The sequence below is a fragment of the Etheostoma spectabile genome, chromosome 24 (assembly GCF_008692095.1).
Source record: "Etheostoma spectabile isolate EspeVRDwgs_2016 chromosome 24, UIUC_Espe_1.0, whole genome shotgun sequence".
In the NCBI taxonomy this organism is placed as follows: Eukaryota; Metazoa; Chordata; class Actinopteri; order Perciformes; family Percidae; genus Etheostoma; species Etheostoma spectabile.
The window spans coordinates 11,306,900-11,434,355 of record NC_045756.1 but is presented as its reverse complement, the minus strand read 5'-3'; the positions used below and the strand labels follow the sequence as shown (position 1 = coordinate 11,434,355).

Sequence of the window (127,456 nt, the reverse complement as noted above, 5' to 3'; positions counted from 1 at the left end):
AAAATCAATCTTGGCCATTAATAAATCAATCTTAGGTGTTGATCTGCTCTTCTGTTTAATTCTGAATTTCTCCTCGTAAGGAAGACTTTCAAATGGCTTCTTCATAATCAGGGCGACAATATTAGCATTGTCTAGCATCGTGTGCAGTTTGCTAGCTGGCTAGTTCCCCCCTACAACACTAGCCTAGCCCACTGTATGAGTGAATGAGTGAATGAATGAATGAATGAATGCAGGAACGAACGATCTAACAAAACTATGTTAAACTCGAAGGAGGAAATGTGGGAATTAGGTTGAACTGAAACATGGACTATGGTGTATAACTGTATGAAATGTATGATGAAAATTGGCTAAGCAATTTCACCGAGCACATACCAACAAATAGGCTGCAGCAGTTCGTCTTTCAACAAAATTTGCAAAATTAACGATGGAACTGAGCTTGTGTAGTTTTGGCTACTTTTTATATTACAAAATCACTGTCAATCCAAAGGAGAAGCAGCCTTTCAACAGACCCTCCAATCATCAAGCCCAGAGTCCAGGCCAGCCCACTCCTCCATTCACCCACAGAGATGCTGAGTGTCCGTGGGCGGGACTAATTGAAGTATTTATCCAATGACCATCTAGTTATGAAGCCCTTAAAAACACTGAAGTCACTGAAGTCCATGGACTGCACTGGGAGAAGGACTGAATGAACTCGTCTTCGAGATGAACGTATTCTAATGATTTTTAATCAATAAAATGTCAACACAAGTATTTGACAATTCATTTTTTTGACATTTTGCAGTCTTAAAGGAACATGCCACCGTCTCTTGAAATAGGGCTTATCATGGTCTCCCCCAGTTGGAGCTCTCTTTACCTCGTCTCTCTTGGTTTTGTTGTAATAGTTTTAGACAGCTGGGGACTTATTTTGATACACTGAGCTCCTCTCTCCTCTATTTTTCCATCTTTTCATTTATGTGCATCCATGTCCCAGAAATGCTTGTTACTAACCTATTTCTGGGGAGTCATTCCCCGGAGTCCTTATGTTCTTTTTTCCCCAGCATGTTCCCTTGGATCAGAGAGGCTCCGAAATCAGGGTAGCAGCTATTGCCATGGTTCCGCTACACGTTCTGTGATGCCATGTTCAACTGCTACACTGTGGTGCCCTGCTACGTCCTGCTACGTCCTGCTACGTCCTGCTACGTCTTGCTGTGCCTTGTAATGCTGCACAGCGTCCTGCTATGCCATGAACTACCACAAAGAACTGCTACAAACTACTAATTTTTTCTATTTTTGTTATTGCCACTCTTCATTCTAACCCCAACCGGCCCGTCAGACACCGCCTACCAAGAGCCTGGGTCTGACCGAGGTTTCTGCCTAAAAGGAAGTTTTTCCTCGCCACTGTCGCACTGTTGCTTGCTCTGGAAGAAAATAGAACTGTTGGGTCCTTGTAAATTCCGGAGTGTGGTCTATCTGTAAAGTGTCTTGAGATAATTCTTGTTATGAATTGATACTATAAATAAAATTGAATTGAATTGAATTGAAAGTTGTAGATGTGTGGGCCAACGCATTTTTTGTCTCAATGCATGTATTGCTTTAGTCCGGTGCCACACCAACAGCGCTAGTTAGCTTAGCGTAGTGAATGGAATCCTAGATTGCCGGTTAGCATCTTGTGAGTAAAAGTGGGCCAACCTAATCACTCATTGTGGCCTGCGTGTTCACAACGAGTACAAATAGCAATGCATATCAAGGCTAGACGATTAACTAGGCAGATAGTGTCTTGGGACAGTGCTTCGGCTGTGCTTCCACCCAATATAGTCCCAGATGTTTTCCACAGTGAGGCTGTCTTGTCTGTTCTATCTAACCAATGTGACACAAACACCTTAAATGTCCTGGATTTTCAACCCGAAAAGTGACTCCTAGAGAGGGGTGGTCCAATCAGGGGTGATTCTAGGATTATACCTTCATTGGGGCTTCAGCCCCTAATGAAAATGTGACACGGACACAGTGCCTTGGAGTTTTAACCCCCCCCGTATCTAATTTCTGAGTACAATCAAACGCAGCATAACCGGCACTGCCAAGCTCCACCTTGGTAGATGGGGAAAGACAAACTGCTGCTGACTGACACAAAAAGCACCACTAATTGTGTTAAATTTGAATTTAGTGCGGGAAAGTCGCCACGGACAGTCAGATTCTTTTACTTGACAAAGCAGCAAATACAAACGCTTTCATCAGTGGGTCATGTGCTCAATCACTGCTTTTTGATAGATGGGTACTTCCTAGACAGTTAACTAGATGAAAAGCTTTAGGTAGTCAACAAAGAGACACATAAAATTGGGTGATAATATTTATTACAATCCTTTTCTGGATGTTTAAACTGGTTCAAATGACCCCAATGCTATAGGTGTTAGTACGTTTAACAGGAGGGTTGATAACAATCTCAGTTAGTGATGTTGGAATCATCTCTTTCTCTTCTGGTATTTCTTGTCCAACAGTTCTATAACACTGAGGAATTAAACAGCTTGAACAGGGCAACCTGCAGAGGGGTGAAATGTTGATATATAATGTGCTATGCACTTAACCCTCATGTTGTCCTCAGGTTAAATTGACCTATATCAATGTTCTTTTAAATTACCCAAAATAACATGATTGATTCCACACAACGCTCTTTGGCAAGTACAAATCTCTACTTTTAATAATTTTGGGCTGTCTTATTCAATTTTATAGCATTTGAAGAAACATTCAGTTTTGAAACAGTATTGAGTAAAAGTTGACATATTCCCGTCTGTGATTATCCATCAACATATTTTCTTTTAATTTATTCTAAATAATTCCTAATTTCTGCTTTTCTAAATCAAACATTAGGTATAATTTATATTCTATAACTAAGGTTTATTGATCATAAATTCCAAAAATAACTGTAAAACTAAAGTTAATAAGTTAGTGTTATGTAGTGTTGAAAACGTCAAAAAAGAAAACAGAAAGAAAAAGTTTTGATTTTCAATTTTGAAGGGAAGACAACACAAGGACCATTTCTACGTACCTTTCAGGCTCCTATAGCCAGAAGGAGTAAAAAAAAAAAGTGTAACTTTTTAATATTTTACACTCCACTGCAGACCCATAAGGAAACAAAGCAAAGCGGGACAAGGAGAGAGACACATTGTATTTAAATGCAACACAATGTTTTTGTTAAAGGAGCGGTTTACCCAAAATTACAAAAAGCTTGCTATCTCACGCACCACTAGTGGTAGACAGTTACATTTGTATCTGCTGAGAGTCTGACATGTTGACCTCTTCCCCAATTCTAATTATATTTGAACATCTTTACACACAAAACCCAAACTCTCTGTGTGACTGTATCCAACTACAAGTTGGTCCAAAAATGCATTTTTCTAATTTGAGTGAACCAACAGTTTCATGTCTTCCATTGTGCTAGTTGATAATCTCTAGAATTACGGTTCTTTAATGATTGACTTGCAACTTAGATGTTTACCCTAATAACAACACTATTACTTCTCGTACTACAATGACATCCAAAGGCCATGTTTCCTAAACGTCTAAACATGACGTTGTTTAGGGTTAAACATTAATAATGGTGCTGAAACCCCCATCGGCCGCGAAAAAAAACCTCTGATAAAGCCACTTAAGTCTCAATAATGGTTTGCTCTTTTGTTTTTATTGATGCAGGAGAGACATATGTCCTGTGTGCAAGGTTGATTTCCCAAGTCATTATGAAGCTGAAGAGAAAGGTCTTTAAAATACGCGCACACACATCCACGGCTACGGACATAATGGCCACAGACATCAATGACTGTAAGGTTTTTCTCAGCCGTTCTTTTACATCAACGTCCTCTTCCTCCTGGATCTAAAAATGAAGTAAAAAGTCATCCTCGTGAATACCTTTTTTAGAAAACATGAATGTGTGTGTGAATTTTGAATCAAAATCTGAATATATTGAATGAATGTCTGAATATGTAGAATGAAAGTTGGATTATATTGAATGAAAGTCTGACTATATGGAATGGCATAGAATACATTGAAGGAAAGTCAACAATATGGAATGAAAGTCTGCAAATATTGAATCAAAATCTGAATATACGGAATTAAAGTCTTATTAAAGGATTATATTGAATGAAAGTTTGAAGACTGTAAATGGAATGAAAGTCTGGATATACTGAATGAGTAATAAGTAAGTCTGAATACATGAAATCTTACTTGATCCTAAGTAATAGAGAAGTTAGAGTAATCCTAAATAGAAGAACATCCGTGTGAATTATTCAATTCGAAAACACAAGAATGTGCCAGAGCCTTGAAGACATCAGAATTCATTCAGTATTCTTGAGTTTTTTTATTCGGTATATCTGGAGTTTCATTCTATATATTCAGACTTTTATTCAGTATATCTGGACTTTCATTCTATATATTCAGACTTTTATTCAGTATATCTGGACTTTCATTCTATATATTCAGACTTTTATTCAGTATATCTGGACTTTCATTCCATGTATTCAGACTTTTATTCAGTATATCTGGACTTTCATTCCATATATTCAGACTTTTATTCAGTATATCTGGACTTTCATTCTATATATTCAGACTTTTATTCAGTATATCTGGACTTTCATTCCATGTATTCAGACTTTTATTCAGTATATCTGGACTTTCATTCTATATATTCAGACTTTTATTCAGTATATCTGGACTTTCATTCTATATATTCAGACTTTTATTCAGTATATCTGGACTTTCATTCCACATATTCAAGTGCCATTCAACATAGTCAAACGCTACCCTGGCTTTGCCATCCTACATACTTCAACTCAATTTAAATTTTCCTTCAGTACACCATCTGGGTTTAATATTCTTGTTTTGTTTTTTTTCAGCCAAATCTTTGGCGGTCCAATCAGTAAACAGAGGGAGTGGCTGGGAACAATCCAGAAGTTAAAGCCCGAGCAAGAACAATCTTTGCTGAGTTTTGTGGGCGGCCATGATGTTGTGGCCCTCCTCCCCACGGGGTTCGGCAAAAGTTTGATTTTCCAGCTTGCTTTGTTAGTGGTGAACGAGTTGGCTAAGGCTAACGCTAGCAATGCTAAAACAACGTCCCAACCAAACGTTAGCGATTGGTTACGGCAGATCCAGAGTGGCTCTGGGCAGATCCAATAGTTGTATACTTCTACAGAGTACCCGCCTTCTAGGAAGGTAACACTTGTCAATGGCGAGTGGCCAGACTCTCTGTACAGATGAAATACACAAGAGCCTGGTAGGACCAGGTTAGTCAGACGCACAATCGCCACATAAATATGCCATTGCTATTAGGCGTTAACTAATTAAAATGCGCTAATTAGCACACATTTGACAAGGCGCTGGTGGATACGATAAACAAAATAACTGAAACATTTCACCACAGTACTTCCCCAGATAGTGACTCACATCAGGAGTCTTGTTTGGGTCATTTTATAGAAATCTACAGACGGAGGGTATAGTCCTAAAACTAACACCATCACCAGTACACCAGCTGGGTATTATTTGGAAGGACATTTTCCTTCCATTAAAGTAAAAAAAAGACATGGAAGTAAAGTAGACAAAATTTCAAAATTGACCACTACATGAAAAAAATGTACTTTCTTAAACGGTAACTTCATAATTTCGATCATAGGCTCCTCATCTAATAATTATCCATTATATGAGTTTTTGTGTGCTGATAGCTCTTTACATGACACAGACAACTCTTCCTTTAATGTAAAAGGAGGAACTTGGATGACACTGAAACTATGTCCTTATCACCATCAGTGTCTGTGTCTGGGAGTGTGTGTGTGTGTGTGTGTGTGTGTGTGTGTGTGTGTGTGCGTGGTAATTGTAATAATAATAGCAATACTAATAATGTATTGATCATTTCAAAACTGAGGTTACACTGTCAAAACTTTTCACATTGTCAGCTAAACAGAATTCTATGTGTCCCCTGATTTGACCCCTTTCTCCTCCTTCCCCCAAACTCGGTCCCTTGTTGTCCCCAACATTACTCATCACCGGTTTCAACCCCCCTCCGGTTTCAACTCCTCCTATCAGGGCAGGTAAGACAGTCATGGGTATATAGGTAGGCAATGTGGACCAATCTGCCTTGCTCTGGGGAGGGTGGAAGACAGGAAACAACAGGGCTGAGAGAGAGGGTGTGTGTGTGAGAGAGGTGGAGGAAAGTTGCAATTTAAAAAGACTAAATTGACAGTTGTCAGACTTGACCATGGGGCTGGGAGTAAGTATTGGAGCCTTGTTACATGTTTTGGACTACTTTCTCATAGAAGTTTGTTGGCCTCTTTATTCAAATGACAACCTAACTGACCGTTTTTAACCAAAAGCAAAGTCAGCTGGTTACGTCAGGTACAGCTAGCTGTTTTATATCCATTTCAATCAGGAGAGACATGTTTGCAGGTCTATTGTACAGCGCAATAAAAGGTACAAAGTCTTTGGCGATTGCTATACAAATCATTCGTATATCTATATCTAGGGGTAGAGAACCATCAGACCCCCCCCAATGGAATTTAGACACCGATGGTGGCGACGAAGGAGCCCGAAGACCAGACCGAAGGAGGCTCAGGACCGGTCAGCTGGAGTAGAGGACTGGAGGTGGAAGGGGGGGTGGAGGGTCGCACTCTTTGCCTGCAACGACAGCCGATAGCAAAGGGAGAAACAGACTATTTAAAGCAGCGTTGTGACTCTGTGATTGGCCCTGGCCATTTGTGTACAATTCTGATTGGTTCAACAGGAAGGTGAACGGCTCCAACAGCTGATTAGATTTAGGTAGAGAGCATTGATTAACTGAAAGGATTTACACTGAGATACATTTCAGTCAGGAGAGACTGATTTGCAGATATGCAACAGTTATACACAGCATGATAAAATATACAGTTATTTGGACAACAGAATTGATTAAGGAGTGCATCAATTAACAGTTAGGTCTTCCTGAAAGAATTTACGCTGAGCTACATGAGTTACTTAAACTGTCAAATGGTCGAAATGGCTTTGGACGGAGGCTCGTAGAGAGCATGTGGGCAATGGTATATGGTCGAGCGAGCTAGAGAGTGACTGAAGAGAGGGAGCTGTGTTAGAACAAAGCCGGGAATCAGTGAAATTAAATGTGGTTTTCGCCATTTTAATACCACTAGAAATGCAAGTGTAGCAAGTATCTCACTACACGTTTATATTTTAAGATGCTTCAAATAATATTCATCTACAAAAAAAAGTCGGAAGTTAGAAACGAAGTACAGAGAGTTGTTGCTATGGAGATGTTGCAAACTGGCAGGTTTATGAAAATTGCAAACTGGCGCATTGCAAGTTATTGCAAGTTTCAACCTAGCTTGTAACAAATATTTGATCCGAACCAACTCACTGCATGAATGTATTATTAAGTACATGTTAGCAGCTTTGGGCTGGATTCCAAAATTTGAAAACACCCTAATCTGCCACTGACTGGCTGGTACTTGACTGATTGATTGTTAGTTCAAATATTTAGTCAAAATAATTACACCGAATGGAGGATTGCATTGCCACTTTGCATTTTGAATTGTCATTAAAATAAAGAGGCCAAAAAACGTCCATAGTATCTTATTTTCGAAATCTGCTGTGCAAGTGTTAAGGAACTCTTCGATCCTCTTCAAGAAGAGATATTTATGAGAATTATTCACAATCCTTCTAACAAAGATTAACATGCATTTTATTGAACTGCAACGTTGACACTTCGTGCTGCTCTTGCAATTTAAAAGATAATCCTAAGAGCAAACTCGTCTCACATCATCACTCAGTCTTATTCAGAATCTTATTTGGGTTCTTCAATCCAGAGAGGGAAAGATGATTATAAACTGGCGGCAACCACGGACGGTGGAGACAAGAAGACGAAGAAAGCTCAAGCAAAGAAGGATATGGACGATTTGAAGAAAGAAGTTGACCTGGTGAGTACACAAACATCACAGTGTACACATAGTTACGCTTGAAGGAGATATATACGCTACACTGACCGCACAGACACACCTGGGCCTTCCTTTAGACCACAGACAGGTGTAATACTGCTCCATCGTCCACCCCCCCCGTCCTCAGTTGCACACCAACCAACTCTTTCAGTCCTCCAATTAGGGGAAAATATACTTTGGCAGTGCCGGCTTAAAATCATCTGTCTTAAATTTTTAAAGTTGCAGTACAGGTTAGTACTCTGAAGACGAAGCAAGCACCGTCGAGTCCAAACCATGTTTAACGTAACTAAAAAAATTAATAGAAGCGTATACATTATATGCAAAAAAGTATACATTATTGTTATTATAACAACACTCCTACTCAAAAAGAGATTTAAATTTCAATTCAATGCATTTACTATAGAACTGTATAACTTTCATTTAATTTCAGTTATTACACAGGATGGTTAAAAGTAACATTAAGTTACAATATAAACGGGCCTGGTTCAGTTTAAAACCTGGTTTCCAGCAGGTTCTTGTTCTGCAGAAATCACAGAACACAGTTACGGTACATGAGGACAGAAACATATGTACAGGACATTAACATAGGCTAGACGGACAAAGACAATACAAAAAGAGCAAAAAAGACTAGGACCATACATGAATGATCAATATGTGCAAGTGTAACTGTTGAGAAGGAACAGTTTTTTGTATGTCTTTTTGAAATTAGTGTTCTGATGTGATGGGGAATGTCATTCTAAATGTGGTGTATGTATAAAAAAAAAGGATTTCTGACCTTAGTTGTTTTTGACTGGAATGAATGCCTGTCAGACTGACCCGGTGAGGCGTACTGGTCTCGTGCTGTGTGTCGGGAGAAGTGCAGCAAGTGTTGCTGAAGGGCCATTTTGAATCTGAAAATAAAATGAAGACGTTGGTAAAGCACTGAAACAATTACGACACATCATAAATTACGGTCGGTTTTCAAAAGGCATTTGAGGAATTTCAAAAAGCAAATAACAACGTTGCTTTAGCGACAAATTATCTCTCTACACCCCACCACACAGTAACTCCAAAACACTACATATGACTGACAAAAAAAACATTCTCACCACATCTGTATTCACCTTAAAGGACTGCAACTTCCTCATACAGTAGACCCGTGATGAAAAAAAGTAAGTCCACGGGTCTACTGTATGAGGAAGTTGCAGTCCTTTAAGGTGAATACAGATGTGGTGAGAATGTTTTTAATGTAAGTCATGTGTAGTGTTTTGGAGTTACTGTGTGGTGGGGTGGGGGGGAAATGCTGGGGTAACTGATAAGGCCAAGATTGATAGAGTGACTAAAAGGGCTGGGAAAATGGTGGGAGAGTCAAATACAGTGGATCAGGTATATGAAGATCATCTGGTAAACATGACACAGGAAATAACGAGGGACCCGGGTCCCCCTCTTCATGGTAATCTGACCGGCAGGGTTATAGAGCGCAGTGATGATATAAAACCCATGTGGATCAGTTATATGCAAATACACTAAATACATGCAGGTGAATTCAAGAAGATGTGTGAAAATGCCCTTACGGTGGTGATCCTCATGACCTTGTGACGCTTCTGTCGCGCCGATGAAAGCTGGCCAATGCTCATTTTTATGGAAATGATTCCGATGAACGGATTCTATCCAGTAGAACGAGATGAAAATCTTTCAAACTGACCTCTGTCGATCTGAAGTGAAGACAGATTCAACAACTGTACGGCCGATTTCTGGCTTAAAATGTTTTCAGAAACACGTTTCGGTGAACTATTTTTGTAAAATATGACATCATATTCCATTCGAGCCGCCATAACAGTGGTTTGAAAGTCTCGAGCCGCCAGACCCACGTGACAATTTCGTCAAATCAGCTGCAAGTCAGGGGCGTGGAGCATCACTAGGGATGTAAGACGTCGCGACACCCCGCTTCAGTCAACATTCTGATTAAAAACGTTTAAAATAATACACTTTTATTAAAATCTGTATAAAAAACTAAAGGAAAATAAAATAAAAGACAGGCACTGTTAATAGTTCTTGCAGAACTACAGTCTAAATACCTCTATGGATAATGCAAAAGGGTTTGGGGAGTGATCTACTTATACTCCAGGGAGTGACGTTGGGGAGGGGGGGGGGCTGGCCCTTTCATTCTCTGATTCCGTTCCCGTTTAGTCATAAAAGAGACTCTTATCACACACACACAGGTCCAGTTAACTTGGTCACGTTCCTTTAATTAGCTTATACAGGCTTATACACAGACACACTTTAGGTGTAGCCTACTTCATAGTAGGGGGGGGGCAGTAGCTCAGTCCGTTGGGAGTTGGGTTGGGAACTGGAGCGGTGCTTGTTCAAGTCCGCGGATGGCCAAAGTATGGTGGTTGACTGTTAGCTGGAGAGGTGCCAGTTCACCTCCTGGCACTGCCAAGGTGCTCTTGAGCAAGGCACTGAACCCCCAACTACTCTGGGTGCCTTTCCATGAAGGAAGGGAGAAAAAAATGTGCTGGGGGCAAACACTTTTGCTTGACTCTGTTTTGCAAGATTGCAAGTTTTATTTGCGAGATATTGACTTTGACATGGAGAAGAAAAAAAATAAATTAAATTAAAAAATAAATTATAATAAAACAAACATGTACCTGAACAATCACATTTGCGAGATCTTGACTTTGTTCTGCGAGATCTTGAGTTTTATTTGCGAGATCGGGACTTTAACATGGAGGGGAAAAAAATTGAAATCTAGCTAGCTATGGTATAGCTGGCTAGTATCTAGCTAGCTATGGTATAGCTGGCTAGTATCTAGCTAGCTATGGTATAGCTGGCTAGTATTTAGCTTGCTATGGTATAGCTGGCTAGTATCTAGCTAGCTATGGTATAGCTGGCTAGTATCTAGCTAGCTATGGTATAGCTGGCTAGTATTTAGCTTGCTATGGTATAGCTGGCTAGTATCTAGCTTGCTATGGTATAGCTGGCTAGTATCTAGCTTGCTATGGTATAGCTGGCTAGTATCTAGCTAGCTATGGTATAGTTGGCTAGTATCTAGCTTGCTATGGTATAGCTGGCTAGTATCTAGCTAGCTATGGTATAGCTGGCTAGTATCTAGCTTGCTATGGTATAGCTGGCTATTATCTAGCTAGCTATGATATAGCTGGCTAGTACCTAGCTAGCTATGGTATAGCTGGCTAGTACCTAGCTTGCTATGGTATAGCTGGCTAGTATCTAGCTAGCTATGGTATAGCTGGCTAGTACCTAGCTTGCTATGGTATAGCTGGCTAGTACCTAGCTAGCTATGGTATAGCTGGCTAGTACCTAGCTTGCTATGGTATAGCTGGCTAGTATCTAGCTAGCTATGGTATAGCTGGCTAGCTATGTGGCGAACTCATGAACTCGCCATTTCATTGTATAAAATGTTCACGATAAACGGCCAACATTGTGTTTTCATTGTTCCTAAACGTTTACATGCGTATCAAAATAAACAATGGATGTAATTAGACAGCCCAGGAGATGTAACCTGATGTAATCTAAGATAGATACATGCATTAAGATCAATAATGCTTACTCTTTGCCTTAAAATTGAGCAGGAGATTTTACTCAGGAAATTTACCACAAAGATCAATTACTACCACTAATCCACAGTGCTATAATACAACCATGTGTATTATGTGCAAACACCTCTCTCTCTCTCTCTCTCTCTCTCTCTCTCTCTCGCTCTTTCTCACTTTTGATTTCTTTAACAGGCTGTAAGGTCGAGGTTTATTGATGCTGAAATGGAGAATACGAGTTGCGCATACTTTACATAGAGTGAGCAGAAGCTTCTTCTGGAAGTATGAAGTGAAACACATTCTTTCCACAAAAAAAGAAAAAAGACCTGACCAACTGAATGTTTACTTTTTTTTTTTTAATTTCAAATAACTGACTCCTGCTATTATTGTAAACTATCATATGTATATTATTTAATTAGGTTTCTAAGGATTGGACTAATTAACAGCTGTAGCGTTCTCTTTGCCTTAACAGTGAGCAGGAGATTTAACCCACTAGATTTACCATGAAGATCAAGTACTACCACCAAAGTACATTATGTGCAAACACCTCTTTCTCTCTCTCTCTCTCTCTCTCTCTCTCTCTCTCTCTCTCTCTCTCTCTCTCTCTCTCTCTCTCTCTCTCTCTTTCATTTGGGAAAAAATGTAAATTTCCTGAGAAACATATTAACTTCCACTGCTTACCCCTAAAGGCAAATGAAAAGTAACTCTTTGATTGGTTTTGGTTAAAGGTACAACATGTAATTATTTCTGTATTGCATTTTAAACTGGGCCTACATTAAAGTGTAGGACAACCTAAAGCCTTTACATGCCTTTTTAGTGCATAGAATAATAAGCTATTAAAATAATAATTGTTGGCGTGATTTTATAAGTTACATCCACGTGGCACAGTGAATTCTTAAGATTAACTGTATCTGGTGTTGCTACCTTAGTGACTAGCATCATCAGTGGGGATTTATATTTGCTATCAATATGTTGGATTCAAGTTTAGACATTTAAAAAATTAAAATTAAAATTTTCAAAGATTAAGAATAATTTGGAGGCCCCCCCTGCAGTGACTCTGGGGACCCCCTGTTGAAAACCCCTGGAATAGAGTGCTGTCAATCTGACAATTGTGATTTCCATTGGATAGATTTGATTTATTTTATTTTCACAACAAAAACATTAAAACAGTATTATATGTTTCACAAAAAAATATGTAGTGGACAATGGCCGAAAAACCCTCAAGGGGCTTAATAAGTGACAATCTCCATAGAAACGATTACATTTAACAATTTAAAAACAATTGATATAATATTATGTAAAAACAGAGTACTGTCACTGTGCTGCCCGTTCCGTTTTTCCCAGCCCTTGACCCATGACCAATAAATGTTTCCATGATAACTATCAAAATTTCTGATACCATGGAACCAGCACTGGAATCCAGTGGCAGACTGAGACTATAGAGAATTTTTATTTTGAAGAAAACAAGCAAAATGAATATTGAATATTACATTTTGTGATCTTTTATTGAGCAGAATTACATTGTGTTGTTTTATCCTATTCAATATATCCTTTGTTTCCAAGCATAATTTCTATGCCGTATTCTGGATAAAATCTCTCTGTTTACATCTATTGTTTTGGTTGAGAGACAGAAATTTGCATATTGTACATTTAGTGAGCAGTGGTTCGAAAATGTATATTTTAGACTATCATTCATTCGATCCGCCATTGTCTGCCATGATGTTTCATTAATGCAACCGAGTTTTCTACATCAAATATTATATGCTTTTCTTTCTTGTGTATATGCATGGACATAGAAAAGAACGACACAGACAATACTGCCTATACTTTAAAGTATAAAGATAATTCAGTGGGGCGGACTCTCTCACCCATGTGGGCTGAGTCCTGCAGCGGCCCGGGTTAAAATCTGACCTGTGGCCCTGTCATCCCCGATCTCTGTCCCCCTTTCCTGTCTCTCCACTGTCACTATGATAAATGGAAAAGCCCCCAAAAATAATCTTAAAGATAAAGATAAGTAAACAATATATGCAATGCACACTGTCAACATGATTGCAACAGCATACAGTATAGTGTAGGCTATACTGTACATTCATGAAACACAATGTAATTCTGCTCAATAAAACATAACACAACACAAAATATCACATCACCTAAAATAAAATGTTCATTATTAATTTTGCTCTATTTCATTTTAAACAAATTCTCTCTACAGGCTCAGTCTGACACAAACAAACATTCCACTACTCGTTCCATGGTATCAGAAATGTTGATAGTTATCATGGAAACATTTCTTGGTCATGTGACAAGGGCTGGGAAAAATGTCAGATCAGGCAGTTCATTGACAGTACTGTGATCCAATGGAAGCACTCTAGCCCAGGGACTTTCAACAGGGGTTCCCCAGAGTTACTGCAGGGGGGCCTCCAAAATATTGTTAATCTTTGAAAATTTAAATTTTTTAAATGTCTAAACTTGAATCCAACATATTGTTAGCAAATATAAATCCCCACTGATGATGGCAGTCACTAAGGTAGCCATCCACAGATACAGTTAACTTAAGGATTCACTGTGGCACATATATGTAACTTATGAAATCATGCCGACAATTGTTATTTTAATCGCTTGTTATTCTATGCACTAAAAAGGCATGTTAAGGCTTTAGGCTGCCCTACACTTTAATGTAGGCCCAGTTTAAAATGCAACTTCATTGTATACAATGTAGGGGGTCCACGCTCCATCTCCCTTTCAGTTAAGGGTTTCTTGGCTTAAAAAACGTTGAAGAACTCTGCTCTAGCCCAATGGATTCGGTGGGTGGGGGGGAATCATGTTTCAGGGGTGGGTCCTGTACCACCCTGTTGCCCCCCTTCTAGCCCTGCCCCTTGCCGAGACGTAACTTTTACGGATGGCTGGTGTTGGGCCAGACTCGGGTTCCTGTGGTCTGATGTGTCTGTTTTTCTACAGACCAGTAAACTGCCGTTAGCGTCGTTAGCATCCTGCGCTAGAGTTTGTGCCGGCTGAGTTAGGATTGCTGCGACCGTAGTGGCTGGCTGCTAGCTGGCTGGAGGGGTCAAAGGTCATTTGATGCCACTGACAGGCGACCAAACGAAACGTCCTGTGTCATTTAAATAAAACAACATATTTCTCTGCATTTGAACAATGTTGGAAACATTTTGGATAGTGTAATCACACAGCTCAACAACATACACAACATAGATATTTGTTTTTAATACAAAAATATTACATAGTAAACCTTTAACTAAAACCATTCAAAGAGTTACTTTTCATTTGCCTTTATTGGCAAGCAGTGGAAGTTAATATGCTACTCAGGAAATTTATATTTTTGTTCAAATGAAAGAGAGAGAAAGAGAGAGAGTCAGATAGAGATAGAGGTGTTTGCGCATAATATACTTTGGTGGTAGTAATAGATCTTCATGGTAAATTCAGTGAGTTAAATCTACTAAATTATAGTAACTAGAGTAAGCTACAGCTGTTAATTAAATCCTTAGAAGCCTAATTAAATAATATCCATATGATAGTTTCCGATAAGTACAGGGGTCAGTTAATTGAAATAAAAAAATAAAAAGTAAACATTCAACTGGTCAGGTTTTTTTCTATTTTTTTGGGGGTTTTACTCGTAAAGTATGCGCAACTCGTATTTTCCATTTCAGCGTTGATAAATCTCGACCTGACGGCCTGTACGAAATCGAACGGGAATGCAAACGATCTATTTATAGAAATGACTTCAACCAGGCTTGACGTAGTCGCACCTCCTCCGCCTGGCCTGGCTGTCACGAAACACACAAATTACACAAGGTCAAGTCTCACTTTTTCAGTTATCCTGGATTTCTAATTTCTGCTTTTGTGAAATAGACCCCTGGTCCTCACCTTAGACCACAGACAGGTGGAATGCCGCTCCCCAGGTCCATCGTTTCCCCCCCCGTCCTCCGTTTCACACCGTCCAACTCTTTCTGTCCAGCTCTTTCCCCTCCTCCTGCTCACCTGTGGTCAGATAATAGTTCTGCCTGGTCCCTCCTCCCGACCGCACCATAGGCTGGCTCTGGCAAGCCTCCACCTCTCATAGGTTTGAACCATCTACATTAAACAAGTTTAGGAAATAAAAAAAGGGTCACATGCTACCTCTAATCCTGCCAAGTGGGCTCCTCCTGCATGTCCTCCCTTACACGGAGAAGGTCAAAAGCCCTGAGCTGTCCTCCAGGCTCAAGATTTTCTTCTTCTACTACTGCGACTAGTTCAGGTGCGGGCAGAAATCGGGCAGTAAAAACATGAAATTAAAACCATGAAAGATTAAAAAGAAATCACAAAAAGGCATGCATAAAACCACGGCAAGTTTAAAAACACAATTTCACCCTGTGACACATGGAAGGGAAGGTCTGTTTTCTGTGTACAACAATAACCCCAATGTCTACTGCGAAATTTGAACCTTTTCTCAGTCTGTATCTGTAGAAGAAGAAGAAGAAGAAGAAGAAGAAGAAGAAGAAGACATGACCTTTATTTATCCTGCAAGGGGAAAATCACCTTTTATATATAAACCACTTTACTAAAATGTACAATAGCTGCATTTTGTCGGCAGAAATACATTTATTAAAGGTGTTTTTTTGAAGTGATTTCTCTGTTCTTAATGAACTTATCCAAAACTGTTTGTCTAAAAACTACCCTCCAAACGGTTTGTTGAAGACAAAGGGACGTTTAACTTCCGTAGCGTAGTGTCCTTCACAAGGTGAGCCCACACGGAGGCCGGTTCAGGTCTCATGTCCCTCTCGGAGCACTAAGTAGACTCCAGTGAACATGTTCAGGTGTCCTGCTAATGATCTAATCATAGTTTAATACACATTTTCAGTCATTTTTGCTCTAAATTGGTCTTTGATTTTCACAAGGTCATCAAGTAAAGCTAGACTGTGGCAGACATGCTGGGAGTCGCAGAGCGCTGCAGGTTAATAGGCAATAGAATTCCCACATTAATGATTATTGTCCTGGGTACGTCTCAACAAAGTCCTGCCGCCCACATGCTGAAGGACATGTCAATGCCATAGCAACCATAACTAGGACCGTAACAATTATTACATAATCTCTAATCGCAAGTATTTTATTTCTGTGTTTAATGGCAATTAGTTGTTAACATTAGCTAAGGTCCTACAGTAGATATGCCCAATTGCAATTATAAAAGTGATTATTAGTGTTTTGTCTTTTATTGGTGAGGATAATTGTTCTATTGTCAATTTTATGTTGATTTAAGCAAAAAAATACAATGTTTTATTATAATAATTAGGCGTAGTTTTCTTCATAACATTACATTACCTAATCTGTCATACATAACAGTGATATATTTATATAACTGTAAGTTGTAATTTCCCCATAGTGGATCAATAAAGACTATAAGAGTATACATTATTATAAATTATTATTCTTATAACAAAAAGTACATATACTGGGATTCATTCTTAACAGAATTACTGTAAAAGTAGTACATTAATACAAATTTTTTTCAATATGACTAAAAGAGACAATTACATTGTTGCAAATATTTCTGAGACACTTAAATTGCACAGTAAAATTTGGAAATGTTACAGCTCTAACCGTAGCGGCAGTTTGCCATAACCTTAATAACTTAGCATATCATTCATTGCAATTAATTCTTTATATTTTTATTTGTTGCAAAAGCAGGCGGCGTCTTTAGTGTGTCTTCCAACTCGTGAAAGTGCATTGCGTCTTCCGAAAGTCTGACTTTGAGAACAAAAACGTGGCCACAGTGATTAAATGGCATGTATTTATGATCCTCAGGTGTCAGATCTGAACAATGGTTAAAATAATAGCCAAGTGGGCAGCAGTTAAACAGTAATAACAGCGTAGGCCGGTCTGTATGGAGCCAATGAAGCCAACATGTTAATCATTATTGGGAAACAGTGGTCGCAACATAAAATCAAATGTCTAAAAGTCCAACTGAAAATGCTATATATAGAACAATGAGCAATTTGATTTAGTTTAACATTGATGATGTCCAGTTGAAAGTAGTTGCCTTGTCTCGGATGAGTCCGTACCTTACCGAGCTAATTGCGGCTTTGCTCTTGCGTTTGGCTGCAAATGTTCAACCATCAGCCGACTCTAGTTTAAAATCACGCTGCATGGACCGGCATGCATCCATAATCCAGATGACTGATTTTGCCTTGTCATTTTTATGTCCCCTGTGTCCCTCTGGAGGACATGACAGGACATTTTTTAATCCTCAAAGGAGATGATAATATCTGGGGTTTTAAAATGACAGGGATTTTAGCTAAATCTCAATCACTCTCTCTCTCCCTCTCTCTCTCTCTCTCTCTCTCTCCATAGGATGATCACAAGTTAACCTTGGATGAACTTCAGAGAAAATATGGAACTGACCTAACCAGGGTGAGTAACCCTGCATGTGTGTGTGTGTTTTTTAGTTTATACATGTGTGTGTGTTCTTTGTGTTGGTTTGTGTGTGTGGGTGTGCCAATGTGTGTGCCACAGAAGAAGACAAGCCCTGAGGCCAGGGAAGGTCTTACTCTCCACATACACAATTCCACCATTTTAATGTACATATTAAAGACATGTACTGTAAATGCAAAGTAGTGATGAAACAGAACATTGACCACGTTGAAGAATGCACCGTTCATAACAGAGATACAACTTGATTGTCTTGTTTGCCTCTCTCTCACTGGTTTCCCCCTATTTCTAATCAAATCCCATGTTTTGCGTTCTAATAACACAGACTCATTGAGATTACTGACATCTTACTTCCTGTAGATGTGGTTTGTTTTTGTTTCATTCCTACTTTAATCCAACACCTCCTGAAGTAATAGCGGTAAATCTGTAAAACTTTCAAACAGGAAACATGTGACTCCGTCATAGCTTTACCCTCCAGTAAAAGAGGACAAAGCTGTAAAACCCGTACTCACAGGTTTACCATGATATTACATAGTTGACACTGTTCACCTAGCTCCTTCTTTCCGTCAATCTGCCAGTCTGTCTGTACGTCTGTCTGTATTTTTATCTCTCTTTTTAGGGTCTTTCCAACAGCAGAGCAAAGGAGATCCTGCTCCGAGATGGCCCCAACGCCCTCACGCCTCCTCCAACAACGCCTGAATGGGTCAAGTTCTGTAAACAGGTAAAAGTCACTTCTTCGGAGTTGGAATTCCAGTTTGGGACTGTGCATCATTTTTCATGCAAAACAGAAACCTATTTTACAAGTTTAGAAAAGCAAATTCACATTGATTGGACAAAGAGGGAAAAAACAATAAAGTCAGAGTCTACATCCTTGATGTTACACTTCCGGGATTTCTCCTCTGCCACAGGAAATTCCGCCAGAAGAATGTATTTTCACCTATGTCCTTTTCCTTCCACTTTTTTGCGTTGAAATTTGGATTTAAGAGGACTATGGTTAACTGCTCCTCAGATTTCTGCAGGGTAAATTAAGACAGTTAGCTAGACTGTCCAATGTGATTTTAACAACAAGTTCCTTCCTGAAGCTATTTTGGCAGCGGCTCCGTGCAGAGCTTAGCCCCGCCCATGACTATTGTGATTGGTTTAAAGAAATGCTAATAAACCAGAGCACGTTCTTCTTCCATCCCGGAATGCTGTGTGGACTAGCCAGACCCTCCCTTGTGGAGGAAGGTCTGGCAAAGCGAGAGTAGTAAAGTCATGTCACTAAAATGTTTTTTTATCTGGTTTCCAGCTGTTTGGTGGCTTCTCCATGCTGCTGTGGGCCGGTGCTTTCCTCTGTTTCTTCGCTTTCACTGTCCAGTCTATAACACAAAGTGAAATGGTCAATGATAACGTAAGGAGGTCTTTGTATAAGTTCGTGCAGATATTAATTAAATAATTAAAACACCCAAATAAGAGCTGACTAACTTTCTTTTTTCTCTCGCTGTAGTTGTACCTGGGTATTGTGCTTACATTTGTGGTCGTCATCAGTGCATGCTTCTCCTACTACCAAGATGCCAAGAGCTCCAGGATCATGGACTCCTTTAAGAACATGGTCCCACAGGTGATTTTCTTGCGACTTCATTTTTGTCACAACGTTTTAAAGGTACACTGTGTAGTGTTTTAAGTGTTTTGTTAGCTAAAATCAATCTCTTCATTCATAAATATGTCCTCATTGATTTAAAATTACCTCTGCCAAAGATGTGACTCATCCTTGTAAGAGGAGACTTTCTTATCTGTCTTATACATTGGATGGGCAAGTCCAAGGAGTGTTGTTCCGTCCATGTTGTTCCGCCATTTTGAAAAACTTTAATCACTGAGAGTGATACAGCACCAACCTACTTTTCTAGCTAATCGACAACAGGTTGTCACTGCCCCGGCAAATTTGAAAGCCTGCACTCTACTTTAGTTCACAATGGAGGATCATACTTACGTCGAGCCACAGGAGAAGGAATGCTTAACGCCAACAAAAGCAAAAAAAGGGAATTATAGCTTCTTGCTACATAGCGGCTACCATAACTGCTACACGCCTTTGAAAAAGCGAGGCGCTAGAGAGCACTGTTTGTTTGAATGCAAAATACAATTTCACCGCTAGATGGGAGAAATTCCTACACAGTGTACCTTTTAAAACAGGAAATAGCACTAAGGAAAAGCTCATGCAGTTGCAATTGTTCACAAAATGGCTAAAAATGTTGCTCATGTCATATTTAAAACAGTGACTGATGATGGAATATTAAGAAGTTGCCATATTGCTTCATCAGCATTACCACACTGATGACTCGCTTTTCCATTTATAATCTGGTTTCTTGCTATTGGGGAGAAAAGCAAGTATAATTCTCCCCTGAAAACCATATATTTCATATTGATTCTCGTAGCAAGCCCTGGTCATCCGTGAAGGCGAGAAGAAGATGATCAACGCTGAGGAGGTGGTGGTCGGAGATTTGGTGGAGGTGAAAGGTGGAGACAAGATCCCTGCTGATTTTAGACTCATCTCTGCTCACGGCTGCAAGGTCTGTACCTTAAGACTGGTTATTAATGTTTAACATCTAACAGAAAATACTTTGTTTAAAGATTTCAATTTTATTTATATATTGCGCCAAATCACAACAAATGTTATCTCACTGCGTTTTTGGGGTTATAAATCATTATTTTACTTCATCTTAATCCTTTTCTGAAAAATGTTCCTTTTACTGACTCAAAATCACACCTCAGTCTAGTTGAGGCTAGTTCCTTGGTTTAAGTTTTATTTTGACCCAAATGTGTAATATTCTATTTTCCTACTTTTGTCCGAGACCAACAATAGCAGTCTCGGACATGTCTGTAGACATCATGTCATTTTCACGGCTCTGGATATCTTTGGTATTTTATTCTTGCTTCATTTATCATTCTTTCAGGTGGACAACTCCTCTCTGACTGGTGAATCCGAGGCTCAGAGTCGCGGTCCAGAGTTCTCCAGCGGCAACCCTTTGGAAACCAAGAACCTTGCTTTCTACTCCACCAACTGTGTTGAAGGTAGAGAACTAACAAAAAAGAAGACAACACAGAAGTTGTGTAGACTATTCATTTATATAAAAGTTAATCCATGTTAGAAGAAAACTAAACTTAAAAACGTTTTATAAATTACAAAGGTTAGAAAGGTTTGGGCAAATTTATGGAGACAATGGAATTTTTTGCATCATTGTTATCACTCAAGAAATCTCTGGCTCTGTGCAGGTACTGCCAGAGGGGTCGTCATCAACACCGGAAACAGAACCGTCATGGGCCGTATCGCCTGCCTGGTTTCCAGTCTGGAGGTCGGCCAAACTCCCATTGCCATAGAGATCGACCACTTCATCAACATCATCACTGCCGTGGCGTGCACCCTGGGTGCTGCCTTCTGTATCCTCTCAATGTTCCTCGGATACACATGGCTGGAGGCCATCATCTTCCTCATCAGTATCATTGTTGCCAATGTGCCCGAAGGTCTCCTGCCTACTGTCACTGTGAGGGTTTTCAGCATTTCTGCCCGAGTCTCATTCTCTCATTTATTGATTCAAAGACATAAATAATACAAAAGAAACATTATAGTATTAAACACTTGCTTTCTGTCTCTAGGTGTGTCTGACCCTGACTGCCAAGCGTATGGCGAAGAAGAACTGCCTGGTGAAGAACTTGGAAGCTGTCGAGACCCTGGGCTCCACCTCCACCATCTGTTCTGACAAGACCGGCACCCTGACCCAGAACAGGATGACCGTGGCCCACATGTGGTTTGAGAACCAGATTTATGAGGCCGACACCACAGAAAACCAGAGTGGGGCCTCCTTTGACAAGAGCTCTACCACCTGGGCTGCCCTGGCCAGAGTCGCTGGACTCTGCAACCGGGCCGTCTTCTTGGCAGAGCAGTCCAACGTCCCCATTCTGCAGGTGAAAAGCCCATTGCATATAATATCTGCTCACCACAAAATAGTCTAAATACCTCATCAGGGGACCTTTTTGTGTGACAAAACTGAATCACATCCATATTTGGTTTTACTACAAATTGCCTTCAAACCAGCATCAATTCTTATAGGTACACTTGCAAAAAATTGGGCAACGTTGAGGATAGACGCAGTGGTCGGCCAAGAAAAACGCATCAAGCTTATTTCCCTTCCAAATGTCCAGCAGTGACATCAGCTCAGAACTGGCAGAAACCAGTGGGACCCAGGTGCACCCATTTGCTGTCCGGAGAAGTCAGGCCAGAAATGGTCTTCATCAAATTGTTTTAGCCAAAAAGCCATACCTCCGACATGGAAACAAGGCCAAGTGACTCAACTCATGTAGAAAACATAGGAACTGGGGGTGCAGAAACTTGGAAGCAATATCTCTGGACTGATGGGTCCAAATTTGAAATATTTGGCCCCAAATGTATTCTGCAGCAGGACAATGATCCCAAACATACGGCCAAGTTCATTAAGAACTATCTTCAGTGTAAAGAAGAACAAGAAATCCAGGAAGTGATGGCATGGCCCCCATAGAGCCCTGATCTCAACATCATGGAGTGTGTCTGGGATTGTATGAAGAGACAGAAGGATTTGAGGAAGCCTACACCCACAGAAGATCTGGGGTTAGTTCTCCAAGATGTTTGGAACAACCTACCAGCCGAGTTCCTTCAAAAACTGTGTGCAGGTGTACCTAGAAGAATTGATGCTGTGTTGAAGGAAAAAAGTGGTCACACCAAATATTGATTTGAATTAGATGCCTCTTTTGCTCATTCACTACATTTCGTTAATTGACGAAAATAGCCTGTTAACATTTCCATTTTCAAAGCATTCTTAGTTTACAGCCTTTTTTCATACCTGCCTAAAACTTTTGCACAGTACTGTATATAAAGTCAGCAACACAACTTTTTATCACATGTGATTGTACGAAACATTTTTGTATCTGAGTTATATCAGTTTTGATGTACAATGTATTGTAAATTAAGAATGACCAATATTTTACACAGTTTCAGTCAAAATCCAACTTTTTCCTTTGCTTAAATCCTCAGAGGGATGTAGCCGGTGATGCCTCAGAATCTGCCTTGCTGAAGTGTATTGAGCTGTGCTGTGGATCCGTTCGCGGAATGAGAGACAAATATCCCAATATTGCTGAGATTCCCTTCAACTCCATCAACAAATATCAGGTAAACAATCCACAGAGTGTACAGTATTTTGAAAAGGTTCAACCTGGTTAAGAGAGGCGAAGTCATGCAGATTTCAATAGTGTAAAAACCTTGCAAACATAGTATTGTAAGACAATACTTGCGGTGGTATTGGAGGGAAATGTTGATTTACGCCCTCTAGTTGTTGGGTTATTTCTCCAATGACCACTTTTTGATAAATGAGTACTAGCATAGATTTAGAATAAAACTGGGATTGAGTATTTAATATACTGTTGTTCCATTGTCCAAAAGCTCTCCATCCACAAGAATTCAACTCCTGGAGAGACCAAGCACCTGCTGGTGATGAAAGGTGCCCCTGAGAGGATTCTGGACCGCTGCTCCACCATCATGATTCAGGGCAAGGAGCAGCCTCTGGACGAAGAGATGAAAGACGCTTTCGAGAATGCATACGTCGAGCTGGGAGGACTTGGAGAGAGAGTTCTGGGTACAGCGAATCTCCATTCTACAGTTACATTCTTATGTCTTTAACTAGTGTGTCAAGAAACAGTCACCAGTGAACTTATGACGAGCATTTTCTTCCTGTCTTACCCAGGTTTCTGCCATTTAAACCTGCCTGATGACCACTTCCCGGAGGGCTATAAATTTAACACTGATGAGGTGAACTTCCCCACTGAGAACCTGTGCTTCATCGGCCTCATGTCCATGATCGACCCTCCTCGTGCTGCTGTACCTGATGCTGTCAGCAAATGCAGGAGCGCTGGAATCAAGGTTTGTTACCATAGTCTTTTCAGGTGTACAGTGGAGTTGGGTCGGTTTGCGGTACCACAACGATGCTGAACCGGTTGGCATTTGTCACTCTGACAAATGCTGGCAAATTAAAAAGTAGCCTACCGTAGTAAACCGTGATGACGCCATATCAGTGCTAAATCTAACTTGTATCAAAAGCAGTGATGGACAGCAGCGGTAATAGTTGAACTATTTGATTGATCAGGTAACATAGGTACGGTTGCGTCCTCCCAAGCTACATTTCCAAGAGAATTCTGCAGCTCAAGCACAGCAGACCTTTCTACTGCAGTTTGAAATAAACTGCTCAGAATCACTGACACGGACGAGTCGTGTTCGTGGATGTAAAAAAAAAAAGTCTGCTCTGATGAAGCTCGTTCTCTGAGAAAAACTCCCCAGAACTAGGTTAGTAACACTTATTTCTGGGACAGGATGCACACAGATGGAAAGGGAGAGGAGAGCAGCTCAGTGTGTCAAAGGAAGGAAATCCCCCTGCAGTCTAGAACTATAACAGCATAATTAAGAGATTACCGGTTAAGGAGAGGAGCCTGGTCTGGCTAGAAATCTCCCCAACCTGATCGGGCTGTACTGCCTTGCCTCCCTCTAGCTTTATTATATTATTGATTATATGGTAAATTAATCTGACACCTATGAAGAGAAGCTAAGATAACCAGACTCTTTCCTACTTCTAAAGGGGTTTGTGTGAAGTCACTGACTCACCTCAGGCCCTGCATAGTTCATTGTCGAAAGATGGTTGCTGCCTCGAGGACCACTCAGGTCCTTTCGCTCCGCTCCGTCGGTGTCCTCGCCGGGCCGGGCCCACTCCTCTTTTGTTAAAGTAGTTCAGGTGTAAACATGTTATGTGACTGACGGCCTGACAGCACTTCACTGCTAAGCCGAGTGACACAATGTGAAGGTCACATGTTTTGTTTGTCTACTAGAAAGTTAATGATTTTTTTGGGTTGATGATTAAGAATAAGAATAATTGTCTTAGGCAGTGTAAGTCACAAAGAAAACTAAACTGCACCGCTGATATGGCAACATTTCATATTTAAGCCGATAAGAGAAATGTTTGGTTTTTGGCTAGATATCAAACCATTTTGAAAATTTTTACACAGGCCCCAATAGTGTACATTACATACTGTATATCTACTATTTCACCAAATCCCCAATCAAGTTCTGTGTTAATACTTGACTTAATTCATCCTTAGGTTATCATGGTCACAGGTGACCATCCCATCACAGCCAAGGCCATTGCTAAAGGTGTGGGTATCATCTCTGAAGGCAACGAGACAGTTGAAGACATTGCTGCCCGCTTGAGTATACCAGTCTCAGAGGTGGATCCCAGGTTAGTACACTTACCAACAAATTGAAATGAAGTCAACAAACAGAGAAATGTCTCTTTTTAGGTAAAACAGATGTTATATTGCAGAATATTCCAATAACATTGTATCATGACATACTGTAAGTATCATGATAATATCGTATCGTCGGGCGTCCCACACCCACTTATAATAGAGCAAAACTAAATCAGAGTTGACTAACTAAATCTACTCAGCCAAAAATGGTTTTGCAATTCATTCACAGCAGATAAATACTTTACAACTAGAGCATCTCTGAGCTGGTGACTTAACTTTTTCAAATCACATACAGTACATTCAAACAATACTGTCATTCTGGGCAGAATATTCTTGTTGGTTTATCCCTTAGCATTCCCCTTTTTTCTAGAGGGGTAGGTGTGGGAAACAGAGGATGTTTCTATGGCGATAGCAGGTCAACAGCAGATTCCACATAGAAGTGGTATATATCATTTCAAAGCTGGGAACCCAAGGATGATTCTGACCTGAAACTCAGCCTTGTGTTGTTTTCTAGTCATGAATGAGAAATAAAAATAATACTACATTTAATTCATTGAAATGAGTTGGTGCATTATGATATGAGTCTATGATGGTCATTACCATGCTCACTTATGTTTAATAAGTTGTTTTAACAATTGTGTTTTAAACACAGTCCTGACTCAAAAGCAGGAAATGAGGCCCACCAACAACCTTGGTCCAAGTAGAACTCCTAATACCCTTCCCTGGTCCCAGATATAAACCAAAATGTATGCTAACTTATTTTATGTTAGATCAGGGTTTCTTGTTTTGGTCACCTGGTGTGGCGGGTGACAGTTGAGACGTAGTCTCCGATTGTTTTAATTTTTCTGTTTCTGCACAAATTTGGTGCACAATTAAACCATTTTTTAGCATTTAAGATCTGTCCAATTTCCACCAAAAGACCACAATAAGACACCAAACCCTCGAGGGACACCATGGGAAAATCCATGTTGTGACTTAGTATCAAAAACCTTTGAGATTTTTTCAAGAAATTCAATTCTTGCAGAGAATTGAAATGAAATTGAAATGTGGGCAATTGGATGGGGGTTACTTGGAAATTGCCCCTTATAGTCTACTGGTCTGTAGTTTGATCAGCAGGGTCTGGACAAATAAACCAAGCCATTGGCTGCATTTATCTTTAAAAGAGAAAATGGAAATGGGATACAGTATACAGTAAAAAGCAGGTTGCTAGTCTCAGTTGATAATAACTATACCAAGCCATGTCAGCATCAACCAGGACAAAATACGTCAGTGTTTTCATACAAACAAATACAGGCGCAATAATAAATTTGCAATGATATATTTGCAATGATATGTTTGACCTATTTTACTTCTGAAGTGCTACCTTACCTGTCTTTCCTGGATGAGTATGTAAAATGATAATTAAGGCATTAATGAGGGTTGGTGGTCCAGCTGTGTTAATCCATGCCTGCCATCACAGTGTTTATCGATTTCCTCTGCAAATTTCTTTGCAGATCCCGAGCCCTTTGTTCTAAATCCCGCTTTTTGCTGATAACACCATTATTTTGCTTTAAGCCGTGTCTGTTTTCTAAAAGAAGAACATTTTCTTTTTGCATTGCCCTATTTAAAGTATATCCCATTCTTACTTTAGCCCCCCTTTCACAGGATTTGTGATTAACGGTTGTCCTAACGCTGCTTTGATTTCCTCTCCAGGGATGCCAAGGCCTGCGTTATCCACGGCAGTGAGCTGAAAGACATGAGCCCAGAGATGCTTGACGATGTCCTGAAACACCACACTGAAATCGTCTTCGCCAGAACCTCCCCTCAGCAGAAACTTATCATTGTGGAAGGTTGCCAGAGACAGGTCAGCGTCCCAGACACACATTGAGATTAAAAGCTTCCAGAAATGTTTACTTGAATCTTGCATTGGACATCCTAACACTGCTTTCTTCTCTCTGCAGGGAGCCATCGTGGCTGTGACAGGTGATGGTGTGAACGACTCTCCGGCTCTGAAGAAGGCCGACATTGGTGTCGCCATGGGGATTGCTGGATCTGACGTCTCCAAGCAGGCCGCTGACATGATCCTGCTCGACGACAACTTTGCCTCCATTGTTACCGGAGTGGAAGAAGGTAAGACTGACACCAAGGCTCATACCTGCAGAGATGTGGAATACAGACTGGAAAAACATAAATGCAAGCGCTTGATTTTCCGTGGGTTATTAATTTCTAAAATTTTCTGTCAGGTCGTCTGATCTTTGACAACTTGAAGAAGTCCATCACCTACACTCTGTCGAGTAAAATCCCCGAGATGACACCCTTCCTCTTCTTCGTCATTGCCGACATCCCTCTGGCCCTGGGAACCGTCACCATCCTCTGTATTGACCTGGGAACTGACTTGGTGAGCTCTTTCACTGAGGGCGGATCACGTTATCTTATTTCTTAACAGTTTTTTTTTTATCATGTGTGTGACAAATTAATTATTTGATTAAGACGATGCGCATTATTCAACATTTCTGTAAATGCCCCAGTGTTAGCCGGTCGGCTAATTTTCAACTGTAGTCCTAGTTAACAACATGCATGTCTTTATGCTTGCGCTAATCACTGAGCCACCAGGCTACCTAGAAATCAAAAATAGTTAATTAGGGCCCGAGCGCCATCTTCCTTTCCTTTCCTTTTCTTTCCTTTCCTTTCTTCCGGCAAATGAATCGCCGTTTTGAGGGGCTTAAGAGACTCAAAAACTCACCAAAATTTGCGGTTGCATCAATTCTGGTGTAAATGTACTTATCTCAAGGGTTTTTGGAATAGGCACACAAAAATGGCTTGCTAGTGCCCCCGTACAAAATCTAACAAATTGAGCCCCTGCAGTACGTTTAATGTAGACTCCCCAAACTTGGTACACATATGTAGCATGGCAAGATGTACAGAAAAGCTTATTAGAGCCATACTCTAAACCCAACAGGAAGTCCTCCATTGTGAATAGAAAGTTTGAAATTAGTGTGATTTTGGCCATTTCCACATGTCGTACTTTAACAAACTCCTTTTAGAGATTTTATCTGATCAATTTCAAATTTGGTCTCTGTCATCTAAAGACCTTAATGACGAAAACTAATTAGAAGCAAAACCTTTTGTCCAACGATGTTGGCGTGGCATGCCGGCCATTTTGAACAATTATTGATAAACTTGTTGTAAAGTTGTTGTAACTTTAGTGTACACTGCTTGCAGCTTTAATTGATTTATGTTGTTTTCTTATTTGTTGTCTCCCAGGTCCCTGCCATCTCCCTGGCCTATGAAGGACCTGAGAGTGACATCATGCAGAGAAAACCCAGAAACCCTGAAGTTGACAAACTGGTGAATCAAAGACTCATTAGCGTGTCATATGGACAGATTGGTAAGCGTACCTAATGCCTAATGGTACCTTGATGATATTTAGGTGTTGCAATAATAATGAGGGCCCGAGCGCCGACAGCAGCGAAGCCTCTATTAACACTGAAGGGATTATTCCTACTTTCTTTCTTCTGGCAAATTAATCACCTTTTTGAGGGGCTGCACATTCTCAAAAAATTAAAAAATTGAGCCCCCTGCAGTACTGTCAAAATGAGTGTGATTTTGACCATTTCCACATTGTACATTAACAAACTCCAAACTCCAGAGATTTCAGCTGATCGACTTCAAATTTGGACTGTACCATCTTACATCTTATCAGAAATGGAAAGTTATTAAAAGAAAAACTTTTCGTCATAGGGCATTGCCATGGCGGGGCGGCCATTTTGTGCGTTTTGCCATTGAAACAAGAAGTGTGTGTAACTTGAGTGCACATTGTCCAATTGGCTCAAAACCGTTCAGGATTCAGAGTCCAGCCCTGTGGACATATACAGGCCAAAATTGAGTTTTGGTCATAGCGCCCCCCGCTGGCAACAGGAAATCATGTAAATTGAATGATGTATGTTAGAATGTGTGCTCTACATGTGATACTGAGCTGGCCCCTATAATTTAACCACGCCCATGTACTCAGGCCATGACCCTTTTATGGCTTTTGAACCGTTTAAGGAAGAGTCTTGTGTGAGGTATCATCAACTCAGCAGAGAATTCCTTTTTGATTGATGATGATGATGATTTGGCCTGCCGCCTATGGTTTAGCCACGGCCCCTTTCACAGCTTATGAACTGTAGAGTCTTGTGTGAGGTATAATTGAACTTAGCAGGGAGTTCCCTTTTCATTGAAGATGAGAGGAACAAGGGCCCATCCAACCCTGCTTGCAGCTTTAACTATTTGTTGCTTTTCTTAAATGTTGAACCATTTCCAAAAGACCCCTCAAAGTGAAACTGCTCCTCTTCTCTGTTAGGTGTGCAGCAGGCCATAGCTGGCTTCTTCACAAACTTTGTGATCCTGGCTGAAAATGGTTTCCGCCCCTTGGACCTGCTGGGGATCAGAGGGTTTTGGGAAGACAAAAATATAAACGACCTCGAAGACAGCTACGGACAGCAGTGGGTCAGTAACATTCATACTAAATGAATGGTATAGTTCATTCACATTTCTAATGCAAAGAACAGAATAGAAAAATTAGCTAATCTGTTTTTAACGTTGCATTCACCAGACTTATGAACGCAGAAAGATCCTAGAGTTCACATGTCAAACAGCTTACTTCGTCAGTATTGTAATCATCCAAGTGGCCGTTCTGATCATCTGTAAGACCAGGACGATCTCCATCATGCAACAAGGAATGAAGTATGTATGAAGACATAGAAAACCTTCAAAGTACAGATAGTAATTTCCAAACGTATTCAAGAAAATAAGTTTGGATAAATTCAAGCGGGGTACTTCTGTAGTCAGACTTTGTCTTGAATATTTTATACTTTTTTTAGACAACAACATCATGCATCATTAGTGTCAATAGCATGCCAAAACATCTGAGAGTAAATTAATTAAGTTAATGCATGTTAATACATGTTAATACATTAAGCTAATACATAATTATAATCACAGCTTCAAGAGTTCTCATCAAAACATTAATCAAAGTGTAGAATTGTGTCATGTTAAAAAAAAATAAAAAAATAAAAGTGTTGCCTTTTTGATTCCACAGGTCCAACCGTGTCCTCATCTTTGGTCTATTTGAGGAGGTAGCTCTGGCTGCCTTCCTGTCATACTGCCCGGGCACAGACGTTGCCCTCAGAATGTATCCTCTCAAGTGAGTAAAACACAACCTTATATACACAAACTATTCTTTGTAATTCACAAATTACACTGACTTTACTCAAAACCGAACTAAAATGGTCTAATTTTCTACAAATGTTTGTTTTTCTTTTCATGTAGGAAGGCAAATTTATGAGCACAATATGCATTCCCTTTATCCTTATTAAAGTAGTAATCCATGAAATCCTTTTTTCTGTTAATTTACTGACATTTAATGCACTTAGGTCTTCTTTCCATGTGTAAAACATTGTTTTCGTTGAATTCCAAGATGGTAAATTTTAAGTCTGTGCTGTTTTAGCTTTATTATCTTGTTAGAAAAGGTAGATATTAGCTAGTGGCGTCGATAGTTTCCACTTCAGAGGCAGCATGAAACTGAAAAGCTACTTTAATAAGGAGATTATTTTCCCAGCAGAGACCAACAGATAGCAGTAAAAGCATATTTAGCTCTGTCTCATTTTAAATTCAGAAATGACATTGAAAGGTATTTAATACTTAAGAAAGTCCAAGATTTAGATTAGATTAGATTAGATTAGATTAGATTAGATTAGAAAATACTTTTTTCACCCCACAGTGGGGAAATTCCCTTGTTACAACAGCAGCGGTTTTCTACAGTAAAAGCAAAAAAATCAAGTAAAACACACAAACAAACAGGCAAATAACAGACAATGAGCAGAAGGTATAGACTGAATGTAAAGTGGATTCAAATAAAAGTATTGTAAAGTGCGGTTGCCATATTACAAAAAAACATATTGCAGTGTAAGTAAGTGACGTTCAAATTAAATTGAATATGTAAATAAAATAATATAGCAAAAGTAGGTAACCATAATATAAATTATATTTCCCTGTGACCGTAAACAATATTGAAAAAGTAAGTACTTAATTACTTAAGTAAGAAATTTGCAGCATTTACAGCACATGCTCAATTAATTAAACATAACATTTGGCTAAATAAAGAATATGACAATGTTATGATTATCTTCTTTTCCTTTTTAGACACTCAAAAGCAGGCGACATGTTAAAGAAACACATAGACACATTTCAAATCTCCATGTGATGGTGTATGTGCTCAACCTCTGCGTCTGTGTCGTACCTTAGGCCGTCTTGGTGGTTCTGTGCCCTCCCTTACACGCTCCTCGTCTTCCTGTTCGACGAAGCCAGACGATATTGCATCAGACGCTACCCAGGCGGTAAGACTTGTACTCACTCTTCTGTTCCCCTTCTAAGGCAGTTAGAGCTTTTGTATTACACGTGTTGCTTTGTTCTCTGAATTTGGAGGTGCATGTAGGAGGCAAAGAGGACATGCATTTAAGGTTGGCCAAATGAGTAATCAAATTTAGACATTTTTTGGTGCCGTATAAAATTGCATTGCATTGCTGTCCAAAGAAAACCAAGTGGTTCCGAATTCTGTGACTTGGATTGACGTAATGGTTCAAACTTAGTTAGTGTCACCATAACTCTATGAATTTGACGTTAATGCCAATATAAATCTTAGTGTATTATTCAAAAGCAGTGGTTTATTAGTTAATTATATGTTGCAAGGTTGGTGAACAGTGTATGTTTAGCATGAGCTGTGTATATGCACCTGTGTCTAAATGTGTGTGTGGATGTCCCTGTTATTCCTGCCACAACTGCGTCTCCGCACAGACCAGTGAACTGTGGCAGATGGTAATGCCCAGTGGGATTTCAACCCTCAACCCTGCCATGGTCAATGTCTCGTTCCACCCCCAGCGCTGAGCAGAACCTGCATTCAGGGCTGGCTCTGGTGTGTGTGCATCTGAGCCCCACAGCACAGATCAGTGAACATCCCAATGCCCATCCATGCTGAATATCGTGCTACAATCAGGCAGAAAAAAAAAGAAGGCTAAACTGATTGTTAGGGAACAAAGATGGTTCCACTATGTACATGATCTAATGCTATTTTTTGAACCTGGGCTGAAAATCACTTATACAGATTCACTCAAAAGTGGAAACCATGATTCCAGTCACATAATTGTTGGCCTTCTGTGAAACCCATCTATTTATAGTGTTTTAGGCCTAAAAAAGTGAGTGTATTGAGCTTTGGGCTCAGTGGGGCCTGGTAAAAGATGCTAAATAACAGCATTCACACCGTGGACTCACACTGACTTCTAATATATAGTGTTATTTGATTGTGAGCACATCTGATGATGCGACACAAACTTGCCCGATCAGGTCATCTTTCAGTCATATGTTGACCTCAAGTATGATATCATTATTTCATGAGTAACTTTGAGACAGAAAGTCCTCAGCCTCCATGTCCCTGCAGGACACATCTCTTAATGGCATCATAAAGAAAGTCTCGGCTCTAGATGTTCAGGGCGTGTCCTGCTCAAGCTCCATAATCCGGTCTTATTTCTTTGAATCACTGTCAGCCAACTTGAGTGATGATATCATCCTGCAGTGTTAAAAATAAAGGTCACACCAAGTCATCCCTTCTTTTGATTTGTCTGTGGAAGACAACAAGAAGACTTTAGACCCCCAAATATGAGGCAAAACATCCCAAAAACTCTGTCCCTAATTCCTTCTCCTTTGGTTTCTAGGTTGGGTGGAAAAGGAGACATTGTACTAAGACAGCAAGACACAAGTTATTTATTACCATGTTACCTCCCTGTCTGAGATGAGTCAAACCCCAAAGCACAAAGCATGGATGAATTAAAAACTACTTGTATTTATTGAATGCTCCGATCTATATGTCATTCACAATAAAACATTTTCCGTAACATTGTACATTAAGGCTTTTTTTTCAACACATTTTAGTTATTTCTTCCCTGACAAATAAAGGCTAAAAACATTATTTCTGGGATTTGATGCAGGACGTTCCTAAGCGTTGGTTGTGGAGACACATTTGATTCGAAGAGGGTGGGCATGAATTTAAAATAACTAGCAAATATGAGGATTTGAGAAAGACTTCTCCATACTACACAGAGCAAATGGGATGTTTTAGGACCCATTTATAACCAGCATAAACAGCAGATCACATACAACATATCCTGCTTTGAAAAGCCACAGCTCCAAAACAGAAAATTAAAATGAAGTAAGTTAGATTATCTGTGTATAATAAATTACATAACGGATCATCACAATCAAAATCATTTAATCTTCAAGACAATCTCTACACACATTTACATGTTCTATAGTCAAAGTCAAAGTCTGCTTTATTGTCAGTTTCTTCACATGTCAAAAAATACAAAGAGATTGATATTACGTTTCCCTCTATCCCACGGTGGAGACAAGACATTTTTAACCAATTAGGTCCACAGACAAACATAACATTCAAGTAAACAATATAAAAAGTAAGAATAAGAAGACATACAATGGGGAAAATAAGAGCCGCAGAATTTGAGTTAGAAATGTGCAATTGTGCACACAGTCGACAGTCAATGTAATAGTGCAAAAGTCAGGCGGTAGCATAGTGGTGCCAGTTATGTAGAGCAGCAGAAATGTGGTCCAAAGTGTTTTCAGGACAACAACAACAAGTTGCAAATATATATTTACGGGGACTGAAGTTGACATGGATATCACTTTGAAGCACACCACTACGTGCCCCATGCTCGGGCATAAAAGGCCCAGCGTGGCTTCACTGATTCATTGATTTCCACTTTTGAGAGCAGGATTTTATAATGTTATAATGACTGGAGGTCAGTGGATGTTGTATGAATCGTCCTTTCATACAACATCCACTGACCTCGTGTGACAGGAGCGCTGCCTTTCGTCACTTGTATAAAGGGTAGGGGCGAGAATCACCAGACCCCTCCCGATACGATATCATCATGATACTTACGCCACGATACGATATTATTGCGATATTTAACACATTGCAATATTCTGCGATATATTGCAATTTATAACTTTTTTTTTCCAACTTCTAATTTTTCCCAATTTCAATTGATGTCCCCAAAAGGAAATTTTGTCACCATCTGTTTCACCATATTACTTCACTTATTATTGCTGCAAAAACACTGTACAGTTGTTCTAAAGGAGGAATTTAGCTATAGAACCAAACATTTGCAAAAAAAATTGCAAAAGAGACCCCATCTGGAGCTGCTGTGGTGCTGTATAAACGCCCACCAATCACTGCCTCACTCCAATTGGAAAGAATCAATGAGGAACCAATGAATGGCCTCCTTGTCCCGCTGGACGTGCCTGAGCCCAGTGCGCGTGGTTACCGCCGAGTTTTTGCAATTCTACTGGAGAATGGAGGAGAAAAGTCATCCCAAGTCGCCATCGTCGCTATCCTTCTGTTGGACAGGTACGTTTGTAATTTTTTGTCTTTTTTTGAATTTGGGGGGGAGGGGTATATTCATTCATTCATTCATTCATATTTATTACACAGAAAAGTTCAAAGTAACATCAGTTACTTAAAGTGACTCAGTTTAAAAACTGGTTTTCAGCAGGTTCCTGTTCTGCAGAAACATAAAACATGGTTACAGCACATCGGGACAGACATTTGGACAGGACATCAATGTGGACTAGACAAATTTGGACAACTAAAACAACCATACAGTTACATAAGGACAAAGACATCAGCTGGACTAGACAAATACGGACAGTGCAAACAAGGCTTGGACAATACATGAGCATGAGTATGGTTTGTCATCTATGTGATATGGCTTGGGCATGTCAGTGTGTTGGGGGGGGGGGGGGGGGGGTTCCAGAGGAGATGTTACTTTCACTTTACCAACCCTGCCTTTGAGGAAAAGCATGCTAGATAATGTTGTGTGTGCATCCCCATTATCTCCAGAACTGCCCCCATGGGGTTGACCGCTAATGCAAAGGGGCCCTCAGTGGAAACTAACTGAACCCCCTCTAGCGTTACTTTGTGTTTACATTTCTCATTACAAAAGCCCCTTCTGCCTTAACTCCTCTTACGTGTGTGTGCACACACAGTATCGTCATACCAACCAGGTCTCAGATGGGTGCTACACACACACACACACTTAGGAAACACTTACAGTGAGCCTGCAGGCAGAATATTACCAGAATCCTTTGAATTGCCACAGTGAAAAACTGTGCACGCTGCCCTATTCAGGTTGAACCAGCAAATCAACTCATGTAACTTCACAGGTGATGTCATTTACAGCAGAGGGTGCTGGTGTGAAAAAGATAGTGAGCGTCTACAGACAAAGGATGGAGGGATATCGGGAAAATAGGAAAGAAGAGAATGAGGTTGATGGATGGTGAGAAAAGTGAATCGATGTGATGAAGAGGAAGGAAAGGAGTCGGAGCAGGAGAACAGGAAATATTAGCGTTTTGTCTATACAAGCGTTTTCTAGACGCGTCATTAATCATCTGACTATGAGTTGAAAGCTGTTGCGGCTACTCTGTTCATTTGTTTCTGATGAATTGTCGTGCTGATGACGATTCAGTTGAGATCAAGTGAGTGGGTGGAGAGAGAAAGAGGCTGCAGACAGACACTAACATAATCAAAATGTGTGTGTGCAAATGTAGTTCAACTGAAGGTATGGTCATATGTCATTGTGAAGCTAAAGAGACAGGGCCTAAAAGTATTCACACACACACAGCTATGTGTTGTTAGGTGGCATTCCAATGAATGTAAGTATGTGAGAAACTGCAGCACGGACCAGTTCCCCATATGTTCTATCGTCTTCTGGTGAGCTGCAGCCATTATCTGTGTGGATACACATCACTGAGTGTAAAAGGAAACGTGGATTTGATTTTGGGTTGAAGTTAACCCTTCTGTTGTCCTCGGGTCAAATCTGACCCCATTTAAAAAATGTCTATGTCAGAAATATGGGTTTCTTTTTAACCAAATTACCACAAAAAAAATGGATTGGATTCCATACAACGCTCTTTGCAAATACAATTGATCACTTTCATTCCTGTACGTTCCTCTGATCTTAACTATTAGTCAAAATCATTCATAATTTTGGCTTTTTTAACTAAAACATTTGGTAAAATTCTATTTAAATGAGGGTTATTGACCATGAATTCCAAATAGTAGTGTAAATCTAGTGGTAGTAAAGTGGTGTTAGTGGAAAAAAGTCTGAAAAGGGCACGAAAATGTCAAAATTTTGTTAGTTTTTGAGTCAGGAGGACAACACAAGGGTTAAGGTTTTTTCAAACATTTCTCCCTTAATCTATCTCTTACATCACTGTCTTCTTACTCCTAGATTCTATTTCATGTCATGAATAGAATTGGACCAAATTTTATTCAATATGCTACAGGCACCATTGCAAGCCTGCTACAAAATGAATGGCTTTCATTGGACCATAACTACAGCACAGGACACATTTTCTCTTTCTTCCTTCTCATACTTACTAATCTTTCACCTTTTTCATTTTTGTTCCTCTCTCACTCAGAATTCCTCTTCTCATCCCCTACTATTTTACAATCTTCCCCCTTCTCCTTTCTTTTTATTGTATGATAACATCCCCCTCCTTCCTGCATAGTCTAGTGACTATAAACAGTACGAAGTTTACTACAAACACTTCCAACAACCCCCACTACCCAGCCAGCCAATCCCTCTTTCTTCTAATGGGCAGGAAGCTTTTATGGTTTTTGCAAGTTCAGGGTCAGGAACTAAAGGTGGCAGTCAAAGATAGGGATGTCACAATACCCAAAATCTGGTAGTCGCTTCCGATACCGGCAAAAGTACACGACATTCAATACCAACGTCTATACCACGGTGTGTATAGATAATATAATACTTACATATTAATTAGTTCATCTGTCATCTGTTCAGCTGTCCGTCACCTTCCGCTTCCTTTGTGCTGGCATTTGAAACTCCAGTTGCGTTATGAAGTCTACGGTTAACTGCCCCTCACATGTCTGCAGGGTAAATACAGACTGCTAGACTAGATTGGACCAGTTGAAAAAAACACTTTGTCTGTTCAAGGGCACAGTACGTCCAAAGTATTAATGGATAAACCCAGTCAGTTAACCTTCATTGCTTTGCTTTAGATCTCTAACATCAGGACCTAACCCCCTAACCCCTAACCCTAACCCCTAACCCCTAACCCTAACCCTAACCCTAAACCCTAACCCTAACATTTTAGAACCGAGCCAGGTTTTTTAAGGAGGTTTTAAGTGTTTTATTCCCACCTGTGGTTCCCCTTGTACCCGTGCCCCTCGCAGCAACTTGACCCTAAGTACATCAGCTTGACCAATACGTATCAAGTATCAATATCTACTTCCTGGTTTTGTAAGAACAAATCGTTGCCCAAGTTTGGACAGGGAACCTAAGTCTCACTTGCACCTTTAGAGGACTCGGCACTACTTGAATCTTAAATCTGATTTCTGTGTGTTTCTCGGGATGATCAACATATAATGACGTTTTTTCTAGTACTTGCTCAGCTCGACTCGACCGTGGTGCCCCGTTGTCCTTTTTCCATTGCATATTACACCCCCCCAATGCATGAGGCAAGTCGTGGCTGGTCGTCATAGGAAACTGCCGCGGCCTAACGCGACACACACACACAGAACGTCGAAGGTGTGTTGCTTTTATTCTCGGCATGGTGCTGTTGCCACAGCTAGAAGACATATTAGTTTCATAAGAAGCTGGAGGCAGCAAAAAAAAATAAAAATGCTGGCTGACAGTGGTTTGTTCAGGACCCCACGTCAATCGCTAGCAATGATGACGCAGTGAATAGTGACAATTCTCTCCGACCAATCAGTAGTCTGCAGGTTTTCACGTCCCCTTTTGGCTCGGTTGGAAAATCGATTGAGGTGGTACTAAAAAAAGTACCTGTTAGCAGGTACCAGGGACTTGTTTTCATAATGGAAAACCAAAAAAAGCGAGTAGAGTCAAGGCGAGTCGAGGAGGTACCATGCAGTGGGAAAACACCATATTAATTCAATCAAATTCCATTAAATTTTATTTACACAGCGCCAAATCACAAACACAGTTCTCTCATTGTGCTTTTCTTGAAAGAGCAGGTCTAGACCGTACTCTGTGATTTTATTTACAGAAACCCAACAACTCCCACCAAGAGCAAGCACTAGGCGACAGAGGCAAGGAAAAACTTCCTATTATATAATACACACAGGATTAATACAGGATTAATAAACATATTAATCCTGTGTGGGTACAGCAGCCAGTCAGTAAAGGACCTACTTACGCTACAGGCTTCATCTACACTACATTTTCTTTTTCAATCACTGTTTTTAGACAAAAATAATCTCAGTCCACACAAGGGCTTTAGTTCGAGTGGCTGAACTAATTTCCGATCATATTATCTGACTAGCCTGTCACATGACCACCCACACACACTGGGCATGCACGTGCCAGTGTAAACAAGAAGTAGATTGTCCAGCATTAATCCACAGTTTAAAATCATCAATGTATAAACTGAACATACAGAAAGTACTTGGGCACATGGGTAGTTCAGTTGGTAGAACCACATGAAGAGGTTAATTCCTTGACGCGGAGGCCTGTGGCGTGGTCCTGCATGCCTCCTCCCCCCCCCTTCCCTTAATGTCTGAGTTCATGAAAGAACAACAATGGCGAAAAAGTAAGCCCAGAGATCTATTTTTGGACTGACTGGCGTGCCTCATCGTCTCCAAACCAGTTTTCAAACCAAAACGGGGGGAGGAGCATCTCCAAATTTTCAGTTTTTTTTCCTTTCTGTTGAGTATTGCAAATGTGATATGTAAACGTAGCAAAAGATATTTGTTTTTACACCCAAACGTAGTAGTGTAAATGTAGCGTCAGACTCACCGACGTGGCTGTTGTTTGTTGTTTTGGGTTTTTTATAACAGGGCATATTGACCTCGGACAGACTCCTTTGCATTTCACTTGTTGTCCCCAACATTAGTCATCACCTGACCACTTTCACCCCTTGCGCCCCCCCCCCCCCCCCCCCACACCCCCCACCCCTTTTCCCCCCCACTTCCACTTGTTGTCCCAACATTACTCATCACCTGTCCCGTTTCACCCCTTTGCATCTTCCCCCCCCCCCCCCCCCAAACTCCTCCTAGCAAAGCAGGTGAGACAGTCCTGGGTATAAATGTAGGCTAATGTGAAGCAATCAATCTTCTCTTCTCTGTGGTTGACGGATTGAGTGGCGGAGGAAGGTTGCAATTAAAAAACTTGGATTGACTGTTTTCATTGCACGTTGCGACCATGGGACTGGGAGTAAGTATTGGAGCCTCTTCAAATGTTTTGGACTAGTTTCTTAGGGACGTTGTTTGGCCTATTTATTTCAATGACAGTGTATTTTGTAATTATCAATTGCCAATTTGAACATGCATGTTGCTATTGGCAACTTAATATGCATGCAACGTTGCATTGAAAAGTTGTAGCGTCCTGAACTGGCCAGTCTGTTTTATATCAATGAGTTAAAAACTGTCAATTGGTCGAATGGGCAGAGTTTTGGACGGAGCACGGTGTATGGATAAGCGAGCTAGAGAGGGAGCGGCATTACTAGAATGAAGGCCACTAGAATGCAACTGTAGGGAGTTAATTCAACTCAATTCAATTCAATTTTATTTATAGCATCGATGCATAACAAGAGTTATCTCGAGATACTTTACAGATAGAGTAGGTCTAGACCACGCTCTATAATTTACAAGGACCCAACAGGTCTAGTAGTTCCCTCCAGAGCAGTTGTAAGGAAAAACTCCTTTTCTGAAGAAACCTGGGACAGACCCAGACTCTCGGTTGGGGTTGAACTGTAGGAAGTTAAGATGCTAGAAATTATATATAGCTACAAAAACAGAAGTACAGTACTGAGTTGGAAATGATACACCTTCTCTTCTAGTTGCATTGGTGTAAACTGGCAGGTAAACTGGTCAAATTTGAACTCATATCATAGCAAATATTTGGTAGTTCTTCCTAAGCCCTGTTAGCATGAATGTATTGTGAGAACATAGAAGTAGCTGTTGACACCGCTTGGTGCTCTTGCTCTTGTATCTTATTTTGTCTTACTTTCTTTAATCCAGAGAGGGAAAGATGAGTACAATCTGGCGGCAACCACGGGTGGTGGGGACAAGAAGACGAAGAAATCTCAAGAAAAGAGGATATGGACGATTTGAAGAAAGAAGTTGACCTGGTGAGTACATAAAAGATACATAGACACACCTGGTCCTCACTTTAGCCCACAGACAGGTGTAATGCTGGTCCCCAGGTCCATCATCTGCCCCTTCTCCATTGCACACCATCCAACTCTTTCAGTCCTCCTGTTTTTTTTGTCCCTCCTCCTGCTCACGTGTGGGGAGGGAAAAGGTAATTTTTTTAGCGTTCTAAGTTTGGGTGGGGAGCAACATTTAATACTAGTCTAAAAATCTTTAAAAAATGAAAGACAGGCATGTGTCCTTAACCTTCTTACCCTTTTTGACCCTCCTTGGGTCAAATTTGACCCAGTCTTTTTAAAACAGTTTCAGAAATTCGTGTTGAAGGGAATCAGGGTTTCTTTCAACCAAAATGTCAAAAATAATAACGTGAATGGTCCCGTACATTGCTCTAAGATTAATCATTAGTTCCCAACTTTTACTGAATGTGGGTGTTTTACCAATATCACTATATTTGAAGAAGAGAATTGATAAAAAAACATTGAAAAAAGGGATAAAATGTCGAAAAAAATAAGAACAAAAACACATAAAGCACGGGAAAAACAATCAGAAAACTCCAGAAAAGTGACAAAACGTCGAGAAACGCATCACAAATGTCGAAAAACGCTTCAAAAATGTTGTACAAAAATAAATAAAATAAAAGTAAAACACTGAGATTAAGTGGCAAAAGCTTCTCATGGTTTAAATTTGAAATTTTGACCCAGTAAAACAAAAAGTTGTATGGCTTACGGGAAGAAAAGGGTTAAAATGACCTAGCCACATTGCAAATACCTCTATGGGTAATACAACTTGTACAGGATTTGGGGAGTGTTCCACTTAGAGTCCAGGGCCGATTCTGTCTCTTAGCGTCTTGTCCTCCTCAAGTAGTCCTGCTGTCCCTTATAACTGCTGCGGCTGCTGCAGAGAAGATAAAAAGGCCTCCTCCGTCATGTGTACACACACACACACACACACACACACACACACACAAACACACACACACACACACACACACACACACACACAGACACTTCATCACGCACACATGTCCATTTCATTGGACACTTTCCTTAACCCTTGTGTTGTCTTCCCGTCAACAATGGTCACTTTTTTTCAACATCATTATTGCTTTTTATGACATTTTTGTCACCTTTTCAATTTTGTGGGTGCTTTTTTTTGACGTTTTTGGTGTTTTAACCAAAGTTTTTTGATATTTTTAATGTTGTTCATTTTCAGCGGTTATTTCGACGGCCCATTTTTTTTAACAGAAAAAAAAAAATGAACTGAAAACGGGTCAATTTGACCCAAGCACAACATGAGGGTTAACTTATCTTTTGCAAGCGTTGAACCAAGTCTTTCCTCCTCCTCGTCACATCCAGCTTGTCTAAGGCTGCGAAAAAATGCCTTGTCAATCAAATCTCATCAGCAAGAGTGAGCCAATAAGCATGCTTCAACAGAGATCTAATAATGCTGATTGGCTGTCTATTGTTACACGTTGTAGAGACACGCAGGAAAAACTTGCAAAGACTGGGCTCACATAGTAGTAGCAGCTGGAAAATATATATATTACATTTGTACCTTAATGTGTAATGTTTTTGTAATTTTTCTTTGTTAAAATGAAATTGTTCAGGAACCAGTATTGAAGTCACCGTATTAGCATTGAAAGTATTTGTTACCATACCCTTCCTTTGTACTGGCTGGGTTCGGATGGCTGGGTGGGGGCTGACTGTGAATGTGTCTCTGGAGCTGTTGTCCTACTGATGTCTCTTTTTGCCGGGGGGGTGAGGCATACAGACGGGGGTGTGCTAACTGACTTAATTTGCATTAGATTAGTCATCTATCTATACAGCTAACATTACGTGGAAAACTAAATCGTGGGTTAGTCAAGAGCAATGGTAAAATCAATCGTACTAAAAATACACTTTAGAGCGTGTTGAACGACGCAACCTTATAACCACAGACAGGTGTAATGCGAATCCAAGGTCCATTGCCACCCCCCCACACACACTCCATTTCACACCATCCACCTTGTTCTGTCCTCCTGTTTTATTTCCCCTGCTCACCTGTGGCCAGCTTATATTTGTAGTTGGCCTCCACCTCTCATAGGTTAAAAGCATGTGCATTAAAGAAGTTGAGGGATAGAAAAGGTCACATGCTGCCTCTACTCCTGCTGAGCAGGCTCCTCCTCCATCTCCTCCCTCACATGGAAAAGTTCATAAGCCCTAAACTATCCTCCAGAATCAAGATTTAGTTAGTAGTGGTTCTGGTGCAGGCAATTAGGGCGTAATTAATCAAAAGGGGAGTATAAGTCAGAGTAAAAACATCCAAGTTAAAAAAAAAACACAAGGGTTTCCTAGAACAGTACGCCAAGTTCTTCTGCTTCTACAGGAGCTTTTTTCTCCATCTGTATCTGGAGCTGGCTGAGGTCATTTCCCAAGAACAGTGAGGCACAAGAAGGGCTGATAAACCACTGACTAAAATGTACAATGATCACATTTTATAGGCAGAAATACATTTATCAAAGGTGTTTATAGGTTTCATTTGTAACATGAAGGATTTATCTCTTCTTAAGAACTTAACCATTCAAATGTCCTGCTAGTCATCAAAAAATTTAATCTTAATAATCATTTTCTGTAATTTTGCTGTATAATAGACGGTTTATTGCAGACATGCCGAAGTAAAGTATCTTCACAAAAGCTACAATTACAATAGGATATGAATGCCATTTTATAATTGGTTCTTTAATAACTGTGTGTTTATTCTGCCTCTGCCCAATGTCAGCCACCAGGTCACAGAGTGCTCAGGCAATAAAAATTCTATCTAGATGACATATTAATAATTTTTTTTCCTCTGTAACTTAACTAGATCTCAAAGTCCTGCCGCCTGCTGAAAGACATTTAATGCCCTAGCAACCGTAACACCAGCCTGCCATAACCTCCCTAACTTAGCATATCATTTACTACAATTAACAGCAGGCGGTGCCTTTAGTGTCTCTTCCAACTGCTAAATGTGCATTGGGTCTTCAAAAAATGTAACTTTGATAACAAAAAGGGGCACTGGTGATTCAGTGTCATGTATTGATGATCTTCAGATGTCAACTTTGAACCTTGGTTGAAGAATACTAAACTATTGGGCAGTAGTAAAAACGTGTAGTTGGGTCTCCATGGAGCCAATGAAGCCGACATGTTAATAATTATTGCACCATCCTACAATTACCTGAGGCATCAAAGTACAGCTAAAAATCAATGGTAACCATTGGAGATTTTAGACCTTTAGACTTATTCAATTCCATCTCAGTCCCCCTAAACATTATAATAATTACAATTCATTAAATTGTTTGATTAAATCCATATTAATGCTTGAATTTAGAGTTTGCGACCTTGTCTGTTAGTGACAGAGGACAAACAATTACAGTTTGAAAGGGCCTGAAACAGGGTTAATACCCTGTGTCGCTGTCGCCGATGCTATGCACCTGTAGCCCCGTCAAGGAAAGGGTTAACGCAAACGCGGTGTTGGCCAATCGGTGGTGTTGGTGCCAGACTCCCGCCTTATGAGTCTCTATCTAATCTGTCAGAGGGAGAGCAGGAGGGAGGTTGTGAAGTTTAACGTTGGTATTCCCCAGAGAAGAAGTTGGTCAGTACACGGCGCACGGTAGAACCCAAATTGAAACGTAAGCAACTCAAATTACTGAGTTTTACAACATTTAATCAATCAATCAATCCATCAAAATGTATTGATATAGCACTTTACAGCAACCAGCAGGTATCCAAAGTGCTTAACAGAATGACTAAAATCACATCATACAATAGAGAGAGTGAACATGGAAAACAGTAAAATTAGAAAAGGTTACAAAGAAACCACTGCTACATATTAAAAGCCAGACTAAACAGAATTTAGACTGTTTAGACTTAAAAAGGTCTACATTTGGAACAGTGCGAATATCAGGGGGTAAGTTGTTCCAGGGTCTCGGGGCAGCAACCGCAAAAGCCGGATCACAGCACCGTTTAAACCTGGACCAATGCAGGGTGTGGAGAACGGGAGTGATGTGTCTAGATGCATTTGTTCAAAACATTGAGTCAATCTGGTTGTTATTACTGTGACTTTAAAATGCCAGGTTTAGTTCCACCATAGTGTCAACAACTTTAGCTGAAGTAGTTCAGTAGCTAGCTCAAAGATTTTTGGCTAATGAAATTATTTAGCAGGAGGGAGGTGGGGGGGGGGGGTGTACTGTTGGCACTCTATCTGTGTCACATTCTCATTTTGGACTGAGCCCCCCTAAAGGTCTGATCCCAGAAACTATTCCCAGAGCAACTTAAGATAATAAAAGGCAAATTCCGACAGAAAATGCAATGTATATAGCACCATGTGCAATTTGATGACGTGTAACATTGAGAACAAAAAGAAATCCAGATGTGCAATGCAAACATTATTTAAACTAGTCAAGAAATTTCCATAACAGGTTTCAAAAGAAGTGCTGACAAACAGTAAAAAACAAAAAAAACAAAGAGGTGTGGGGCCTGTGGTAACACATTATCCATGGCACATTTGGCATTATGACAATGCAAATGGTGGTAATGGTAAATGTAACCGCTCAAATTTTTGAGTGCCATATTACTTTTATGTAAATGCATATTTTCAGTATAATTCAATTCAATTTTTCAATTATAGTACTTACGTATAGTCCAAGCAGAGAATGTGAAACAATAAAAAAGTCAGTGTAAACTTGTACCATTCTGTTATAATGGGACACGGATGATCGTGTGAGCTGATGCTTAATTCATTCCCTCAACCATTTATTCGTTTATGTATTCATTCATTCGTACTAGCATCAGTGTATTAAGTGGGTGATGTTGATTGCTGTTTGAACCATGTAGACCTCACAGGTTGTCTGGGACAAGTCCGCTTTCTTTCCCCACAGTCACACCTAAACATAGAAAAGAGGCATTCAGTTTTATTATGCACCACATATCTGGAACAAAACTCCCATAAAACTGCAGACCTTCTGCATATCTTGCCTTGCCTTGGGCAATTCCCTAACTAACTGAGCTCACGGCAGGTTAGCTCTTGTGTTTGTCTGCAAATATTCAATCCTCAGCCAACTCTAGTTTTACTCGAAGGACTGCTTTGACTAATAAAAATTGCACTGTGTGCACACCAAAATGAATGCTAACTTATTTTATATTGGATCTGGGTTTGAATAGCAGCAGTCTCATTTTGGTCACCTGAAGTGGCCTCCATTTGCATCCATAATCATGACCCGCATGCATCCATAATCTAGAGGTCGCCCCCCCAGATGATCAATTTTGCCTTGTCATCTTTATGTTCCCTGTGTTCCTCTGAAGGACACGACAGGACTTTTTTTTTTAATCCTAAAAGGAGATAATAGCTGGGTTTTTAAATTGACAGGGATTTCAGCTTGTTTTACGTAATGTCTCTCAATCTCAATCTCTCTCTCTCTCTCTCTCTCTCTCTCTCTCTCTCTCTCTCTCTCTCTCCCCATAGGATGATCACAAGTTAACCTTGGATGAACTTCACAGAAAATATGGAACTGACCTAACCAGGGTGAGTACTCTGCATGTGTGTGGGTGTGTTTGTTAGTTTTTGCGTGGTTGTGAGCCACAGAGGCACATAAGCCCAGAGGCCAGAGAAGAACTTTCTATGCACTGACAATGTTGCTACCATTATACAAAAGGCAGACCAGGGAAGATCCAGCCACTCACTGTCAACGGACGATTCGGAAATGAATTGCTCTGCTATTGTTGAAGCTGCCTGTGAAAATCCCAGTTCATACAGTCTATGGTGAAAACACAGTTTAAAGCACAGTGAGACTAAATGTAAGTTTTTCAGTTGTTTTTTTCAAAGTGGGTGGCAAAATGGGACAACTGCCCCACTCTCATTTCCAACCCATCACATAATTTGTCCCATGTCGTACGCAATTCACATTATTATCGACCCTGGTTATTTCCTGATACTTCCCACCTCCAACCCAAGTAGATCGATGAGGGTTAACCCATTCAAACACACAGTCAAGCTTAGTATAACCTTGGTTGAGCCATTGGTGTGAAAAGGTATTCGATTTCACCTCACACCTAGTTCTTTTTTTCTCTGTCAATCTGCCTGTCAAACCTGTATTTTTATGTCTATTTTTAGGGTCTTTCCAACAGCAGAGCAAAAGAGATCCTGGCCCGAGATGGCCCCAACGCCCTCACGCCTCCTCCCACGACGCCGGAATGGGTCAAGTTCTGTAAACAGGTAAAGGTCACTTCTTCGGAGTTGGAATTCCTGTTTCCTGGAATTCGGGGACTATGCAACCTTTTCCATTCAGAACAGAAACCTATATCAAATATTTAAATGTCAATGCACATTTACTTTAATGTCGTTTTATGTGGTTTCCAGCTGTTTGGTGGTTTCTCCATGCTGCTGTGGATTGGTGCGCTCCTCTGCTTCTTCGCTTTCACCATCCAGACTATAACAGAAGATGAAGCGGCCAACGATAACGTAAGGAGGTCTTTGGTAGTGTATGATATTAATGAAAGAATTAAAAGCACCAAAGATGAATGACTGACTGTCTTTTTTTTCCCCTCGCTGTAGTTGTACCTGGGTGTGGTGCTTTCCTCTGTGGTCGTCATCAGTGCGTGCTTCTCCTACTACCAAGAGGCCAAGAGCTCCAGGATCATGGACTCCTTTAAAAAAATGGTCCCCCAGGTGATTTTCTCTTGACTTTTTGTACCTTCATGTTTTACTATGTCACAACTTTTTGAAACAGAAAACAGGATAATTGAAAAGCTCATGTAGTTACTTACATTTCTCAAAATTTTGCTCAAGAAGGAAGGAGCCATATTGCCTCATCAGCATTACCACCCTGATGACTCTTTTTTCCATGTATCATCTGATTTCTTGCTACTGGGAATAAAAGCATGTATAACTCTGGTCCACAATACCACAAAAACCATATCTTGGTCATATCGTCATCTTGGTGTTGTAGCAAGCCCTGGTCATCCGTGAAGGCGAGAAGAAGATGATCAACGCTGAGGAGGTGGTGGTTGGAGATTTGGTGGAGGTGAAAGCTGGAGACAGGATCCCCGCTGATTTTAGACTCATCTCGGCTCACGGCTGCAAGGTCCGTACCTTAGGACTTGTTATTAATATTGCATATGGTGCAGTGGCTTTAAGCAGAACTTTATATAATACATACAGTATGTATGCACTGTTGTAGTTTAGTATACTTTGAGTCAATTGGGTATTTATATTACATTAGTTAAATGCCCATCATTTAGTTGTTGTTTTTTTTTACCAAAAGGTTATTTCAAATTGGAGTACTCCACGTCTGTTAAACATATAAATACATTTTTACAAAGTATTCTGTGATCGTCTTGCATAGATTTAAGTAACTGTGTTTCATTATACTCAATTCAAACAAGCACCATCTTATTAAGTAAGTTAACATATGAACCTATACCACCGGCATTTTACTTAACTTAAAGCACCCAATGACCACTTATTGACTTATGATCACATTATAATACCTTACAACAATGATTATTGTGCATTATAAAATTATTAAAATGTATTAAATCATGAGACTTATAATACACTATGATCGTTGTAAGTATAATGATACCTGTGAGACTTTAATAAGTCATAAAATAGTTTGTGTTTTGATTATTGTTATAAAGCATTATAATTATTCACTAGTGGTCATAACTATACTCATATATTGCTATAGTCAGATTAAAAACACATTATAAATGCATTCATAATGCATTATACACACACACAAAGTGCTAGTCCCTTTTTTATTTAATGCATTATGAATGCATTATACACTATAGAATATATAGAATATTATGGTACTTGACCTTATAAGTCATTATAAAATGCTTTTATAAAACATTATGATTATTTATGAGTGCCTACAACTTTACATAAAGAGCATTATAAGCAAATTATAACACATCATAACTATGTTTATAATGCATTATAGATAATGTTTCTTTTGACTGACTCAAAATCACATCATCTCAGGCAAGTTCCTTAGTTTGAGTTTTATTTTGAACCCACATTTGTACTCTACTATTGTTGGTCCTGTAGACGTCATGTCATTTTCACTTCTCTGGATATCTTTGGTATTTTATTCTTGTTTTACTTTACACTCCTTCAGGTGGACAACTCCTCTCTGACTGGTGAATCCGAGCCTCAGACTCGTACTCCGGACTTCTCCAACGACAACCCTTTGGAAACCAGGAACATTGCTTTCTTCTCCACCAACTGTGTTGAAGGTAGAGAACTAACATATAGCAGACAACACAGAAGTTGTGTAATTTTTTAAATAGATTAAAGTTAAATCCAAGTCGGAAGGAATTTAAACTTAAAAATGATTTCATAAATTACAATCATAAATTCCATGTCCTTTGTATTACTCAAAAACTCTCTGGCTTCCTTCAGGTACTGCCAGAGGAGTTGTCATCAACACTGGAGACCGTACTGTCATGGGCCGTATCGCCAGCCTGGTTTCCAGTCTGGAGGGCGGCAAAACTCCCATCGCCATTGAGATAGGACACTTTATCAACATCATTACCTTCGTGGCCATCATCCTTGGTGTTACCTTCTGTGTCCTTTCACTTATCCTTGGGTATGGCTGGCTGGAGGCCGTCATCTTCCTCATCGGTATCATTGTGGCCAACGTGCCAGAAGGTCTACTGCCTACTGTCACTGTGAGTTTTTATGGCCAAGTGTCATTCTATCATTCATTGATACAAAGACATATATAATAAGAAATAAAGATATTACAGCTATGAACATTGCTTTCTGTCTCTAGGTGTGTCTGACCCTGACTGCCAAGCGCATGGCGAAGAAGAACTGCCTGGTGAAGAACTTGGAAGCTGTCGAGACCCTGGGCTCCACCTCCACCATCTGCTCCGACAAGACCGGCACTCTGACCCAGAACAGGATGACCGTGGCCCACATGTGGTTCGACAACCAGATCCTGGAAGCCGACACCACAGAAAACCAGAGTGGGGCCTCCTTTGACAAGAGCTCTGCTACCTGGGCTGCCCTGGCCAGGATCGGTGGACTCTGCAACCGTGCCGTCTTTTTGGCAGAGCAGTCCAACGTCCCCATCATGAAGGTGAAAAGCTTGTAATAATAAACATGCAATATCTGATCCCCACAAAAGAGTCTAATCAACTCATCGCCAGGTTAGCTCAGTTGGTAGAGCAGGCGCACATATATAGAGGTTCACTCCTCCATTCCGTGTGGCCCTTTCATGCATGTCATTCCCCTTCTTTCTCTCCTTTTTGTCTTCATTTGTTCTGTGGAATTAAAGGCCTAAATTTCCCCAAAACATTTCTCAAAAAAAGAGTCTAATCAACTCACCAGTGGAGGAAAATACCAATAGTATTGACTTTTTGTGTAACAAAAAGTATAAATATTATAATAGGGTATAAATAATCCTCATCAACTCAAAGACTATTTGTCCTCTATACAACCTGTTGTTGACCTGGATAAGAAACACAGGTGAATCCTGAGATGCAGTGACTGTGTGGGATGTGACTCGCCATTATAACTTAGATAAAATTAGACAGAGCTATACTTCACTACAAATCTTTATAAAGAAGCCCTCTACCTAACTATTTTCAGAAATATGTAGCTGCAGCCATAGGAAGAGATGGACACACAGACTCATTTCACAGATTTATTTCTCAAGGGTACTGACGAGTTAATTTTTTTTTTCTCAAACTCAAAATCCTTTACATAAGGGAATACTGCAACAATATCACTGATGCATCGTTGCATTTTAAGTGCTGCACTCGGTAACTTAGCCTACTTTGGATGTATTGTGAGCTAAATTGGCACTAAATGGAAGGGGGGCATTATTTCATGAAGGCTTCTTTCGTACAACAACATTGCATTGTAAAGATATTTTATGATTAAAATTGTCATATTACATACCTGCAAAAAAAAAATCCAACTTTCACCTTTGCTTCAATCCTCAGAAAGATGTAGCCGGTGACGCCTCAGAATCTGCCTTGCTGAAGTGTATTGAGCTGTGCTGTGGATCCGTTCGCGGCATGAGAGACAAATACCCCAATATTGCTGAGATCCCCTTCAACTCCACCAACAAATACCAGGTAAACAAGAGTTTTCCCATAGCTTTCAAATTTGTTCAACATATACTGTACGTATGGAAAAGGTTCAATCTGTCTATGAGAGCCAAAGTCATGCAGAATTTAATCGTAAAAAATCTTGCAAACGTGGCATTGTAAGATACTTGCAGCGGTTTCGGAGGGAAATGTTGATTTACACCGTCTAGGGGTTGGGTCTTGCTCCATCAACCATTTTTTGACAAATGAGCATTATTAGCATAGTTAAGAATACAATTGGGAATGAGTATTTTTAAATACAATCTTTTTATTGTCCAAAAGCTCTCCATTCACAAGAATTCAACTCCTGGCGAGACCAGCCACCTGCTGGTGATGAAAGGTGCCCCAGAGAGGATTTTGGACCGCTGCTCCACCATCATGATGCAGGGCAAGGAGCAGCCTCTAGACGAAGAGATGAAAGACGCTTTCCAGAACGCCTACGTCGAGCTGGGAGGACTTGGAGAGAGAGTACTGGGTACAGCGTAGCTCCATTCTACAGTTACATTCTTATGTCTTAACCAGTGTGTTGAGAACCTGTGTGAACTTATGACGAGCATTTTCTTTCCGTCTTACCCAGGTTTCTGCCATTTTAACCTGCCTGATGACCAGTTCCCAAAGGGCTTTAAATTTGACACTGATGAGGTGAACTTCCCCACTGAAAACCTGTGCTTCATCGGCCTCATATCCATGATCGACCCTCCTCGTGCTGCTGTGCCTGATGCTGTCAGCAAATGCAGGAGCGCTGGAATCAAGGTTTGTAACTGTAGTCTTTTTAGTTGTGCAGTACATGTATCTATAATTTCAAGACCAAAACCACAATCATGTCTGTGTTAATACTTAACTTCTTCTCCCTTAGGTTATCATGGTCACAGGTGACCATCCGATCACAGCCAAGGCTATCGCTAAAGGTGTGGGTATCATCTCTGAAGGCAACGAGACAGTTGACGACATTGCTGCCCGTTTGAACATACCAGTGTCTGAAGTCGACCCCAGGTTAGTACACTTACTAAAGCTTAGTTTTGAGTGTTCTGATGGCACTAAATATTAAAAATAATATGTTTCATGTAAATTGAATTATGTTTGTCATTTAAGGCGAAATTGCACTAATTTTGAACTTTCAATTCAAAATGGTGGACTTCCAGTTGGGTTTAGGCTATGGCTCCAATTAGCTTTTTTCTATGTCTTGACATACTACATACGTGTACCAAGTTTTGTTAGTCTACATTACTGTTACCTACTGCAGGGGCTGAATTTCTTTAACTTTGTAGGGGGTGCTAGCGAACATGTTTGTGCACCTATTCCCCACACCCTTAAAATACGTACATTTCAACCAGAATTGATGCCGCCAATTTTGGTGAGTTTTTGAGTATGTTGAGCCCCTCAAAAAGGCGATCCATTTGCAGAAAAGAAGGAATAATAATTCCTTCAGTTTCTAATACAGTCCCATTAAATCAACGTTGGTTAACAAGGCCTCAAAATCTACTCAGCCAAAAAGGCTTTTGCCATAAATTCACTGCAGAGAAATATATCTAGGGAGTCTCTGAGCTGATGGCTTAACTCTTCATCATTCGGTTTAGTCTGTTCAGATCACAGTCACACTGCAGAAATACTGTCACCAAAAACAGACATTGAAAACTCATTCTGTGTGGAATCCTCATGCAGGAAATTATTGTTGGTTAAGATCAAGACCTTAAGGAACACCATGGCGATTGGATGAGGATCACTTTTCACTTAAATGACAGTTGTGAGAATGTTTAAAATCTTTTAACTGATTAAAAAGTTACAAATTGTTACTTAAAAATGGCAAATGGTATACGGGTCTGTAATTATTGACTATAATATATGTATTTCTCTTTAGAAGGGGTTTTAAAGTTTTAAAAGCAGTAGGGCAGGCACAAATTTGAAGAGAATAAATCACAATGGTCAATAAATCATAAATTTTATGTGCATGGGATCAAAAAAATAGGTTGCTGGTTTCAATCCAATTCCATTTTAATAATAGGATCAAATCCTAACAAGAGTTATCTCAAGTCACTTTACAGATAACGTAGGTCTAGACCACACTTACACACATAATTTACAAAGACAATTCCAATTATTCCCCCAGAGTAAGCATTTAGTGCAACAATGGTGAGAAAACAAATCATTTTAGGCAGAAACCTTGAGTTTCAATTAAGTAATAACTTTAACAAGCATGTCAGCATCAACCAGGACAAAGAGCTGGTCCAAGGCAAACCTGACCTAACTTACAATGGGTTGGTAGATGAATGCAACATCAATAAAGAGAAGCAGAGGTGTGCAGTGTCTGCAGGTATACGCCCACCTATGTCTAGGTAGGTGTTCTCTGCCAACTCTGCATTCTTGGAGCACAGTGTTCTAGTGAAACAGGGTAATAAGCATACTGTGAGCTCTTTAAGATATGTTTGTGTCTAACCATTAAGAGTTTTGTAGGTCAGGAGAAGGATTTTATATTCAATCCTGGATTTTACAGAAAGCTAATGCAGAGAAGCTAATACCAAAGCTCTTTTGTTAGTTCTTGTCAGTAGGCCTACACGTACTGCAGCATTCTTGATCAATTGGAGAGCCCTAAGGGACTTTTTTGAGCAACCTGATAAGGAAATACAATAGTCCAGCCTTGAAGTAACAAATGCATGGACAATTTTTTTGCTTAATTTTAAAACAGAATGTGACTAATTTGGCAATGCTACGTAGGTGGTAAAAAAAGCGGTTCTTGAGATTGGTTTTTGATGGGCGTTAAAGGATATCTCCTGATCAAAGATAATTCAGAGATTTTTTAACAGTAGGCTAGTGCTATAGAGACCAGGGCCATGTCGTCCAGAGTACCTCTATATTAAGATAATAAACTTTGTAGATGATTACCCAAGTTCAATAACTTTGTTTTACATTAGGAAATTGTAGATCATCCAGGATTTTAAGTCCTTAATGCATGCTTGAAGTTTAACTAACTGACTGGTTTGATTGATAGATATAATTGTGTATCATCCGCATAACTGTGAAAGTTAATCAAGTATTTCCTGATAATATTGCCTAGAGGAAGCATATACATAATATATATATATATATATATATATATATATATATATATGTGTGTGTTAGATATATAAGGTGAATAGAATTAGTCCAAGCACAGAGCCTTGTCAACACCTTGGCTAAGTATAGCATGCCTGGATGCTTTATCGTTAACTTAGCAAACTGAGATCAATCTGATTGGTGAAGGTCGATAGGAGAAAAGCAGTCTAAATCTATTTCAGTTCTTAAAGCTGTTTCTAACGGTCCTGCATTTAAAGGTAAACCTGAACAAGTTGAGGCAGGTGGTGATGAATCCGATCTCTAGTTCAGCTCAAGAAGTTGTCACTACTGAGAGCTATAGGAATATATGGCTCAATTCAGCTGTGACTTTCTTAAAACAGTGAGTGGGGTTATGTACACTGACTGAAACCAATCAAATCTATTAGTGAGCTGACCGCAATTCTGAGACTGCCGATATTGTCTGTTTGTGATAATGAAATAAATTATTAAAAAGCTGGGGGTGTCACTAATACAGGGGATGCTAGTGGTGCTCGGATGCCTAGTGGAGAGTGTACCTGGTAATTACATAATGATGTGGATAATGAGTGCCAGTATCAGTTGCATGCTAATTGTTCATGTTATTAAATAGTAAGCAAATTAAGATTTAATGTATACCATCAGGTTTGGTGCTCCCACAAAAGATAAAATAAAGACTTAAAATTGTTAATAAATACAGCACTATGCTGCTTGCAGACAATGGAGAGCCATTTGTGGAGGCTTGAGAGCCTGGAGAAGCATCCAATTCCGCAACCTAGCGAGGGCACTGGTCCAGAAATAAAGATATTCAGTCTTTTAAAATGCCAAGAGCTGGTTAAAATTAAGTTTTAAAATCTCCAACTGTTGCCTCCGGATATCATTGGTACCCACGTGGACTACCACCATATCCACTGAGAGATTGGCCTCCAGTATCTCCGGTATCCTGGCAGAGATGTTGTTGGACACACAGGGGCGAAGTTGTGGGGGATTGTGTATTGACATGCCTCACAATGGAGTTCCTGATAAGGGGAGGAAACTCCTGTTCACCCAACATTGAGAACTGAGGCAGATGTCACGGGCTGGAGGGCATTTCCTAATGTTGCTTTGATAACCTTCCCAGGGATGCCAAGGCCTGCGTTATCCACGGGGGTGAGCTGAAAGACATGAGCCAAGAAATGCTTGACGATGTCCTGAAACACCACACTGAAATCGTCTTTGCCAGAACCTCCCCTCAGCAGAAACTTATCATTGTTGAAGGTTGCCAGAGACAGGTCAGCGTCAAAGAAAATTTAAGAAAATTTCACTGACACACATTGGAATCCAAAACTTTCAGAAATGTCTGTAGTCCTAGAATTAAATCTTGCATTGGACATCCTAACACTTCTTTCTTCTCTCTGCAGGGAGCAATTGTGGCTGTGACAGGTGATGGTGTGAACGACTCTCCGGCTCTGAAGAAGGCCGACATTGGTGTCGCCATGGGGATTGCTGGATCTGACGTCTCCAAGCAGGCCGCTGACATGATCCTGCTCGACGACAACTTTGCCTCCATTGTTACCGGAGTGGAAGAAGGTAAGACTTACACCAAGGCTCATACCTGCAGAGATGTGGAATACAGACTGCAAAAACCATTGATGTAAGTGCTTGATTTTTCTTTTAATATAATTTCTAAATGACTTTTGTCAGGCCGTCTGATCTTTGACAACTTGAAGAAGTCCATTGCCTACACTCTAACAAGTAAAATCCCTGAGATGTCACCCTTCCTCTTCTTCGTCCTTGTCGACATCCCTCTGGCCCTGGGAACCGTCACCATCCTCTGTATTGACCTGGGAACTGACTTGGTGAGTTTTTTAAATGAGGGGATATTAGGTCATCTTTTTTCTTACTTTAACAGTTTTTCATCATAGGAATGTATACATGAACTCAAATGTGTGTGACAAAGCGATTGACAATGTTAAATACCTTGTTTGTTAACTTGTTGTCTCCAGGTCCCTGCCATCTCCCTGGCTTATGAAGAAGCCGAGAGCGACATCATGAAGAGACAGCCAAGAAACCCCCAAACCGACAAACTGGTGAATGAAAGGCTCATCAGCATGGCCTACGGACAAATCGGTAAGTGTACATAATGGTGCCTAAATTAAATTTAGGTGACAGAAATAATTGTTGTTATTTTGTGCTTTTCTAAAACGTTGAACCTTTTCCAAAAGACCCATCAAAGTGCTGTTCTTCTCTGTTAGGTATGATGCAGGCCGTAGCTGGCTTCTTCACATACTTTGTGATCCTGGCTCAAAGTGGTTTCTTCCCCATGTCGCTGCCTGGGATCAGGATGCGTTGGGATGACAAAGATTTAAATGACATGGAAGACAGCTATGGACAGCAGTGGGTGAGTAACGCTCGTGCTAGATGAATGGTAAAGTTCATTTACATTTTCAAGGGTACAACAGAAGAAGAAATTGAGCTAATCTTTTTAAATGTTGTATTCACCAGACATACGAGAGCAGAAAGGTCCTAGAGTTCACATGTCACACAGGTTACTTTGTCAGTACTGTTGTGGTCCAGGTGGCCGATCTGCTCATCTGTAAGACCAGGAGGAACTCTATCCTGCAACAAGGAATGAAGTATGTAAAGACTTAGAAGACCTTTAAAGTACACACAGTGACTTCCAAACATGTATTTTCGTACATGAAAAAGTGTTGTGTATTTGGTGTAGCCTGACCTTTTTCTTTAATGTCTTATATTTCAGTTGGGTTATTAGACAATAACAAAGTTTCGATAACACGCCAAAACATCTGAGAGTGAATTGTTTATGTAAATTTATAATTGTCATTATAACATAAATCACAGTGTAGAATGATCTCAGTAATGATGTAACACATATTAGTTAAATTCTTCTAACAATGTGGGCTCTTTGCTTCCACAGGAACCGTGTCCTCATCTTTGGTCTATTTGAGGAGGTAGCTCTGGCTGCCTTCCTGTCATATTGCCCGGGCACAGACGTTGCCCTCAGAATGTATCCTCTCAAGTGAGTAAAACACACACACACACACACACACACACACACACACACACACACACACACACAACCTTATATACACATACTATTTTCCCTACTAGATTATACTGAATTTACACTACAAAATTGTTTAATTTTCCATGCACAAGTGTTTTTTTCTTTGCATGTATGCAGGCAAATCTAATTAGCACACTGTGCATTAGGTGTATTCTTATTAAAGTGGTCATCCATGAAATTCGTTTTTTCTCTTAATTTACTGACATTAACTGCACTTGAAGCTTCTTGACAACATTGTTTTCCTTGAATTCCCCAGTTAGCTTTATTATCTTGGGGATTGTCTTGGGGATAATAAAGCTGGTGGATTTTTTTCTTTTTGTGTCAATGATAAATTTCAACGGCAGAATGAAGCAGAAGTGCTATTGTAACAATTTTCCCACCAGAGACAAATACAAAGTAGTAAAAGCAAGTTTGACTCATTAGCTCAGGAGTTTCACAAGCAGCTGAAATGTACTCGTTATTGTTTTAACGTAAATGGACTGCATTTAGAAAGCGACTCCTCAAAGTGCTTTTACATACTACATACACTGGTACAGGCACCATTCACACACATATTTATACATTTAAATATATACAGGCTAATACGAGGCTTGATACTAAAGAAAGTCCAAGATTTGCAGAAATTTGCAATATTTTCAGCAAAATTTCAATCAGGTCGTTGTCATTCTTGTCCACCTCTCAGATGGGAGGGGTTGGACTTTAGAGCTAAGGCCACGACTTCACAGTCAGTCTCACTCAGAGTGTTCGCAGTCACAAAGTATTTTCATGAAGTTGGGGTTACTGAGCAGCTCCACTCTACCCATCCCTGCTGTTGGGTTGGACATTTCCACAAATCCAAAAAAGCTTAATTTGAAATCCATGTGATGGTCTGTGTGCTAAATCTCTGTGTCTGTGTCGTACCTTAGGTTTAGTTGGTGGTTCTGTGCTCTCCCCTATGCCATCATCCTCTTCTTCTATGATGAAGGAAGAAAATATATCCTCAGAAGCCACCCAGGCGGTAAAACCTTTACTCAATCTTGTTTTTGCCTTTTGAGACTTTTGTATCACACATGTTCTCCTTGGTGGTGGTGGTGTGTGGTGTGTGTTTGTGGTTGTGTGCCCATGATTAATGTGCAACAATCAGACAGAAAAAAAGTTAATCTGACACAGTTCACATTTTTGGTTAATATTTTAACAAAGCTTTTGTCACTGTGTAGATGATCAAATGCTATTTTTTTAACAGGGTTAAATTAAGTTTTACAGTTTCACTCAAAAGTAGAAATGAGCTAAGTGATTTTTGGCCTTATGTGAAACCCATCTGTTTATAGTGTCTCAGGCCTTAAACTATAATGCAACTTTGGGCTCAGTGAGGCCTGGTAAAAGACACTAAATAACAGCATTCACACCGTGGACTCACAATGAATTCTAATACAGTGTTATTTGATTGGGTGCACATCTAATGATGCGACACAAACCTGCCCGGTGAGGTCAGAGTTCACCTTTTAGTCATATGTATGGCCTCAAGTATGATATCATCATCTCATGAGTAACTGTGATACAGAAAGTCCTCAGCCTCCATGTCCCTGCAGGACACATCTCTTAATGGCTTCATAAAGAAAGTCTCAACTCTAGATGTTCAGGGCGTGTCCTGCTTAGGTTCCCCAGTCCGGTCTTATTTCTTTGAATCACGATCGATATGAGTGATGATAGCATTCTACAGCCTGGGTGTTAAAAAAATAAGCTCACAGGAGAATTTAGACCCCAAATGTAAGGCGACACATCCAAAAAACTCTGTCCCTAATTCTGTCTCTTTTGGTTTCTAGGTTGGGTGGAAAAGGAGACATACTACTGACACAACGAGACACGAGTTATTTACTGCCATGTTACATATGTGTCTGAGATGTTAGTCGGACCCCAAAAACACAAAGCATGGATGGATAAATATAGATGTATTAATGTCAATGTTTTGATCTATATGTTATTCAAAATAAAACATTTTCCGTGCCATTGTACATTAAGGCTTTTTTGCCACACTTTTGTTATTGCTTCTCTGACAAGTAAAAAAAAAAAAGCAGCGTTTTTAGGGATTTAATGCACGGCATTTTTTCTAGTTTCAATAGCTACACACCAGTGAGTCAGGTCCGGTGACCCATGCAGTGGGTGCATCCACCTCATCAGTTCCTAAATGTTAGTTCTGGAGACAAATTTGATTTGAAGAGGATTGGTAGGAATTTAAAATAATGCAATTATGATAAAAAGAGTAACAATTATCTCCCATTCACAGAGCAACTGGGATGTTTTTAGAAGCTTTAATAACCTGCATGAAGAGCTCACATACAACACATCCTACTTTGAAAACTAAAAGCCCCAAATAGTGCTTAAAAAAACGAAAATTAAAATCAAACGTTAGTGTTAGATTAGCTGTGTATACTTGTGACTGACTAAATAACTGATCATCACTATAGAAATTAGCTACTGAACTTTAAAAAAAAAATAATTGTAATCATTATTTTCCCAAGATTTTATCTTTACTTACCAGATATTTCCAATATATGTCATTTTTTTGTATATTGTTTGAAATGGTCTTTGCAACCCAACAGCAATACAAATTATGTAAGGCCTCTGAAAAAGTAATCTGTGGCTGCTGTAATTCTCTTAAACAAAAAGCCCACCAAACACTACATCGCTGTCCGCTTGGAAAAAACCAATGAAACACCAAGCTGTGAGCCAGAGCTCAATGCACAGGGTGCTTTCTGAAGTTACTTCAAGTCTACTGGAGAATGGAGGACAAAACATACACCGCCATGGTCGCCTTCTTTCTGTTGGACAGGTAAGTTTATGTTTTGTTTTGTTTTCTGGGGGAGGAGGGTGTGTTTGGTGTTTTGAGCCCCCAACGTCGCCTTCCAGGCAGCGCTGCCTGTTGTGAGTAGGCAATGGTTAGGGTTAGGGTTAAGGTTAGGTGCCTTGAGGCCTTGAAGTCAACAGTTGCAGCGCTACCTGGAAGTCAGCGTTGGGGACTTAAAACTCCGGGGTGTGTGTGTGTGTGGGGGGGATTTATTGTTTTCAAGAATTGTCTTGTTCACATCTGGGTGTGGGGGGGGGGGAGCCACAAGGGCATGGGAAGGTTTCCCAGAGGCTACTTTCAAATCTTGCAAGCTTTTTAACATTACCAACCCTTTAATTAAGGACAAGCACGTCAGAGCAGTGTGTGTGTGTTTGTGTGTGTGTTTGTGTGTTTGTGTGTGTGTCTCCATTACATCTGCCATGATGTTGTGTGTAATGTTGTGCTCTTTTAACCACTAATGCAAAGAGGCCTTCGGTGAAAATGAAGTGAGCCCACTCTAGCGCTGTATCTACTTTGTTTTCCCCTGCTTATTATGAAGGCCCCTTCTCCCTCAACTCCTGTGTGTTTGCATACACACTATCGTCATACCAACCAGCTCTCAGGTGGCCTTCTTCACGGACGCTCTTAGGAAACACTTGTAGGCAGAATATTACCAGAATCTTTTGGATTGCCTTAGTTAAAACTCTACATGCAGCCCTATTCAGGCTGAACCAGCAAATCAAGTTATTTTCTTTCTGACTTCACAGGTGATGTCATTCACAGCAGAGGTGGTGAAAAACAAATTGAGTGTCTACAGACAAAGGATGGCGGGCTATCGAGAAAAATATGAAGGAAGAGAATGAGGTCGATGGATGGTGAGATAAGTGTATTGAAGTGAAAGGAACTGGTTGCAGACAGACACTAACATTCTCAGTGTGTGTGTGTGTGTGGGCGAATGTGTTTGAATAGAATGGGTGGTCATTGTGAAGGTTGTAAAAGGAATCGCAGACAGCCACTGACACGATGGCATGTGATGTGAAGCACATGTTGTTAGTTAGCATTCCATTGATTTGTAGTAGATTAGCATGAGAGACTGCAACACAGACCCGTTCCCATCATGTGCAGCTGTTTTGTGGCGAGCCTCAGTCATTATCTGAGTGGATACTGACACTGAGTGTAAAAGGAAAAGTGGATTTGATTTTGGGTTGAAGTTGTCCCCTCAAGGTTTTCCTCAACATTTCTCCCTTTATCTATCTCTTATATCACTGTCCTCTTGCTCCTAGATCTATTTCATCCTCGTGAATAGAATTGGGACAAACCACTACAGAGCCCACTACCATGGCAAAGCAGCACCCAGATGCTTTCATTGTACCATAACTAGAACAATAGAGGATGTATTCTCTCTTTCAGCCACTCATACTTTAGTCTATCTTTTAACTTTTTTTCATTTTCCTTCCTCTCTCACTCCGAATTCCTATTCTCTTCCCCTGCTATTTAAAAATCCACCCCTCCTTTCTTTCTCCTCATCATTGTATGATAACACCCCCCCTCCTTCCTGCACAGTCTAGTGACTATAAACAGTAGGAAGTTTACTACAAACACATCCAGCAACCCCCACTAACCAGCCAGCCAACAAGGACAACCCCCCCCCCCCCCCCCCCTCCTCCCTGTGAGTTTCAACAGGCAGGAAAGAGCACTTCTTGGTTTCCAAATTTCAGGGTCATGAGCAAAAATTTGCCGGCAAACCTAAACAATAACAAAAATCTGGGAAAAAAAGTGTTTGTTTAGTGTATTATCTCATGCACAAAATATACATCATATTCGGCTTCTCTGTACACCAACTCGATGACCAGTTGGAAAAACCACTTTGTTCAAGGACACAGTCGGTCCAGAGCACTGGGTGGCTCAATGATTCATTTAAAACACTCTCAGGTAAACTATATGGCTTTGCTTTAGATCTCTGCTAACCTAAGGAACACTAAAATAGGGCTTACAATTGTAGCTGCAAAACCTTTAGGACGTTGACTAGACCAATAAACTAAGTCTTGAAATCCACTTTTGTAAAAACGGACCTTTTCCCAAGTTTGGACGGGGGAACCTTACGTCTGCGTTGTTATATTAATGGCACCCGCTTCGACTCGGCCTCGGTGCCCCGTCCTCCTTTTTCCATTGCAGCTTAGTGCCGCCTCAAGCGAGCCGTGGCTGGTCGTCATAGCATCAACACGACGCACACACAGCACGTTGAAGGTGTGTTGTTTTTGATTCTCGGCGTGTTGCCACAGCCAGAAGACAAATTTAGCTTGAAAAGAAGCTGGAGGCAGCAAAAAAAAAAAAAAAAAACACAGCTGGATAAACTACTTAAACACGGTTTGTCCCCGTCTGTCGCTAGCATTGACGCACTGAATAGTGACGATTCTCTCCGACCAATCAGCAGTCTGCAGGTTTTCACGTCACCTTTTGGTATCCCCTCAGCTCGCTTGGAACCTCGACTGAGGTGGTACTAAATAAAGTACCTGTTGGCAGGTATGAGGGACTTTTTTCGTAAGGGAAAACCAAAGTAGGGGCAAGTAGGTACCAGGCAGTGGAATAACGCCATTAGTGTTGCAGCAATGTGTATCCATGCTAAACACAAGGGTTTAGCATTACGAAAGACATTCCAGTCCTAGTGTTTTCACTTTTCCTGAGGTAGGTGGATTTCAGAATCAATGACAAGGTTGTGTTTGTTACAGGGCACGTTGACCTCAGACAGAGAGGGACAACTAAAGGAACAGTGGATTCCTCCCTTTGCATTCCATTTCTTATCTTTCCCTATGAGCAACCATTTAGTTCGGCCTCTTTTTCCCAAGCGGTCTTCACAAAAAAAAAAAAAAAGAGTCTGTTTTAATTAGCTTCTCACCTTTTTCCCTCTTTCAGTCTGTATTTTTTTAAATGCACTTTCAGGTTTGGCCACTCAGTCACCCCCAGGACTGTACTTTCACCTTTCTATATCTGCTTTTAGCTCTGTGTGTCTCTCATTCACTTTTCCACTATCTCGACTTCTTTTTTAGTTCATCTCTGTTTGTGTTGTAAACAAAGTGCGCAGACAGTACACACGGGAATTCACTGAAGGGTGTGGGCCTTCGGTTGTCCACTTACTTCTTCTTGCAAGGGAAAGGTCGAAATGAATGGAAAAAGAGGAATGGATTGAGCCCATGAGTAAGAGTGAAAGGAGAGGACGGGAAGCGGTGAGAACAAAACAGGGAAGTTGGGCAAGATTTACCCCTCCCCATTTTCTCGTACTACTCCCCCGGAGGGCCTCCCTCCTACAGTAAACCCCCCCCCCCCCCAACCCCCCCACACACCCACCCACCCCCCTCCCCCACACTACTCCTCACCTGTCCTGTTTCACCCCTTTCCACCTCCCCCTGTGCCTCCTCCCAACCAAACTCCTCCTATGAGGGCAGGTAAGCCAGTCCCGGGTATAAAGGTAGGCTAATGCTATGCAACCTATCTCCTCTGCTCTGGGCTGTGCAGAAGACAGGAAGCAACGGGGCTGAGAGAGAGAGTGTGTGTGTGTGAGAGAGAGAGAGAGGCGGAGGAAAGTTGCAATTTAAAAAGACAATTGGATTGACTGTTCTCAGACTTGCATTGCAACCATGGGGCTGGGAGTAAGTATTGGAGCTCTGTCACATGTTCTGGACTAGTTTCCAAGAGACTCTAGATTCATGCTAAGGTTAAGCTGGTTATGTTTGTTCAGTTTTGAGCGCAAACCAAGTTTTGGTCACAAGTTATTGGGTACGCCTGGCAGTTGTGGATTTCCTGAAGTACTTTGTACCTCAGTTTCGAAATATGCAGCATACAGTTTTGTGTTTTCCACAGTTTTAAGGAACCCTTCACACTTTTCAATAGGGGATATATATGAGAATCATTCCCAATCTTTCTAACAATGATTAACTCATATTTTACAGCTTGTTTGAACAGCAAAGTTGACACTGCAGGCTGCTCTTGCTGGTGCAAAAAATAAGGAAGCTTCAGGGCAAACTTGCCACATGTGCTCAGTATTCAGAAGCTTATTTTGTTTCATTTTTTTACAATCCAGAGAGGGAAAGATGAATACAAACTGGCGGCAACCTCGGACGGTGGGGACAAGAAAGCGAAGAAAGCTCAAGCAAAGAAGGATATGGATGATTTGAAGAAAGAAGTTGACCTGGTGAGTACACAAACAAACATAAAAAACACTCTGTAAATGTCTCAAGTACCTGAGGTGGACTTTTTCAATAAGGCAATGTTCAAAAGTGACTTTGTGAAAGTGTCTGTAACTTGCAAAATGCACCTTATTTCAAACAGACGTTAAATACAAAGACCTTCTTGAACTTTACAGCCAATGTCCTCCCATACATATTGTTTGCCTCATACTTAATGCCTCATGCAAGCCATGTTAACACTCATACTCTCTACCATGAGTCACATTAATGATACAGTCAAGGCTGAGACAAACCTCTGCTTTTACCTCACATGAGATGTAGCTGTCTGCCTCATATTTCCTAAAGACCGCTACTCACACTCCTACATGTACTGTCACATGTTATTAAGGAGTTCGCAGCTATACTTAACTTTAAGTCATGCTTATCTAGATTAGTTTTCCACGCTGAAATATTGGGTGAGAGGCTCTGTTGTCATTATCGTCTTAGGTTTCCCAAAACACGACTGGTCCTTTTTTGTAAACATAAATTATTCTCCTTCTAATTTCTCAGTTCATGGGTGGCTCGTTGTGTGTCTTAGCCACTATCACGCTAGATACTGAACTGCACTCGCGTGCGTAGAAATTTGCAACGTTGTAAAATTGCGTGCATCGAAGTGTATGTGGGTTTCCTGTGTAGAACAGGGCCCCAATTTCCACTGGTGTCAGCTCTTTCTGCGTCTGTATCTGTAGCCGGCTGAGGTCATTTCAAGAACAGCGAGGCACTCTTGCGTTATGTCCATCCCCACGTCAACAAGAAGGCCTGATTCATGGTTTACTGCCACCAATGGTTGCATTTAAAAGGGAGAAAAACCTTTTATTAAAGGTGTTTTAAGGTTTCATCTGTAACTTGAATTACTTTTCTCTTCTTAAAAAGCTTAAGTCGTGTGTTTGTCCACGAACTCTAAATGTGTTTGTTAAAGACGAGGCTTCCGTAGCGTAGTGTCCTTCACAAGGTCAGCTCACACGGAGGCAGATTCAGGTCTCATGTTCATCTCAGAGCCCTAAATAGTGAACATGTGCAGGTGTCTAATGATTTTATAATGTCATAATAATCATTTTGGCTCATTTGGCTGTATAAGAGACGTAAACTGGTCTTTGACTTTCACAAGGTCATCAAGTAAAGATAGATTGTTGCCGTCTGTCTGTTGCAGACATGCTGAAGTAAAGTATCTTTACCATAACTACAATTAAAGTAGAACATGAATGCCGTTTTATAAGTGGTTCTTTAATAACTGCGTGTTTTTTCTGCCTCTGCCCAATGTCAGCCACCAGGTCACAGAGTGCTGCAGGTTATCAGGCAATAAAAATTCCATCTAGATGACACATTAATGAATACTGTCCTCAGTACGTCTTAACTAGATCTCAAAGTCCTGCCGCCTGCTGAAGGACATCTCAATGCCATAGCAACCGTAACACCAGGCTGCCATAACCTCCCTAACTTAGCACATCATTTACTACAATTAACAGCAGATGGTGCGTTTAGTGTCTCTTCCAACTGATGAAAGTGCTTTGAGAACAAACAAGGGGCAACAGTGATTCTGTGTCATGTATTGACGATCTTCAGATAAGCTATTGGACAATAGTAAAAGTAACGACAGTGTAGGTGTTGTTAATGTTAATCATTGTTGCACCATCGTGCAATTAACGAGGCGTCAAAGTCCAGCTGGAAGACAGTGACTATTCCCATAGCAACTTAAAGCAGCACGTGATTTTGATCGAACGTGACAAAGTCCGTGACAGAAAATGCTAAATACAGAATGTGCGTGTGCACTATTAAAGCTGGTGAAGACCTTTTCCCTACAGGTTTCAAAATAAGTGCGTAAAAACAGGGGTGTGGGGCATGTGATAAGACATTATCCATGGCACATTTGGCATGGAACACTTTGCCTATTACAATGCAAAATGTTGGCAGTCGAGATAAAACCGTAAAATTACGCCCGTTTTCTCCACCAACCATTAAAAAAAAAATGTAAATGTAAAGAGACTCCCCATTCCTAATGCTCAAATTACTATTATGTCAATGTAATATTTCATATACATACTCCAAGCAGTGGATGTGAAGAGACTCAGTTCATCTATCAACTGCTTAAGTTATTGAGTGGCATGTTACTATATATTACTATGTCAATAAAAGTATTTAAAGTACATATATATATATATATATATATATATGTATATACATGTGTTTTTATATGTGCTCAAAGCAGTGGATGTTAAACATTGGACTTTAATAGGTCAGTGTAAACTTGTACTTACATAATATAATGGGACACTGTCACTGAGTGGTATGAACTGATTCCCTCAACGCTTCTTTCATTTATCTATCCATTCATTCATTCATTCATCTATTAAAGGAAATGTGCTTTCACTACGGATCATAAAATAGGAGTCCGTTTTTAAAACAATTAACCATGTTATTCATAAAACCAGCCGACGTTAAATCATGTGATTAAAATTACAGTCTGATATTTTTCCTTCCACTCTATGTAATAATAACAAATATGTTCAGATGGTGACAACGTGACATGCTCTCCATGTATACGTATAAAGTCACTAATTATAGACTAATTGCATTTTGTGAGGATGTGGCGAGCTTTTATTTCACAAAAAAAAGTAATATGAAATGTGAAATATGGCCCTATTTCAACATCACAACATCTTCAACAAGAATAATTTCTCTCATATTTGAAGTCAGTAACGCCCAAAAAAACTAGAGGAAGCAGCTTTACATGGGATATTTACTCGCTCGCATTTGTATAAATATTACAACACTTAGCTGTTTCACAGTATGACACAATGAAAGGTGGGAGTGAAATGTCATTGCAGATCATCCAAATTACATAGGAAGAATATCTGTTCAGTCACTCGCTGTAGGCGTTATTCAACAAACCCAGTGTGGGTTATTTGGATGTTCATTTGCAGATCCACTGTAATTTGAATCATTCCCCCGCTCTTTCATTTAAAAATACACACATTTCTAGTAGAGAAAAGCTTCTTTTTTATTATAGACAACATAATAAATATGCAATACAATACATGTTTCTTTCGATTTTGAACAATCGATCAAATTCATTTTGCTGCCTAGCACTGATTGACGTGAGTTCAGCTCTGGAAGGGTGAGCTCCACTTAAATGTCAAAACACACAAGTCACATTCTTGGGAGAGGACATCAGTGTCTCAGCTGGGTGACACTGACTCAGCTGGATGGACTGTTTGCTCGCAGCAAACTGTTTGGGCCGCGCGGAGCTCGGAGGTCGTCGGGGACAGGTGTGGTGCAACCTGAACTAACGTTGAGAAGGAGACGCACATCTGTCAGGTCTGCTTGCAACTCTCACCTTGTCTCGGATGAGTCCGTACCTTACAGAGCTATTTGTGGCTTAGCACGTTGCGTTTGGCTGCAAATGTTCAATCTACAGCCGACTCTAGTTTAAAATCCCGCTGTATGGACCGGCATGCATCCATGATCCAGATGACTGATTTTGCCTTGTCGTCTTTGTGTCCCCTGTGTCCCTCTGGAGGACATGACGGGACAGTTTTTAATCCTCAAAGGAGATAATAATATCTGGGGTTTTAAAATGACAGGGATTTTTGCTCAATCTCAATCTCAATCTCTCTCTCTCTCTCTCCCCATAGGATGACCACAAGTTAACCTTGGATGAACTTCACAGAAAATATGGTACCGACCTAACCAGGGTGAGTAACCATGCATGTGTGTGTGTGTGTGTGTTGTGTGTGTGTGTGTGGTGTGTGTGTGTGGCCAGGGAAGATCTTACTATGCGCAGACACAATTCCCACCATTATCTCTTGTTACACACATTGTCATTGTGTTGGGAAATTATTTTTAAGGGTCAGTTATAAATTACTGATAGGATTTTTCTCCTCTAACTCCAGTGGTGTCTGGCTATACGGATAGTATTGGTTTACCTTTGGAGATCATTCCCTTTGGAGATTTTTCCAATGAAATGAAAACTATCTGCAGGCAGGAGAGAAAATGTTATGATGCAGCTGAACTGACCCTTTGAAGAGTCAATGAATGTTGCATTGTACAGAAACAGGAAAACATACTGCAATTTTTATGTTTTGACCATGGTCTTTAGCAAACTGAGGACACACACACACACACACACAGAATCCCATTACACAACCCAATACAGCCCTACACGGGCCAAATGCTTGACTGATGCTGATTATCCACTGAAATCTGATCAGTTTGCCCCAAAACAAAGACTTCATTCACACAGGAACACTGGTCTCATTGACCCTACCTACAAGAAAAAAAATGCTGCTTTCATTCCTGGTACCTCCCCCCCCCCCCTCCTACCCCCAAAGAGACCTTCAGTCACACTTTACTGTTAATGCTTCTCAGAGCTGTAGAGTCTGTCAAACCTGTATTTTTATGTCTATTTTTAGGGTCTTTCCAACAGCAGAGCAAAAGAGATCCTGGCCCGAGATGGCCCCAACGCCCTCACGCCTCCTCCCACAACGCCAGAATGGGTCAAGTTCTGTAAACAGGTAATGGTCACTTCTTCTTTTCCATGCAAAACACGCATGGAACATTTTTCCTCCTTTTTTGCATATTCAAATTTTAGAAATGCAAATAAACTTTTGATTCGTTGCACAGGGTAAAAACCAGTGAAGTCGTGAAACTTGCATGTTGTTTTATCTGGTCTCCAGCTGTTTGGCGGTTTCTCCATGCTGCTGTGGATTGGTGCGATCCTCTGCTTCCTCGCTTACAGTATCCAGGCTGTCTCAGAAGATGAACCGGCCAACGATAACGTAAGCAGAAGGGTTTGGTGGTGTAATTAAAGAATGAGTGCCAAAAAAATGAACTGACTGAAAGTCTTTTCTCTCTCTCGCTGTAGTTGTACCTGGGTGTGGTGCTTTCCGCTGTGGTCATCATCACTGGTTGCTTCTCTTACTACCAAGAGGCTAAGAGCTCCAAGATCATGGACTCCTTTAAGAACATGGTCCCACAGGTGATTTTCTTGTGACTTTTGTACCTTCGTATCTATGTCACAATCTTTTAAAACAGAAAACAGCATCAATGAAAAGCTCATTTAGCTGCAGTTATTTAGAAAATAGCAAAAAATGTTGCTCATGTCATATTTAAAACAGCGACAAATTAGAGAATATCAACAAGGACCCATATTACTGCATATGGATGACTTGTTTTTCCATTTTGCATATGGCTTCTTGCTACTGGGAATAAAACCATCTATAACTATGTCAAGAAATTGCCCTGAAAACCATATATTTCGTCTTCATTCTCGTAGCAAGCCCTGGTCATCCGTGACGGCGAGAAGAAGAGCATCAACGCTGAGGAGGTGGTGGTCGGAGATTTGGTGGAGGTGAAAGGTGGAGACAGGATCCCCGCTGATCTTAGAGTCGTCTCTGCTCACGGCTGCAAGGTCCGTACCTCAAGACTTGTTATTAATATCACATATGGAGGAGTGGCTTTAAACAGCACTTAAGATAACTATGTACGCATTCTTCCTGTTTTCCTGAGAATTAACACTGGTCGTGTCATGTGGACATTAGGACAAAAGTCGCTAGCAAGGACCAGGCCCCAACAATGTGTTAGTTTGATGAACATTATGAATATGCGGATGGATGAATAGATGTGGATGATGTCTGATGGCTGGTCTGGGAGGATGTATGAGACTCAGAGTGTAGGTTCCGTCTCGGAAGCAGTTTTCGCCCGAATAGTTTAAGGGCCCCCAGACAGTTCCTAGATGAGAGAGGTGTGTACCGGGATAAACAGGAAGGGACGCAAGGGAAGATGGATGAATGAAGAGGAGGGAATAGGAAGGTTGGTCAAGCAATCAGAGAAAACGAGCTTGGCTGCGCTGCACGGTCTATGTAGGTTTGTCTGGTGTAGAGGTGTTGTTTAGGCGTGGCCCTGCTCCCAAACCTAAATTGACAAATTAATTTATAGTTGTTCCGCAGCAATGGTCAGGGCTGAGCACTTTGAGGAGGAAAAGGAAAAAGCAGTGGATGGAAAGGAAGAGGGTTGGTGAGTGGTGCGTAGGGGATTTGAACGCTGAACCCCTCGCATCTGAAAACCAGTATCAACCTTGTTGATCTACAGTTTAGAACCCATTGTTATTCCGATCCCCGCAGCATAATACCAGAATACACAGTGAAATGTTAACCTGGCGCACAAACCAATGAGCTGATCAATTCAGACCGGCGTGTCGATGCAGAGACACATCTAAAACACACATAGGGAATGTGTCAACAGCACAAGGCCTGATTAGGTATAACACTGGGGGCTTGACCTCACAGCCAGTGGGTCTGAAGGTAAGGGCTGATCTTAGTGAGCTATTGGGCATGTGACGTCTCAAATGGCTTTCTTTCATTAAAGAGACAACGTGCAGGACTGCATAAAATGAAGGGTTGGAAAATTCTGTCAAAAATGCATTCATCATTGCAAAATTCTGAGGTCAGGTGTCTAGACAACACAGATATGCTTGTAATTTATTTTATTAAGTCAACCCATGTTGACTTAATGCCATAGCTTTACTACTTTTTACTACTTAACTGATTGCTGATTTAAATCGGGTGTGTTAATGCAAAGACATATCTAAAACATTCAGGGCATTTGTCCACAGAACAATGACTGATTACATATTGTATGATTATCTTGCAACACCGGGGGGCTCAAACTCAGAACCTTTGATGCTGTAGGTAAGTGCTGATCTCAGGGAGCTGTCATCTTGGTAATCACACAACTGAGACTACAGTAAAAAAAACATTTCTCACAGGAAAATTCAGAAAATTTGCATGTATGGTTGATTTGTTATGATTGTTTTTTAAGTTTAGAATTTTAGACGGCTGTTGTAATGCTACCATGAGGACCATTAGATGTAAATCGGACTGATTAAGTGTGGCATGGGACTTTGACTTGTATGCAAATTGTGGTGGTTTGTCGTGCATGGGAACATGGATTTTGTAGTGAGAAGAAGAATAATACTGGCAAAAACAATAGGGTGGACGCAGCTTTGCTGCTCAGCCGCTTAGTAATCATGGTGTACTCACACCATGTCAGTAAGTCTTTGGTAAAGTTGCTTAAAGGCTGACGGGAAATAACGTGTGGTATATTAAGCATCAGTTTAATTCTTTTTAGTAACTTTCTGAATTTGTTTTCCTGACTCAAAATCACATCACCCAAATGTGCCATCCTCTATTTTCCTACTTTTGTCGCAGACCACCAACAACAATTATTTCACATTGTCCTGTAGACATCATGTCATTTTTACTTCTCTGGATATCTACGGTATAGTCATTTCATTCTCTACTTTTCACTCCTTCAGGTGGACAACTCCTCTCTGACTGGTGAATCCGAGCCTCAGACTCGTACTCCGGACTTCTCCAACGACAACCCTTTGGAAACCAGGAACATTGCTTTCTTCTCCACCAACTGTGTTGAAGGTAGAGAACTAACAGATTGCAGAACACACAGAAGTTCAGTAGGCTTTTCTAAAGATTAGCCCTGGTGTTGTCTTTACCGTCAAAATTGAAAGTCAACACTTTTGTTGACTCTTTCTAATCAATGTGTTTAACTTTTTTTACGTTTTGGGCCCTTTTTCAACACTTTTTTCAATATTTGTCACTTTTTTGTCAGTTATTTTTGGAATTTATGGTCAATAAACCTCCTTTATAGGATTTTATACCTAATGTCTGAGTTAGAAAAGCATAAATTAGGAATTGTTTAGTCTAAAATTAAAGGAATGTACAGCATGTTGATGGATAATCACAGACTGGAATATGTCAACTTTTACTCAATACTATTTCAAAACCACTTCAATTTTTTTTTTAAATGCTATAAAAGTGAATAAGACGCCCCAAAAATTAATGAAAGTAGAGATTTGTACTTGCTAAAGAGCGTTGTGTGGAATCAGTCATGTTATTTTGGGTAATTAAAAAGAACATTGATATAGGAAAACGGGTCAATTTGACCCGAGGGACAACATGAGGGTTAAAGTAAAGGAAATTAAATTTAAAAAAGATTTAATAAACTACATAACAACTACAATAACTATAAAATGACTGGGAGATTTATGGAGACAACAAAGTTGATGGTAAAGGAAGTAGCAGCTACCCAATATTTTTACGCCTGTCATTTTTATCACTCTAAGAATCTCTGTCTCTGCTCAGGTACTGCCAGAGGAGTCGTCATCAACACTGGAGACCGTACTGTCATGGGCCGTATCGCCTGCCTGGCTTCAAGCCTGGAGGGCGGCAAAACTCCCATCGCCAAAGAGATCGAGCACTTTATCCACATCATCACCGGCGTGGCCGTCTTCCTGGGTGTTTCCTTCTTCATCCTCTCACTTATCCTTGGGTATGGCTGGCTGGAGGCCGTCATCTTCCTCATCGGTATCATTGTGGCCAACGTGCCAGAAGGTCTCCTGGCCACTGTCACCGTGAGTTTTTCTGCCCGAGTGTCATTCTCTCAAGAAAGATATTATACTGTAGCTATAAACACTTGCTTTCTGTCTCTAGGTGTGTCTGACCCTGACTGCCAAGCGCATGGCGAAGAAGAACTGCCTGGTGAAGAACTTGGAAGCTGTCGAGACCCTGGGGTCCACCTCCACCATCTGCTCCGACAAGACCGGCACCCTGACCCAGAACAGGATGACCGTGGCCCACATGTGGTTTGACAACCAGATCCACGAAGCAGACACCACAGAGAACCAGAGTGGGGCCTCCTTCGACCGGAGCTCTGCTACCTGGGCTGCCCTGGCCAGAGTCGCTGGACTCTGCAACCGTGCCGTCTTCCTGGCGGAGCAGACCAACGTCCCCATTCTGAAGGTGAAACAGCTCATTGCATGTAATTTAATATGTAATATCTGATCACCCCAAAAGAGTCATAACAACTCACCAGTGGAAGAAAATACCAACAACATTTGCCTTTGGTGTAACGCCATATTTTGTGAAAGATAAAAAATAATAATGAATAAATTCCCGTTATCAACTTATAGAATATTTTTCCTCCTCCTGGTGTCAAATTGGATACAATACATAAATGAATTAGTGCAGTGACTGTGTGGGACATGACTTGGATCCAACATAATCAAATGCAGCAAGACTGCACTACAAATCTTTATAAAAACCCTTAACATAATTAGTTTCAGAAATATGTAGCTGCAGCAATAGGAAGAGGCGGCCACACAGACCCATTGATTTATTTATCAATCAGTCCTGACAAGTTCATTTTTTTTGCTTAAACTGCACATTGAAAACAGGGTGAAATAAGGCAGAATAATTCTTATTGATACCAAATATCATAACATAAAGAATGGCCAATATTTTACACAGTTTCATTCAAAATCCAATTCTTTGTCCTTTGCTTAAATCCTCAGAGAGATGTAGCCGGTGACGCCTCAGAAGCTGCCTTGCTGAAGTGTATTGAGCTGTGCTGTGGATCCGTTCGCGGCATGAGAGACAAATACCCCAATATTGCTGAGATCCCCTTCAACTCCACCAACAAATACCAGGTAAACAATCCAAAGAGTTTCCCATAGCTTTCAAATTTGACATGTATGTGGAAAAAATTCAACCTGTATTTCAGTCATGCAGATTTCAGTCCTAAAATACCTTGCAAACATAGTATTGTAAGACAATACTTGCAGTGGTATCGGAGGGAAATGTTGAATTACGCCCTCTAGTGGTTGGGTTATTTCTCCAATGACCACTTTTTGATAAATGAGTGGTAGCATAGTTTAAAATAAAAATTGAATTGAGACAAGGTTTTTTTTGTCCAAAGCTCTCTATCCACAAGAATTCAACTCCCGGAGAGACCAAGCACCTGCTGGTGATGAAAGGTGCCCCAGAGAGGATTTTGGACCGCTGCTCCACCATCATGATGCAGGGCAAGGAGCAGCCTCTGGACGAAGAGATGAAAGACGCTTTCCAGAATGCCTACGTCGAGCTGGGAGGACTTGGAGAGAGAGTACTGGGTACGACCTAGCTCTTTTCTACAGCTACATCACTATTTCTTTAATTAGTGCATTGGGAAATAGTCATCTTTAAACTTATGGCGTGCATTTTCTTCCCGTCTTACCCAGGTTTCTGCCATTTCAAGCTGCCCGACGACCACTTCCCAGAGGGCTTTGATTTTGACGCTGATGAGGTGAACTTCCCCACTGAGAACCTGTGCTTCATCGGCCTCATGTCCATGATCGACCCTCCTCGTGCTGCTGTGCCTGATGCTGTCGGGAAATGCAGGAGCGCTGGAATTAAGGTATGTAGCTGTAGTCTTTTCAGTTACAGTACATGTAGCTATCATCTCAACACCAAAACCACAATCATATTCTATGTTAATACTTAACTTCTTCTCCCGTAGGTTATCATGGTCACAGGTGACCATCCCATCACAGCCAAGGCTATCGCTAAAGGTGTGGGTATCATCTCTGAAGGCAACGAGACAGTTGAAGACATTGCTGCCCGCTTGAATGTACCAGTCTCAGAAGTCAACCCCAGGTTAGTACAGTAAAGCTTAGTTCTGAGAGTTCTGGTTGCAGATGAACACAGTAATTGTTATGAGCGGGAGCTGAAATCCTCCTTCTAAACATGACTCTTCTTTTGTGGCATGTCTTCCTAATACTTGTATTTAGAGGTCGGGGAAAAAATCGATACAGTTTAGTATTGCAATATGGCAATACTGTATACAATACATGGATGCCAAGTATATAAGTATATAGTAAGTTTATTATATAAGTTGCACCTGAGAATTTCACTTTTTGGTATAAGAAGAATATAAGAAATACTAAAACAGAGAAATGTATCATGTTGTCAAAGACATGATTTGAAGTTGAAACAAGGGGAATACATTGCAATATGGTGTAGTTCAGAATAGCTATTATTTTGTATTGTGACATAAGTATCATGATAAGTAACATGATGATACCTTATTGTGGGGTCTTTGGTCATTCCCGCCCCTACTTGTACTAATAGAGCAACATTAAATCAGTGTTGGCAATTGAGGCTCTGAAATCTACTTAGCCAAAAAGGCTTTTAGTATTAATTCACTGGAGGCAAATACTATATATCTCGGGAGTCTCTGAGCTGGTGGCCTAACTTTTCTTCCTCAGCCAGTTTAGTCCATTCAGATGACGGTCACGATGCAGAAATACTGTCCCCAGTATTAAGTGTATGTCACATACATTTAATACTATAATTCTAGACAGAATCCCCATGCAGGAAATTCCTGTTGGTTAATCCCTTAACATTCCACCTCCCTTTTTCTAGAGGGGTAGGGGTGGGAAAGAGGGGATGTTTAGGGGTTTAGGTCAACAGTAGATTCCACTAATTTATAATGGTATACATAATTTAAAAGCTGGGAACCATTATATATGATAAAACGTCAAACATGTATTTGTGGTATAATGTTTTCAAATCCTGAAGATGTAGAGTACTTTATTCTAAATGTTGCTTTTTGCTGACGATGCCATACTATTCTTCAATGGGTTTATGTTTTCAGAAAGAATTTCCTGTTACTCCATGATTTTCTTTTTGTATGGCGCTGATTATACCTCTCAAAAAAAGGATGTTGGATTGCAACCATTTCCTAATGCTGCTTTGATTTCCACTCCAGGGATGCCAAGGCCTGCGTTATCCACGGTGGTGAGCTGAAAGACATGAGCCCCGAGCTGCTTGACGATGTCCTGAAACACCACACTGAAATCGTCTTCGCCAGAACCTCCCCTCAGCAGAAACTTATCATTGTTGAAGGTTGCCAGAGACAGGTCAGCGTCAAAATAAAATCAAGACAATTTCATAGACACACATTGGGATTAAAAACTTTCAGAAATGTCTGAAGTCCTAGAATTAAATCTTGCATTGGACATCCTAACACTTCTTTCTTCTCTCTGCAGGGAGCCATCGTGGCTGTGACAGGTGATGGTGTGAACGACTCTCCGGCTCTGAAGAAGGCCGACATTGGTGTCGCCATGGGGATTGCTGGATCTGACGTCTCCAAGCAGGCCGCTGACATGATCCTGCTCGACGACAACTTTGCCTCCATTGTTACCGGAGTGGAAGAAGGTAAGACTTACACCAAGGCTCATACCTGCAGAGATGTGGAATACAGACTGCAAAAAGCATAATTGTAAGCTCTTTTTCTTGCAATATTAATTTCTTTATTTCTTTTTTCAGGCCGTCTGATCTTTGACAACTTGAAGAAGTCCATCGCCTACACTCTGACCAGTAACATCCCTGAGATTTCTCCCTTCCTCCTCTTCATCATCGCCAACATCCCTCTGCCCCTGGGAACCGTCACCATCCTCTGCATTGACCTGGGAACTGATATGGTGAGCTCTTATTTTGTAACATTTTTTTATAATGGGAAAGTAGTTGCAAACTCAAATGTGTGTGACAAAGCGATTGACAATGTTAATTACCTTGTTTGTTAACTTGTTGTCTCCCAGGTCCCTGCCATCTCCCTGGCTTATGAAGAAGCCGAGAGCGACATCATGAAGAGACAGCCAAGAAACCCCAAAACAGACAAACTGGTGAATGAAAGGCTCATCAGCATAGCCTACGGACAGATTGGTAAGCGCACCTAATGATGCCTAAATGATATTTATGTTGCGACAAATCATTGTTGTCATTTGGTTGCTTTTCTAAAATGCTGGACCCTGAACCAAAGTGCTGTTCTTCTCTGTTAGGTATGATGCAGGCCGTAGCTGGCTTCTTCACATACTTTGTGATCCTGGCTGAAAATGGTTTCCTCCCCATGGACCTGCTGGGGATCAGGATGCGTTGGGACGACAAATATGATAATGACCTGGAAGACAGCTACGGACAGCAGTGGGTGAGTAACGCTCGTGCTAGATGAGTGGTGTAGTTCATTCACATTTGTCAAGGGCAGAACAATAGAAGAAATTGAGCTAATCTTTTTTTTAATGTTGTATTCACCAGACATACGAGCGCAGAAAGATCGTCGAGTTCACGTGTCACACAGCTTTCTTCACCAGTATTGTGGTGGTCCAGTGGGCTGATCTGATCATCTGTAAGACCAGGAGGAACTCCATCCTGCAACAAGGAATGAAGTATGTATAAAGACTTATTAGACATCATGGGTACAGACAGTGACTTCCACAATATACGTTTTCTTACACGATAAATCCAAGCAGGGTACTTTTGTAGTCTTCCTGTACTCGTCAATATATAACATCAAGGGTGAATAATTGAAGTATAATTAGAATTATTTTTGGGAATCCAGATATTTCTTCTGGCTCTATATTTATAGCATCAAGAGTTTTCATTATAACGTTACCATCATAGTGGAGAATGACCTCTGGTTAGTAGTAGAATTGTTCTAAGTGTTGACTCTTTGCTTCCATAGGAACCGTGTCCTCATCTTTGGTCTATTTGAGGAGACAGCTCTGGCTGCCTTCCTGTCATATTGCCCGGGCATGGACATTGCCCTCAGAATGTATCCTCTCAAGTGAGTAAAACACACACACGCACACACACACAACCTTATATACCCCTTCTATGATTTTTTTACTTATACATTATACTGAATTTACATAAATGGTCTAATATTCCATGGAAATGTTTTTTCTTTTAATGTAGACAGGCAAATTTATGAGCACATTACTCATTACGTTTATCCTTATTAAAGTAGTAATCCATGAAATCCTTTTTTTCTGTTAATTTACTGACATTTAATGCACTTAGGCCTCTTTTCCAATCAGTTCATTCAGCGTGTAAAACATTGTTTTCCTTCTATTTCCCAAAGACGAAGTTTAAGGCTCTTTTAGCTTTATTGTCTTGTCAAAATCGTTGGATATTATCCAGTGTCACTGATAAATTTCAAAGGCAGAATGAAGTAGAAGTGCTGCTGTAACAATTTTCCCACCAGAGACAAAGAGAAAGCAGTAAAAGCAAGTTTGACTCATTAGCTCAGGAGTTTCACAAGCAGCTGAAATGTCCTTGTTATTGTTTCAATGTAAATGGACTGCATTTCTTGTCTTAACCCGTGTGTTGTCTTCCCGTCAAATTTGAAAATCAACCCTTTTGTCAAGGCTTTTTTATCAATTTCTGATGTTTTGGTCCCTTTTTTCAACACTTCTGATGGGTTTTTAAACAACACTAACTTATTAACTTCAGTTTTACAGTTATTTTTGAAATGTATGGTCAATAAACTTAATTTTTAGAAAATTAAACCTAACGTGTTAGTTAGACAAGCAGAAATTAGGAACTATTTCGACTAAAATTAAAAGAATGTATGTCGATGGATAATCACAGACGGGAATATGTCAACTTTTACTCAATACTATTTCAAAACCACTTCTTTAAAATTGAATAAGACACCCCAAAATTAATGAAAGTAGAGATTTGTACTTGCTAAAAAGCGTCGTGTAGAATCAATCATGTTATTTTGGGTAATTAAAAAGAACATTGACATAGGAAAACGGGTCAATTTGACCTGAGGACAGCAGTGCTTTTACATAGTACAGGCACCATTCAACATACACACACACAGTTATACACAGATGGCTTAACACTAAACAAAGTCCAAGAAATGGGGGTATTGTTGACTCTAGTGTCACTGAAAGAGTCCACTTCAGAGGCAGAATGAAGCAGAAAAGCTACTGTACTGTACTGAAAGCAATAAATTCACATTGGGCTCATTAGTTTAGGAGTTTCCCAAGCAGCTGGAATCTCCTCGTTATTGTTTTGCTCTACTGCTTCTCATTTCTTCCTTGTCACCTTTTCATCTATTCATACTGCTTCTATATCTCTTCTAACTCCTCACCCACCCCCTCACCCCCTCTTTCTCTTTGGGTGAGTGTTTCAATAACATTGGCTTCTCTTCCCGGGCTGTAGTACTCGAGTCCGGTGTTGGACTCAAGTCCGGACTCAAGACCGTTTTTTCTATGGTCTTTGACTTGTCTCGGACTCGCTAGTATTTGGACTCTGACTGGTCTCGGTCTCGGACACTGGTCTTGCCAGATATGGCTTTTGGGCTTTTGGTCTCGACCGAGTCCAGCTGTCTTTATTATGTTGATAATAACATTGGAGGGAGAGTGAAACCCAAATTGATTGTCTTGATACTGTCATGCATTAGACATTTTTTCTGTCCTGGCCTCGGTCTTGACACGGACCTTTTTGGACTCGGTCTGGTCTTGGACTCGACTAGTCCTGGTCTTGGACTTGTCTTGGACTCGACTAGTCCTGGTCTTGGACTCGACTAGTCCTGTTCTTGGACTTGTCTTGGACTCGACGAGTCCTGGTCTTGGACTCGACTAGTCCTGGTCTTGGACTTGTCTTGGACTCGACTAGTCCTGGTCTTGAACTTGTCTTGGACTCGACTAAGGTGGTCTTGACTAGAGCCCTGTTCTCTTCCTCTCTGTCTGAGACTGTGACTGGGTTCTCTCTTTTATATTTCTGTCTTCGCCTCTGAGGTTCTCGCTGTCTCAGTTTTCATTCCGATAGACACTCAAAAGCAGGCGACAAGTTAAAGAAACGAATAAGCATCACTTCAAATGTCCATGCGATGGTCCGTGTGCTAAGTCTCTGCGTCTGTGTCGTACCTTAGGCCATGTTGGTGGTTCTGTGCCTTCCCCTACTCCCTCCTCATCTTCGTGTACGACGAAGCCAGAAGATATATCCTCAGACGCAACCCAGGGGGTAAGCCCTTCACACACTCTTCTTTTTGTCTTTCGAGGAAGTTAAACCTTTTGAATTACACGTATTCCTCTGTTCTCTGTATCTGAAAGTGGATGTAAGGGGGTGAGGAGGACAGGATCATTTCCTTTTGAGCAAATCAGAAATCTCATTCAGAAAAATCTCCTGCATCATTAGCTAAATACCCCCCCACCCACCCACCCCCCAACCCTAAACTCTACCATTGTTAATGCCTCAGTCCACCCACAGAGCTGAGCAGAACCTGGCTCTGATGCAGCTGTGTGTGTGTGAGTGTGTCTGTGGGTCTGTGTGTGTATACGTGTGTGTGTGTGTGTGTGTGTGTGTGTGTGTGTGTGTGTGTGGTGTGTGTGTGTGTGTGTGTGTTACATCTGAGCCCCACAGCACAGATCAGTAATCATCCCATTGCCCATCGAGGGTGAACAATGTGTTACAATCAGGCAGAAAAGTCGAACTGACACAGTTTACATTCTTTAGGACTTATTTGAACAGAGATGTTTCCACTGTGTAGCCTTCATGGCCCAACTCTATTTTTGAACCTGAAGTTGACCTAAAGTCCGTTTTACAGTTTCACTCAAAAGTGGAAACCACAATTCCAGCCAAGTGTTTTTTTTAGCCTTCTAAAAAACATATTAAGCATTCTTAATATGTATTAAAGTGCCCATAGTATGAAAAGAAATCCCTTTTTTCTGGGTTATTTTGTGTCTCTGGTGCACATACAAAGTTGGAAAAAAAAACTATCCATGCTGCCTTCAGTCTCTGGGTGAGCTGTTCAAAATCTGCACAGTCGGGTCAGGTCAGAGTTCACCTTTTATCATCATCTGATGAGTAACCGTGAGACAGAAAGTCCTCAGCCTCCATGTCCCTGCAGGACACATCTCTTAACGGCATCCCAAAGAAAGTCTGGGCTCTAGATGTTCAGGGCGTGTCCTGCTCAAGCTCCACAATCCGGTCTTATTTCTTCAAATCACTGTCAGCCAACATGAGTGATGACATCATCCTGCAGCCTGGGTGTTTTTGTCTGTGAAAGACAACAAGGAGAATTTAGACCCCCAAATGTGAGGCGAAACATCCCAAAAAAAACTCTGTCCCTAATTCTGTCTCCTTTGGTTTCCAGGTTGGGTGGAACAGGAGACATACTACTGACACAACAAGACACAAGTCATTTACTGCCATGTTACATATGTGTCTGAGATGTTAGTCGGACCCAAAAAACACAAAGCATGGATGAATAAATATAGATGTATTGATGTCATTGTTTTGATCTATATGTCATTCGCAATAAAACATTTTCCATTCCATTGTACATTAAGGTTTTTTTTGTGTGCAACTCTTTAGTTATTGCTTCTCTGACAAGTAAAAGTTAAAAACAGCATTTTTGGGGATTTGCTCTAGTTTTCCTCAACTTCGGTTCTGGAGACAGATTCAAATCAAAGAATTTAAAATAACGCAATTATGATAAAGAGAGAAAGAATTGTCCACACTTTGCAGAGCAAACGGGATGTTTTAAGATGTTGTTATTACCAGAATGAACAGCAGCTCACATACAACATACACATCCTCCTTTGACTACCAACAGCTTCCATGCAATATTCATCAGAAACAAAAAAAAATCCAAATCAAATGTTAGTGTTGGATTTGCGTTTTTATACTTGTGGCTAAATGAAATAATCATGATCATCTCAAACAAAATCACTGATTTTCCCTTTGAATGTATTTCCTTTAATTAGCACAAAGCACAACAATGAGACATTCAAAAGACATTAAATGAAAAAGGTAATCCAGAAAGCCCTCAAGGGGCTCGACATGATTGACTAATCAGTGTTATCAGCTCCTACACTGCTTTTGAAAAACCTTTTTGATCATTATTTCCCCAGGATTTTATCACTATCTACCTATATTCAGGGAAAGCATGTCAGAGAGGTGTGTGTGTGAGTGAGTGTGCGCTTGTGTGTGTGCGTGCCCATTATCTCAAGAGTCAATCTGCCCCAGTGGTGTTTGCTATGCATTGCTCTGTTGACCGCTAATGCAAAGAGGCCCTCAGTGAGAATTAAGTGAGCCCACTCTAGTGCTAGTGCATCTACTTTTGTGTTTACCCTGCTTATTATGAAGCCTCCTCGTCCCTCGGCTTCTCTGATGTGTGTGTGCACACACGGTATCGTCATACCAACCAGGTCTCAGATGGCCTGCTTCACACACACACACTTAGAAAAAACCACTTGAGCTTGCATGCAGAATATTACCATAAAGGATATTGGATTGCCATAGTGAAAACTAGTGAATGCTGCCCTATTTAGGTTGAATGTTTCAACCAGCCAATCAGGTTATTTTCCTAGTTTTTTTTTTTTTTTTTTTTACAGCAGAGGGTGCTAGTGTAAGAAAGACAGCGAGAGCCTGCAGACAAAGGATGGAGGGATAACGGGAAAATAGGAAGGAAGAGAAGGAGGGTGATGGATGGTGAGAAAAGTGAATCGATGTGATAAAGAGGAAGGAAAAGAGTCGGAACAGGAGAATAGTAAATATTGGCGTTTTGCAGCTTGTAAACGGATGTGTGTGTGTGGCCGCGTTGTCGTTATATTTTTTTTCCGATTCATTATTGTGCCGATCAAAATTCAGTTGAGATGAAAATGGACGGGCGGAGAGAGAAAGAGGCTGCATACAGACACTAACATTATCACGCCTTCATCCTCCGTCCACAAGCAGGGCCCCCCCCCCCCCTCCTCCCCGAACGTGCCTGTTGCTATGGCAACTCATTTTAGAGCCCTCTCTCTTTCTCTCCAGCATCTAAATAAAATGTAGGCTATTTATAGAGAAGCAGAGGTAACACGCGAGCTGCACTGATCGCACATGCATGCGTGTGAATGCACTCACCGAAAACCAAAATGTAGACACACACGCGCCAGCACACGCACATGTGTGAGCATATGCACACACACACACACACACACACACACACACACACACTCCTCCACAATGCCAGGGCTCGCTGCCGTGTCCATCTGTGAATCAAGTCCACCTGTGGTTTAGTTTGTTTACTCGTGATCTTTCACGTGTTTCTCATTTGCATCATATTTTTTGAAAAAAAAGAGCCCCAGATAGAGGAAGAGATGAAGATCTCCTTGTCGCTGTTTGATCTATTTCAGGTTTATCTTGTCAGTTGGTGCAGAGTGCTCTCCAGACCAGCTGATAAGGTCTGGAAGCACACACACAGGGTGCTAGACAGGGAGTGACAACAGTCTCCTTATCAGGATCCAATCACTCTCCAGTGGTGGGCTTATCTGGCCTCCCCGCGTCTCATTCGTGGTTTAAGTGGTCCCTTTAAACATGTAGACCACTGCACGCAGCCGGCAGAAACAGCTGGTCAACTCAAAAACAAATTTGGGTTTTTTCTGAGTCAAAATTTCAAATGATAAGCCCTTCGTCAACGGTTTGGGCGTCTTTTTCGACCCCTTTGTGTCTTTCCCCTGATGTCTTTGTCACTTTGTCAACGCTTGTCGACTTTTTCTGAGCCTTTTGACATTTTTGGGGGTTCTTTCCCAAATTTTTAAAGCTTTTTTTTTTTTTTTTTACATTTTTGTCACTTTTTGGACATTTTTTCACTTTTTGGTCACTTATTTTGTTTTTTTACATTTGTTCACGTTTTTGTCACTTTTATTGACATGTCTTTAAATACATTTGTCACACACAAGTTCTTTTATCATTTTTTTCTTTCTCCAAATGCTATGAAATTGACAAAAAATGCCCAAATTCAATGAAAGTAGTGAACTTATTATTTATTTAACTTGTGACGAACATTGAATGGGACCGTCCACGTTACTTTTTTGGACAATTTGTTTGACAGAAGCCCAAATTTCTGATATAGAAACTTTTCGAAAAGGGGTCAAATTTGACCCGAGGACAACAGGAGGGTTAAAGCTTGGTCTTGTAGTTTGCCTTAGAAATATATATAAAATATGAAACTCTGGTAGAGGTTGGCATGACGCAGGTGAGGCGGACTCCTTTCATTCTCTTCGAACTTACAACAAGTGGCTGAATGTTTCTTGTTTCAGGCGTAGATCAAGGGATGAATGAATAAATCTCTCATTTGTGTTGTGGGATTAAAGGCTTTAAAAGCTCCTGGAACAGATGCAAATGGCCGTAAGGGTGCTGCTGGGGTGCAGTGCGGCCAAACTCTCTTGCAGGGCTACGATGCGATCGATGGGGTCTCTGCGTGGAATGTCGCCACCCCCCCTTCCTCGAACTTCCATCCCCGCGGGGGGTGTCAGAGGTCAGGGAGCATCCTGGAGCTAGCGGGGATTCAGAGCGAGTATTTGCAGCCCGGTAACAGTGAAGCCAGATAAATACATTAGAGGAAACAATGCACAGGGGCCCCCGCTAGCCCAGGGGGAAAAGAGGGAATACTTTCAGGGGGCCTCAGAGTAAAAGGGGGGCGCATGCATGCAATGGAATCTCAAACAGCAATTTTGACATTTTGGCATCATAAAATAACTAAACGGATGCTCTGTCGACACGGTAATGCACAACTTTTGTGCATCAAGAGCACATGCAATGGATCTATAGTACAACAACGACAGTGTTACTCAGATAAATCTGCTTTTGCAGCTCTGGTTTTAGGAGGAGAGGGTTCAGGAGTTGGCTGCAGACAATCAGCACACAACCTTGTCAAAGCAGCGGGGGAACGGAGGTGTCTGCAAACCCAGCTGTTAAGCCGGGTGAGATGTTGATGAATTAGAAGTGTGTGTGTGTGTGTATGTGTGTGTGTGTGTGTGTGTGTTTGTGTGTGCTTTGTTTAACTACATTTGTGGGGACCAAAAACCGGGAATACAGTATACTTATGGGGTCCTGACAGCTTTGTGGGGACAAAATGCTGGTCCCCACAACTTTAAAGGGCTGTTTGAGGAATGAGACTTGGTTTTAGGATCAGGGTTAGAGTTAGGTTATGGTTAGGGTGAGGGTGAGGGTTAAGGTTAGGCATTTAGGTTTGATGGTTAAGGTTGGGGTAAGGGGCTAGGGAATGCATTATGTCAATGACTGGTCCCCACAAAGATAGTGAGACACACTTGCGTGTGTTTGTGTGTGGTGTGGTGTGTGTGTGTGTGTGTGTGTGTGTGTGTGTGTGTGGCAGGGTAAAGTGGGGTGGGCCTCTTCTCACACTAGAGCCATTCAGCTTTTTAAAGCAATTCTTCCACATTTTGGGGAAATTTCCCGAGTTAGTTGAGAAGATTGACACCGCCCTGTTAGCATAGCTTAGCACAAAGAGGCCGCCGGACTGGCTCTTTCAGAAGATAACGACAAAAAGAAGACAAAATTCACCCGTCAGCATTTCTAACGCTCACTGTTTGACATGTTTTGGACAGGCTACTTTGTTTAAACTGTAGAAAAAAGTTGAAAAACAAGTATTTTCTAGTTGTTTGAGTATGTGCTAAATTAGGTCTTGGCTGGAAGCTGTTGCCGGGCAACCAGACTGTAGGAAGAATTGTTGGCAAATTGTATATAAAACAAAACACAAAAAAACAACCAAGTTAATTGGTGTTTAAGCACTGGATCGAGCCTAGCTTTCCTCCCTGTTTCTGGGCTTTGTGCTAAGCTAAGCTAAGCTAACCGGCTTTCCCAAAATGCCAATCTATCCCTTTAAAAACAGGCCTGTGTCACATTCAACATGGGGGAATGACGGCCGGGGGTGTGTGATGGTGTGTGGCACATGTGTGCATTATGGGAAAATAAAGAGTGCTATTTCTCTTCAACTGTTGCATCTGAGTGAATGTCCCCAGTGTGGGATGAAAAAAGTGTTATGGTAAAATATGCTCTTTTGTGATTGTTTTTATTTTATTATTTAACATTCTTTATTGAACATTGCAAACAGACATTCAGCATGTCATGGACATTCTTTTTCTACAGTTATAGATTCCAGTGTGCAAAAATAAATCGTATTCAAATGATACATGATACAGTCATAAGGGTTAATGTAATCCAATTAAAGAAGATTTGGGAAGCACTTTTCTTGCCTTTTATGAAATGTAATTAATTAGGCTATTATATTTGTCATGTAACTCAAAGATGTATTATTCATTGCTGCATTAATTCAGGAATAATGACTTTGGGCACACTTGTTTTAGAGAGTCCAGTCCTGTTCCACTTTCCGTGGTGAGTGGTGTGTGCCCTGTGTGTGGTGTGTGTGTGTGTGTGTGTGTGTGTGTGTGTGTGTGTGTGTGTGTGTGTGCCCCGTGTGTGTGTGTGTGTGTGTGTTACGTGAAAATCTGAGAAGAAGTAGAAGAAGAAGAAGAAGAAGAAGAAGAAAAAAAAAAGCCCAGTACTGGTGGACGCCCCGCCTCCATCCGTGGGGTTACCATGACAAACGACGTCGACGTCACAATGGAAGGAACGCCGTCTATAAGTATTGGAGGATCTGCCGCGGCAGCTCGCGTGCTCGGATGTGTGTTCCGGACGATTGACACGTGCTGAAGATATACAAAAAAAAATAAAAAATAACAAAAAAATAATAATAAGAATAACGGACACATCCTGGAGTTTTATTTGGTTTTAAGATTTTTGATGGTACATCATTTTTAAGGTGGATTTTTCTTTCTCAATTTGTACTTGAAGTGGGCAGAATTAAGTCCACGTCTTAGCCACCATGGGCAGAGGAGTGAGTATAAACATTGTCTTTTTGTTCGACTTCGATGCTAATTCGGTTCATAACGAGACATGTGGCGGGGACAAGACGGGTTTGAAACTTCAACCATTCAAACAAGTGGTCTAGTTAATCGGTGTTGTTGTCAGGGGAGGAAGGCGGAGGGACACATGTGTTAAGATAAGAAACGAGCCTCCTCTTTTCTCTCCAAATGCCACAAAGTACTTTGACCACTTCCGTGTTTTCGACCCCCCCCCAAAAGCGCGAAGACCCTGGAATCCGTAACTATAGCAATAAGAACTAGCCTACGTCGCTTTGAAAGATGCTCCTCCGCGCCGATAACGGTTCGGTGTCCGGTTACATAACGCTGTCAAAGTTGTCCTGGAATTAACGCTAGACGTTACCGACTGTGGGAGGCTGTTGTTGTTTTTTTTAAATTTCAGTCTCATTTTTGTTCATATGTACTCTTGGCACGTGCGTATTTGTTTGAATTCATGGACTATATAAAGTAGTTTTCCGCCATGTTTTCCCCCTTTCTTTATTCTTTTGACATTTCTTTGTGTGGCACTTATTTTTTCGAGCAGCTGTGTATGCTGGGGATACATCCGTGGGTAGAAAATGGCTTGGCAGTGGGAGGGTTATGTTAAAAGTCCTTCCCACGTCTGTCCCCCCCCTTTTGCTGGGAGACTTGGAGCTCTGTGGCCAGTTATCTCCAACTTATCCTAAAGTCAGATGTGCACACCTTGTAGGGGAGAGTGGTATGGAGTGTTAATGCTTTTTAGGTTGACACACGTTTGTATGATGCAAATCCCCCCCCCCCCCCCCCAAAAAAAAATCCTTCTACTAAACAGAATCAAAGTTGTCCTAGTTTCAATATGAAAAGGGGAATTTCTGATCGTCGTTGCTGCTTTCCAAGCTCCAAAATTAAAATTTGCACACACTTGCAGCCATCCCTAACTGGCCAATTATTGATTTTGTCATATCACATAACAGTAGTCTGAAAGTTTTTGTTAAACATTATATTAATGTGAGGTTTCAATCTTAGTAAGATGGTTTTTCGGTGGTTTGTGTTGCAAAATCTTTCATTATAGTGCCTTTTTTGGTCTTGTTACTTTATTGTAAGGTACCATCATTTCCACAGAGTTTGACATTTTGGCAAGGCTGTTGACTTTAACCTGATTAAATTTACCAGCGGCCATTCTGTTATTGTTCAGTTTTTCGCATACTTGAATTGTATGGGATTGAAATCGAACCCTGTTGTGTTAAATATCAGTCGTCGCCACACCCTGCCATGCTGCGCAACAGCTTCGCTCGTTATAGATTCAGCCTTCAAGGGATGGAGAGTTGGATGGATGGAGTGAAAGGGAGCAAAAATGGACTGAGAGATCTGGCGGGATATGAAAAAGCAGAATGGCTCATTCAGTTTCTCTCCTTCCTCCTTTTCTCCATGACGCTAATTTTACAATTCTGAAACCCTTTGCTCGCTCTCTCTTGGCTTCTTGGCTGCTGCTGAATTTCTTTTCCTCCCCATATGTGATGAAAGCCGTGCCCTGCCCCCATCCAACCTCCCTCCATTTCCCCACTGCGTCTCCCCTCCTTTCCTACACCCTCCATTCCTCCTCTTCTCTCCTCTCCTCCAATACATTCAGTGCTGGCACAGGCGAATGGCAAAGACTTGGATGAGATGCTCGCCACCACAGAGCCTCCCTGGTGCGGGTAGAGAGAGGTGGAGGGGGAGGAGAGGGAGGACGAGAAGTTGTTTTGATGTAATGGAGAGGAATCAGGGCAGTGAGAAGGAGCACAGGTATGAGTAGATCCCCCCCCCCCCACAAGAGAACCCTTTTGCATTCCCTTTTGGTGCTTTTCAGTGTTTTCTCATCACATCTGCAGCACAGTGCAATACACAGGAAAAAAGCTAGTTAGATGAGAGGAGGGATTGATTGCTTCAGAGAGGGAGGGAGTGAGGGGGGGGGGCAGGGGGGTATCAGGGCGAGCCAAGAGACACCAGTTGCCGCATTGCCACCGTTGAGCAACTTGAATCCCAAACATGATAGGGAGGAGGAGGGAGAGAAGACGCTGGGTGGGGCTGAAAGCATTCCATATCTAAAGTGCAATATTAATCAGTTACTCCAATGAATGAGCCATCGCCTTGCTTTAAATCAAGGGAGCCCGTGGGGGGGGGGGGGGGGGGGATAAATTAAGATACAATATGTCTGCATTTTTGTAAATAATTTCACTTTTCTGAATAAATAGAGGTTAAGAAGATTTAAAATATATAAGCTATAAACCTGTCCTGAGAGCAGGAACCATGAGACAGCTGTCAGAGTCATAGGAGTCCTGAAATGAACATTATATTATCATAATCTCGCCTGAATCAACCTTTTCCATTTTATTTTATTTTTTATTTTTTCCTCCCTATCTGGCTGAACAATAAAGTCAGCATGCAATAAGATATATTTCACCCCCCTCCCAAAAAAAAGATTCTTGTACTTCTGTCTTTTTTTATCTTCGTAGATATAAAGATTTTGGTATTTTGGGATTAGGATGTTCCGTTAGAGGGGAGGCTGTGTTTTAGGTGACTGGGAGAGTGTGTGGGGGTGTGGGGGGAGCGTTAAACTAATAAATGGCTTCTGAGATTATAGGTTAGACATGTTCGTTTTTAAAGGTGTGTTAAATGATATATGACGTCTATGGGAAAGTTGTTGTAAGCTGAGGATTTTAATCAACTGCTTTCCAATATGTGGAGTTCAGTTAGACCATGTAGCTACTCAACTTTTAAATTTCTTTTTGGGGGAAAAAGGGAAATTCCTCGGAACGGAGGATCTGTCTCTTTAGCGGCCACAGATGGCAACACTCGACCATAAAACCCACCTTCTGATCTCCGAGTGGGGATTCTGCTGGTTCTTATTCTCAGTGGGAGCTGACCCGCTCTTGATCGCAGCCGGAGGGGCACCCCCACTATACCTTCACTTCCATTCTTTACAGTCTGTTTCCCCTCTTGTTCTTTCTGTTTATACCTGTTTTCCATCTCTCTGTCCCTCTCTCTCTCTCTCTCTCTGAGGATTTAACATTCTTTCCGCTCGGCAGTCATTCTGTATTGACCGGGGCTTTTGTCACACGCCACCCCTTGTCTGTGACAGAGCGCACCATACTCCCTCTCTCCCTCTTTCTCTCTTTTTCACACTCACTCCATATCCCTCTTTCTTTCCCCTGTAAATCCCTTTGGCCTCGTTGTACTTTTGTTTCATCTATCGTTTGCTGTTTCTCTTGTCTTTTCTTTCCCTCTTTTTTTCCTCCCCCCTTCCTCTCTTTCCCCGATTCTTTTACATGTCATCTCGCTCTCGCTCTCTCTCTCTCTCTCTCTCTCCTCTCGCTCTCTCTCCCCTCTCTCTCTCTCTCTCTCTCTCTCCGTCCTCGTCTCTGTTTGGCTAAGCAGCTTGAGCCGTGAGATTTGTTTTCTGTGACTCTTTGAACTTCCACTGCGAGGCTGTTGCTCTGCGAAAGTGGAACATTAAATATAACGAACTGCAGATCCCACTGTTCCTCTGTCCGTGCCTCGATGAGGAATTAGGACATTTTCCATGCCAGAAGAAAGCCACGTCATAATCCAGGTCTCAAGTAATGTAGTCTGGATCCCTGGGTGGATGGTTCATGTGATTATGACATGACACCCAGGAAGTTTGAATGGTAAAGATAAATATGTGGGACACATTCAGCTCCCCCCCCCCCCCCCCCCCCCCCCCCCCTCCTTGAGGAAATGATGCACTTGTAGCTATGGTGTCCTGGCCATTAATGTCACGAGGTGTGGCTAAGATCTGGAAGTGGGGAAAAAGCCATTGATATACTGGTTCATTCATTCTAGTCCAGATCACCTCCGGCCTCTTACATTACTTGTTTTTCCTCACATAGAGAACAATTCATCATGAAGACTCACTGTAGAAAAATGAAATGTGTACCTAAAAAAATATCCTCTTCTTGTAGAGTGACATAATATCTTTGCTTATAGGCTTTCTGCAGAGGAGTTTGACTGCCTGAAAATGGACATTTCCTTCTGTTCATGAAATAATAACCCTTGTGTTGTCTTCCCTTTTTGTCTTCCTGACGCATTTTCCTTTTTATAAACTTTTTGTCAATGTTTTGGAGCTTTTTGTAAGACATTTTTGTCAGTTATTTTCAAATGTTATAAAATTGAATAAAACGCCCAAACAGTGAACTGACCCTTTTATTTTACTTGGAAAAAGTGTTGTATAGAAACCACCCACGTTATTATTTTTGACAATTTGGTGTATATATATATATATATATATATATATATATATAATATAACTTTGAAAAAGGTTCATATTTGACGCGAGGACAACAGGAGGGTTAAGTTTCTTAAAGGTCCCATGACATGGTTTTCCTTTGGATGTTTTCATATAGACCTTAGTGGTCCCCTGATACTGTATCTGAAGTCTTTTTTTAATAGACCTTAGTGGTCCCCTAATACTGTATTAAAGTCTCTTTAATAGACCTTAGTGGTCCCCTGATACTGTTCTGAAGTCTCTTTTAATAGACCTTAGTGGTCCCTAATACTGTATCTGAAGCCCTCTTTATATAGACCTTAGTGGTCCCCTAATACTGTATCTGAAGTCTCTTTTATATAGACCTTAGTGGTCCCCTAATACTGTATCTGAAGTTCTTATATAGCCCCTTAGTGGTCCCTAATACTGTACCCTTAATGTTTTTATATAGACCTAGTGGTCCCCTAATATGTATCTGAAGTCTCTTTTATATAGACCTTAGTGGTCCCCTAATACTGTCTCTGAAGTCTCTTTTTATATAGGCCTTAGTGGCCCCCTATACTGTATCTGAAGACTCTTTCCCAAAATTCCGCCTTGGTGCAGAATTCCAGCCACTAGAGTCAGTCCCACAGTGAGGTTTTCTCAGTTTGTGCCATTTCTAGGTTTGTGTATTGAGGAGGAGAGAGGGGGGGCAAGGTGGAGGCTGGGGGTGTGGCCTTGACCAACTGCCACTTTGCTCATTTGAAAGCCATGATGTCTCTCGCTCACGGGTGGGCCAAATTCTCTGGGCGGGCAAAGCAGAGAAAGGGAGGTAACCTTGCCCCTTGTGACCTCATAAGGAGCAAGATTCCAGATCAGCCCATGTGAGCTTTCATTTTCTCAAAGGCAGAGCAGGATACCCAGGGACTGGGTTTACACCTATCACCATTTCTAGCCACTGGGGGGCCATAGGCAGGCTGGGGGGGGACGCATATTAATGTTAAAAAAACTCATAAAGTGAAATGTTCATGCCATGGGACCTTTAAGAGCCACTTCGGTGTCAGCAGCAGGATGCCATATTGAACAGGATTGCAACTGGACAATTTTAGAAACTTTCCCATTTAAGGTTAGCAGAGACTTAAGTGCCAAGAAATGTAAACTCTTTTTACATTTTCAACTGGTTTTCTGCAGGTTTCAGTAGACAGTTAGTTTACCTCTGTATTGTCACCCGTGTGACTGAGTCAATAACACCACATTCACACGGCAAACAAGAAGCACTGGAAGTTGATGGTGGCATTTTTCATGTCAGTGGTGTGTGTCACCTTGGCAGTAGAAAAGTTTGTAACAAGGAAAGGCATTGAATGATTCTTCATTCATATTCATGTCATTCCTTTTGTTCTGTGGAGAAATGAAAGTTGGCACAGAGTGTGGGGAGTGTAAACGGCCGGTGAAATCTACCAATTTTTCTGCAAACCGTTTGTTAGAAAGACAGGTAGGTAGGAATGAAAGGTAAAAGGGGTGGTGGGGAAGTTGGAGGGTGACGAAAGAACGGTCGAGGTTGCTAGACTTGCTTTTTTGTCCTCTCACATGTCTAGAGTGTGTCACTATTTTTGTAGATCAAAGAGTAGAGAAATATAGAAAGAGATGAGAAGACGGCAAAGATCCGGCACTCGGAAGTTAAGGAATCAAGTTATGTCAAACAGTGGTGGACGTGGAATATGCGACGCTTGAACCGACTTCACTGCTGGAGGAATCTTCGGCAGACCGGCTTGGTCTCTCAGGGTCCTTCTCGCCGACAAGCCCTAGCTTGTGAATTTTTTTTTTTTTTTACATTGTGTTTTCGTTCGTTGTCTCCATTTCCTCACTTTTCACAAAAAAATCAAAACTTCTTTTAATTAGTTTTCCTGACTGAGATACTATAGTTCAATTGGCAATTTGAAGGTTGCCTCACACCTGCTCGGCTGAATCAGGATCAATGGCACTACTACACTCGACTTCACCTAACGAGCCTTTCACTCTGTAGTCTGAAGACATTTTGAAATTCCCACACGTCTCCGTGAAGGCTGAAGTAAATGCGGTGTTGGTGAGATAAGTGGACTGTGGCCTTAACAGTCTCATGAAAAGATTTCTGAGCCCCTGTTTGGTTTTTTGAAGCAGATTTTATGGAAGTTGTTCTCTGTGTGTGTGGTGTGTGTGTGTGTGTGTGTGTGTGTGTGTGGGGGTGTGTGTGTTGTGTGTGTGTGTTGGTTGTTTAGATTTATCCAATTTTTGATCCAAAAACAATTCTCAATTTAAAAAAACATAAACAAAACTTATCACAGTATGTAATTGTAGTTACCTTTTCCATGTGATACATACATGTCATTACAAAACGAAAAAAACCCCCGAAAATTTAACTAAAATTAAAAATATGACTTGATTTTTGGATTCTATGAATCAAGTTTGAATCGGTAGGGCTTGCATCGATTCACGAATTCAAATGGATTATTTTTGTTTATTTTTCACTTTTTGCACACCCCTACCAAAAAGGATTTTCTAAAAACTACACTAACTATGCAATGCTACAAATATGGAAAATAGCATGCTAACATTTAGCGGTGACACTATTTGTAGCAGAATCTCTACTGCAGGAGCTTCCTGTAACATGGACAAATGTCATATCTGTGAATTGTAGTTGAATTAAAACAGCATTGGGCATAGAAAGCATCATAGTAGCCTCTCATAAGTGGCTGGGCTTTGATCTGTGTGCTAATTTTAGCCAAATCAACATCAGAAGTATATATGGACTACGATGTCATGTACAAGACAAACATGATTGTGTCTCATCTTATTAATACCATTAATAGCAGTGTCTGTCACAAAACTACACCAGGAAGTGGTTTGGGGTAGGTGTATTCATCTCTGCCCTGGAAGATGAGTAAATCCTGACAAGGATGACAGTTTATTTGAAAGTGTGACGAGTGAACTTCAGAGAGAAACTGTCTGATCAATTGGGACTCTCCCTTGACACACGTGCGTTTTAAGATTAGGCCGGGATTAACTATCTATACCCGCCAAACCACACATATTAATAAGGACAAAGACAACAGAATGAAGACAACCGTCAGTCGAGCGGCGTGGTCTGCGTGAGCAAAGATAAGGGTGTGTATGTGTGTGTCAACGGCAGCTCGGTGGTCTGGTCACAACGATCTGGACTTCTCAGTCTCTTAACCCTCGCGTTGTCCTCGGGTCAAATGGACCCGTTTTCCTATATCAGTGTTCTTTTAACCACCCAAAAATAACATGATGGATTCAACACAACGCTCTTTGGCAAGTACAAATCTCGACTTTCATTTATTTTGGGGCGTCTTTTTCAATTTTATAGCATTTAAAAACAAATTGAAGGGGTTTTGAAATAGTATTGAGTAAAAGTTGACATATTCCAGTCTGTGATTATCCATCAACATCCATTCCTTTAATTTTAGTCTAAATAATTCCTAATTTCTGCTTTTCTAACTTAATCATTAGGTTTAATTTCCTTATTTATTGATCATAAATTCCAAAAATAACTGTAAAACTAAAGTTAAAAAGGTAGCGTTGAAAACGTCAAAAAGTGACAAACATAGAAAAAAGTGTCAAAAAGGGAGAAAAAAGTAAAGTTTTTTTTAAAAAAATCGATAAGAAGCACCAACAAAATTGTTGATTTTCAATTTTGACGGCAAGACAACACAAGGGTGAAGGGCAGACGCAGGAAGACTGTCACTTCCCTGTTTCTTATCAGATGTAAACATCTGCAGGTCTAACATGGTCGCAGCTTTCTCAGCACAACGCCACAGTTGAAAATAGAGCCTAACCGACAAAGGAGTTTTAAGGCTGATACCCATAAAAATATTTGGTTATTAAAAAATCTGATATTCTTATATATCGGCCGATTACATATTTAAAAAAAAAAAATACAGGAAATCGTAAAAATACATATTTCCCTATCATTAGTTATAATTTAAGAACAGAACAGAGGAACATCAAAATATATTAAAGTTCTGATAATTAAAAAGTATAAAAATATAAACTTCAAATATGAAACTTTAAAGTCCTTTGTACAAAAACACAATGACAAAAATCGAATCAGTGTAGTCAACAGGGACGTTGCAGAGCGCCCCCTGGTGGACAAACTACTCAACGCCAACACTCACAACACGGTTGACCGTCCCTTTTTATTTAATTTTTCATATCATTTATCAGAATCATTTATTTGTCATTGTAAATGGTTCTGATTTAATAGTTCCAGGGGGAAAAAACACTGTGCATACGTTGAATCGTCCATTATTAATGCCGATAGATCGGGAAATGCCTAATATCGGCCCTCAGATGTATTGATCGGGGTCTAGTTTAAGATGTTCGAATTCCAGCTCACTCTTTGAGGGTGTTGTCAGGGACGACGTGCCCTGGAAACGGGGTAACAGTACTACTCTGGCAGGTCTCCGTCTCCATTTATTGAGCTGAAGTGGTGCACTTAAAATCCCTGAGCTGTGTTCAAAACCATTCCCCATCACATCATAGCACACTGTATTGTGTGTTCGCCATTTTGTAGTGGTATTTCAATTTCCCTACAAGTCGCTATATAGTCCACTATGAAATACCCACCATGTCCAGCTAATTTGAGTGTACTCAGGATGTACCCTACATGTTACTTTTGATACCACAATGCAACACGGCTGTGTTTTCCTGGAGGCGAAGAAGCAGCAGAAGTATCCGTGGAAACTGAAAAGGAAAAATGGAGCTGGCTTTATCTTCTAAACAGTGGAACTGTGCATGCAACATATATACGAGCTGTTGCTATCCTCCCGAGTGCTCGGTTTGCATTAGGTAGGTAGTAGAAGTATTTTTCTTTCGGTGTGTTTTTATATGTTTATAAGTCACGGAGCGACGAGTGTCCAAATTCTCGTTTGGTTGTTCCCTATACAGTTGACTATTTAATTTTTATTTTTTATTTAAACTTTATTTAACCAGGAAGTCCTTTGAGATTGAAATCTCTTTTTCGAGGGAGACCTGGCCAAGACGGCACACCAGTTACAATATAAACAGAAATACAGCATAGACAAAATCACACATAGAGGAAAGGATCAGGTCACATGTGGCAGTTACATTTTTGAATTAGATGACATTTTAACATGGCCTTAAATTCCTTTAATGGGACTAGGTCATTTAGATGGAGCAAGTTTTGCAAGTTATTCCAAGTCCATGGAGCAAAGTAAGAGAAGGCTTTCTTACCCAGCTCAGTAAAAACCCTCGGAGCCCGGTAAGAGCGCCACCTGGTGGAACGGAGATGAAAACGGCTGAAGTTCAGCTTGATGAGATTACATAAATATGCCGTCAGTTTACCCAACATGGCCTTAAATAGAAAAATATACAAATGAAGTTGTCTACGTAGACTACTGGTAGACTACTACAGCCTACCAGTTCATACAGCGAACAATGATGAGTTACGGGAATAAGAGTTAGTTAAGAAGCGCAGAGCACTATGGGACACAGAATCTAACAGGTGGAGAGTACTAGAGGCAGCATGCATGTAGACAACATCACCATAGTCCAAAACACTTGAAAAAGTAGCCTGCACAAGTGTTTTTCTGGCTGACATGTTAAAACAAGTTTTATTTCTAAAATAAAACCCCAGCCTTAGTTTCAGCTTTTTTTTTTACAAGCTTTTCAACATGAACTTTGAAAGAAAGTTTGTTGTCCAGCCAAAAACCTAAATACTTTATATGATGAAACATTTTCAATTAAGTCACAGTACAAGTGAGTAAGTGAGGGAACAGTTTTCGGATCTTGCACACGGGCATTTTTGGTAGCTTTACAAACTCTTAAGGTAAGAAAGAAAGCTAGAAAGTGAGCGCTCCTGTTTTCTCTAGCATTGTTTCATCGCGCCATTCATTGTTTTTAGGAAACTGTGTTACGGGTACTACAGAAAGGCCTGTCGTTTTCGTTCTTAAAATATGAATCAAAGAGCAAGGCTGCAACTAGTGTGTTTTTGTCATCAATTAATCTGCCAGTTCTTTTTTCGATTAATGGTTTAGTCTACAAAAGGGTCAGACAGGAAGTTTTTTTATTTTTTTTATTTCACAACTGAATGCTTTCAACTCTCTAAATATCTACCAATATATCAGGTATTATAAAATGAAATCTGGATTTGACAACATTTATTATATTCAGATACTTTAAAGTGCCCATATTATGAAAAAAAAATCACTTTTTCTGGGATTTGGGGTGTTATGTTCAAAATCTGCACAAATTTCTATGTAACTAGTTGAGATGAGGTGGCTAACTGTAGCATATGCTAGCGTTAGCATGCTAGCTCATTCTCAAAAGCAAAACACTGCTACAACACACACTAGTTAACCATAATCTCCAAAAGAACTAGAGAAGAATAGCTAATCCTGCCTTGTAATCAGAGGTGGGTAGAGTAGCCAAAAATTGTACTCAAGTAAAAGTACTGTTACTTCCGAATAATATGACGCAAGTAAAAGTAGTCATCCAAATAATTACTTGAGTAAGAGTAAAAAAGTACTTGATGAAAAAACTACTCAAGTAGTGAGTAACTGTTGAGTAACGTCTGATTTATTTCTTAACACGAGCATCAACCAGACCGACAAAATAATCATATTTAGGCAAATTATAGTTCATCCAATCAATAAAAATAAATTAAAATTAATGTATTAATTACAAAATAGCTTACTTGAGAGACTTAACTTAAATTAGGATGGATGCTGCATGTGTAAAACATACTGTCTGTAACCTAAAAGACAAACATCCCCTCTCCACAGCAGAACCACCGCTACGTCTCCTCAGGTTAGATGTTGAGTTGTTGAACGCTCACATGTCCGTTTGTTTTGGTCGACACTGAAGACGCCGCACAATGTAGCTGCTGTTTCGCACTTTTCCTAAAAGGTAACCATGCTTTCACTATGAGGCGGGGGGGGGGTCCTCCTGGTCTGCGTTGCCTTGGCGACGTATGATTCTGACAGTCTTTGCTTTGCTACGACTGTAAAGCTAACCTGTCGCGCTGCTGAAGCGAGTACGGTCACGTGACTGAACAACGACGTGTGATTGGGTAAGCACAGTCACGTGGTAGAGCCTTCAGCGGAAGACTCTCTCTGTCAAAATAAAACATTAAAATGAGACGTATGCGGGGGTAAAAACAATGACGCGTAGTAACGAGTAACGAGCTCATTGTAGCCTGATGTAGCGGAGTAAGAGTACAGTTTCTTCTTCACTAATCTACTCAAGTAAAAGTAAAATTATAGTGAATTAAAACTACTCCTAGAAGTTCAATTTTTTCAAAAACTTACTCAAGTAAATGTAACTGAGTAAATGTAACTCGTTACTACCCACCTCTGCTTGTAATGACCGAAGTTGTAAAAAAGTTGTCTAGCTGATGTGATCTTCCCTAGCTACTGAGCATGTGCGACTCCCAACAAAGATAGTATAGAAGTGAGATGTCTCACTCTGTAGCTAACACAGAGATCTAAACACACAGGGTGAAAACAGGATCTGCAGCATTGTGCAGTACAACAAAAAAGATGGTGTTTTTGGAAAATAAAACCATGTAAACCTATTTTGGTACAACCTCAAAATACAACTATGAACCGGAAAATTAGCAGAATATGGGCGCTTTAAATTAACCTGGAAACAATAAATCTAATATCTTAGTATTTGAATGAGGCTCAAACAGACCACTAGCACTTCTGTCATGTCTGTTTGGAAATAAAGTCCGCGTGAATGATTTGCCATGAGCCAGATGGCCTCTGGGGGCCCTCGGGGGTCCAGAGGCTAAGATGTGGCCACAGGGATCCAGAACCAGGCTTCGTGTTTTCCCAGCTTAGCCGGCCAGGGGGCTCGAGCTACAATAACAACATGTGCTAGGATCACACACTCCGCTCTACTGACTCCCTGGGAAACTTTAACAGGCTAATGCAGTAGAGAAACAATATTGGTTAGCATATTTCCATGACTGATATGTCCATATGTGGTCGTACCGCTGTGGGGGAGCCACACATTGGGTCATTTTGTGTCAAGTATATCGTTCTCGAAAGAGTTTAAAAAGGGCTGCTTCACACGGTGGTGCTGCATGCAGACAAATGGCTCATTTGTAGTCTTTCAGAAGCCTCCCTCCCTGCTAACATGCTAACACCTCTGATACTTGTGTACAGAGCTGAATTATAGATGAGCCTTAACCGCTAATCGATGTAGGCTTCACTCTCGTGTTACCTGCCTGAAACACATACAGGCTTAACTTTCTCTCCCTTGCTGTGATTAACACACACACACACACACACACACACACACAGAGTTGTACAACCAGGAACGTCACCCACAAAGATGCTAGATTAATTTATAATTTCTACTGTTTATTGATTGAATAGCTAATAGAGGAGCCCATAGAAAGTGCCTTCTACAGGGGCCCAGAATTATTTTTTGCTACTCCCCTGTGTACAACATGTCCTTCAGGGCGATAAATCTCTCTATAAATAAGTTTATATATCGAGTGTAGGCTCATACTATCTCTTGGCAACTCACCTGATTACACTTGCACTAAGACAGCGGGCAGGATGGAGACGTTTGCTGACACACTGACTTGGCGAGTTATTTTTGGGTTGGCTAAGAGATGATAGATTTGTTGTTTACTGCCCAGTAATGTAGTTTTAATATTCATTGCACTCCCTTTTGCTAAGTTGTTGAATCTTTTTGGCTTTTTAAATTCCACTTCAACACGTTTTCTGTCCCCGGTCCTTTCTCACCTTCTGTCTGTCCCGCTGTCTCACACAGCGTCTGGCTTACAGCCGTATAAGACACAATCTTCGCCCGGGCCTTTGTTGCTCTGTCAGCTCCAGTGGCCGCTGACGATAAGAGGGGATGTATGCGGAAGAGAGGAGAGGCCGACGTCACCCCCTTTGCCAAGCTGATGGGTGATGGAGTCGAAAAAGAAGGTCCCCCAAATTAAGGCTTTTCTGATTTAAATGGGTTTCTCTACACCAGTTTCACAATAAATTGTTTCTGTGAATCCATTTAAACTAAATGTACAAAGGTTTTATTTTTCACCCCTCCCCCGGGCCCCGTCTGTCCCCCATGCCAAAAAAAAAAAAAAATTTTTGTCCAACTAGACCCCACGTTTCTGGGAAAAGTATGAAACAAGTTTAGCTTAGAATAATATCAGGTTTCTCGCCCGATTGAATTTTTAATCACACTGAACCAGGACAAAAAAAAATTGGCTCCCAAATTTTTTTTTTTTTTTTTTGTCCCCTAAACACTTCCAAAACCCACCACAAGCTTTTAACAAGGACCTCAATGAAGAAAGGGAGCGCATTCTAAACCATTTTATACAGTCTTCTAAAACTCACAGGAAAAGTAGTGAGTTGGGATGCAGTCGGGTCGTTAAATTAAATGGATTAAAATACATGTATTGATAAATTATTTAAAAATTAAATTGTGAACAAGGTGAATCGAGATTGCGATGTAATAATGATTAATCGTGCAGGCTTACTTCCAACTGACCAAAAACTACATGGTTACATTGTTGATGCACACACACTCAAAATGTCACTCTAAGTGATCCTCACGGGTTTGGAAGAGACATTGATTGATCAGGATTAAATCAATGATCAATATACACACATGTTAAAGAAATGAGGCCTATTAATAATCGGCTGAGGAAGTTGGACTAAAACAAAAGGGAGTAGTTTATCAAAAGCTGTTGTCCCAAATAAAACAAGTTTTTCAAAAGTTTGCAAATCCTAAAAAAAGTGGATCCCCATAGAGTTGTTTTTGCAGTGACAGATGGCACTGGTGTACATAAAGCCAGGATCCAAGACTTTGTTTTCACTATCCGCTGCTCCAGCAGTGCTTTTTATCTCACAACATAACTGCATGGGACTGTTGGACTCTTTGTTAAAGTTTGCGGCAGTTTGTCTCCCAATTTAGGTCATATTTGTTTTCTGTTTTAGACTTGGCCGTGTCTACGTGTTCATATCTGGTTCTGTGTGTGACCCACATGCACTGAGACAAGACTAAAGACGCACTATGACAAAATGTCTTCTGGCGTTTTGAGTCCTCGAACATCAGATGTGCACATGTTGCCGCACGCATCAGCAGGAGTCAGTATCTTGCCTTGCACGGCCACTTTAGTTGCCACACAGTAAAGTTGTGCTATCAATTAATCTAAATCAATGGTCATGACTCGTAGGATAAATGTGACATGCTAAACGGGGTCGGAAAGCAAAGAAAAAACAAAATTATGTTAGTTTATCTTAATCTTTGCTTTCAAATACCTAGGTAATTTTACATCTTCAGGCCCCTAAAACTACTCAGTTTAAGGCTGTAATACAGCCATGGTCGATATCAAGACTTGTGGGTACATTGTGGCTTTAATCACACAAATGTGTGTGTTTACTGAGGCTCACTTTCTGAGAATATTACTCATTCAAACTGCTGCCACATCCGACAAATTCAGCTCCAACATAAGCAACATTTGGCGACAACATTCTACAAGAGATTACATCAGTTATTTTATCGTTATAGTAGATGCAAATGGACTGTTTTCATATAGTGCTTTTCATATCTAGCTGTTACATAGTACATATTCGCCATTCATACACTGCGGCCGAGGCTGCCGTACAATGTGCCACCTGCTCATCAGATAAACACTCACACACATTCACACTCCGATGCGCAGCACCGGGGGCAACTCAGGGTTCAGTGTCTTGCCCAAGGACACTTCGACAATGACTGCAGGGGCAGGGATCAAACCACCAACCTTCCGATTGGCTACTACTGCCGCCCCATAGTGATAGAACACTATCCAGAATCATACTGTAGAATAGCCAGTTGTATGAAGCTTGTGCATTGCCTTAACAGTGCTCTACTAAGCACCATCAGAGTCCGAAATAAGAGAAAGTGAGAAACATTTCTGACCCTGGACCTGTTGTGTTATTGCCTTTTTTTTCTATATTATGTTACTAAACAATGTTTCTCATTTTTATTTTCCCCTTTGTTGTGTTTCCAGGAAGGACGCGAGCAGTATGAGCTCGCTGCGACCTCGGAGCAGTGCAGCAAGAAGAAGGCGAAGGGGAAGAAGAAAGAGAAAGATATGGACGAACTGAAGAAGGAAGTGGATATGGTGAGTGTCTCCGCTTCTTTTTCCCCTTGCCCTCATTGTCCGCCGTCTTCTGCCTCCAATATGAACACATCCATTCTGTTTTATTTCTCCTGCCTCTCCTCCCATCACTTGCCTCTTTATGCTGTCTCTCTCTGATGTAAAATCACATACAAGAACTGAAAATACACTCCTTCACTTTCTCCTTCCCTCCTCACTTCATTTCATGCTCTTCTTTTCTCTCATTTGTTGATCACTTACCATATTCCTTATGCTCTTCTTCCTACTTATTTTCCTTTCATCTTTCCTATTCTTCCTCTCCTCCTCCTCGCTTTCTTGTGACCTCCCATGTGTCTCTTGTTGGCTCCTCATCCGTTCATTCTTTTCCCTTTTAACTAGTAATGCGTCTCTGCCATTGTCATAGCTCTACCTTGTGGGAGGTCATTATTTTAAAATAAAAGGTCAGCACATACTGAGCTGTAAATGTCACTGGCTTTGGCCATGTTGAACACACACACACACACACACACACACACACACACACACCACACAACACACACACACACACACACACACACATTATAATAGACATAGACACTGGACTGACACCAACTTCTTTTCTATCTCTGTGTCCTTGCAGGATGATCACAAGCTGACCCTTGATGAACTTAATCGCAAATATGGAACAGACCTCAACAACGTGAGTGAGATAATTAGGAAAGTGTGCTGTATTATGTTTCTGTGTGTCTGAATGCGTTGTAGATGAAATTTGTGATCGTAGGCAGCTTTAAAAGTCACACTGAGATGTCATTTTTTTACAGCCAGCATTCTTGTCTCCAAAGATGGCATCGTAATGTCAATTTGAAAAGAATATTTCCATCAAAAGTGTCCACATTAATCACAGAGATCACATACATTTCAAATATCGGCAGCACACTGGCTGCCATTAACTGTCATTTTTCTCTTCAGTCTGTCAGTTGATTGTTAGTGACTGAATGATTAGTGCGGTTTAGCTGAATTAAACAGAACTCTGTTTGAAGAGGGCAGAATGAAGGGAATGTCATTGAGGATGTGATCTGCATCTACAGGCTCCGCTCTCCCAGCGTTTATTAAAGGTCCCATGACATGGTGCTTTTTGGATGCTTTTATATAGACCTTAGTGGTCCCCTAATACTGTATCTGAAGTCTCTTTATATAGACCTTAGTGGTCCCCTATACTGTATCTGAAGTCTCTTTATAAGACCTTAGTGGTCCCCTAATACTGTATTGAGTCTCTTATATAGACCTTAGTGGTCCCCTAATACTGTATCTGAAGTCTCTTTATATAGACCTTAGTGGTCCCCTAATACTGTATCTGAAGTCTCTTTTATATAGACCTTAGTGGTCCCCTAATACTGTATCGAAGTCATCTTTATTGAAGTGTCCCCATCTGTTTGAGTTTTTATAGACCTTAGTGGTCCCCCCACCACCACCACATGCAATCACGCACTCCAACTGGCTGATCACTCAGGAAAGATCAAGGCGATTAGTTAATCAGTTCCTCTCCAAGGTGTGTGTGGGTGTGTGGGTGTGTGTGGGTGTGTGGGTGTGAATAATTTATTAGCTGCAGAAGTCCCTGTGCCCTGATTTCATGTGCTCCTATTTGCCTCACTCTTCTCCCCTCCCTTCCTCTCTCTGTTGTCGTCTTCTTCTTCCTCGTCCTCTTTCTGTTTTCTACCTGCTGAACGACATGGCCTTGTTTATTCTGTTGATGCTGTGTTGCCAGGCGATAGGGTTGCACGGTTTTGACATAATGTGACATTGATTATGAATATTGTGGTAGATATTAATTTAGATATTTTTAAACCCGTAAAATCACAAAAGTTACAGGAAAACGCATCAAACTAGATTCAGAACAAATTAAACAAACTTTCTTACAACACAAGGTTTATTTCAACGGACTGTCATATTGGACTGGTCCAACATGAATAAATAAATAAGGACCATGTCTGCAGAACAGGACATGTTTTACTGGTTGGACAGTATACAAATGTAGAGAACGAGACATGTTTTACTGGTTGGACAGTATATAATATAGAACAAGACATGTTTTACTGGTTGGACAGTATATAATATAGAACAAGACATGTTTTACTGGTTGGACAGTATATAATATAGAACAAGACATGTTTTACTGGTTGGACAGTATATAATATAGAACAGGACATGTTTTACTGGTTGGACAGTATATAATATAGAACAAGACATGTTTTACTGGTTGGACAGTATATAATATAGAACAGGACATGTTTTACTGGTTGGACAGTATATAATATAGAACAAGACATGTTTTACTGGTTGGACAGTATTAATATAGAACAGGACATGTTTACTGGTTGGACAGTATATAATATAGAACAAGGACATGTTTTAAATGGTTGGACAGTATATAATATGAACAGGACATGTTTATGGTTGGACAGATATAATATAGAACAGACATGTTTTACTGGTTGGACAGTATAAATAGAACAGGACATGTTTACTGGTTGGACAGTATATAATATAGAACAGGACATTTTTACTGGTTGGACAGTATAAGTATAAACGGACATGTTTTACTGGTTGGACGTAATAATATAGAACAGGACATGTTAACTGGTTGGACAGTATAATATAGAACAGGACATGTTTTACTGGTTGGACAGTATATAAATTAGAACGGACATGTTTTACTGGTTGGACAGTATATAATATGAACAGGACATGTTTTACTGGTTGGACAGTATACATATAGAACAGGACATGTTTTACTGGTGGACAGTATACAATATAGAACAGGACATGTTTTACTGGTTGGACAGTATATAATATAGAACAGGACATGTTTTACTGGTTGGACAGTATATAATATAGAACAGGACATGTTTTACTGGTTGGACAGTCTATAATACATAAATGAAGAGAACAGGACACAACTTTTCTTCTTCTCTGATTTGTTCCGTTTTGTGGTCTCTATCCATTTCTTCACTAAGTCTGTCACTCTGTTGAAATATGCACACATATGGTACGCTCCGTAAGGTCTGTCGTGTAATGGACCCGTGCTCTGACGTGCACTAACATTTGCAAGTTGCACGGTAACTGCTCAATGAAACGGGCTCTACATCAAACACAACTTAGTCACACAGCCCACAAAAAGAAACAAAATATTACATACTACTGCGATATATTGCGATAACGATATTGAGTCGATATATCTTGCACCCCAACTAGGCGACTAGTAGCACCTACAGACCCCCACCCCTTGACTTGGATATGTGTCGGTGAGTTTGTGTCTACATGTGTGGTTGGCTGACAAAGAAATAAGGTTGTGACGTTTAACATGTTAACACATTTTAGAAGATCTGGCCAGGAATCTAACTTTTATCAGCTGTTGTAACTGAATCGGTATCTTCTTCTCTCATCAGGGTTTGACTTGTGCCAAGGCTGCTGAGATTCTGGCTCGTGATGGGCCCAATGCCCTCACTCCTCCCCCCACCACCCCAGAGTGGGTCAAATTCTGCAAACAGGTATTACATCAGCTCAACATCTGTCTTGGTGGTAGAGGAATGTCACTGTCATGACCGAGAGCACGTTCTCTTTCAAACACTTTCTTTTCAGTTCCTATAAGTGTTTAAATGTCTTTAGCTTAAAAGTTCACTCCTGCTGTTTTTCCTTCAGATGTTTGGGGGTTTCTCCATGCTTCTGTGGACTGGTGCCCTCCTCTGTTTCCTGGCGTATGGTATCCAGGCTGCAATGGAGGATGAGCCTGCTAATGATAATGTAAGAACATGTCCTTGTTGTCTATGTAGTGTCTTGATGTGCCAGTATAGTGCATGCTGTAATCATAGCCTGATGTAAAACCCAAGAAATGACAAGCCATCTGTAGTCCATTTCATATGATGAGATTTTTATGAGTGTATGTTTCATGATGTTTTTTGTATGAAGTCTGTTGGTGCTATGGAATAGACAATATGGTCAATATTGTCAATATGTAGGTATTATAAGGAAATAACTGTACAGTTTTTCAGCACCAATGTAATAAAAACAATTATTTCATCATAAGCCAATTTTACAGCATGAAATAGTAGATATTGTTAGAAGCTGGAAGGGATCGCCTGATACTGGTTTTTCAAGACCGATACTGATTATTGGTAATTAATGAAACCAATAACCGATAGTTGGAACCGATATCCATTTACAGTGCAACTGAAAATTAAGATTTTGGAATGTTACAAACTCCAACACAAAACCTTGTTTAAATGCTTTGTTAGCTTTAGTGTGTACCTTTTTTAAATCAACGAACGTCCGTGCGATCACGGAAGGCTTGTATCATGTGGACGCACCGACAGTTTTGTCGTCGTTACTGAGAATTCCTCATGGGGGAGACAGAAACTACGCACTACAGCTTTAAGCAATTATTTAAGGAATTAGAAACTTTGAACATAATACCCAGTAAAAGAGAGTCGGATAGCGTTGGGGGTGGGACATTAAGTCCGACTCAGTGGTGAGTGAAACTGAAGCAGAGAGACAGACACAGAGCTGTAACTGAGCCAAAGTAGCACCCTTTTTAATTAATTAACGTAAAAGCTTACAAGTTAAAGATAATCTGCAAACTGCCCAAAAAAACGGCCTGATAATCGGTCTATCCCTCGTAGCTGGCTCCTAATTGAAAAAATGTTGCACTACACAAAGGAAGGTAATGGTCTTGATCTGTTGACTGTCTATATTGTTCACATACATTAGACGTAGCCCCCTAACACCCTGTGAATATTTTTGACATTCACAGTTGTACCTGGGTGTGGTGCTTTCTGCTGTCGTCATCATCACTGGTTGCTTCTCCTACTACCAAGAGGCCAAGAGCTCCAAGATCATGGACTCCTTCAAGAACCTGGTCCCACAGGTGCCCCTTACATTTTGAGACTGTTTTGTATATAATCATGCACATACTAAGCTCACAAAAGAAATGAACTGTGTGTGACACTATACTGGAACCTTTTCTTAAAAACCCTGTGGTATTGTCAACTCTTAATTTATTATGTTAATTCAAGGTCTTTTCCACTTTGCGGTACAAAATCAACAGAGTCCTCTTGACATCCGAATCTCATTAGCCCTGTTAAGCAGTTTAGAGTTTAATTATAAAAATATTTTTTCTTAATTTAAAAAGAAAATCATGCAGGATGTGAAAGTAGACGCTGTTAAAACGGGTAGAAAATAAAACGGGCCAGTGTCTCTTTCTCCTTTGCCTTACTTAAGTGTCTGTCTCCGCTGTTGTCTCGTCACGTAGCAAGCCCTGGTCGTCCGTGACGGCGAGAAGAAGAACATCAACGCTGAGGAGGTGGTGGTCGGAGATTTGGTGGAGGTGAAAGGTGGAGACAGGATCCCCGCCGATCTGCGAATCATCTCCGCCCACGGCTGCAAGGTGGGTGGCCTGTGGACACAAGTTGTTTTCTTCTGTCCCGGAGCCATATCCTAAGGAATTAATCCTGAAAACCATTTCTCCATCAAAACATGAAAGGGGGTACCTTGACCGTTTTAGTTTCAGTCGGCTGCTGGGCTTTAAGGCTTTTTACGGTCCCCGCAGCTGACCCGATGAACGTCAAAATGACGTAGATCTCGCCAGCGCTACAGGATTTTGAGTGCGCGACCAGAGGCATGGACGAGTTCAAGGGGAACCAGATGCCAGGACTTTCAGAGGGACTGCAAGTCTCTGTTGTACTGGGCTACGATGAGTTCTTCTATGGTGAATGTTGGGTTTCTGTAAAAAAAGTACGGTCTAGACCTGTTCTTTTATGAAAAGCGCTGTTGGATAACTGTTGTTGTGATGTGGCGCTATATAAATAAAATTGAATTGAATGAAAGGCTTGATCCCACCAAGTAGGTCATCCAATCAAACGTTGACGTCAATGCTACTGCCAGTTCTACCGTTGTGTATCTTTTTTTTCTTCTTCTAGTCCGTAAAAATAGCAAACTCGGTAGCCTTTCCTCATTAGCGCCACCTCTGTTCAGGAGAAGACTGCAACTAGACCACCACGCGCGAGTATAAACAGATACGTGACGTCACATTGGTGCGCGCCAGGTCGGCTGCGGCGAGTATACATACATAGGTTTGCACTTGAAAAACACGCATATGTGTTAGTGCCTTGAACCTCTAGAACTTTGTGCCCTTCATAAAACCTCAGCATAGAGCTAGCTGTAAGCAGTCATTTACTCTCTGATGTTTTTAATATGAATTCCAACCAATGTCAAGCACCATGTTCATATTGCTGACATTTCATTGTAATCAGACTGTAAAGTAGAGCTTGAGACTTATTCTTTGCAGTCACTATTTAAATAAATGGACTCATGCTTTGCATGTGACTAGCGGTAGTCTTGTTGGGGGGACAAAAACAAGTATGTGGCCCATTTTGGGCCCTTAACCAGAAACACCCAAGAGCAATAATTGACCCAAATGTTCCCCTGTTTCTTTCCATTAGCCTCTGCATCATGCATTGTTATATCTTGTCACTTGCCTCTGCTTCATCTAGCCGTTGCTGCAATCCTGAATCTCCCCCCTCAGTAGCTGTCTTATCCACAGAGGAAAAAGGAGTCATTATTTGGAGGAGATTTTGTTTTCCTTCCTCAGAAAGAAACTTTGTGGCATCCTCTCCATTTTTATGTATTTATTTCCTAAGGCGGCTGTGGATACATTGTTTTTCTTTCTTCCATCAATCACGGTCTATGTTTCATTGCTCAGGTGGACAACTCCTCTCTGACCGGCGAGTCTGAGCCCCAGACCCGTACTCCCGACTTCTCCAATGAGAACCCACTGGAGACCAGGAACATTGCTTTCTTCTCCACCAACTGTGTAGAAGGTATGACAACAGAATACATCAAAGCCGTTCAGAGACTGTGCTACAGAGGCTCTGTAGTAAACTGGAGATCTTTGCTGTTTTGTAAAAATAAATAATGTCTACGCGATCATCCTTTCTACAGGAACTGCCCGTGGTATCGTGATCAGCACCGGAGACCGTACCGTCATGGGTCGAATCGCCACCCTAGCCTCTGGACTCGAAGTTGGACGAACCCCCATCTCAATCGAGATCGAGCACTTCATACACATCATCACCGGCGTGGCTGTCTTCCTTGGCGTGTCCTTCTTTGTCCTCTCCCTCATCCTCGGATACAGCTGGCTGGAGGCCGTCATCTTCCTCATCGGGATCATTGTCGCCAACGTGCCAGAAGGTCTCCTGGCTACTGTCACTGTGAGTCCTGGTGTTTCTGTGTATCAAAGGTCGAACTACAGATGATTTAAAAAAAAAAAAAAAAAAAAAGACTCTGCCATGATTTGACCCAAGCAATCCCATCTCTAGGTGTGTCTGACCCTGACTGCCAAGCGCATGGCGAAGAAGAACTGCCTGGTGAAGAACTTGGAAGCTGTCGAGACCCTGGGCTCCACCTCCACCATCTGTTCCGACAAGACCGGCACCCTGACCCAGAACAGGATGACCGTGGCCCACATGTGGTTCGACAACCAGATCCACGAGGCCGACACCACAGAGAACCAGAGCGGCACTTCCTTCGACCGGAGCTCTGCTACCTGGGCTGCCCTGGCCAGAGTCGCTGGACTCTGCAACCGGGCCGTCTTCCTGGCGGAGCAGACCAACCTTCCCATTCTGAAGGTACCTTTTTTTCACCCTGGTCTGGTTTTTGGTTCACCCAATTTAATTTCTCTTCCTCTATTTTATTTTTTTATTACATGAATTGTCTAACATTATTAAGGAAATAAGTTAGCTCTTAGCACTAAAAACAGAAGTCTATATTATCTTTACATCATCACTTTTTTGTTATTGTTCCAGGTCTTTAGTTTGTGTGCTGGGCAGGATTTAGAAGTCCTGTACTGCTGACTCATTTTCTAATTTGAATGCGATGTGCCGCTTTTTAAAGTATTTAAAAATTACTCTTAAAGCAAACAAGCGTTTTTCTTCCCTAGTGCTCTTCTGTCCCTAATGTCAGCTTCACATCATTTGTAGTAATGCCAACACATGTTCAAGTGTGCTAAATGAAAGGTGTGTGTGTGTGTGTGTGTGTGTGTGTGTGGTGTGTGTGTGTGTGTGTGTGTGTGTGTGTGTTGTGTGTGTTGTGTGTGTGTGTGTGTGTGTGTGTGTGTTGTGTGTGTGTGTGTGTGTGTGTGTGGTGTTGTGTGTGTGTGTGTGTGTGTGTGTGTGTGTGTGTGTGTGTGTGTGTGTGTGTGTGTGTGTGTGTGTGTGTGTGTGTGTGGTGTGTGTGTGTGTGTGTGTGTGTGTGTGTGTGTGTGTTAAAAGAATCATACAAATAGATACTTGTTTTCTTTTGTGTGATTGCAATTTTGAATACTAAAAGTATACAAGACTAACACAACAGCAATTATGAAATGTGATTTAGTAGTTTCGGTTTTTTTGTTTTCCTGTAATAATAATATACACAGATTTAGATCTTAATATACATTTCATAGAGATGTTTTTCACTACAGGCTACAAGTGACGGGCTTGTTTTCCTGTTTATACCACTCTCCTGGAGTGAACACATTTCGTAACCACCTAATTATTCCTAGCCCCCCCCAAAAAAAAAAAAAAATAACACGCACACACACCAAGATGTAAATGTAAATGTGCTGTATTTATATAGCGCTTTTCCAGTCTTAACAACTGCTCAAAGCGCTTTTACATCTACAGGAAACATTCACCATTCACACACATTCATACACTGTGGCCGAGGCTGCCGTACAAGGTGCCACCAGCTCATCAGATAAACACTCACACACATTCACACTCCGATGCGCAGCACCGGGGGCAACTCGGGGTTCAGTGTCTTGCCCAAGGACACTTCGACAATGACTGCAGGGCAAGGGATCGAACCACCAACCTTCCGATTGGCAGGCAACCACTCTACCACTGAGCCACAGCAGCCCCCGCCCGATGTCCTATGTGTCTCTTGGCTCCAAGATTTCCATGCCAGCCTCAGGTGTAAATGTAAATGTAATTCACCTGTAAATGTCTAGCTCGCGTCACGGCTCTAATTACCAGTCTCTCTCATTACGTTTGGCTGGACCACAGCAAAGTGGCGCCAGCCCTATAATTGTGAAAGTCTGTCCCTGATTAACTGAAAGTGAGTGAGTGATGAAGTTGCACCATTGGTCAAGTGTTGGAGTTTCCCCATTGGCTGTTGCTACCAGTGTTTCCACTGGTACCACTTTGCTGTTTATTTCCCTCAACTACCGATTCTACCAGGCCTTGTACATACTTCAAAATATTAACACATGCATACGTCCACAGTGACTGAAACAGGACAATAACCATTTTAGAATGGTGCATGCACATTATATCAGCACTATTGTATATTCCCTTGAATATACAGTGACTTTTTTTAAATTTCCCTTTTAATCAACTTTAACATGGGTGTGTAAACTTTCTCAAGCCACTGTATGTCCTCACGAGGCATTGAGCAACAGGATGTAAGTTATTTAGGCTCAAAGACCATGCATAAATTCTACTGTGACTTGAGCCCGGTTAACTTTGTGCCTACAATTGATGTTCTTCCCTCTCCATCTTCCTCCACCAGAGAGACGTGGCTGGGGACGCCTCGGAGTCGGCTCTGCTGAAATGTATTGAGCTGTGCTGCGGATCAGTCCAGGAAATGAGAAACAAAACCCCCAAAATATCTGAGATCCCGTTCAACTCTACTAACAAGTACCAGGTATGGAACGAGGAGCTAGCTGAATCATAAGTACAGTATGTGGAGACCAATTGTCCGTCATGTTGTTTTCAGGTGCTGTTACAGGAATATTGATTTCCGCTACATTTTAATGTTTTGAAATTTCATATGTTTTATGTCTTTGTGCTAACCTTTATGATTTTTGAGCATTGTTAAAAATGGATTAATGGATTGGCTTCTCGGCTTTAGCTTAAGCTTAAAGTTCAAGAAATCCCAAAACATAGTTTGTTGCTTGCGTTGTTGTTCATCTCTTTTCTCGATTTTTATGCTTTACAACGAGCGTTGCTCAAATCAGGCATTTTAGATTGAAAAAAACATGAGCACAGATATCAACACCTGAATGCGTAAACTGACCTGTTTTTGTTTCTCATGTGCTCCTAGCTTTCCATTCACAAAAATGAAACACCTGAGGAGTCCAAGCACCTGCTGGTGATGAAAGGTGCCCCAGAGAGGATTTTGGACCGCTGCTCCACCATCATGATTCAGGGCAAGGAGCAGCCTCTGGACGAAGAGCTGAAAGACGCTTTCCAGAACGCCTACCTGGAACTGGGAGGTCTGGGAGAGAGAGTTCTGGGTAAGGATGGACGGCTGCTGGGATTGAGATGAGTGAATTGATTAAGAGAGCAGAAACTTAGACACCCCCCCCCCCCCTCTGAAAACCACTTCATTGGGCAATATTTCCCATCCAAAACTGCTTTTTCTCCAGGTTTCTGCCACTTCAACCTGCCCAACGACCAGTTCCCAGAGGACTTTGCTTTTGACACTGATGAGGTGAACTTCCCCACTGAGAACCTGTGCTTCATCGGCCTCATGTCCATGATCGACCCTCCTCGTGCTGCTGTGCCCGACGCTGTGGGCAAATGCCGGAGCGCTGGAATCAAGGTAAAGCCGTATAAACCGGAGCCGTATTATTTCAAAATTTAAAATCAACAATTTTGTTGACGTTTTTCAATGATGTTTTTCTTACGTTTTTGTCCCTTTTTTCATCACTTTTGACTTTTATTTCAATGTTAATCATTACAGGAAACTATACCCAATGTTTTTAGTTAGAAAAGCAGAAATGAGGAATTATTTTGGCAAAAATCAGAGGAATGTATGTTGATGAATAATCACAGACTGGAATATGTCAACTTTTACTCAATACTATTTCAAAACAACTTCAATTTTTTTTTACAAATGCTTTAAAATTGAGCAAGACACCCCAAAATGAATGAAAGTAGAGATTTGTACTTGTGTTGTGTGGAATCATGGGTAATTGGGTAGTCTAAAAAGAGCATTGATATAGGAAAACGGGTCAATTTGACCCGAGGACAACATGAGGGTTAAATTTTAAAATTACTTATGGTTATGTCTAAAATATAAATACACAATTTGTATGTCCTACAAATGGCCATAATAACCATTCATCTCTACTTCTTAGTGGTCATGTAAATGACAAAATGGAAGAATTTTAACTGAAATCCCCAGGCTTGATCAAATGTTTACCGTTGTCCTAGGTCATCATGGTAACCGGGGATCATCCAATCACAGCTAAGGCCATCGCTAAGGGTGTGGGCATCATCTCCGAAGGCAACGAGACTGTTGAGGACATTGCGGCGCGTCTTAACATCCCAGTCAACGAAGTCAACCCAAGGTACTGACTAAACAGAGGAACCCTAAGTACTTATGCTCCAGTTGTCATGGAAACACATCTGGAGTACTGTACCCTAAGGTTCCATTTGCTTCTGAATGTGTTCAAGTTAGACCAACTTAGCGCGTGTTTTCAAAAAGTCCTAAAGGTTTTTAATTATTCTGGTGTTGTGCAACTGCAAGTCCACCTAACGGCTTTGGCTTCCTTCCAGAGATGCCAAGGCCTGTGTCATCCACGGTGGAGACCTGAAAGATCTGGCCCCAGAGCAGCTGGACGACATCCTGAAGTACCACACTGAGATCGTTTTCGCCAGAACCTCCCCGCAGCAGAAGCTGATCATTGTGGAGGGCTGCCAGAGACAGGTAGGGACCACACAGATGAGCAGGCGGTGTGTGTCGGGGAGGTGTTTTCTTTTTTTTTTTCTGCCCTTATGAGTCTCTACAGCCATTCTGTAAAACAGGTGGACCCAGAATGTGCCTCACTATATGACTTACTATGTAAATCCACGAGTCAGTATTTAAAACTCCTATCCCCCAACGCTTATTCATGAATATTACTTTGGTGTGATGACCAAGTTGAAATAATAATCGAGCATAACATTTGTCAAGCTGTGACCTCACATTAATATTCACGAGTGCATCAGGAGACAGAGCCAACTGTTTAGAGTTGTGGGAGTATGGGTTTTATTTATTCATAAAAATGTTTTTGTGTATCGCCTGATCAAGGGCAACCGCAAACATTACCGTCGGCCTTCTTTTTGTAATTAAGAAAACTCTGACTGCATAATATATTTCTGCCAAAATAGATATATTGGTAAATAACCAAATAGAATACTATTGAGTTGCATTCTGTGTGTTAGACTTCCAACAACGTATTACCATAAAGTATTGCAGCGCATCCCACATGTTTCCTGAAGAGTGATGAGTTGTTTTTGACGTTTCATATTACGAGCCCAATAACTTTAATTCACCTGCACAACGTTTTCCACTGATATGAAACGTCATTGCATATTTGTGATGTAATTACATAATCCTTTGCATAAAGCTTGGTGGGTGTGTCCGCAAGGTAGAACAAAAGAAATAGAAATCTTTAGCCAAATAATCACAAATTCAATACAGGAGTTTCTTTTACCTTATACTTATTACGTAGATCAATACAGTTTAGCCTCTGTATTTTTCAATATGGAAAACGGGAACGGCGCCCACTTCCTGTCAAACTATCATATTTCAGCCAAACGGTGCGCTAAAATATGTTTCTGAAAACATTTTCGGCGAGAAGTAGGCAATACAGTAACATAATCTTGGTTTATATTTTTGTCAGCACTGTCTAGTTTCTAATTCACACCAATATTCCACTATTACTCCGAATATGACAATATTACAAATTTAATACAGGTCATGGATAATCCATAAAAGGCCTTATTCTGAATAGAGCTTTTTCTTATTAAGACATGTGGGGTATTCTGGGATTATTTGGGTTTTAGAGGCATTCTTTGGACAACTCTGTGCATTGCTATGGTTTCCGTATACAGACTAACACAGCCACCAGTTTGCTCGGCTGGAGAGCCGATAAGGAGAAACACAGCTACTTTCAAACATGATCAAAGTATTGGATATCAACAGGTTTTTGGAAATACGTATAAATGGCTACGCCGAGCTTTTCAAGAAGCTGGTTGAAGGAGTGGAAGAGGGACGCTGTGGTCCAGCAAGTCCGACGCCGCTAGTTAACTTTGGAAAAAAATGGTATTTTGTACAGCTACATGTAAACGACAACATTAGTGGAATATTCACTTTCTTTAGCCATGTAAACAGCTTAATCGTTTTTTACAGAATTAGAGGGAAAAAAATTGAATATTATGTGTGTGTAATGTCACATAACGAATGCCAATGGGTGAGAAACAGATAATCACTGTCTTAATGTTATTTGAAAAATATTTAAGTAAATCTGTAAAATTAAAATCCTGCTTTAGTTGTTAGGATTATGAAAGTGCCACTCAACAGCAAAGATGGTGACTTTTCTCCAAAGTGGAAGTCTGTAAACTGGAATAATAAGTTTTATTTTTTATATACAACACACACACACACCACACACACACACACACACACACACACACACACACACACACACACACACACACACACACACACACACACACACAAATCAATGGACTTCTCTCGGCTTGAGTCAAACATTTTGGTTATTTTTGCTCCTTTTACATTTCTTTCATCATTTTTACGTAACTTTTCCTTCTCTTTGTGACTATAATTTCCACACACGTTTTCCTCTTCCCTCTCTCTGCAGGGAGCCATCGTGGCTGTGACAGGTGATGGTGTGAACGACTCTCCGGCTCTGAAGAAGGCCGACATCGGCGTCGCCATGGGGATCTCTGGATCTGACGTCTCCAAGCAGGCCGCTGACATGATCCTGCTCGACGACAACTTTGCCTCCATTGTTACCGGAGTGGAAGAAGGTAACGGATTTTACTTAACCGAATACTTTTAAAGCTTTTTGAGCTGAATGACTTTAAATTTAGCAAAGACATGACAATAATTTCACTGGATTTTTAATGTTCGTATTTAGCTGAAGGGTTAAAATTATAAAAATGACTGTATGACTTGTCTCATGTTCCCGCCAGGCCGTCTGATCTTTGACAACTTGAAGAAGTCCATCGCCTACACTCTGACCAGTAACATCCCTGAGATCACACCCTTCCTCCTCTTCATCATCGCCAACATCCCTCTGCCCCTGGGAACCGTCACCATCCTCTGCATTGACCTGGGAACTGATATGGTGAAGATGGAAACATTTGCTGTCAAAATGTCTAAAATGGCACATATTTCTGATTCTAGGTTCTCCAAGTCAACGTCCTCATTGACTGTGTCCTGTCTCCCAGGTCCCTGCCATCTCCCTGGCTTATGAAGCAGCCGAGAGCGACATCATGAAGAGACAGCCGAGAAACCCCAAAACCGACAAACTGGTGAATGAAAGGCTCATCAGCATAGCCTACGGACAGATCGGTAAACAGATATACTTGTGATTAGAAGTCCAAATATACCAAGTTACACTGATAATCAAACCGCAACCGGTCTATGGCCCCTCGTTAGATTTTTTCTGGAAAGGGATGTCACTATCTGGGTTTCTAAGATACTAGAACATAGCTGCACCAGAAATAGGGGGGTTGTGTGTGTGGGGTGTGTGTGTGTTTGTGTGTGTTTGTGTGTGTTGTGTGTGTGTGTGGTGTGTGTGGGGTGTGGGTGTGTGGTGTGGGGTGTGTGTGTTTGGTGTGTGTGGGGGTGGTGGTGTGTGTGTGTGTGTGGTGGTGTGTGTGTGTGTGTGTGTGTGTGTGTGTGTGTGTTTTGGGTGTGTGTGTGTGCCAGAGCAGTGCTTCTGGCTTTTGATTTCCCCTCCCTGTTTATGAAGCCTAGAATAGGTTTGACCCCCCTGAGCCTGTTTCCAACCTTATAAGACCAATCTGTTTTTTCCGGTAATAATTTTTCTCAAAGTTGCTATGTTAATATTTCTGTTGAGACATGCCGTTGCCCTTTTCAAAATATTATTGCACAACAGAGCAGACCACCTTTTCATTTTCTTGATCAAGTCATGTTCGGAGGAATAAAATGGATACGAAGGCCATTCCCATTCAAATCAATGTAACAGATTGGTCAGAGCAGCAGCCATTTTAAATGGACCGACGTCCGTGTAAACAGTCAAATATTGTAAAAATTCTCAAAAGACTCAATCTGCAGAGAAATGCACAAAAACTGTGCCTTTAAACGGGCCGTCAGAACTTGTATACGGTTATGTCACAACCAATGTTATATACATAGTCCCGCTACTGTGACGGTGCAGAGACTCCAAGAGTGCAGATGCCGAAGACCCGCAAACACTGACCAATCAGAGCGGACTAAAAATCATTATAATATGTTCACCTTGAAGACAAATTAGTTTAATCCTTCTCATACGTTCCCTGTTGAAGCCTAGCGTCCATGGACTTCAGTGGCGCTGCTTTGAACAGTGTTTTTAAGTGCCTCATAACTAGATGTTCATTGGATAAATACTTCGATTGGTCCCGCCCACGGACACTCAGCATCTCTGTGGGTGAATGGAGGAGTGGGCTGGCCTGGACTCTGGGCTTCTGCATGATGATTGGAGGGTCTGTTGAAAGGCTGCGTCTCCTTTGGATTGACAGTGATTTTGTAATATAAAAAGTAGCCAAAACTACACAAGCTCAGTTCCATCGTTAATTTTGCAAATGTTGTTGAAAGACGAACTGCTGCAGCCTATTTGTTGGTATGTGCTCGGTGAAATCGCTTAGCCAATTTTCATCATACATTTCATACAGTCATACACCACATTCCTTGTTTCAGTTCAACCTAATTCCCACATTTCCTCCTTCGAGTTTAATATAGTTTTGTTAGATTGTTCGTTCCTTAATTCATTCATTCATTCACTCACTCACTCATACAGTGGGCTAGGCTAGTGTTGTAGGGGGGAACTAGCCAGCTAGCAAACTGCACACGATGCTAGACAATGCTAATATTGTCGCCCTGATTATGAAGAAGCCATTTGAAAGTCTTCCTTACAGAGAAATTCAGAATTAAACAGAAGGGCAGATCAACACCTAAATTGATTTATTAATGGCCAAGATTGATTTATTAATGCCTAAGATTAATTTTGTGCATACGATAGGGAAGAGTAGCAGGTCTTTTCAGCTCTCCTGGTTAGCTGGCTGACTGGAAGAAAATATACTGAGATATATATATATATATAATATATAATATATATATATATATATATATATATATATATATATATATATATATATATATATATATATATATATATATATATGCGCCGCCACTGGTTCAGACAGACAGTATGAGCAAAAGAATGTGTCTTTTGAACATTTAAGGCATGTAAACATGTTCTAGTAGAACTCCAAAATAAAAGTATGAACTATAAAATCTAATATTGGGTTCCCTTTAAGCCTCTAATTTCGTAGAAGACAACCTAATTTTTTTCAGTTATTATTATTTCAGTTATTCATCAAATGGATTAGTTCTTAAAATCCCCCCCCCCCCCCCCAAAGACTAATCAAATGTACTGACCCAGTCATTTATCATATTTCTCCCAAAGTACCACAAGGCCACTTTGTTTTGCCGTTTCATTCCTGGCTTAGTTTCACATTCTAAATGGACTAATTAACAGCATTCATTTATGGCTTAAAACTGCTCAAAAGACATCAATATCAGATATCAGATTGATTCGTTGACTCGCTCAAATAGATTTTGACTTCTTGACTTGATGCCTTCATCCTAGGGCTATTGAAAAAAATCAAATATTAAGATATTTTTGACCAAATACCTCTATCCATACTACAACAATACTAGTGTTGACTATTGGTGCTTTCGCAACATTTTACCAAATGAGATTTTTGATAAATAATCATAAGTAATATGGATATATTGACTAAGTAGGTAAAGGAAAATAATAGAATAGTTACAACAGTCTGGTAAGTTCAGAAAATGACATCACTTTACTGTAATGCAGCCTTTAAAACCAGGAAAAGACACCACTTATGTCATATTATGATATCCAAAATCGTTATCTAGTCTCACATCACGATATCGATATAATACCGATATATTGCCTAGCTCTACTTCATCCAATCACGTCTTTATCCTGCAGGTATGATACAGGCGCTGGCAGGTTTCTTCACCTACTTTGTGATCTTGGCTGAAAACGGCTTCCTGCCCTCCACCCTGCTGGGCATCCGAGTGAACTGGGACAACAAATACATCAACGATCTGGAGGACAGCTACGGACAGCAGTGGGTCAGTACCAGTTCCTGCACAGAGGTTATCATTTGGTCCTCACCACCTGCTTTGTCCCTCACGCCATCAGACTATAAAACTCCTCACTCGGGAATAGGGCAGAGAGGACAATACATGCAATACATACATACAGTACATACACATAGTACGTACATACATACATACATACATACATACAGCACATACATACATACAGCACATACATACATGCATGCATAGAGTACATACAGTACATACATACAGCACATACATACATGCATACATAGAGTACATACAGTACATACATACAGCACATACATACATACATACAGCACATACAGCACATACATACATGCATACATAGAGTACATACATACATACATACATACATACAGCACATACAGCATATACATACATGCATGCATAGAGTACATACAGTACATACATACAGCACATACATACATGCATACATAGAGTACATACAGTACATACATACATACATACATACATACATACATACATACATACATACATACATACATACATACATACATACATACAGCACATACATACATACAGCACATACATACATACATAGAGTACATACATGCTACATACATACATACATACACACACACATACACCTGGACTCACATAAGTACCTGGACACTTAGACTGATAATTTATAGCAAATTTATGGTAAATGTCTTTGTCTTTGTATAGCCAAAGGTGGTGGTGGTGGTTATTATTATTGTCTTCTATACTGTTTTCTTGCTAAAACTGATGCTGGAAATTTCAGTTTCCTTGCAGGAGTCATCCCAAAATGATTAATAAAGAGAAGTCTAAGTCTGTTAAACCTGTTTTCTGACGCGTGTGTGTGTGTTCCCTGTCAGACTTACGAGCAGAGGAAGATCGTGGAGTTCACATGCCACACCGCTTTCTTCGCCAGCATTGTCGTCGTCCAGTGGGCCGATCTGATCATCTGTAAGACCAGGAGGAACTCCGTCTTCCAGCAGGGCATGAAGTGAGTACTACAAACAAGCAGAATATATATTTAAAGCACCTCAGTATGCTCGTCCTACTCTGAACTGTTTACGTTTGGAGTTGTTCAGAAAATACCCCCCCAAGTGTCTTCTCTGCTACTGAAACAGCTGCCATCTTCAATGTCACGCCTCCTTTTCCATATTACACTAGCTGTTGTGCTTTTCTAGGAAGACCTCTACATGACTTCAGTGTTTATTTTGGGCTCTAAACCGTATGAATTGTATTTAAAATCTACTTGAGACTGTGATTTGTGTCAGAGCCTTGTTTCAACAGTTAGAAATCCTGGCGCCGAGATGATGAAGTCTATAATTTTTGTTGACAATCCTAGCTATTTTCAATCACTCAAACTGCTGTTCGGGTCTCAGGTTTCATTTTCCCTGAACCTACCCGGTCTTAATGGTTCCCCCCCCCCCTTGTGCTTTCAGGAACAAGATCCTGATCTTTGGGCTGTTTGAGGAGACCGCCCTGGCCGCCTTCCTCTCTTACTGCCCGGGCATGGGCGTCGCCCTCAGGATGTACCCTCTCAAGTGAGTAAAGTACCAACTTACCTCCCAATTCACCAGGAAGCCATGCACAGATCCAGCTGACTCCGTGCTCTCTCCACCTACCACATATCTACCACATATTGCTCATCCCGGCTCAGGGCACTGGATCAGTTTCTCATCTCTCTTTTATTTTATTTTTTTTTGTGTGTGTTTTCCAGGCCTAACTGGTGGTTCTGCGCCTTCCCCTACTCCCTGCTCATCTTTATCTATGATGAAATCCGTAAGCTGATCCTCAGACGCAGCCCAGGGGGTGAGTCCAGAATCCGTGCTTTTTATTATGTATTACTGTATTATCCTTCTTCCCGCTCGCTCTGCTGTTGTTTTTCCTCCACACTTTGTTTTGCCTTCTTCTCCATCTCTTCTGCCCCATTTGTCTCTTGTTTTTCCTCTTCCCCCTCCCTCTGCCTTGTGGATAATTCTTATGCTTAGTGTGGGTGGAGAAACGTAGGTCTTAGTCCTCTCTTTTGTTATCATCCAGTCTCTTTGCATGCTTTAGATAAAGATAAAAGAAAGAAAAGATATGAGATTAGTCACAAAAAGAACAACAACAACAAAATATCTATGTATGTAAAGTGAAACACTGATACAGGACTTAACTGACAATGTACCAAAGTCTGCAATGGTTCTCCCATGTATCACTTTACCTTTATTTCTGCAGCTACAGTAGGTTTAGTATACTCTGTATACTTTAGACTATATCCGTTTTATCCAAGAAGTTGTCTTTAAAATCTTTTTTTTTTTTTTTTTTACCTCCGTGTGGGCCCGTTGGGTGGGAAAAAGACCTACTATTAAAAACCCGGCCTTCCCCGGGCACCTCGCATCTCCTCCTCCACCACCGTCGTTGCATGAATATTGTCTTGCTGCTCGGGTTTAAAAAATTTAAACCCCTTAAAAAACAAAAATTTGGGAAATTTTTTTTTATTAGGGGTGCTTTTATACTACTAGTAGACAAATACTGGAAAAGGAACGTGATGAATTTTTTACAAATTTAAGGGTATAAAGACATTAACCAGAACATTGCAACCTATGCGTGCCCCTTTTTTTGAAACAGGCCCCAAATTTTTACATGTTTTTTTAAAAATTTTTAAACGTTCAATAAAAAGGGCCCCGTTTAGGGCCCACAAACCCTTCCTGTGCTCCTTTTTTTTGTGTGGGTTTGTGTCCTGGAAGTGGGAAAATCTTTTTGGGGTACAAAAAACCCCTATTTTATTATTATATATATATATATATATTATATATAATTTTATATAAAATTTTATAATCTATATTATCTCCCATATATCCCCTCTTCCCCTCTCTCATCCTCTCCCCTCCTCTCCTCTCTCTCATTCTCTCTTCATATAATAAAATAATTTTTAATATAAGAGAGAGGTCTGATCCAACCCCCCCCCTGCTGCTACCCCTTTTTTTCTTTCCCCTACCAACATTAAGTTGACTTCATAAAATTACAGGGAAATTAACATAAAATTTGATTGAACGTTCTAATAATTTCGTTAAAAAAACCCTTTTTAAAATTAGAAAATAAAGTTAAAGTTGGGAAAATTTAAAATTTAAATTAGACTTTCTAAAAAAAAATTACAGTAATTAGACTAAAATTTCAGTTTAAATTAGACATTTTAATTTACAGTAATTTTTAAAATAAAAAATTTTTAGACCTTTTTAAAGTTAAATTAAACTTAAATTAAATAGACAAATTCCCAAGTTAAGTTTGAAAATTTTAAATTTAAATTAAAATTCTAAAGTTAAGTTAGACCTTATAATGTTACAGTAAGTTAGACATAAAGTTAAGTTAGACATTATAAAGTTAAGTTAGACATTATAAAGTTACGTTAGACATTCCAAAGTTACGTTAGACATTCTAAAGTTAGGTTTGACATTATAAAGTTAAGTTAGAGATTCTAAAGTTAAGTTAGACATTCTAAGTTAGGTTTGACATAAAGTTAAGTTAGACATTATAAAGTTAAGTTAGAGATTCTAAAGTTAAGTTAGACATTCTAAAGTTAGGTTTGACATTATAAAGTTAAGTTAGACATTATAAAGTTAAGTTAGAGATTCTAAAGTTAAGTTAGAGATTCTAAAGTTAGGTTTGACGTTCTTAAGTTAAGTTAGACATTCTAAAGTTAAGTTAGACATTATAAAGTTAAGTTAGACATAAAGTTAAGTAAGACATTCTAAAGTTAAGTTAGACATTCTAAAGTTAAGTTAGACATTCTAAAGTTAAGTTGTAATCGTTCCTGCAACTTTAGATAAATAGATAGATGGATACACAGATTCTGGCATTGTGATCTTTGTAGAAACAGCCCTGTCTCCAGGTTGTTAAGGAAATGGTCGGGCATTTAGTTTACCAAAAGGCACTGGGATGATGTCTAATCCAATATCCATCATGCGCTGGGAGTTTCAAGCAGCTACAGTCTCCGTCCTCCCACGCACTGCTTGCTGAGAAATGAAAAGATACACAGAGACACACACTCACACACCACACACACACACACACACACACACACACTCAGAAGAAGAGACTTTAAATACTTTAAGAAGAGGAGCGCAATAACTCAGCAGCTCAGCAGCTTCCTACTTTAAAATTGCAGTGTTAAGAGAGATCTAACACATTCTTCTTCTTCCTTTTTCGTCTTCTATATACTATGTACTATGTGCTTGCCACTACTTCAATCCATGACACTTAATCAAAATAGATGTGAATTACTGGCCATTCACAAATGCAGTCTCATAAGTGTTTACAATATTTCGATCAAAACCTGGGTGAAGTATCAAGAAAAATTCAAATAACCAAGGATGCAAAATCCAGCAAATCTTTAAACATACAAAACCAAAATTAACGGATGCAATTTTAAGCTAGACATGTGGTTACGAAGGGACCTGACGTCGATGAAAGCAAGATGCACTGCAGATTCATAATCACTTATGAACCCCCCCCCCCCCCCCCCCCCCCCCCGCTCTTGCAGACTCGCTTCCGCCTCGTTTTTTGACATAAAATTTGCGTGTCGCACTTTCTCAAAAAATGTTCCCAAAATGTGAGCATTCGGTCGTAGTCTGAAGCCATGTATCAGTAGCAAAGTCTTAATACAATTTAGTCCCTGCTCCAAAAGGAATATGTCCATGCAATGAGACCATATTGTTTTATCATATTGTCGTTGATGCCCCTGAATATAGAAGAGTAGTTTTTCTAAAGACTAAGGTAAAGAAGCTCACACAAGGTCAAATTGTGACTCGGTTCAGTCCTGAACACCACCGCTCTTTAGCTTTTAGTAGAGGTAGTAGTAGTAGTAGTAGTAGTAGTAGATGACTTTACTGTCCTCGTGAGGCATTTGGGTTTGCATCAGACATATGATACAAACATATAGTCCATACATCAGACACTGACAGACGTAATATGAAGAACATACATCACACACTACAATACACCATACACCCTTGGTCGTTTGACTAGGCCTGACTTATTGACTGATTTAAGGCTTTTATGGCTTGAGGTACAAAAGAGAATTGGGTATGTGGATGTTGTCATCGCATCAGACAGAGATGACAGCAGTCTGACCCGCAGGATTCTACTGGTGAGAAAGTTCATGATCCAATAAATAATATCTGTATTAAGATATAATTCACTGGCTAAAAGGTCTGCAAGAATCTTGGTGTTAAACGCAGATGAAATGGCCACAAATAGAGTCTTAGCATGAGTCTTTGGTATCTCAAGGTGAGTGTGCAAAAGGTGCATTAATGTCAAAATTGCATCATCCACCTCCCTGGAGGCGTGGTAAGCAAATGGCAGGGGTCCATAAGATGGTGGCTTTGGGAAACAGTGTACCTCTTTACCAGATGCTCCAGGCACTTCATGACCAGTGATGCCAGTGCTATTGGTCAAAAGTCATAAGATCCTTGGGTCTTGGCAGTTTTGACATGGGCACTATTGGAGATGTTTTCCACAGGATAGGGACTTTACAGAGGTTAAGAGATGAGTTAAAATATCAGTGGACACAGGGGCTAACTGTTCTGCACAGTGCTTAAGGATATTACCATGGATTTTGTCAGGGCCAGAGCTTTTCCATGGATTACTGACAGTGACTGACAGTGAAAAAGGTGAAAGACATCCGATTGTCTGATGTTCAGGACAGATGCAGGGGGAGGAGAGGCCAGCACGATGCCAGCCCCAGCATCACTGCTGCTCTTAAAGCAACAAAAAAGCTGTTTAGCTGGTTTGCCCTTTCCAGTCCCTCACTTCCAGGCAGTTTCAGGGAAGGTTTCCCTCTGCCCTTGTGTGGGGACAGTGGTCACGGTCTTGATCCCCTACAATGCCTCACGGGAGCCACCAGGATTGCCTCAATCTACTGTCTGTACCTGTACTTAACCAGCTGTATTTGTCTTTTAATCTATCTCTGTATTTCTTCTTTGGCTGTGTCATCCTGATTCCAATATGCTTTTTTTTCAATTATACGAAGCTTTAATGTTTTGGAGATCCAGGACTTGTCGTTTGGAAAGACTTTAGTGGTTTTTATTGGTATGACTGTGTCTACATAGAAATTTATGTAGTCAGATATTGTGACTACCCGTTCATATACATCAAGGCATTTAAAATGTCAGTTTGTGCAATCGAAACATCCCTGCAAGACCATATCACTGTCACTATTCCATATTTTAACTGAGCGTTCTTGGGGCTTCTCCCTCTGCAGGAGCCTCTGATATATAGGCCGGAGGTCAGTCGTCCCTAGTGGTGGAAGCGATGATTTAATATTCTATTTGGCTTAACATCCATCTGAATTTTGACTTGCCATAACGGGACATGCACAGTTGAGTAACAGTGTTAAAAATGTTTGATGAGCATCATCAAAATGCTTGCAAAGTCACAATTACCAGTGTCTTGCTGACTCTGCTAACTTCCTGCCAACTCTGCTAGCCTCGGCCAGTTAGCCAACAGGCCGGTTAAGTTTTCAAATGTTAAAGGTCCCATGACATGGTTCTTTTTCTATGCTTCTACATAGACCTTAGTGGTCCCCTAATAGTGTGTTCAAAGTCTCTTTTATATAGACCTTAGTGGTCCCTAATACTGTATCTGAAGTCTCTTTTATATAGACCTTAGTGGTCCCTAATACTGTATCTGAAGTCTCTTTTATATAGACCTTAGTGGTCCCCTAATACTGTATCTGAAGTCTCTTTTATACAGACCTTAGTGGTCCCCTGATACTGTATCTGAAGGCTCTTTTATATAGACCTTAGTGGTCCCTAATACTGTATCTGAAGTCTCTTTTTATATAGACCTTAGTGGTCCCCTAATACTGTATCTGAAGTCTCTTTCATATAGACCTTAGTGGTCCCCTAATACTGTATCTGAAGTCTCTTTTATACAGACCTTAGTGGTCCCCTGATACTGTATCTGAAGGCTCTTTTATATATACCTTAGTGGTCCCCTAATACTGTATCTGAACCAACTGCCACTTTGCTCGTTTGAAAGCCGTGTCTCTCTCTCATGGGGGGGCCAAATTCTCTGGGCGGGCAAAGCAGAGAAAGGGGAGGTAACCTTTCCCCTTATGACCTCATATCAACCCATCTGAGCTGAGCAGGATACCCAGGGCTTGGTTTACACCTATCACCATTCAAAAGCAGGCTGGGGGAACTCTTATTAATGTTAAAAACCTCATAAAGTAAAATTTTCATGCCATGGGACCTTTAACAGCTGAGTTAACACTGTGGTCTCTCCATCTCATGACTACAAGTCGTTTCTCGGGATTTGGAAATCAACTTCCCAGTCTTCTGCTGTCTCTGCTAGCCTGGTTGGTCCAGGTTTTGAAATGTAAATATCTGAGTAACCACAAAAGGAAAAGGTGAAGGTGACTATCCGCTGCGACGAATGGCTACGTTCCTGACTACGTGGACAAGCAAGACCATCTCTGCTGGAATTTACCTCTGACTGCGACTTTTGCAACTGCTGGCCAGTGTACAGGCGTTGGACGGTGAGCTGGCCTCCAGTCTTCCATATCCAGCAGAATGTCGGGAGCTGGGAATCCTGGAGGGCCCGGGGACTCTGTTTCTGTGTGTGTCAATCTGACGGCCACATTTTGCTTCATGAATCATGCACAAGTTAAAAGAGCTGATAGGATAACATTTCACTGTAATTGTACTTTCTACACTCTCATATGAGAATTACAATTGATTGATTTATAACATTGATTGATTGATACAATTTACTGGAATCATCACCATTTACATGCAGTGGGTAGGACAGGATAGGTAGGTGAAGTTCATGTGCAGAGCATTTCCTACACCAAGGCAATGTAAAGTGCTTTACACAATGCGTAAATAATGAAAGAAAACCCAGCACAAATCACTGAAATGCAATTTTAAAAATGTTAATAATGGGGAATGGGGATAAGGCAGTGCACGTGTCATCATTTCATCATTCGATTTTATTTTTTATTGAAATCGCAAAGTAACTAATTAGCATTACTGCTAAAGAAACTTCCTTGCCTACAGACCCATGACCACCCTATGAATGCAAGAACTTTTCACATAAGTACATAATTATCTCTGATTAAATAAACTATTGAATATGCTTTCCCTTGTAGATGATGTTGAATCCTTCCAATGTAATGTTAAATCCAGAGATGCATGTTTGCTATTTCAAATGGAGAGCAGAAACGTAAGTTTTTACCATGTCATTCACTACCACAGGTTGGGAGTCACCTGATTTGTAATTGATTAAACCCAGGTTAATTGCATGCATAATGATATTATGCATGAAATATGTAAATTTTTATGTCTATAGAGCCCTAACTGGGACACAGTTAGCTCATTAAATGAGAGTGAATGCTGGCAAAATACAAAATAGATAAAAAAAGATTCCCTTTATTGTCACTCTTTCATGTTTCTCCATACATAAAAAAACAAAATGTCGTTCCCCAAAGTGCCAGTGATCAAAACCAATATCAATCATGAAACCATTATATAAAAACAGTAGCAATAAGTAATTAAAATATTAACAGTCTTTTAAATATACACACATACACACTCTTTATCGCACAAAGGGACAGGACCAGACTGTGAGGCTCCGCAGTACGTTGTGTGTGTTTCTGTCACACTTGAGTTCTGTCAAGATATCGTCTCCCGACTAACCTCAGTGACAGCTCTGGCCCTCTGATCTCTAGCCTGTGTGTGTGTGTGTGTGTGTGTGTGTGTTGTGGGCACAACGCAACGTTAACTGAACTCAGCTCACGTCTCTCCTCTCTGTCTCCGAGGATACATTTTTTTGCAGATAGGGTTAGTTTGCGGGGACAGATGTCATGTAAGCTGGCAAGAGAGTGAGAGAGA

General features: G+C 40.7%; 4 protein-coding genes and 1 long non-coding RNA gene across 7 annotated transcripts in view; all 5 read left to right on the top strand.

The window, feature by feature from the left end:
• Positions 1-800, top strand: part of LOC116674137 (uncharacterized) — a 2,860-nt gene extending 2,060 nt beyond the window's left edge. The window contains exon 4 of the long non-coding RNA XR_004327989.1: positions 790-800. This is a non-coding gene — a long non-coding RNA (uncharacterized LOC116674137). The remainder of the gene's footprint in view (positions 1-789) is intronic.
• Positions 801-6,049: 5,249 nt separating this feature from the next.
• Positions 6,050-33,100, top strand: LOC116674134 (sodium/potassium-transporting ATPase subunit alpha-1). Of its 2 annotated transcripts, none has more exons than XM_032506629.1 (23): positions 6,050-6,226; positions 7,809-7,919; positions 17,813-17,872; positions 18,510-18,611; positions 19,179-19,280; positions 19,377-19,490; positions 20,302-20,436; positions 20,821-20,938; positions 21,140-21,408; positions 21,521-21,829; positions 22,932-23,066; positions 23,337-23,529; positions 23,638-23,813; positions 25,040-25,176; positions 26,879-27,029; positions 27,127-27,295; positions 27,409-27,563; positions 28,430-28,553; positions 29,508-29,653; positions 29,760-29,890; positions 30,246-30,350; positions 31,451-31,542; positions 32,914-33,100. In XM_032506629.1, the coding sequence occupies exons 1-23, from the start codon at positions 6,215-6,217 to the stop codon at positions 32,940-32,942; spliced, it is 3,075 nt and encodes a 1,024-aa protein (XP_032362520.1). In that variant the 5' UTR covers positions 6,050-6,214; the 3' UTR covers positions 32,943-33,100. The 2 variants fall into 2 exon arrangements, with proteins under 2 accessions (XP_032362520.1, XP_032362519.1); XM_032506628.1 differs by lacking the exon at positions 6,050-6,226 and adding an exon at positions 6,508-6,597.
• A 6,279-nt stretch (positions 33,101-39,379) lies between these two features.
• Positions 39,380-80,648, top strand: LOC116674135 (sodium/potassium-transporting ATPase subunit alpha-1). 2 transcript variants are annotated; one of them, XM_032506632.1, is made up of 23 exons: positions 39,380-39,468; positions 63,539-63,649; positions 67,316-67,375; positions 68,093-68,194; positions 68,357-68,458; positions 68,545-68,658; positions 68,956-69,090; positions 70,996-71,113; positions 71,840-72,108; positions 72,188-72,496; positions 73,048-73,182; positions 73,452-73,644; positions 73,753-73,928; positions 74,031-74,167; positions 75,282-75,432; positions 75,562-75,730; positions 75,842-75,996; positions 76,114-76,237; positions 76,354-76,499; positions 76,607-76,737; positions 77,034-77,135; positions 79,236-79,327; positions 80,460-80,648. In XM_032506632.1, the coding sequence occupies exons 1-23, from the start codon at positions 39,457-39,459 to the stop codon at positions 80,486-80,488; spliced, it is 3,072 nt and encodes a 1,023-aa protein (XP_032362523.1). In that variant the 5' UTR covers positions 39,380-39,456; the 3' UTR covers positions 80,489-80,648. The 2 variants fall into 2 exon arrangements, with proteins under 2 accessions (XP_032362523.1, XP_032362522.1); XM_032506631.1 differs by lacking the exon at positions 39,380-39,468 and adding an exon at positions 62,906-63,107.
• On the top strand, positions 39,457-58,648 carry LOC116674136 (sodium/potassium-transporting ATPase subunit alpha-1-like). The gene is given in 24 exon segments (XM_032506633.1): positions 39,457-39,468; positions 40,275-40,347; positions 40,350-40,384; positions 45,885-45,944; positions 46,533-46,634; positions 46,779-46,880; positions 46,974-47,087; positions 47,368-47,502; positions 48,544-48,661; positions 48,828-49,096; positions 49,201-49,509; positions 50,378-50,512; positions 50,807-50,999; positions 51,102-51,277; positions 51,381-51,517; positions 54,711-54,861; positions 54,991-55,159; positions 55,274-55,428; positions 55,576-55,699; positions 55,825-55,970; positions 56,075-56,205; positions 56,508-56,609; positions 57,563-57,654; positions 58,460-58,648. Coding segments are annotated over 24 exon segments (3,069 nt in total). The 3' UTR covers positions 58,489-58,648.
• Positions 80,649-85,717: 5,069 nt separating the features above from the next.
• Positions 85,718-121,035, top strand: LOC116674133 (sodium/potassium-transporting ATPase subunit alpha-1). The gene is made up of 23 exons (XM_032506627.1): positions 85,718-85,988; positions 101,271-101,384; positions 102,001-102,060; positions 104,807-104,908; positions 105,060-105,161; positions 106,168-106,281; positions 106,666-106,800; positions 108,115-108,232; positions 108,354-108,622; positions 108,731-109,039; positions 110,958-111,092; positions 111,492-111,684; positions 111,817-111,992; positions 112,607-112,743; positions 112,952-113,102; positions 115,042-115,210; positions 115,376-115,530; positions 115,634-115,757; positions 118,429-118,574; positions 119,447-119,577; positions 120,023-120,124; positions 120,301-120,392; positions 120,907-121,035. The coding sequence occupies exons 1-23, from the start codon at positions 85,977-85,979 to the stop codon at positions 121,014-121,016; spliced, it is 3,156 nt and encodes a 1,051-aa protein (XP_032362518.1). The 5' UTR covers positions 85,718-85,976; the 3' UTR covers positions 121,017-121,035.
• Positions 121,036-127,456: the final 6,421 nt, after the last annotated feature.

Excerpts from the sequence above, each read along its gene's own strand:
- LOC116674134 (XM_032506628.1), top strand. The coding sequence starts at position 6,523 with ATGGTGGCGACGAAGGAGCCCGAAGACCAGACCGAAGGAGGCTCAGGA. Across the intron at positions 7,920-17,812 it reads TGAAGAAAGAAGTTGACCTG|GATGATCACAAGTTAACCTT; the intron begins GTGAGTACACAA and ends CTCTCTCCATAG. Across the intron at positions 20,939-21,139 it reads CTCCACCAACTGTGTTGAAG|GTACTGCCAGAGGGGTCGTC; the intron begins GTAGAGAACTAA and ends GGCTCTGTGCAG.
- LOC116674135 (XM_032506632.1), top strand. Across the intron at positions 68,195-68,356 it reads GGGTCAAGTTCTGTAAACAG|CTGTTTGGCGGTTTCTCCAT; the intron begins GTAATGGTCACT and ends TCTGGTCTCCAG. Across the intron at positions 72,497-73,047 it reads CCAACGTCCCCATTCTGAAG|AGAGATGTAGCCGGTGACGC; the intron begins GTGAAACAGCTC and ends TTAAATCCTCAG.
- LOC116674133 (XM_032506627.1), top strand. Across the intron at positions 115,211-115,375 it reads TGTTACCGGAGTGGAAGAAG|GCCGTCTGATCTTTGACAAC; the intron begins GTAACGGATTTT and ends TGTTCCCGCCAG. Across the intron at positions 118,575-119,446 it reads ACAGCTACGGACAGCAGTGG|ACTTACGAGCAGAGGAAGAT; the intron begins GTCAGTACCAGT and ends GTTCCCTGTCAG.